The 144,179-nt window shown below is 46.1% G+C and overlaps 1 protein-coding gene across 1 annotated transcript; it reads left to right on the forward strand.

The window, feature by feature from the left end:
- The first annotated feature begins 15,878 nt into the window (after positions 1-15,878).
- Positions 15,879-109,322, forward strand: KLHL14 (kelch like family member 14). Its single transcript, XM_008148321.3, has 8 exons — positions 15,879-16,834; positions 44,832-44,953; positions 87,846-87,935; positions 93,725-93,803; positions 102,696-102,886; positions 102,968-103,126; positions 106,103-106,260; positions 108,491-109,322. Exons 1-8 carry the CDS (start codon positions 15,879-15,881, stop codon positions 108,629-108,631), a joined length of 1,896 nt encoding a protein of 631 aa, XP_008146543.2. The 3' UTR covers positions 108,632-109,322.
- Positions 109,323-144,179: the final 34,857 nt, after the last annotated feature.

Consider the following 144,179-nt stretch of genomic DNA (forward strand, 5'->3'; position numbering starts at 1 on the left):
AGCTTGTTGAGGTTCAGAATGTTGGCTCCCCAGAGAGGCTAAGTCGGTGCTCTAATGTGGTTACTGGAACGCGGGAGGTACCAGAACCAGACTCTGAGAAACACTGCTTTCCGAGTTCATTACCGTGAGTCAGCCTTCTGTCCGCTGCCGCCTGGAATACGATCACTCATCCCTCCATCGCGAACTCTGTTCCGCTCCTCTCTCACTCTTCTGTTCTCTGTGATGAGATCTTGCACCCACTCCCCAAATAGCTGTCCCATCAGTGCAGCAAGGTTGGGACGATAATGACAGGTGAGCCACCGCCGTGCCACAGCCCCTCCGTGAGGCACAGGGGGAAGGGCCTCCCGGGGACTTAACCTGGGCTCCCGAGTGGAGGAGCGCCAGGCCGTGTCCTGTCCTTCGGTGGCTCCGATGGCCAGAAGCAGCCGGGTCGGGCGCAGCAGTCCATCTAACCGAGTGATGAATAGCCAAGCAGGTCCCTGGGGCCTTGTTCCCCAGGCCCTGGCCTGCTTCCTCTTTAACACTCAGGTAGATGTCAGAAGTGGCCCAGGGATTCTTGGGTAAATGCCTTTACGTCGTCTGTACACCGTCCTGCAAAGGTGAAGGTGTCCCGGGCTCCGCGGGAAGCCCCAATTTCCAGTAGCCATCAATCCACCCTGCACGGGGAGCAGCGGGCATATTTATGGCTGCAGTCACTAAAGGGTGAAATAAAGATTCGTTTTTAGTTAGGAACGCAAAGCTTTGGAGATCAATACAAACTCACTGCAGAAATCAATCTAAAAGTTTGGAATTTTTAAGTAAAGATTTACTGGGCTTCCTGGTACAGTTAATTTTCCGAAGGGAAAATAAGCCCGGACGTGTAACATAGTGATCAAATTGAGTCAGCACTCGTTTGTAAACCGACCTTGGTTTATGCACATATCAATTAAGTGCGTAAAGCAATAAAAACGTCCACGATATAGATTGTAAATTTGCCAATAACCAGGTAAAACCAAAATACGCATATAGATTTGCTTGATAAAATTACTAGCAGCTACATTTGCCTATTTGAAATGTAAATAATCAATAGATATTAATAATGAAGTTGTTCGTGCGTTTCCCTCTTACTGTGCATATTAAGTGTTTCCATTATTTCTAGTTAGTTTTGATAGATAAATGTATAGCCCTATTGTATAAAAGTCTTCGAGAAGGGTATAGGATTGTTCTTGAAAACAGCAGCTACTGTTTGGATGAAAGAGCAAGTGGACTGGAAATACATAGCTTGTTATACTCCTCTCGTGTTCATGTTTGATGCATGTATACAATTTATTATGCAATTTCTTGAGATTTGACAGAGTAATTGTCTGGCAAACCATAGCTTTGAAGATTTTCTCCTGTTCCCATGAAAAGACGGTAGGTATTTTAGGAAAATGGTTTAATAGATCAGCGTCTCCAAGCTCTCTTTCGCTTGTTATGTATCTGTAAGTTGTGGAGATTTCAGGAGGAGTGTGAGTCCATGTAGTAAATTCATTTTCTTCAGCAGAGTAAGTGCAGGAAAGCCGGCAGTACGCTCTAACCTGGGAAATTACTTAGCTACCCGTGGGCCCTCCGAGTGGAACTGCGCGTCTTCTCAGCAGAGCCTCTGGGAGAGGAATCCGGAGAGCCTCCAACAGGAAGGGGTGCTGGGGGGCAGGCCCGGCCTCCAGGCAGCTCCTGACCAGGCTGTTGTGACGGGTGACAGACCGGTGTCTGTACACATCTGATAACTGTCGTACACACATAGTTGTTAGGAGGTAGAAGGATCAACCACACCTAAGTGATCCGCAGCTCGGATTCGTTTTTCTTCTTTGGCTGCCAGAGGCCGGAGATGGGCTCTGACCGCCCATTTGCCTTCTTCCACGCACTGCACGCTGCGGAGCGGAGCTGTGCAAGAATTTGAATCCTGGGGACTTACGTTGCCCCCTCTGAAGTATTGATAAAGTAGAGCAAAAATTTTAGTTGCTTAATGTTGGCATCTGCCAGCTGGTGCCTCAGTCTTGGGAAATGTACATAGCCATCGAGCAAACATGTGTATCTATTTTTAAACAGTAGAATCCACGTGGGTCATAGGAGACAGGCGATCGTTCTTACTCCACTAAAGCTAGTACGTAGGTCCTAAAGCAACATTTTAGTAAAGCATATACACTCTAAGGATGGGCAAAGTAACTCTTAAGTTTTACCAAGTGCATATAGATGTGTGTTTATCTATATATGTATGTAAATATGTAATTAGATATGTAATTCATATTTAGGGGGCTGTACAAACAGAAAAAAAAAAGCTCTAAGACTTACCTCTTTGTTTCAAAGGAGAAGATTCCTAAAATATAAAGGATCTAAAAAGAAATTTATATTCAGTGCTGCATCTTCGTGCATCAGAAAAACCCACCCACTTTCATGGCTACTTGTTACAGACCTGATAGGACTCTCAAAGGAGCAACTACGAGGTACGTACAGGGGACAGATACTCCTTCTCTTGTGCCTAAAATGACAAATTTTTTAAAACTAGCAATACCACACCATTACAAAATCCACAAAAAACACACACATAATTTTAACTAAATAACTGCCTAAGGCACCCCTGTATATTCTCTTTTCCCTGAAATGTTGGCCTCATAGTCTTCAATTGTAGAGTGGCAAAGACTTTGTAATATCATTTTCTAGAGAAAAAGATAGATCACTTAGTCCTTCTAATCTTTCTTCTAACATGATTGATCAAAATGTATTTTTTTGTCATTAATGGCTAGAAAATGTCTTTCAACTTCCCAACTTGTATGTGTCCGTAATATAATGTATTTTGGGGAAACTCTCTAAGTTTGTTTCATATGCGAGTTATAAGACTTCAAATTTTCTTGTTCGGGAAACCTTCTTAAATTCCCGCATATTCTTCAAGGGCTATTGCAATAGTGTATATGCATGTCACAATACAACATTCGCTCCAACATTTTCTTGTCTTGGTGCCATATGAGTCAGCGGGGTGGGGGTGGGGGGAACGGGGGGATCAGAATAGCCTGGTAGTCATTATTTCATTGGGTAGTCACTCATTAAGGAACAACTTAATTCTACATGGAAGTAATTGTGAGCACATAAACGCATCCTACTGCATCCTACTAACTCAATTCACACTAAATCGTCAATTTCAACTTCCCTTTTGCCATATCTCAGAAATGTTTATGGCCTCTCCAACACCATCTTACATGAGGAATAAGTCAAAGTGGAAACAGAAAGCAATCTTAATTGATGGCAATTAAAATGTCGTATTTTGGGAAATTGTATGCGTTGCTAGTTCCCTTCCCAGAACTCGTGCACGTGACATGCCTTCCCAGGGTACTGAACTGGGGTGTGTTTATCTCTGGTTTCTCATTCCTAAGTTGGGAGGCCCAATCGCTCTACTTACTTCAAGAGAATTTAAAGCTCTGCATGTATGAACTGGGAGTCCATACCCCATGCCTCAGTCAGCATTTTAAAGAAATAGAGATTCAGAATTTGAGAGAGTTAGAGCTAAAAAATACAGTGGCAACCACACAGCCCCCCTCCCCGACTCCATACAATACTTCCTGCATTGTTTTATTAGTTCATACATTATTTTCACATGTGTGAGCTTTCTTGGCTGTTACACTGCCCCTAAAAATATAAGTTTTTAAGAATTATTATTAGCCCATTGTGCAGATGAGAAAACGAAGGTTTAGAGACATGGGGCCACTTGTGACTATTTTCTCCAACAAATGATAGAGGTGATCCTCAAATCCACGTTTTTCTATTCCAAATCCCATGTTCTTTCTTCGTATTCTCACTGGACATTGAACTATGAGGTGAACTGTAGCTACAATCATCACTGGATCCGTGACCTATAGGAGGAATGTCAGGCTAGGATGGGATGCTTTTTCTTACAGCTGCCTCCCACAGGCCTGTGTCTGAGAGCTCCCTCTAAGGTTGCATACTCCTGACATCTCTCCTATTGAAAAGATATTGGACTTTGAAAAGTCCAATTGAAAATATGTTGGATTTCAGTAGCGCAGCATTCATTTTTCACATGTCACACGGAAGCATTTGAAGTATAACCCTATTCAATAGTGAATCTGAAAACCTTTACTAAGGGTGTACTATTCCTCCATAAGAACACCACTTTCCATCCTCTGGGTGCGAGGTATATGGGATTTCTCTGTACTGTCTTCTCCATTTTCTTGTAAATACAAATCCATTCTAAGATAAACAGTTTATTTTAAAAGCACCTCTGTATCTTAGAAAAAGACTCAATAAAATATTATATGAATAATAGTTTCAAAAGAAAATAAACTTGGAAATACTGACCGTTACCCATACTGAGGAATACTAACTTTGGAAAATAACAAATACACACATAAGATTTCACCTTCAAAATGAAATACTGTACATATTACCTAAAATCATTATACTTGAATTCCCCCACCCCCAACATCTATAACACACGTTCATTAAATGGGCAAATAGGCATTTACATATACGATTCAACTGACACATTTTATCCACTTTAGAGATGCTATAAAATTTTGTGTGGATAGTATATACATTTCAGGTTTATGCCGGCAGTTACAACGGAAAGCCTTTCTTAAAGGGAAGAATGCTGAAGATGTCCTTCTTACATAGTAGGAATGTTCTTGACATTTTCTCTAGAAAGATTTGGTTTCCTCTGACCACTGTTAAGCTGAGAAAATTAATACGATAAAACTGGCCAAATATCCTTGCAGATGGGATTCAAGTCTCCCCTGAGACCTTAAGTCAGTCCTTCTCTTGACCCAGGTTTTTATTCTCTTGTTGAGTTCAATAAGATGCCAAGACAAAATACAAAGATTCCAATTCAGATTTATCATATTATGCTAGCAATGGCTGCAAGGTACTGTTGGATTTTGAGAAAATATATCCATTAGTCCGTTTACTTAAAAAAAAAAATAATAACAGCCCTAGCTGGTTTGGCTCAGTGGATAGAGTGTCGGCCTGTGGACTGAAGAATCCCAGGTTCGATTCCAGTCAAGGGCACGTGCCCGGGTTGCGGGCTCGATCCCCAGCAGGGGGCGTGCAGAAGGCAGCCAATCAATGATTCTCTCTCATCATTGATGTTTCTATCTCCCTCTCCCTTCCTCTCTGAAATCAGTAAAAAATATATATTTTTAAAAAAATTTTAAATGACCAACAGAATTTTAAAATCATTGCTCACCTCAGTCAATCAACATCTAAAATTTATACAAATTGTCAGACAATACTTCAATAATATCACCATATTAACTCATAGACTTTGAACAACTTGGACAACTTTACTGAAATACCATGGCATATTATAAAACAAATACAAGTAGAAATAGGATTGGGTATACTGGGGTGGAATGGAGAAATAAGGAAGATATGGAAAGGAAAAATTATTATGAAACTTGAAAAATTAGCACTAGTACAAAAAAGCTGGGAGCAAGAATAAATAGATATTTCAAGGTATAAATGTCATCTGTAGGGGAAACTGGACCTCAGTCAAGATGGGGTATCCTTGTAAAGATGCCACAACATTTAATGCCTAAGCATATAGGTATTTGACTAAGAAACTAACCCTAGAAAATTCAATGAGCTATGAAAATTCAATGAGCTATGAATATTCCAATACAACAATACATACCTTCATTTTTAAGAATTAGTAAGAGGAAAGAAAAAATATTTCCACAAATTTAAAAAAAAAATGAGGGTGGAGATGATCAGAATAATTTGCAAATTGGGATGGTAACTCTTTATGACAAAGATGCGTTGTCTTGCTTATAGGGGAATAATTCCATGCCTTTTTTAAATGAACATTCAGAATATGGCATTTCTAACATAAAACAAATACTTTTCCATAAACTTCAACTTTGTGAAAACTTTTGATGCATATGAAATAATTTATTAATGTAGCTAATGTAATTTCCGCCATACACTCAAAATACTTTCAATTTTTGACTTGTTGTTTGTATCTAACTGCTTTTACAATGATGACTGGGTAATTACTTCTGGCCTCAAGCCCCTGAGCATATTTCAGGAGGAGAAGAATTTTTTTTTTCTTCTTCTGTTATTGTCTAAACATTCATCTTATTCCACGAGTCACTAGGAAAGTTCCCAATGGTTCTTTGGGGAATATTCATTCTCGTCACTTCTCCTCAATGCAACCCTACACAGCAGTGAAATAAAAGAAATTGCATCTCTCTCAGATTATGGGAAAATTGAGACCTGAAGAAGGAAAGTGGTTTGTCCAGAGTCACAGATAATGTCAGAGACCGATGCTGAACCCCAGCCTCCTCTCTCATCTCCATCACTGGCATGAAGGCCTGCTGCCTAACAGCTAGTTTTCAGAGTCAGACTATATTCTGCAACTTATCATGAAACTGTCATTAGTAACAAAGACCCTTACGTTTTTACAATATCAATAACCTAAGAATGTACCCAAAGATAAAAGAATGATGCTTTTTAAAACTATCGTTAAATTTTTAAAACGATAGGTAAATAAACAAACAGAAAATACCAAAAGAGAAAGTCAAAAATAGTGGTATTTCTGTTAAAGTGACCAATAGCATTCTGAATCATTGCAACTCTAAGAAAGGTGATTTCTTTCTTTGTTTTTTTTCTTTTTTGTTTTGTTTTTTTGTTATTAGCCCTCACTTGAGGATAATTTTTCATTGATTTTTAGAGAGAGTGGAAGGGAGAGAGCAGCGACATTGATGTGAGAGAGAGACATCAATTGGTTGCCTTGACAACATCCCCGACCAGGGCTGGGGATCGAGCCTGCAATGGTAGTACATGCCCTTAACCGGAATTGAACCTGGGACCCTTCAGTCTGCACGCCAATGCTCTTTCCACTGAGCCAAACTGTCTAGGGTGAAAAGCGATTTCTTTATTCCTCCCTTCCTCCAATATTTATTGAAATCTCTCCAGCTACATATGTTTATTTAATTTTTATTTAACAAATATTTACATGGCACTCACTATGCATCTGACATTGTCCTAAGCACTTTTACAAATATTTACAAAAATGTAAGCATCATAAAACCCTGGGAAGTGGGTTCTATAATTATCTCCATTCTCAGATGAGGAACCTGGGAGAGAGAGGGCGCTTGCCCGGGGTCACAGAGCTAAGATTCAAGCACAGGTGGTTCTGCTTCCAGAACCCGTGCTTCGAACCAGGACGCTGTGCTACCCTCGTTTAGTAGTTTAACTAATATTTCCATAAAAGTAACTGCTCTCCACGTGTTCACAGCACTTTGCTGAATGATGGATGCCATGGGTGAAGTGTTTGAGGGGAGCGCTCGCTAAGGTCCCATCAAGCTCTTATCTATGTATTGTGAACAATAAATTGTTTATTTCCCAATATAATAAAGGTTTATTCCATTTTAGACAGTAGATCAGCATAATCAAGGGACTGAGTAACAGCACTTTGGTCAAATGCCCAATACAGTCTCTTATTGTTAAATACCCACTTGTTCTTTCTGCTGTTATCCTAATACATTTGAAAATTCACCTTTAATCGTCCATCTACATATTTATCGAATAACGACTGTGGGCAAGGTACAGAGCTATGTGCCATGGGAGGCTTTACCCCACACACAAGGCTCTTTCTCCCCAGAAGCTTATAATCTAGTTAAAATCACAAAATATATCTCCCTAAATAAGCAACTAATGATGGAAAGCAGTAAGTAATAAGTGTCAAAAGTATTACAGATAATAAGTGCTACAGAGAAGTCAGGGGCCTACATCTCCCTGCTCAAGTAGTTCATGATATACACCCTTATTAGAACAATGATCACATTGTAGTTATTCGCTCGCTGGGTCGAATTTACCTGCCTGTCTCTCCTCTGAGAACGCTAGCCCCTTGAGGGCAAGGATGCAGTGTTATTCATAATTGTAACTACAAGGTTTAGCAATTTGTCTGTTATATAATAAACTAGTGGCCCGGTGCACAAAATTCGTGCACATTAAAAGGGAATTAATTAGAGGAAATATTTTAATATTGCTATTTGCCCTTTCTCTATAATAGAAGTGTCAGAGATGAAAGAAAATTAGTAAAATGTTTATGAAAACCTTCCTCCTGTCAGAGTCTGGGGCTCACCATGGGACCCAGAGTCAAGTCCCTGCCCACCCGCACACACCTTGAAATCGAACGAGACCCAGACCCAGCCAGCCCCACCCCCATTGGGCAAGACCCAGACCCGGCCAGCCCCACCCCTGTCAAGCCCCACCAGGCAGGGGGTGCAGCCTCAGGTCCCCCAGCCCAGGGCGAAGGGCATGGCCTGAGGTCCCCCAGCCCAGGGCGAAGGGCATGGCCTGAGGTCCCCCAGCCCAGCACTGGAGCAGAGGGTACACCTTGAGGTCTCCTGTCAAGCCCTACCTGGCAGGAGGTGTGGCCTGAGGTCCCCCATCCAACCCTGCTGGGTGGGGGGCATGGCCTGAGGTCCCTTGGCCTGGGCCAGGGCGGGGGGTGCACCTTGAACTCCCCTGTTAAGCCCCACCAGGTGGAGGGCACAGTGGCCTGAGATCAACCGTCAAGCCCCACCAAGCGGGGGTCACAGCCTGAGGTCCCTAGTCAAGCCCTGCTGGGCAGGGGCGGGGGGGGGGGGGGAGGGCACTCGCAGCCTCAGGTTCTCCGCCCCAGCCCAGCTCCACGCAGCCTCAGGTCCCTGCTAATTGCTTGTTATAGGAACCCCACCTCCGCTGGGGGCACAGCCATCTTGTGATGGTGTGATGGTTAATTTGCATATTACCTCTTTATTATATAAGATGCTGAATGAATGAATGAAGTTCACCGGCGGCAGGCAGTTCTTTTGTGACCAGTGTAGCAGAATACTAGTAGTTCTTCTCTGGAGTCAGGCTATATATATTGGTTTAATCTCAGTTCTACCTTTGAAACACTGTGTGGCCCTGAATATTTTAGTAGACTTCTCTGCACTTCATTTTGCTCTTTGGTAAAATTACACAAGTACCGTTCTTTATCAGCTTATTTTACTATGGAACAACTCACCCTCAAAACAAATGGCTTGGCCGGGGTGTTTATCCCAAGAGGGATCGTTGACCGTACTCTCACATAGGATTAGCAAGAGGACTAAGAAAATAAAACATCTAGCCCTAGCCGGTTTGGCTTAGTGGATAGAGCATCGGCCTGCAGACTGAAAGGTCCCAAGTTTGATTCCGGTCAAGGGCACACGCCCGGGTTGCGGGCTCGATCCCCAGTGTGGGGCCTGCAGGAGGCAGACAATCAATGATTCTCTCTCATTATTGATGTCTCTCTTTCTCTCTTCCTCTCTGAAATCAATAAAAATATATTTAAAAAATAAATAAATAAAGTAAAACATCTAAAGGCTTTAGACCAGTGTCCACCACACCAGTAATGAGCTCAGAAAGGATTAACTGGTATTGTTCTGCTCGAGGCTGCCAGGGAAAGTTTCTCAATGGAAACGGAAAGAAACCCGCGTTTAATCTTAAGAGACGGGTGGCATTTCTATTGTAGAGAAGCCAGGCCTCTCGTAAGGACACATCGGAAGCACAGGCACTTGGGCGTGAAAGTGGGGTGCGGTTAGAAAACAGCTAACAACAGACTCCCCGGAAGAGCCAGAACCAGATCCCTCGAACCCAGATGTTTGCCCTGAAATCAGCGTTGACCTTGGGCAACAGTAAATCACTGGCTTTTGACAAAATGCTAGTCGATAGTACCACTTCTTCTCTTTTATTGTTATTTCAGATTTGTTTGTTCTTCAGTAAGCTCCTTGATGCTGGCATCTTTGTGATCACTCTGGCCATGCTCCCCCCCCCCCCAAGATTTAAAATAAAACACTAGAAATTAGGAGTTTTGTCTGGGTTGGGCCACTCCCTGGATGTGAGCACGCTATGAGGTCCTTCTTTACTTAAGTTTATTCCATCAGTAAAATGGGATCATGTCTCTCTTTATTCACCCATTTTATTTTATTTTAAATATATTTTTATTGAATTCAGAGAGGAAGGGAGAGGAAGAGAGAGATAGAAACATCAATGATGAGAGGAATCATTGATTGGCTGCCTCCTGCACGCCCCCTACTGGGGATTGAGCCTGCAACCCGGGCATGTGCCCTTGGCCGGAATGGAACCTGGGATCCTTCAGTCCGAAGGCCGACGCTCTATCCACTGAGCCAAACCAGTTAGGGCATATTCACCCATTTTACACCGTTAACAATCCTAAGGGTTGGGCACCAAGAGTAGGATTTACTCATGAAAAGAAACCCAGAGGAGGCCAGGCCCTGAGGTTTATGCTCCTGGGTCTTAAGCAGGCCAGTCCCGGATGGGGAAAAGAAATTTTAAGGTGGCTGCCCTTACATGGTAGGCAGCAAAACACTGTAGAGCTGCCCTCAAGACCATCTCCAGTCCATCCAGACCAGTGGGATGGTCCTGAGCTCCGGGAGCCACTGACCCGCCTGGTCCCTGCCACCCCGAAGGCGGAGCAAACTGCTCAGTCGGTGGCAGCCCTAGGTGACTGCTCAGTGACAACTGTTTCAGCACCTTCCCACTGTCCACAGTTAAGGCAGATTCACCAATGCGTAATTCTGATCACCCCGCCCACGGAGGAAGGCTGCAGAATTAGATGACTACATGGATGTATTTAATTTTTTGTAAGACAATTCTGGCTTCTCTTTGCCACGTGAGAGCCATCCTGCTGTGGGCTCTGGCCTAGTTCACGTCCTTCCTGCCATTTTAGAAACAATCGCGGCCGAGAGGCGAGCTGCTGGCAGTGCTCAGCAGGACAGATCCAACGCGCAGATGCAATTTCTGTAGACGTGAAACAGCCAAGTAGGATAAAATTCAGACACTTACAATCGCTTAGGCGCTAGCATCTGACTCCTGCAAATGGAATCTTTCGTAACGGGATTTATTATTGTCAATAGCGTCATGTCATTTGTAAGTTCTGCAATAATTTCGGTCAAAACCAGTGCGAGATGTTGGAGGTGTGAGATTTACGTGACATACATGCTAGTTTACGCACCGATTATGAAGGGATTTTTTTTTTTTTAACTATCAATTTTTCTTTCATTGCTTTCAACATGGCCATAGCTGTAATTTTTTTCTCTGGAATTTTAAACATCCTCAAATAGTGCAACTTTAAAGCCCAGAAGAAACAGCCCAGACACTTCATTTCAGCAGCTGTTTTGGAATTGCAATGCCCTGGACCCCCTCTCATCCCCTTGAGGTCGTTAAATAAGCATTAAATTGATAGGTAGTCACATTTTTTGAAATGCGGCTTTTTTATATTATTTGGAAACAACAAAGATCTTAGTAGTCATAATTAGTGTTCGATATATCCTATCAGAAAAAAAAAAAAAGAAATTCAAAACTGGGACATTTTGAAGTCTACAAAACATACCTAAATTCCTTTACTATAGAATGGAAAGATGGAAATAATTTAAGAGATCAATACTCTCATCCCCCTTTGGATTTAGTTCCAAATACTTCATTGGAAGCTCATAAAAGATCAACCTCAAAGCATACAATACAAATTGTGCTTTGTGTGTATGCGAATTTGGTGCCATTCCTTCCACATACTTGGTAGCTTTAATTGCTGATGAACCGGAACCCCCAAAAGGTGCTATATTATAGTTACGCGATCTTCCTATCCAAGACCTAAATAAGGGAACTTCAAAAAAGAAAAACAAAGAGTGGGGCCCGTAGACTTGGTCTAAACAAGCAAAAAAAAAAAAAAAAATCCCTTTATTTCACCATATATTGGGACCTTTCTACTGTCAATATGAATATGAGGATGTAGCATCTCAGCAAGATCTGAATAAAGAAGTCTGACTCAGATAATCTAGGACTTCATAGAAAAAGGCCTTTGTGAGGGGGAAATGCTTCAGAAGGATCATGTCTGTAAGAGGAAATATCCTATATGCATGTCAAGGTCTACCATTCTCAATGGGGAATTCCCTGCTTCTGAACCAAAGAATCTCAGTTTCCCCCGCCCTTCAGCAGGTGACTTTCCATCGCTCACAAACCGAAGGGGAAGGTGAAAAGCCAGCCTTTCGGGGCGCCCTGATGAGTATTTCAGTAAGTTTACTAATCAGAGCACATATGAATGAGAACGAGCTATGCTCATATATTTAACAGCAAACAAAACTCCACTTCACTCGGGTCTAGCTTTCTTCCATGTTCATTTTGTTCAAGGGCGCACCTTCCTGTTTCTGCTTTTTTTTTTTTTTTCTTTCTTTCTTGGACACCTCCAACCCCCATTGACAACCAAAATGCAGGGCCGTCAACGTAAGGGCGCAATACATCATGAGGTGAGTCTAGGGAGCGTGTCCTCTACCAACATGCACATGAGTCTCTGGTACAGCGGGGATGCCGGACCCCCGCTGGGGTTCGCTTTGCATGCTAAGCAGGGTCAGGAGTGTGAGCTCTCCGTGGTTGACCTTACTTATCAGATGAACTCCAAAGTTGAAAGGTTGCCTTTGTGAAATTGCAGCTGAGTTTCCTAGGGCTTGATTCTAGCCCTTTGTAAATCAAAGACTCCTAACGGGAAGACAAATCTGACACCAAGATAATCTTCCAATAAAAAAAAAAAAAAAACTGTGCCTTCCGAACCCTTATCTGTGGAACTGCCAGCGAAGTTCAGAGATGGTTGTTTAATCACACAACATGATAGAGGAAAATATGATTCCCAAAAAGCTCACGGAGCCGGAATGGTGCAGGGAAGCAAATGTGAGGCGAAGGGCTGTCCTCTGTTCTACCAGTTCTGCTCCCCCATCCCCCACCCCCTCAGGCGAGGGCGAGCGTCTTCAGACTCACCCCCCAAATCCGGAGGCTTTGTCAAGTGGCACCTTGGCACCCTTTGAGTCAGGCAGTTTCTGCATTTCATGGTGTGTGTGTGTGTTGGGGGGGCGGTGGGGGCCGAGCAGCCTACCACTCTGGTGAAATCTGGAGACAACAGCTTACACACGGATACACAAAAAAAAGTTTGCATATTGCACAGAGCGCTTGAAGATCATAAATCTATGCATGAGAAAGAGGTGGTGGAAATTTTGGGGGGGATTAGAGTTTATTTTTGTCATCTCTGTGAGACAGCTACTCATTCATCCAGATCACAGCTAAGAAAAAAGCTGGTCACAGAAATTAGCAGTTTCAGCTCAGCAGCGAAGTCGCCAGCCTGTGAAGGCAGAGAGAAATTGACTAATTAGCAATGCGCACTAAAACTTGACGGTTCTTTATAGAGAGAGAGAGAAGAGAGAGGGAGAGGGAGGGAGGGGGGGCCCGCTTTTTCCCCTTCTTTCTTCCAAAGATGTTTGAAATCGCAGTCATTTACGCTCGACAATTTTTACAATAGCCTTGAGCCATAATTTTGCGAGTCTCTCCAGCATCCATCCCCCTGTATGGTCTCTCTCCACCGGCCAAGCACGACCGTTTCTCTCCCCAACCGTGGATTTCCTATTACTCTCGTTTCGACTCACTGAGCCCCAGGCCCAAGGATAATGATGTGTTGTTTCTTGGTAGCATAATTTGTCACACGTACATTTTTTCTTCTTCTTCTCTTGCAGAAAGCTCTGCACCCTCTCTCTCTCTCTCCCCCTCTCTCCCTCTCTCCCTCTCTCTCTCTCTCTCTCCCTCTCTCTTTCTCTCTTTTCTCCCTCTCCTACATTTTCTTGCTGTTGCTAATTCATGGTGATCAAATGATGTACGACAAAATAAATTGTAGAGAGTGACGGCCTGGAGTTGGGAGGCAGGAGGGTTTCTCCCCTCCCAAGGAGAGAGCAAACCTTTAAAAAGGAAGGACAATTGATTTTTTTTTGGGGGGGAAGCTTAAGTGAGCCTTGACTTTGCAGCTGGTGGAAAGCAGGTAAGTTCTGGCCTTGTGTCTGCCTGCCTGGCGTGTACGGGGGCGTCTTTGGGGCTGTTGGCGGGGGAAGGGGTGGGGAGGGAGTTTCGGGGCGGGGGGCGGGTAGCGGTGTGGCCAGCGCTCCTCAAGATGAAAACTATTGCAAGAAATAAGCAGACGAGGGGGGAGGCGAGGGAGAAGCAGAAGGAAGGGGAACAGGAAAAGATGGGGTGTGGGGGGGGGGTGGGGGGAGACGACGAAGCGGGGAGAGGAGAGAGGTCTGACCAGGTCCACTTAAACAGGAGGTTCCGGGGGCCGGTTCCGGGCAGCCGGCGTTTTGGGGGGCGAGGGTGAGGGGGTGCCGCGGGGGGGGCGAGCTCCGGGGGCCGGGGGCCGCCTGGCACGGGATGGCGAAGTGCGTGCCCAGGAGCCCGGTCCGGTTCCAGCGGGAAGGCAAGCCGGCGATCCGGGACCGCGCCGGGCGGGCGGGCGGGCGGGCGCCGCGAGCCGAGCCGCAGTGCCAGGGGCCGGTCCGGCGGGTCCCTCGGAGCCGGGGCCGGGGCGGAGGCGGCGGGGGCCGGGCGGAGGTGGGGAGGGGGTCCCCTTCCGCTCAGCCTGGAAGGTGCAATTACAGGTGAAGGACCTGGCGTGTCGATGCGCCCAGCCTCCCCCGCCCGCCTCCGCCTGCCGGGCTGGGGGCGGCTCAGACTTTTTGCAGAAGTCCCAGGGCCGGGGAGTGGGGGTCCCCGAGTGTGTGGGTGCGGGGAGGGGCGCTGGGGGGGGGGCTCGAAGGGGAGCCGAGGCCGTGGCGCCGAGGGGGTGGGAGGCAGAGACCCCCGGACAGGAACTGCGCCCCCCGCCCGCCCCCCCTTGGCACAGCCCGCCCCTCCCCCACACCTGCCAGCAAACTTGAACTTCGCTCAGTTGCCGGAGTTAAAGCCCTCGCGCCGGGGGTCCCGGAGGGGGGCCATCGCCCCTGCCTCCCGCTTCTGGCTCTACACCCAGCCCAGTCGCCCCGCTTCCTCCCTCCTCCTCCTCCCCCTCCTCCTCCCCCTCCCCCTCCTCCTCGGTGCTGCCCCGCGGGGAAGGGGGACACCCGTCGGAACTTCCGAGCCTTGAACTGCGGGGGGCGGAGGAGGGGCGGGGTGGGGGGCTGGCGGGGGTCTCCCGCCAGGTGGGGGGCATCGCTGGGCCATCGGGACAGCCGAGCGGCGCCGGGCAGCCGGGGTGCGGGGCGGGGGGCGGCGGGCCGGTGGGGGGGGGGGGCGGGGAAGGGGCCGGCATTGGGGGGCGCCCCCGCCGCCGCCCCGCCCCGCCCCGCCCCGCTGCACTTTCCCGGGAGGCGGACGGGCTGGGGCTGCTCCCCGGACTGTGAGCCCCGGAGTTTCTCGGGGCGGCACGGATCGCCGGAGGGGCTCCCCGCTTTCGGAAGGCGAAGGCTCGCCCGCCCGCACGCTGGTCGGAGCCCCTTCCCGCCTCCCCCTCCCCCTCCCCCTCCCCCCCTAAGAAAAGGGGGGACCCACTGCTGCGAGACACAGAGCGTCGGGCACGCGCTGACCGGGAACCTCCGTCGGTGGCCCCTGCGCCCTGGGGGCACCCCCGGCCCCCGCGCCCGGCCCGGCATGGACACCGGCCCACGAGGCGCCGGCCGCCTCCGCCGCCGCTTGGCCGTCGCTCCTGCCGCCGCCGCGGCCGCTGCCCGGAGCCCCGGCGGGGCGGGGGCGGGCAAGTGAGCGGCCAGGTGCGGGGGCGGCGGCCGGGGCGGGGCGGGGCGGGGCGGAGAGCCGACGGGCGCCCGGACCCCGCACCGGGACCTCGGGGCGGCGCTCACGGATCCCCCGGGGGTCGGGGTCCGAGGCGCGCGGGGCAGGAGCCGGGCGCAGCGCTGATCGTGGTCTCTCGCCCTCCCCCCCCCTCCCCTCCCCGCCCCGCCACACCCTTCCCCACCCCGCCGCCCGCACCCCGCCGCGCCCCGCGCCTCCCCGCCCCGCCCCCGCCCCTGTCTGCCAGGCTGGAGGAGGGTTTAAAGCCAGGTGCGCCCAGCCCGCTCGCCATGTCCAGATCCGGGGACCGGACCTCCACCTTCGACCCCAGCCACAGCGACAACCTGCTGCACGGCCTCAACCTGCTGTGGCGGAAGCAGCTGTTCTGCGACGTGACCCTGACGGCGCAGGGCCAGCAGTTCCACTGCCACAAGGCCGTGCTGGCCTCCTGCTCGCAGTACTTCCGCTCGCTCTTCGCCGGCCCCCCGCCTCTCGGGGGAGGGGGCGTCGGCCAGGACGGCCTGGGGGCCCCCAAGGACCCGCCGCAGCCGCCGCAGCCGCCGCAGCAGCAGCCGCCGCCGCCGCCGCCGCCGCCGCCGCAGGAGGAGCCCGGGACGCCCGCCTCCTCCCCCGACGACAAGCTGCTGGCCAGCCCGCGGGCCATCAACAACCTGGTGCTGCAGGGCTGCTCGTCCGTCGGGCTGCGCCTGGTGCTCGAGTACCTGTACACGGCCAACGTGACGCTGTCGCTGGACACGGCGGAGGAGGTGCTGTCGGTCAGCAAGATCCTGCACATCCCGCAGGTGACCCGGCTGTGCGTGCAGTTCCTCAACGACCAGATCTCGGTGCAGAACTACAAGCAGGTGTGCCGCATCGCCGCGCTGCACGGCCTGGAGGAGACCAAGAAGCTGGCCAACAAGTACCTGGTGGAGGACGTGCTGCTGCTCGGCTTCGAGGAGCTGCGCGCGCTGCTGGACGCGCTGCCGCCGCCCGTGGAGTCGGAGCTGGCGCTCTTCCAGATGGCCGTGCTGTGGCTGGAGCACGACCGCGAGGCCCGCATGCCGCACGCGCCCGACCTCATGAAGCGCCTCCGCTTCGCGCTCATCCCGGCGCCCGAGCTGGTGGAGCGCGTGCAGCCCGTGGACTTCATGCGCAGCGACCCCGTCTGCCAGAAGCTGCTGCTGGACGCCATGAACTACCACCTGATGCCCTTCCGCCAGCACTGCCGCCAGAGCCTGGCCAGCAGGTAGGCGCGGGCCAGGGGGGGAGCTGGGGGCGGGGGGGGGGGGAGGGGGGACAGGGAGGAGGAGGGGGACAGGGGTGCGCTGGGCCGGGGGCTCGGGCGGGCTGCAAACAGACGGAAACAAACAATCCAGACGGCGGCGGGGAAAGTTGGCTGCAGGGGGGGGGTCCCCGAAAGGTCAGCAGGGTTGGGCCTGGCACGGCCTCCCCAGCCCCTGGGGGGCCAGGTTCTCCGCACCCCCAGAGCGGGAAGGGTGGGGCTCATGGACCGAATGGGCAGGCAGGTGGGGCCCAGGCCGGGGCAGGTCAAGCGCAGCCTTGGAGCCCTCTCCATCGGAGGCACCTGAGCTCCAATCAGAGTGAGTGGGTTCTGCCTGGAGGAGCTCCCTCCCTCCCTCGCCCGCCGCCCTGAGCCACGGGAAGCACCTGGGCCGGAGAGGCAGGCTCCATTCTCCCATCAGACCATCGCTCAAGTGGGTTCCTGCTTTTGAGCGCCTATGGGGTCTGCTCCCTTAGGAGGGGAGAGCCCCCGTGTGCTCTCTGTGAGGGTGGCTCCTGGAAATGCAGGCATCCCTGGCCCAGGCAAACTTTCCTGTCTGTGGGAAGCCTTTCCCTGTCACTTTCAAAGGAGAGCCAAGCCTTTGAAAGAGGTTTGGGGTGTAGGGTGGATCGTGCCCGGTGGCCCCCATCTCAAAGGGGAGGTAGTTGAAAATGGGGAGGCAGGGAGTCATCTGGCCCCGGCCGGGTCTGGGTGGCTGCCCAGGAGCCACCGAGAGCCTGGGGAGCTGTTGTTGAGGCGGTCGCTGCTCTCTGCAATCTGTCCCTGGTGTGTATTGCAAATGGGATTTCCTGTCCAAGGGGAGGGAGAAAGGCTGCCTTTTTACAGTGCTGCCGAGATGGAAACAAACAAACAAACAAGACTGGAGGATCTGGCCGTCGTGTTTTACTGGCTCCGATTTTTAAACCCTTTTTAATGAGCCCCAGACTAGGGACGCTGCCTCTTGTTTCGAAAAGCAGCAGCGGTATCTGTTCCGATTCCCGTGATGAAACATCGGGATCCCGGATGCCAGGCTACCCCAGTCTAATCCGCCGAGGTGTGACATCAGGGAGGGGGGTGCAGACGTCCATCACGGCACTCTCCCCTTCAGAGGGATGTCCGAAGGCCCGGGTCCACTCGGTGCAGCCTCATGGAACTCGGTGTTGGTTCTTCCCGGCCTGGTGTTTCTGCCAGACCCGGCGACTAAAGTTTTAAGAAATGGAAGGTGTTCCCTGCAGTTGCTTAGGCTGCCCTGGTGCTCAGGGGAGGCCCACGGGAGGCCTGGGAAACCCTGAAGTTAGGAGCCTTGTAAGTTGATTTTTCTAGTATTTGTGAGAAATGAGTTTACAATCTGGGGTAGCAAGAGGTGACAGTACGACAGTAACACCAGCAAGAATCCAAACCCCTGTGTGCTCAAGCAGTGAACACAGCACCCACGTGAGACTAAGACGATGAAATGTACATTTATTTTGTAGGAGTTTTTCACGTGTTTAAAGATCAACGTGGTAAGCTTAGCGTGATGGGCAAGTGTCATCGCACAGCGGGCACTGCTGATTAATATTCTGTTATTTATGCTTTATAACTTCCTGCAGCATGCTTAATTTAGCATACATCACACAGATTCCAGATTCACGCAGCACAGTGGTAGTCCTGAATACACATGTACCCATATTTTTAAAAATATGTACTATCTAGTATACATTCAGAAAGCCAGGAGGATAATAAAATTAAGAGTTAACTTGTCCGCAGAGTCATTTTTGGAAGCGAGCTTTATACATTTGACCCAATAAATAATTGCTGAGGCCCTCCATGCACTTGTACCGAGTAAGCATGTCCCAGGAGTCAGTGTTACCAGGGTTGACTTTCAAAATGCAAAATCCATTTCCCACCAGTCTGGCTGCAGCACGCCAGCCGGGCCTGCCGGCTCTGTGCCGGCGGATGGCTGAGAGGCCGGGCTGCCGGCTCCATGGTGACACGCTCCGGCTTCACTGGGCCGTGTCACTTGAAGGATACGTAGTGGTGTCTGACCTCCGAATGCTTACAAGTGTCACGGATGCTGCAAGAACCTAATACTTGTGCAGAGGGAGAAACTGTATTTTCCTTTAAAAGAGGAAGATGCAGAAACCAGTTCGTGGGCATCTATTGTTGATCTCAAAGAAACGTAATTGAGAGTCTGTTACATTACTGCTAACTATAGCATTTTAAATTTTAGGGACTAATGGCATTATTCTCATTTTAATTCACAAAAAAAGAAAGCAAGAATAAGCATCAAGTTACTAACTTTAATGCAGAAAATGCCGTGAGTTGCAGCCAATAGCATTATATCAGCCCATTTATTATAGTATCGGCATAATATAAAAATGTTCTTTCAGCCTCGCGCGTGGGTTAACAGGGAGATAAATGCGTTAAACCATCGTTTTTGCAGTTGCATCCCTTTTATTGCAGACGATTGAACGGAAGGGCATCCACTGTGTTGATTAGTTTTTGTCCACCTGTAGTTCTTAGAGTCCAAATAGTTCCCCACATTCAGAGGAGATGGAAAATGGAAACTGACCAGTCTGTTGAAATGAGAACAAAATAGAATAACTTCAAAGAGAATTTACTTGTTAAGAGTATGTTATCTATAGAAAATAGGTCTATTAATATAACACAATGTAAACATGTTTGTAAATATTAAGTAATTTTGCATTTTTATTAAGTCTAGAAAAATAAAGCGACCCAAGCATGAAGACTGTATAAATCACCAAATTAACTTTTAATTCTTGCTTTGTCTTTTGAGTATGTCATTTATGGTCAGATTCATATTTTATTTTAGCAAACCAAGCATTTAGGGTAATAAATTTAAAAATAAGAGATTTACTTTCTTATATTCAAATATATACATAACTAATTTAAAGCAAGACGTGAGTAGACAAAAATTAAAATACCTTGAAGTCTTCTTTCTTCATTATTTTGTTTTGTTTTCCTGCAAGGAATGTAAAACTTAAGAAATAAGTTCTTGAAAAGTTTTGGAAAAGTCATTATTAAAGATTCCTAAAGCATAAAAATTTAATTTAGTAAAGGGACATGACATGCAATGTTTAGAACATTAAGAAGTAAACAACAGGAGACTTATAATCTAAGTTTATCTTAAGCTACCCAAAATTTATTTTTTATTTTTTTACATTTTAATGCAGAATTTAGTCATTGTCCCAAATAAATCAAATTGGACTGGATTAATTACTTTCTCTTTTGCATTTTCATTGCCCCTCCCACAATGGCAGAGTTAAATAAATGCCGGTTGAAAGTTGAAGGAATAAGGTTATAGAATTAAAAAGCCTCAGCATTGCTCTTCACCAATTTCGTCCTCAATGGATGTCACCATTGTACGTGACGAAAGGCCATTGAACCTCCTCCAGAAACACCTGTAGCGGAAATGCATTCATGGGAATGATCGCATTTTTTAAACATTTGACCAGCAGGTGTTGCAGTCCCGTGTAGAGTTCTGCGTTAGTGTAGAGTTTTCAAGACATTATGTTTTAGAGAAGATAGAAGACTACCCTGTAAAGATTTCACTTCCTACAAAACACAGCCTATTTAAAGATTTCACATAAATTAGTGTAAAGACCTAAACACCAGACAGACTAATTACCCATTTGCTACGATGACCTGCAATTATTAAAAAGCTGGGAGGTTTTCTAACCCACAGTTTTGGTTCCTGGCGTGGTGTTCAGGACGTGCCTCTCTGAATGTGAGACCCTGTTTTCTCTTGGCTCTCTTTCTGAGCACTGAGCACCGCCTGAACAAACCAAGCTAAGCTCGTAACCAGGCATTCCCCAAATTGTTCCTCCCCTTTATGCCAATTTGATATCCCCAGATTAGGAGTTGTTAAGTAGTTAGATTTTGTATCAGAATTTACTCAACCATTCAGAATACAATTTGTTTATTATCTGAAACAGGACCGTTGATTGCAAAATTATGCCCCTGGTTTGGGAGACGCACAGTTACATCCTCCAATCAAAAAGCAATTAGAGGAGATATTAACGCATGTCATTGGCCTAGAGTGCATCCTGACAAGAGTGGACATGTTCACGTTTTAATTCCTGCTTATCTTTTTTCCCATGTTCAGAAACATGATGAGGTTTACTTATGACCTTAGCTAATTTCTAAGTTTCTCCATTCTCTTGACATAAAAATGCAGTAAAAATATATATATATATATGTTTATTTATAACTAGCTTTCCCGTTGCAGGAAAAATCCTGCAATAGGATTTCCTGCTGCACTCTACCCTGCCTCCGTTCCTCCCTTGCCACCCGCCTTGCCTTCTCCTCTAGCCCGCCCGCGTTTCCCTTCGCCCCCGGCCCCGCCTCCGCTCCGCCTTTATCACCCGCCTCACCTTCTCCTCCAGCCCGCCCAAGTTTCCCTTCGCCCCCGGCCCCGCCTCTGCCCCGCCCTTCTCCTCCCTCCCCACCCCCACCCCCCCCCCCCGGCTTGCTTGCTTCTTCGAAGCTTTACTCCCTTCTGCAGCTCTTGGCTTCTTTGGACGCTGTCTTGATATGCAAATTAGCCGCCATATTTGTTGGGGCAATTTGCATACTCATCCTGATTGGTTGGTGGGCGTGGCTTGTCTGGTGGGCGTGGCTTAGGTGTAGCGAAGGTGCGGTCAATTTGCATATTTGTCTATTATTAGATTAGATAGCTCCTTCCTACCAGGTTACACGTTAATTGATCTAATGCTCGTCATAGCCGTAAGTGATGGGTACCATCATTAGCCTCATTTTATAGGTGGGAGACGGATGCACAGAGAAGTTAAGCGTTTTGCTGATGGTTGCACAGCTGGTGGGGGGCGGAGCCCGGCTGAGGCCAGGTAGCGTGGCCTTTGCATCCATGTCTCATCCAGGGTGTTCTGCTTCTGCCCTGAGCCTCTCTATGCTAGGGTATGACCTGGTGATTGTTCTTAGAGTTACACATAGACCTCCTTTCCAAAAGGAAACTTGTGAGGGTTAAATATTAATGTATCTGACTTTAAAGGAAGTGGAGAGGTATTGTTCTAGGCCTGGGGCCTGCATTTTTCCCCCTATAAGAGGCCAAATAGTAATTATTTTTGGCTCGCGGGGTGGGGGGCGAGGCGAGTTGAAACCCCTCCACTCTTCCTTTGCAGCACAAAAACAGCCGTGGACAACCCATTAATGAATGGGCGTGGCTGTGTGTGACAACAACATATCATTGTAGACACGAAATTTCATGTTTCACATGTCATGCAGTATTATTCTCCTTTTGATTTTTTCACCGTTTACGAATGTGAAGCCCCTGCTGTCTGCGTGGGCCGCATACAAACAGGAGGTGGGCTGGAGTTTTCCTGTGAGTCACCGCGGCCAACCCCCGTTCTGGGCACTTGGGAGCCATCACGGAACAAAATGGACACAAAATTCCGTCCTTATTCTAGTGGGAAGAGTCCCATTGGTCTTCCTCCTTCCACTCGGAGATAATTCAAGTCTAAATAAATCCACCATGCTAAGTTAAAATTTCAACTTTCCGTACTAAGGCTTAAGAATTTCAGTAGTGATTCCAGGGAGGTAAATAGTAATTAATTAAAACAGTGAATGAGGTGCTCATTTTTTTTTCCCAACATAGATGCTTAGTGAACCAACCACCATAGATTGGTCACTCTTCAGAAGAGGGTTACATGTTATTTCTATGGTATTTTAATAACTTCCAGTTGGAAATTCAGGGACATTTAACCCACTGCTTCCTGAGATTGACATGCGTATATTCAGCCAACGAATCTAGGCATAGAAGTGAGCACGTGAACGATTATTTTTCCAAATGCCAGCCTGTATGTCCCGCTGCGTGGACCGGAGGGCACGTGTGGTCAGCGCCCCTGACTCCGCGGGAAGGAGCTGTATCGAGTACCGTGTGTCTGCGGCAGCTCCGGCCTCGGCCAAAGTGGGCCACCTCTGGAGGGACACTGTGTCGTCGGTTCGGCCTCTGTGTTCGTCTCCCCCCTTAGGAGACGGTTCTGAGTATTTGTAACCAAAGCCCTTCACTCATCATCTGACCCCCATCCAAAAATAGGAGTTCCAGATGAAACGGCATTTGTCTTAAACATTAATGATTGTCTTAAACATAATGATTGAGGTCCGCATTTAGGGTCTAGCTTGGTTTGGTGTGAGAGAAGAGCCCCACTCTTCCCCACGGGCCCACCATCCTTGGCCAGCGGTTCCCAGGCGAAGGGGCTAAAGAAGGAGGTTGCTGAGATGTGTCCCTGGGGTGCGGACTTACTGAAAAACAGTGTTGTACACAAATCTATAGAAATGAGAACTTTTCGTTTAACCACGAGAACATGGCTGTGGAAGCAAAACAAACTAAAGCAAAGCCTTGATGCTTGGGTTTGAACCCAGAGGCCCCCGCCCCAGGCTTCTGTGCACTGAAGTGCCGGTGACATCAGCCTTGTTTCCATGGGGACAGGGAAAGCCGTGCACGTGAGGGACCCGGACAGGTGAGCAGTACAACAGGTAGCAGCCAGAAGGACCCAAACACCTGTATGTTTTAGTAACATAAAGCGAGATCATCCTAATTGGGAATGTGTGCTGTTCATGTTTTGTTTCAAGAAAATCTTTTCCACAATTGTTGTGCCATACATGTTTATGCCTCCTGTTGTTCATTTAGAATTTCAGAAAATATATGTATTGCAATGTCCCTTCCGTTCACTTCCCAGATGGTTCATGATGCATGAATTAGTACTGTTGAGTGCTTTAAAGCAAACAGCCAATCAAAAACAACAAACACGTTCTGAAATGGGCGGGAGGGTGAGTTCACCAGGGAAGGGACACTCGGTTGTAACAGATGATACGGTGAATGTGTCCGTTTTCCTGTGAACAGCAGAAGGGCTTCCATATTCACCGTTGACATTAGTGACAATAGGCTTAGGACTGTTTGCAACATTAAAAGCAGAAAGGTACTAGATAAGCCTGTAATAGCAAAATCAGTGAAAATAGCAACTGTTTATGATGTGAAGAAAGAAAATAAATCACAGGGAAGTGAAAGAGAAGAAAAACGAGGAGTAAGGAAAATGCAAGAAGATAGGGGAAATCAAATTATGAAGAGATGTGTCGATGTAGATCAGGCGTCCTCAAACTGCGGCCCGCGGGCCACATGCGGGTGTTTTTGCCGTTTTGTTTTTTTACTTCAAAATAAGATATGTGCAGTGTGCATAGGAATTTGTTCATAGTTTTTTTTTAAACTATAGTCCGGCCCTCCAGCGGTCTGAGGGACAGTGAACTGGCCCCCTGTTTAAGAAGTTTGAGGGCCCCTGATGTAGATTCATCAATTGTAGCAGAAGCCCCACTCCTGCGGGGGGGGGGGGGGTGTTGAGGTTGTGCATGGGGGGGAGCAGGGGGTATATGGGAAATCTCTGTGCCGTCCTCTCAGTTTTGCTGTGAATCTAAAACTGCTCTTAAAAAAATAAAAGCCTTTAAAACAATAAATTAACATCATTACAAAAGGAGAGAGAGAGAGAGAGAGAGAGAGATAAGCCATCTGAAAAAGAAAGAAAAAAAAAACTAGCAGCAGAGAAGGATGGGCAAGGAAATGCTAGAATGTGGAGAGCAGCTGTTCAATATTTGTTGGACAAATAATTACAAATTCAGAAGCATTTAAATCACTGCATACCCAACTTACGTAACTTACAGAGTTAAGCATGGAGTTCCACTAAAAAGCGAAAAAGTCAGTCCTCAAAAAAAAGAAAAGAAAAGAAAAAAGGTCAATTGTGGTAACTTGACTCCCATGATCTGACTTAGTTCAATAATTATATGTTTGTAATCTAGGTTCATCGAGATGTGTAATAAGCAGCTCTTTGCTGCTGTGCTAAATGCAGGGTTTTCAGAAGTGTCAGGGTTCAAAGGGCACAGCCTGGCGTGCCAACAGAGATGAAATGTCCCCACATCCTTCGTAACCATCGGAATTCCCAGTGGAACTGGGAGGACAGCGGACCGAGAAGCCAGGGCCCTTTGCCACCTCGGGCAGCTCTTCTGGGCCCGCCCACGACCCGCCACACCCCCGGTGCGTGGCCCTCACCAGGGACAGGAAGTTCTGCTCTGGAATAGCCCCCAGCTTTGTACCGAGCACGTGTCATGCGCCAAGCTCTGTGCTGGGGTGTGAGCTCCAGGCTGAATAAGACAGACACCTTCCTGGCTTCGTGTCATTTACAGTCTAAGGAGAGAGAGGAGATAATTACCAGGTGCCATGAGCTGGGAGACGGGGTGGCAGGGCTGCACCGTGTCCCAGTGGCCCAGGAAGAGGGAAAGATGGGCCTTGGAAGACCCCATCTCCCGGTCGGGGGGCCGGGGGAGGCAGAAAGCGTCGCTGAGGGGCCCGCACCTGCCGGAGCACCTAGCAGAAGAGTCGGGTGCCTTCCGGGAGCCCAGAGAAGGCGCCTGTGGCTGGAGGTCGCGCAGGAGGTGATGTCCAGGTGGCGGAGTAAGCTGTGGGCTCTGCTCAGGATTAGCCAGGCCAGGGCTGACTCCCGTGGGGCGACCCCAGCGTGGTTCCCACCCGAACTGAGAAATCGGGCAGCACTGCGGTGGGAACACTGCTGCCTTCGAAGCCACAGCCCTGCAGGTGTGTTCTCCCTCCCTCCACTGCGGCTGAGGCCCACACCAGCTAAGTGGGTTAATAATCACCGTGACACACGCCGGCCGCTTGGTAACCGTCAGCTGAGATGAGGAAGGAAGCTATGTAAACAGAAAATGCTCCTGGAAATTCTGTGATTATCGGCCCTAGGAGATCCATGAAGCAGCATGTACCTGGATGCATGTTTGCCTACCGGGAGAACTCGTGGACATGTGTGTGGTCCCACGGACGGCACAGAATTAATTCGTCAGGGACCTTGAACCCAAGGGGAATGAGGTCCACGGGGCCCCGAAGGTGAACACAAGGGCATCAGAAGGAAGCGGGGACATCAGCACTTCCGAGGGCTCTCTGCAGTGTATCCCAGTTCACCCCTGAGCGGGGAAACGGGGGCCTTTTTAGCTACAGAAGTCTTTTCACTGCTTCTTTCCCTCTTCCTTTTCGTCTCATGAACTCGAGCTCAGAGGCGTCCCTTTCTGCCGCCCCCAGAGCCGCCCTCCCCCCCTCCTGGGCCTGGCTCTCCGCTCCCAGGGCGCTGCCTGCCTGCCTGCCGGGGCTGGTCCATTGCACCTGCGCAGGGCCTGGAACTTGCAGCTCAGCTGGGCCACCGTATGGAGCCTGGCTCACTGGAGGCCGCAGGGAAGTGAACTGGAGAATTACAGGCGGTTTCACTTCCCCGCCTTATGTGCCTTCAGGTGCCTCTGAGACCGGCGAGGCCAGTGAGATGGAGAGGAGGAGGAAGGGAGGAAGCGCCAACGTTAGAGAATGAACGAAGGAAGAGTCCTTTATGGAGAGGCATTGTTGGAACGTGTGGGTAGATGTGTGTGTGTGTCTGCAGTCAGCATGCATAGCATTGGGTTCCAGCTTTAAATTTTCTGTCCAGTGACTTCTGAGGCGTGTTTTTGTTTTTGTTTTTTATCAGATAAAGGTCTATTTTGTATGTGAAGATGGGGGTGGGACAGTGAATTTTATGTTCTGGCACTGAGTGAGGAGTCATTGGGTTTGGAAGAGCAATTTTTTTGCCCAAAGAGAACGTAGTCACATTTATAAATCCTGCTTAGAACAAAGCAGCAGACCAGGGTCTGCTCCCGGTTTTTAGCATCCCTTCAGCTGACCCCACCAGAACATCATGGGCAAAGGAAGAGGGCGAGGAGAGGGGGTGTACAATCTGTGAGGCAGAGAGGGAGACTTGGGAGGGGAATTGTAATGTTTTAAAGACGCACAGTAGGCCCGCAGCACTTTCTATCTCATATGCATTAACAAGGGTTCAGTGAGACTAGGAGGGATCCCAGCCAACATTGGTGTATCATAGAGGCAGAAGTGTGTGCCTCGGAGCACAGACCAATTTGGTGGATTGGTTACTATGACAACTGTACCACTACTGTCAGTGGCAATTCCTGTAGTCTCCCTGTCGTAAGGTTTTCACAAGTGTTCACTCCAAAATGACATTTGTAGGTAGGCACTGCAAAGAAAAGCTAGGAAATATAGATATGGATGAGGATAGATATGGATGTAGATGTAGAGACAGAGACAGAGATAGAAATAGAGAGAGAGAGAGATTAGATGAATGAGAGAAAATATGGCATAACAGGAGGTACAAATAAAAAGATTATGTTATAATGCAAATATCTTAAATAGGTCTATTGCATAGTAATTCAGACCTAAAAGTCAGACAGATGCAGGTCAAACCCCACCTTGACCCGTATGAACTGGCTTTGGCTTGGTAATTCCCTTGACTTATTTTCAGATTGCTTATCTATAAAATGTACATAATAATACCCACTTCGTTAGGGCACTTCGGACTGTTGGGAGAATATGTGTATAACAGAACATAGTGTCTGGCTGTGAATGCTTAATAGCTTTTATTTTTATAGGCGTAGTTCTATTTATATCTAATTGCCTTCTATTTGCCTGTTAAGACTTCTAATTCCATAGCACGCGTTCCTCCTAGAGCTGGGTTCTCACAGCCTGAGTTCCCAGAGCTGCTCTGAATAGATAGTGTTTCTGCTGCAGCGTCCCTTTTACCCACCTTTGTCCCAGCTACGGAGCTGGGACCAGTCCCACAGCCTGGTCCATCGGCTTGATCTGTCCATGTCAGCAACTGGAAAGGTTAGAAAGACTGTGCTGGATTCGTCTGAAACATTTCATTGAGATGTAATTTACATATCCTTCAATTCACCCATTTAAAGAGTAAAATCCAATGGTTTTAATATGCTCACGGAGTTGTGCAGCCATCACCACAATTAATTTTAGACCATTTTACCACCCCCCAAAAGACCCCATACCTGTTAGCAATCAGCCTCCATTCCTCCCACCCCCACCCCCACAGCCTAGGCAACCACTAGTCTACTCTCTGTCTCCATAGACCCATAGATTTGCTTATTCTGGACATTTTATATAAATGGAATCATACCACATGTGGTATTCTGACTGGCTTCTTTCATGTAGCATAATGTTTTCAAAGTCCATCTATGTTGTAGCATGTAGTACTTCATTCCTTTTTATGGCTAAACAGTATTCCATTCTACGGATAGACCGCATTTTATTTATTCATCGGTTGATGGACATTTGGGTTGTTTCCACTTTTTGCTATCTACACTAATAAAAGAGAAAGATGCAGATTGACCGTACCTTCTCGACGCCCACCAGCCAATCAGGAGTGAGTATGCAAATTAACACAACAAAGATGGTTGGTTAATTTGCATACGCAGGTGCAAGCGGCCGGGGGGCGGGATGCTTGCATCGTTGTGTTCCACACGGCCCCAGCCACTCAGGGCCTCTGGGCAGTGTGAGAAGGCAGAAAGGCGGCTCCGGTCAGAGCAAAGTGGTGCCGGCAGCCAGGGGAAGGAAGGCCCATTCTTGCATGAATCTTCGTGCATCGGGCCTCTAGTTACAAATAATGCTGCCATGAGCATTCATGAATGTACAAGTTTTTGCATGGTCATATGCTTTCATTTCTCTTGGGATAGACCTAGGAGAGGAATTGCTGGGTCATGTAGTATTCGGTTAACATTGGACACAGGTCTGACCTTTTGAGGAACTGACAGATTATTTTCCAAAGCAGCCACACCATTTGGCATTCTCACCAGCAGTATAAAATGGTTCTCATTTCTCCACATCCTCACCAACACTTGCTATCAGTCTTTTTGACCATAGCCATTCTGATGGGTATGAAGTTAACTCTCATTGTGGTTGGCATGTCACTAATGGCTAATGTTGAGAGCATCTCTTCATGTTCTTATTGGCCACTTGTACTCTTTTTAAATGACTAGTCCAGTGGTCAGCAAACTGCAGCTCGTGAGCCACTTGCGGCTCTTTGGCCCCTTGAGTGTGGCTCTTCCACAAAATACCACGGCCTGGGCGAGTCTGTTTTGAAGAAGTGGCGTTAGAAGAAGTTTAAGTTTAAAAAAATTGGCTCTCAAAAGAAATTTCAATGGTTGTCCTGTTGATATTTGGCTCTGTTGACTAATGAGTTTGCTGACCACTGGTCTAGTCAAATTCTTTGGTCATTTTTTGGTTGTGTTTTTTTCTTCTTTTTTCTTATTGAATGGTGAGAGTCCTTCAAGCATGTTTAGTAGGGCTTCTTGCGGTTCCTAGATCACAGCTGGCCCACCTTCTGTAGGAATTAGGGATTCTGTTTGACAAAAGTGAAAAGAAAATGCACCCAGATGGACAGTGGAAAATCCTCGGATACTTCTAATTGACACATGTGTCTAGTATATAAAATCTTGGTGTTTGGTGGTTGATTTTGGTGTCGTGTGTTTTCTTCGTGTGACTGTGTGGGCCTTATGTTGACTTAGGCATGATCTTTCTTAAGTGATAGTCTGAACTTGGTTTAGCAAATATTTTACTCAAAGAAAAAAAATAATCATTACTAAATTTATTGGCTTACATTTTCTCAAAGGCACAAAAGGAATTTCTTATTCAAACTATATTTATACAACAATGTTTTTAGGGATATGAGTTAAAATTCTTTGACTGCCAAGACAGTGATAACTCCTAAGATCCACTGCAGAAGAAGAATATGTTTTAAAAAGGCAAACCTACAAACCAGACACTCTCAGTTGAAAGGGAATGACAGTTCCTTGTGGATCAGCAGGAAACAGCCAGCCTGGGATTGCCAGTGGTGGCTGGATTCACCGAGGGCTTCACTTCCTATATCGCCCAGGAGTTACCTGCATGGGAAAGTTAATCACGATAATAACTCGTTTGGTTTCATCTTCCTTTGTTACAGTCTCCTTGCAATTCTCCTTAGCAACAACAACAACAACAAAAATATGCGCAGCTCTTGCTAAGAAATTCCTTTTACCAATCTTAGTGGGGCAGGTACCATTACTTCGCTAACTGTTGCTCTGAGTGTGTGGATATGGAAGACTATTTAGCAAACTTTTTTCCAAGCTTAATGTTTATGTTTCTGGATGGAACAATTTCTATTTTGATTATGACCCTCTTTGAACAATCAAAGCCTGGGTTTCTGTTTAAAAGATTTACTTTTCTATTCTATAACAAAGATGACTTCAGGCCGCCATCATAGATCTGAGTGAAAAAAACGGTAGGAATTTGAACATGGATTTCTTTATCTGGATATTCAAGGGGTCAAAGAGTTATCAAAGGTATCTGATAATTTTATGCCCGGGCGGCGTGGCTCAGTGGTTGAGCATTGACCTGTGAACCAGGAGGTCACAGTTTGATTCCTGGCCAGGGCACATGATCAGGTTGTGGGCTCCATCCCCAGTGTGGGGTGTGCAGGAGGCAGCCAATCAATGATTCTCTCTCATCATTGATATTTCTCTCTCTCTCTCTCCCTCTCCCTTCCTCTCTGAAATCAATAAAAATAAATAAATAAGGTACCTGATAATTTTATAGTTTTTAGTATGTACTACCAGTAGAGCCCAAGAAAGCAGATAACCTCTCTAAATTGGTCGTGTGTGTGTGTGTGTGTGTGTGTGCATGAGTGTGTGTGTGTGTGTGTGTGTGTGTGTGTGTATAGAAGGCAAGCATCTTCCTCTTTTGGCGGAAGTCTCGGTCCCATAGAGAAGGTACCTCATTCTAGGCAGTCACTTCAGAACCCCTGGAAGCCTAACAAACGTCAGCTGTCACTCATTCTTATGTTCAAAATTTGGGAAGCGAAAAAGCAGACAAAGCAAAACGGAAACATTAACCACCACTCAGATGCACTCAAATAAATCCGAGGCTTGCACTTTCTCCAGTCGGGAAGCAGCGCCCTCACCAGCAGCACGTGGCGCAGGAGGGTCCGTTCCGCAGGGAATGCACAGGGGCGCCCGGACAGGAGGGAGCCCTCCCGGCCTCCACCAGCCTCGTCCCACTGAGCCCAGGTTCCAGGGAGCAATAGTCTTGTTGGCCTGCAAAGAATACCCTCGCCCCAGAAGGGTGTTTCTGGAGAATGCTTCACACTGGTTATGACAAGGAAACTTTAGAGTCTCGGAGCATAAGAAGCACTGAACATTTCTGGAAGCAGGAGGAGATTTATGGCTGTAGCTGTAGAGACACTAATTAAAGTCTGCCACGCAAGCGTCTGCAAAACGCTTCTCTCCACTTAGCCGCGTCTGTGCTGACCCCTCCGCTGCCCTTCCTCCCCCGGACCATTGCTGTCATTAGCGTGTGCCGCAGGTGGACAGGAGCTGGCACCACCCAGCCGGCCCGGAGCCTGCTCCCAGGTTCCACGTTCTCATGCCAGAGGCAGCTGGTAGGCTGCTTGCACGTGTAACTGCTGTGGAGTGGAAATGGGGCGCCCTGAAACTCCCACCATCGCAGGCTCCTTCTCAGGTGGCAGTCCCCGAAAGTGGGTGTGAGACGCATTGGCCCTTTCTGCCCTCCGTCCTTGTCGTTTCTGCCCTGTGTTTCTTGTGGGCGGGGTAGTTTTGGGAAGGAGGGCTATATTCGTCAGCTGGAGCTGCCATGATGGAATAACACAGACTGGGAGGCCTGAACGGCAGAAACGGGCTTTGTCATAGCTCTGGAGGCTGGAGGTCAGAGTGCCACCAGAGTTGGTTTCTGGTGATGCCTTTCTTCCTGGTTCGCAGACAGCCACCTTCCCCTGCTGGCCTCACATGGCCTCGCCTCTCTGTGCTCAGGGAGAGAGAGAGAGAGAGAGAGAGAGAGAGAGAGAGAGAGAGAGAGAGAGATCCGGTGTCTCTTCCTCTTCTTATAAGGACTCTAGTCCTTATAAGACCCCATCCTTATAACCTCATTTAACCTTAATAACCTCCTAGTGGCCCTATCTCCAAACATAGTCAGAGCAGGGGCTTAAGGCTTCAACATGTGAACTGGGGGGAGACCCAATTCAATTCATAACAAGGGTCAAGAATAGGACACAAGGAAATAGAAAATAAGTTAGGAAAATTAACTGAGACACAAGGAATTAGAAGCTAAGTTAGGGAAATTAACTGAGATGTTACTTTTCAACTGGATTTATACAGGCAAACTTATACAGGCAGTTGAGCAATTATCCAAGTCAGCAACCTGTCAATAGCTCCTCCGGTGACACAGAGCTGGAGGAGAAGGAGAGCGCAGGGCCTGCTGCCTGGCCCCGGAGCATCGTGCCTAACTCAGTTATTCTCTTGAGGATCAACCGGAGAGCTGGTGTGTGTGTGTGTGTGTGTGTGTGTGTGTGTGTGTGTGTGTGTGTGTGTGTGTTAAATAAAATAGATCTTCCCCAGCTCTCCCCCAGGGATTCTATGACCTGTAGTGTGTGCCCAGGAACCTGCACATTTAGCTACATCCCGGGAGGTTTTGCTACCAGTGGTTTTTAAACCACACTTTGAAAATCCTGGGACTAAACAAACAATGGCTGTTTTCCAATTTGCTACGTATCGGTAGAAGATGGGGGAAAACACTGATAGTGACTTACGGAAAGATAAGTTTGAAGAAAATTTGTTATAAAATTAAAAGAAATCTGATTAACTGACATGAAGAAAAAAAGAAATGAGACATAGGGAAAGTGATTGGAATTTCCAGACTCTAGGGATTTACTTCACGATGATGGAATTCGGGTACCTAGAGAATTTTCAGGACGAGTCAAGCCGCACAATATCGGGGTCACAATTCAGCTTCAGAGAATGCAGTGAATTTCCCCACAATAATGGGTTTCTGCCTGTCGATGAGCTGATCGTGGAAAGGATGCTGTCACGGATTGGCTGAGTGTGCGGGGCTTGGAGGCCTCCGCACGTGTCCTTTGGGGTGGTGGGTATTGGAGGTTAGAGACCCTGCAGAGCCCCGGAGCCAAGGTTTCCTTCAGCACTTAGCCCCTCAGGGGTGGTGAAGCAGCGAGGAACAGAGAGAACTACTCCCCCCGGGAGGGAGAGGAAAAGGGGAAGCGGAGAGCTTCCTATTCCTCCACAGCAGCAGGGTGTCCCTGAGCAGGATCCCACGAGCCACACCTCATTGTCTCCACCGCACGCACCCCAGCCCTGCCTCAGTCCCTCGCTGCTGATCTGCCCAAAATAAGTAACCTTCCTCATTGCTCCTAAGCCCAGGATGATGCCATAGACTTCTTCCCCTAAAAACAAACCCTGGCCCATTTGGAAGCTGTCGGCTGAAACTCCCTTTTCTTGAAGATGGGCACCTATTCGTGGCCATGAATCTTCCCAGAGGAGCCAGGAGTCATAGATCGGTTACCGACTAACTTCTCGCCGTGTCCCTGCACGGCCCCTCCTGCAGTGACTCTCCAACTGGAAACAGCCTGCGTGGCAGGGGCCGGCTGAGCGCCTCAGGACCTGCCTCCTGGTTTCCCCACCAGAAATCTCTCCCCGGAGCTAGAGTAATGGATAGGTCCGGTCTCTAGGTCATCGGGATGGGATCTGGCCTGGGTTCCCGCAGCATCGTCATCCTGAATGGCTGACCTGCTTTCCTTGGAATGTGGCTTCGTAAACATTCATTTGTACTGTTACGTCCTAGACACGAGACAAGTCACGTTGGGGGGATGTGCTATCTTAAACTTGACCTTTCAACATCGTTCTGTATTCCGTCTTTCTGCGCCTTTTCTTGTGCAGAGGGACCACGGTTTCCTTAGGTCAGGAAGTCACTCATCTCTTCCCAAAGCAGCCAGGTGGGAGGCAGAGAGAGAGGAGCCTCAGTAATGAGGCTGGTTCTCAGGGGGCAGCATAGACTAATAATCGGGCTTTATTGGGAGTTGACATGCAGACATCACTTATGAGCTCATCACTAACATGAGAGGGTGCTGTGCCCCCTCTTGTCACGAGGCGACACGGCTGGGATGGCTCCTTCCGACAGGCTGCACAGAACCCCTTGACCCTCTTGAACAGGAGAAGGGCTTGCTCCCATCACACAGACATGACTGGTCCCTGCCAGCTGGGTGGGCAGCGGGCTTACGTGCTCCTGGGCAGTGAGAGCCTGCGTCCCACTTGCAGGAGGATTAGTCCAAGAGGTAATACTCGCCACGCAACTTCCTCCCAGGGATGTGGGGAGGGTTAGAGAGATGCTATTTCCACTGCAATTTATGCTCATCAGAAGAAAGGCACTAAGCCTTTCTAGGTATTAGAATTAGGGATTATATAGGCAGTCAAGCAAAGAAGATATTCAACTGCTTTGTAGTTACCTAAGGAAGTTTTAACCTGGGAGGTGGGGGAGGAGGACAATGCAGTGAGTGTGATGTTGGCTGGATGCCATTGTCCCTCATGAAGCAAAGGACCAGGAATGACGTGTGAAGGGCTTTGTCCAACATAAAGATAGTCCCGTTCTGGCCCTTGAGACATAGGAGCTAAGTCTTGGGAAAGCTTACATGTCATCGATGAAGGCTATTTTGTCATTTCTGTCTCTGCCATCGTTAGCCAGTCTACAGGTTTGGCGTCCAGAGGAATGTAGCAAAAGCGTAGGTGAACTCCATACGTGTGCTGGAGGACACAGTAATGTCCTGGGATTAGTATATGTCAGGGAAGACCCTGGTGTGCTATGGGGGGTGGGGTGAAGAGCGAAGGGGTGGGAAGATGGTTAATTACAATTACAATATGCAAAGCTGCAGTCAGTAAAGATGTGGATCTCATAGTCAAACATGGCAGAGTTGGAATTAACGAGGTTTTCAGGGGTTCAGATTTTAAAATCCTGGTGTATTACAGGGGGCCCTGCACTATGGTTTACCTCCCTCTGGTAGGTTGTGAGACAATTTCAGATGGTACACGAGAAACCAGTTTTTAAATTTATTTTAATAGTTACGTATTATTATATTTTACTGTATTATTAGACTTCAACATGCATTAGAAATAAAACACAATTAACCCAGGAGGCCCATGATTCATAAATAAAATTGCTCAGAACAGTGATTCCCAATGCAGTTGCCCATGAGACTCACACAGAAAGCTTTTTGCAAAACCCACCAATGATCAGACTCCCCCGACATCATTAAATCAGAACCTCTGACAGTTGTCCTTATCCTCGATACATTTCATAAAGGTTCTCCCAGGTAACTCTAAAGAGTAGCCAGCCAGCGGTGGGAACCACAAGGATGGACTGGGAGTAATCTTTTCTAAAGTGAGCAATTTTAAATAAAATATTAAGTAATATAATATGTGGATATGGCAAATATCATGAAGGTCCTATATCGTGCTAATAACTGGAATTCAGTAAACTTCCCTCTATCAGGGGCAGCTCCCATTCATCCTAGGAAACAACTCTGATCCTGAAGAACAAAGAGAAAAACAGAGATATCCGATAAAAACAAGGGGTGTGGTGATATGGCAACAGCAAGGCTGATTGTTTGGGCTGCTCATGTAGGGATGGAAGACAGAGGGCTTGGGGCAGAGGAAAGGGAGCAGGTTAGATGGAGCTGAGTCAATAGGACTGTCCATCCCCCCCATTTCAGAAATGTGCCGTTTCCTTGTTCCCTTTTGCCTCCTCACACCACCACGCTCACTGCTGGACCTTAAAACAGATGGGGGTTGGGGGAGAAGGATGATAAGAATCTCCAATGACATGTTCCTGAATAGTTCCTGGGATGACCAGTGACTTTGACTCTTTTCACTCATTCATTTTTTTTTAATTTATCATTTCTCCATTCACACAGAAAGCATTTACTGAGCACCTACCATGCTGCTTTTAAGTATAGTCAGAGCTGCCCTAACCCAGTGGTCGGCAAACTCATTAGTCAACAGAGCCAAATATCAACAGTACAATGATTGAAATTTCTTTTGAGAGCCAAATTTTTTAAACTTAAACTTCTTCTAATGCCACTTCTCCAAAATAGACTCGCCCAGGCCGTGGTATTTTGTGGAAGAGCTACACTCAAGGGGCCAAAGAGCCGCATGTGGCTCTCGAGCCGCAGTTTGCCGACCACTGCCCTAATCGGTTTGGCTCTATCTACTGAGCCTGCATACTCAAGGGTCCCAGGTTTGATTCTCGTCAAGGGCATGTACCTTGGTTGCGGGCACTTCCCCAGTAGGGAGTGTGCAGGAGGCAGCTGATCGATGTTTCTCTCTCTTATGTTTCTAACTCTCTCTCCCTCTCCCTTCCTCTCTGTAAAAAATCAATGAAATATATATATTTTTAAAAAGTATAGTCAGAATATTTCTCAGTGAACATGCATTGTCCTTATAACATGATCAAACCAATCTTAAAGTTACTTCCATTTTAGACAAACTAAATAGTGTACGTGGCTGACCTTTCTCCAGTCACAACACAGCCAGACTCAAAGCGGGAGAAGGGATGACTCCGATGTCAGAAGACAAGCAGCCGAGGCTCTCTGTCACACCCGGAATCACAGAAAGGCCCCAGGGGTAGTTCCTCTGTGACACGGAGGAGACAAACCCCATCCTGAGACCCTGGAACGGGTGCCCGAGCCCCCTTCCCTCTCTCCTCTCACCTGTGAAATGGGGATAATGATGCTCTGTGCTTCCCTACCTCAGAGAGGCATTTCAGGGCTGTTTAAAGGCTCTTGCCAGGAAAGCCGCTGCGTAATGACCAAGAACAGCTATGATAAAGAAACCCAAACACAACAGCGAGTCAGCTGCCACGGATTCTCAAGGGAGCTTGCTTCTCTGGAAGGTTTTGAGAAAAGGGGAGCAGCTCTCCTCCGGAGCCTTTGGGTACCATTCTGGCTGGGAGTTCAGGGAAGGTTGCCCGCTCTTCACAGTCTCCTCCTGGCTGGTCACTCGAGATCTTCTCTGCTTACTTCCCCCAGGTCAAGGTCAAGGTCATTTCCATCTGAAGTTCCTCTCTCACGTTTTTTCAGACCTTAACTCAGAAAAGAATCGTTTTTTCAGACCTTAACCTGAAAAGAATCTCAAGTAAGGCATCTAACTATGAGAGAGCAAGAGAGAGAGACAGAGGCAGGGAGAGAAGGGAGATTATAGATGCACATTTTATAAATGGTGGGAGATAGGGAATTCTTTAATCGTCTTGAAAAAGGGGATTGAACTCATTGATCACTAATGTTTTGCTGAAATTCATTAGACAAGGTAGGTAGGTAGGTAGGTAGGTAGGTAGGTAGGTAGGTTAGAGGGAGCAGGAGCCCAGATGGCCAGGACAGCCCCGGTAGGACAGTTCCGGGGCTAATGGCGTTTGGTTGGGATGAAGAGATAGATCAATGGATCAAAGACACATCACAGCGCCAGATTCACAGGACTGGGCAAAACGTGGAATATAGCAAGAAAATGGGAGAAGAGTCGAGATTACCACCATAACACTCGGTGGCTTGGATATCATAAGGCCCAATGACTTGCGTAACAGAGAGAGATGGCAGTCAAGAGAGTGAATAAGTTGAACTTGTGAAGGAGACTGAAGGAAGTCTGGTGGTTTTATATTTTTGTGAAGCATGTTTATGCCGTGAATACAGGGTGGGGCAAAAATAGGTTTACAGTTGTTCCTGTGGAAAATAATACAATAGTTAATAAATAATAATACAAGACTAAACTCTGTGTTTTGAGTACTCACAACGTAAACCTCCCTTTGCCCCACCCTGTGCCTGTGTCCTGGCTAGTTATAAACCGTGCAACCTATGGGACCCGCAAGGCTGCCAAGCAAAAAAGAAAATGCCCAAATTCCCAAGATTGGTCTTCAAACGAGTGATTTGTAAGGTTTATAGGTATCCTGTGTCAATTGGTTACTATGGTTAACTACATAAATGGTTTTCATGGGCAACCAAGATGTCAGCCGGTGGTTTCCCTAGATCTGGTAAAGCCCTGATAAATTTGTTACAAAACTCTACAACCGCATGGCCTTTGGGAATCCCAATCCCATCCCTGTTTCTGGGCGTCCCTGGGGTTTGCCTCTTCCTGGCGGTTCCTGCCTCCCACATCACTCCTGCACCTCACTGCTGTCCCACGGGATGTGAGATCGCCCATCCGCTCACTGCTTGTATGAAACACTGAGCCTTCACAGGTTGAGTCAAGTCCCCTGGAATTGGAGAGTCGTGGGAAAGAATCATCCCTTCTTCCCGTCTCCAGCCTCTCCCTGCTGGGTTACATTGAGAGCCTCGCTTTTTCTCTCCCTTCGTTATGCAGGGAGGAACCAGCAGCACAATGTGGCTTTTATTTGTTGAAGAAGGTGGTTTTGTGTACAAGTAGCCCATTTATTTTCCAATTACACTTCGATGACTTCATTTAACCCTCAAAACATTCCCACTTTACAGAGGAGGCAACCGAGGCTTAATGAGGTTGAATGCCAGCCCAAAGACGTAAATGTCTGAAGTGGTAGAAAGAGAATTTAAACCCAGGTCTGGCTGACTCTTAACGTGAACTTGGCCTTGGAAGGATGGGATGACAATTATCCACCCAGTTTTCTTGGCCACTTGAAAACTGCTTAGTTTTTTCATCAAATCTTTGTTTCTAAAAAAGGCCATGCGCTCCTGAAGACCAGGTACGGGGGATTATAGAGTGAAAATCATGGTGATTGAAGATCGTTTCAGAGAGAAAGGGTTAGGATAGTTAAACTATCTGAACAATAGAAACACAGTCTGTTATTTTTAAGTCATAAAACTTGAGTGGGGACATAGGCCACTTGATTGTCAAACCTGCCATCACACAAATGAATAATGTTGATGATGGTGGTAAGTCAGGGAGGAGGATAGTGGGTGCTTAGCACTGTTATAAATGCTTTACATATATTATAAATGCTTTATATATATTATAAATGCTTTACATATATTATAAATGCTTTACATATATTATAAATGCTTTACATATATTATAAATGCTTTATATATATTATAAATGCTTTACATATATTATAAATGTTTTACATATATTATAATGCTTTACATATATTTTTTCCTTTAATCCTGAAAGTTAAAAAAACCTATGCCTTAGGTCTGTTGTTCTTCCTCTTTTAAAAATGAGGTCAAAGAGGCTGTGTCAAGGTCACTCGGTTCAGAAAGGCTGGAGCCAGGCGTCTCCGTTAGGTGTGTGGACAGCCAGGTTGTCCTGCTTCAAGAACCATGGTGTTTTCAATAGATTTGCCCACCAGGATGGAAGTACCACCAGGAACAAGGAATTTATTTCTCTTGTTCCCGCCAATACCTCTGGTGCTTAGCACAGTACCTGGAATACAGTAGGAACTTAATAATTGCTAAGGAATAAATGAATGAAAACAAAGTGTCTCAATCAGTAGAGAACATAAAACATTAAAAATAGTTATGCATTTGACATCTAAAGATTTTAGGAGAAAGATAGGATAGGAAAACCTGTCTTGAGAACACTTGGTTTATAAAAAGAAATGGTATTTGTAGTGAGCTGGAAGCTAACAGAACCCAGCTCTGCGCTGTGACTGATAAAAGACTATTGTGATTAAAAAAAAAAAAACCTTTAAAAATCACATACGTCATATCCCAGGTCACATTTGTTATATTGTGTGCAGTTCTGACCTTCGCATTTTTAGAGGGACAGCGATAGTGTAGAGGAACTCAAACGAGGTGAACTGTATGGTAAGGAAAGCGGAAAGGTTTTCAGATAAAAGTGGGGATTTGCAACATGGGAAAGAGAAGGCATATGGCAGCTTCCTCCAGGGTTTGAAGAGCTCCCGTGACGCAGAGATGGGACCTGCTCTTTTTCTCTGGAAGTCTTAGGTACATTTTCAGCTCAGCATAAGGAGAAAAAAAATATATCTAACACGACCGTCCAACAACTTTCTTCGGTGGGGTGGATTTAAACATCGAAGGTGTATCTCATTATAAATCTTTAACGGATAAGAATAATTACTTTTGGGAAAAATAACTTTTAAAAGGATTTCTACATTAAATGGAAAACCAGACTGAGTCTGGCTGTGCGTTCAGATCCGCGGGGAAGGCTGTGCCACTGTTGGTTTTTAAGGCCCCATCCCTTTGGACCATCACCTCTGGGAATGGGGCCCCGAGAATTTACACTAAGAATCTAAATGTGATTCCCTCAGGGACCCTGGTGACCAGGCTTGGGGCTCACTGAACCAGGTACCTCAAAGTTCTCTTCTAAGTCTCTGATTCCATGATGCTTAGAACATGGCAGGATATGTTCTTTAATAAATAAGTGAGAATTATGTATAATTTGTCCAATGAATTTAGTCCAAATGTGTATTAGTAGTTCTAAAGTGCCAGCCGGCCACCTGATTTCTTAAATAGCTTAACACTTTCCTTTCCATCTGGTCAGTGAAAACTTACTTAGGTATCATGGAAAGAAAAACTTTATCTGGCTGTTTCCCAATTATCAAGGTTCCAAATCACTGAAATAAAAATAAATGAGACTTGGCTTCATTTGGAAAACCAGTACGATGAAAAATTTGTTTACACCAGGAGGTTTTAGGTCATCCTTCAGTCACTCATCCAGGGAACCAAAGTGCGTGTGCGCACGGGTACACACGCATACATATGCACGCACACACGCGCAGATGTGACACATGGTAAATGTTGGGCAGTTACTGAGCTGGAACAAAGGAAGCCTCAGGTTCCATCTCCTTTTTAACCTTATATTTGTCTATGCAAGAACTCAAATCAAAGGCATCCAAATATGATTACTCATCATGACATACCCAGCTATTTAATTTTATCTAATTCCTTACCTTTTCACTACCTTACTTTGGTCAAAGTGGTGCTAAGATGATGAGCAAAAAGAATTATTTTAAAAATATTAATATATTTGATGAGAACATACTAATTTTAGCTAAATTTTTCCCTGTGTAAAGAACTTCTAAAAAGCATGCCGTGTTGCCTTATGAAGGAACCCTATTGCAGTAGCGCTATGTTTGTAGATTTTGCCGAGTCTAAAATTAAATCTGCAAGGCTCTGCTGGAATTATTTAGGAAAGAATAATTGAAACCCACTTTAGCAAGTTAATTCAGATTCTCCTAATTTTACTTTTCTAGTTCACAAGGTACCTTTTTTTCGTGGTGTTTTCAGATTGAAGTTCACATACATCATACAAATAGCATGATAATTAGAGTTTTCAATATCCAATACACATCATTATTATCTGTCATTATTGTCATTGTCACTATTATAATTGCAATTGTAAAAAGAATGGAAGCTTTTCTACAGGAATTATTCACATGTATTACTTTCTAGGAGTAATTGAATAGTTGACATTGCACTTATATCAATGTAAAATATGTGATGGTTTTTCTCATTTGTTTTGTTCTTAAGAAATGTGGAGTAATCTTTATTAGGTTCCTTTATTTGGATCCAGGAAGGTTCATAGTTTTATGTAATGTCCAAATGCATACTTTCTTGTAACAAGGTTCAAAAGATAGCCAATATAATTAAAGTAATAATTTTCTAAGAACATAATTATAAGATAACAACTGGGTAATGAAGTCCTCTTAACTAGCTTGTATTTATACACATAAACTCAATAAGGATCTCAGTGAAAAATATTACTTTTCTTTTTTAACTATTTAATAAGATTTGGCATGTTGAAATAAAGCCCACATTATATTGTCAATATCTAAAGACTGTTTAATAATAATTTACTTTAGAGTTTACACAGAATTTTTCAGTTCATTGTTTTATACAGTACTCATGACAATCCTTTGAGCAGAAAGGCTAGATATTATTCGTCTACTTAAAGCTAAGAAAACATGGTCTCTGAGAAGCCAGGTAATTTATATAAAGTCACTCTGATAAATAGCAAAATTAACACAGGAAGTTGGGTCTAAATTAGAAGCTATAGTAAAATAAGTTTTAAAGAATAAATTTAAATTCTTAAAAATGTTTTTATTGATTTTTAGAGAGGAAGAGAGAGGGATGAGGAGATAGAAACATGGATGAGAGAGAAATATGGATTGGCTACCTCCTGCATGCCCCCCACTAGTGATCAAGCCTGCAAGGGGGGCATGTGCCCTGACTGGGAATCGAACTGGTGACCTCTTAGTTCATGGGTCGACGCTCAACCACTGAACCACACTGGCCGGGCATAAATTTGAATTTTAAAAAGACATTGGCCTGGAAAAGGGTCTGGACATCATTTCTGCCTCTTGGTTTGACTATGGGAACTTTCTCACCTCTCAGCAGAATGGAGTTTTAATACCTACCACATAGGGCTGTCTTGAGAGTCTACAGAGAAAATAGTGAGAAAAACACTCAAATGTGTTTTGTTACTTTATGTGTTGCTTCTTCTGTACTATGCTGCTTCTCACATGCTATCCTGTTTTTGGTTTCTATGTGATCACCTTCACAAGGTAGAGTTTTAGACTTCAGAGTTAAATAACATCAATAGTGGGTGACAAGCTTTAGAAACAAGATCCTCCTAGTAAAATGCCATAAGAGATTGGACGATTGCTGATATAAAAACAATGCAAAAGACGCAGAGTGTGTCTTCCCTCACGAAGAAGGCCACACATAATGCACTCACAGTCCTAGTCCTTCGCAGACAACACAGTCAGAGGGCAGGTGGGACTTGCCTTTCTTACTCCATGCAATTCCCCATCACACTCCCTGGGGGGCCTGGATGGGTTAGAGATTTATCCTGGTGTGTACAGAGCGTTTCTTGCTGCTATGCTAGCTAACCCTTGGAATCATGTCATTATTGGTGGGATAGGAGTTAGATTTGCCAACTGTTTGGTTGCTTTTATATTGGTAGTCTCAGTCCAATTCTTAGAGGACAGATGGTAATGACTTTGGGCAGAGAAGACCAAGACTCTAGAGTCTGTCTTCATCTGCAGAGATGGTCCATTGAAGTCGGTGTTGGAAATCACCAGTGGGATTGGTCCAGGGAAGTTGGCCTGATCAATGAATAAAACGACCTTACACACACACTTGAGCCACGCAGTTATCTCCCTTTGTCACTCATGAACCACATTTTAAAAGCAGCATATTAATTTAAATATTAAGATAAGGATTAAATTATATTGCTCTGGTGGCACCACCACTTCAATGAGTCCTTTCCTCCATGTCTTAACTGGCAGGTATTGGTCCATCTGCCCCCACCCGTGTCTGGCAGCACATACATGTGTCATGCCACGATGGCCACAGAATCGTGACTTCCCATTGAGCAGGTCTGTCTACACATGGCAACTGACAGCAACCTAAAAAAAAGATTTCTTACCATCTTGACTTCTCTTGTACTCACAGAGTGGCTGCTTATTTGAGCTAAAACTACATTAATTTAAAAAAAAAAGTCTTATATTCGTTCTGTAACCAGGCATTTAGGAGATTATGTGATACATCAATTATGTATGTATCACTTCCAAGTAAATGAGATACTTACTACACTGAGTTTCCTTAACCCTTCTTGACAAACCACCCCAATCGTTGAAACCCTCAAAATATGGAGCTCTTTGCTGTTGAATTCTGTTTTCATCTCCCAACTACTGGTCTATAAGGGCACAAATCCAAAGTACTTTAAATTCTAAGAAGTTGAGGTATTTTTTGTCTGTGGCAAAATTAACATTGCAAGCTGGTCCTGTGTCAGGCATTCTTCTATAAGCGTGGCCCCTCCTACCCATGAGTTCCTAATAGGAGTTTCTTCAGAGGTATTTTTCCTGCTGAGGCGTACGCGATGCATTCAATGGCACCGGAGTTTCACTAAAGGAATTCTCTTGTTCCCTTCCTTCCCATGGAAACGGCATTAACTGTTTTTAAGTTAACTCTCCGAATGTTAGGTTCTTACCCAACAAACAGTGCTTCTCCGCAAGGGCACACTTCTCCAAGCGTCCTGGAATCTGAACGACCTGCCGAATACGGAACCATAGAATCAGAGCCACCCTACGGGTGGGGATCTTATTTAGGAGGAACCCTTTCGTATTTACTGACTTTTTCCTTCCATCCTGGTGGTTCTGCTTCTTTCACGAACACCTTCAGCCTTTCAGGTGAATGGAAAGGTCAATTATATGTAAAGCGCCCGTTAAACCAGCAGGCCCCTTGTAGGGGTCTGGGCCTCCCCTCCCTGCCTCACTGGCAAGTGTGCTCAGCCTATGCCTGCTCCTGAGGATGTACATCCATCCATCAGGCTGCGTCTGCCGGCCAGGGTGCCTCTTACAGCTTTTACTGCATATGAGACGTGGCGGGCCTGCTCTCAGGAACTGCCGGGGCAGCCTGGGAATCACAGTCACGGTTAATAGCAGAGAATTGCCAGCTCTTGATGGGTGGGTAGTCACTCCTCCCGGTGGTTGCCCCCTGGGGGGGAAGGTAGAAAAACAGAGGGAGGGAATTAGAGTGACTTTGCACAGCTGAGCAGGTTCATGCCGCTGGAGCAGTGGCAAGCACTGGCAGGGCTCCACTCCGGGGAAGCTCCGAACCACCTCGCAGTCTCATTGCTACCAATCGGGGCTGCTGTGTCGCCAGCAGTGCCCGGGGATGGGGTGGCCGGCGGGGCAGAGAGGGGTGGGGGAGCTGGGAAGGGGTAGAGGCTCAGCTAAGTTAAACAAATAAGAAGTCCCGATCCTACTGGTTAACCCACCCCAGTGAGCCCTGGGCCACTAATTGTATCAAACTTGTATTTTAAGTTCCCCGGGTGATTAAAGAGTTGGCTCACAAAGTCTCTGCATAACCTTAATTTTTTCAAGGTTCTTTGAGTGGAGAATGGCTTATAATAATGATTTTGACTAATACGATTTTTGACATGCAACTTTAATGCTTAACCTTAGTACAACTCCAGAGCATTTCATGTGTACTCAGCTGTAAAGAGTGATGATTTAAAGGGATAATATAAGAAAAAGGTCGTTCTAGAATGAACTTCTAACAAATTGCATAAAGGGAGCTTATTATTCCGTGAGTGCGGGATATGCCTCTCTCCTGATCATTTTTCTGGTTGGTTCAAAAAAAAAAAAAAAATCGTGGAGACACGAATGGGAGAAGAAACAGGAAAAAAACGAAATAGAAATCTTGTAAGCAGGGAACATTCTTCTGATGGTTATGATTTCGTTGCCACTCAGAAGGCTCTGCAGTAATGTGGTTCTTCATCTCCTCTTTTGTTTTGGGTGAAGAATTCGCTCTAACAAGAAAATGCTGCTATTGGTCGGAGGCTTGCCTCCCGGGCCGGACCGCCTTCCCAGCAACCTGGTTCAGTACTACGACGACGAGAAGAAGACGTGGAAAATCCTCACCAGTGAGTGCCCTTCTTTATTTCCTTCCCCGCCTGCTTCTTTCACGTCAGAGCTGTCTTGAGAATTGGAAACCCCGGCTAATCACATTAGACGTGTTATTGATTTGTTACCCTTCCCACGTCTGTTTGTGTCGCACTGGGGGTTTGGCGTCAAAGACTAAATTAACACTTCGCAGGTGGCCACGGGGGCGGTCGAGGGGCCTGGGTGAAAACAGGCCTACCACCACCGCGGGCATGTGTGTCCCCGTCTTTGCTGGGGCGGAGGGGGAGGTGACCCCGATCTTCCAAAGGAAATTCCTCGGTGACTCTTTGCTCACCGGGAGCTGAGAGGTTGGCGAGTGGCACTAGGAAATTTTCTCACATCAGATTGGTCGTTCGGTTCATGGTCTCTGTCACGGGCCTTCCTTTGGCTTTTTAGGCATTTTGCCCATTCATCTTCAGTCTGGGGCACTGGGGCTTTAGAAAAACACCCCCTCTGTCGCTCCCCAGTGTCGATGGACAGATATGGTCGCAGCCCAAAGCCCATTAAATTGCGCCTTCAAACTTCCACCCAAGGTCCTCCCCCTCCCTCCTCAAAGGGCGATTGTGTTACCGCAAACCTCTCGCCTCGGGCACGGGGGTCTGGAACTTATTGTTAAATCGGTTATGATTCCCAATCTGACTCAGTCACGGAATCAAACTCCTCGCTTCCACGGGCAGCAGGCCGTGGGCACCGTCCCTCGTGGGCACAGCGGCCGCGCTGGTCAATAAAACCACGTTCCAACTGTCAGCGTGGCCCCGAGCCGGGGAGATAAAATAATGAAGGGGCGATTTTGATCCATAAATCAAAGCCATACATTGAAAACCAACCAAAGTGAATGGTAGGCTTTGTTGCTGCATGTATCTTTTAAGCAGCTAAATATTTTATCAGTTTTTTTTAAATCATTTTCTTTTACTGCAAGTTCTTTAAAATAGCAGAAACTGGACAGCAGTTTGCCCACAACTGCAGACGAGGATCAAAGACATGTGAGGCAGGGCTTGAAATCATGCATTTCGGAGCCGGCCTCCCCCGCGAGCCTGCAGCGGCCTTGTCCGGGGTCTGCGACAGGAAAACCCCCCAACACCCAGCCACACGATGGCAGTCTAGAAGTGGCGGAATAGCAGCAGCGAAATTAAGGTGAAGAAAGAAAGAAAACTAAGAGATGCCTTAAAATGGTGTTTAATCTCTTTTTGACAAAAAAACTGACTGAAATATGTATAAACGCATGGCCGAAGTCAAGCTAAAGTAAAACTGAACTCATGTTGTAACACTTGATCAATAGAGAAAGCCACACACCAGGAGACGCGAATACTAGGAGGAGGAGGGGCGAGGAAGGGCAAAGGGGTCTCAAGGAGAGCTGACAGAGAGACAGGTGAGGCTGGGGAAGATTAGGCCCTGGCAGTAAATGGCATCTGTTTCCCCAAACGTGCCAGGCCAGGTCCAATGTGCTATTTGTTTGAAGGCCTTCATTAAAGGCAAAAAGATTCATTAACGTGGGATGAACGGCACCTAAGAAAAGTCTATGTCCATTTTGAACCATGTTCTGAGATGGCTAATCATCCAGCTTATTGTCCAACCTGGGACCCTTCAGCGCAGGGTGGGGAACCTTTTCCTGCCAAGGGCCATCTGGATATTGATAGCATCACTCGCGGGCCATACAGAACTATCACCTTAAAAATTAGCCTGCGGTGTTTGGTCAAACATTTAATTACCTCACCCCTCATGCCTTGGGAGGGCCAGACCAAATAGATAGCCTGCAGGCCGGCCGTTCCCCACCCCTGCTTAGAGCGTGAAATGGGGATCTAGTCATTACACTGGGAGAGCAGGTTTGGACTGGAACATGTAGTCACCCTAATGCAAATGTTTTACATTGCCTGACATCACTCTCAACTTAGAGGGACACACTAAGAAAGTGTGAACTTGAATCAGTCAAGTTCAAACTCACGTCTGTGACCTTTCAGCAAGTCATACCCACATCTTGAGTCACGGGTGCTTCATTAGATCATCACAAGTTGAGTGTTTTTTTCAATAAAACTGTGAGTTTGTAAATCACCTAGCACATAGCATGAACTCAGTGCACTGCAGGCGTGTTGCTGTTGTTGTAACAGCACCAGCAATGTTAGCACGAGGACCCACAGACCCTTCTGCCGCAGAGGCACCAGTCCACTCGAGCCCTCCACAGAGAGAGGAAAGCCACAGACACGCACGGGCCTCGCAGCTCCAGGGCGGGAGCCTGTTTTCTGTGGTTTTCCTGAGTTGCGTGTAATAACCTGCTAAGGAGTGAAGATAGCTGAGTATCTGTTGGCTCCAGGCGCCAATCTGAAATGGAAGGACATAGGCATTCATGTATAGGAAAGTTCTTATCATGTGAACAGATTCAAAGATCTTGAACTTTCGCCTAGACTCAGGCACAACCATAGCTTTGAAATAAATGTCTACTCTAGGCAGACTCTTCACTGCCCTGTGACTTCCACTTGAAAAAATAGAGTTTATTACCTGCTGGGCTGTGACTGCGGGGCCCGCGTGAGGGCATATTTTTCAGGTTTGTTGGAGAAATATAGACAGTTTATCTGGGTGATTTCTGCTGCGGGCTTGAGGGTTTTTTTAATGAAGGCATTGTATTTGGCTACGTTGACTAAATAGTGAAAGATTTCCACACTATTTGGACCATCTAGTGAGAAATGAAGAAATGTCTCTCATTGGAATAAGAAAATAGCCCAGTTCTCCCCAAATCCAGAGACGCACTATGTTGGCAGAGCGTCCCGCTGCCTCACCTTTGACCCGGAACAACTGCTTCACTAATTGGCAGGGAGGCAAGGGAGCCAGGTCCTGGTTTGGGGTCGACTGAGTAGTTGAATGACCGGCTCCATATAAACTAACAAATACGCTAACAAGCAAAATCCCAAATCCCGAGGTTAACTAGAGCCTCGGAATCTGAGGGTCCTCTGCCCACTTGGCCTGAACATGCATTTCGCAGCCTGTCGCACACACGTGCTCCCTTAGAAAGAGGCGGGGCCCGGCCCCCTGCGGGAGCTGTGCTGTCCACACACAGGACAGAATTAAAAGGAAGGCCAGCCATCATTTCTTTCCCTTAAGTCTGATCCCGTTGTGTTACTTACATTTTAGAAACACTATGGTAACAATAAACGGTTAGATAACAATCAAGAATGGAGTAGAGGGAAATAGAAATGGGGAAAAAATAGGTCTATATAATATAAAGAAAACAAAATCAACAGTCAGCTAACCAGTGGTGTGATCCACCCGCACAGCGAGGGGAGCCGTCACTCACACGGAAAAGCCTGCTTTGGTAACACGCTGGCACCGGCTGCATTTTTGCCCTCCTCTTTGGAAAAATCATCTAATAAAACATTATAAAATTAATCTCAAGAAGAGGGACAAAGCTCCCCAGTGTCTGTCAGAAGAAGCATGGAAAAATACCACGGACAGGCGGCTGGAAAGCCCTTTGTAAGGGAAGTGGTCGGTGGTAACCAGGAAACCGGCATCGCTGCTCTCTTGCCTGTGGAGGACAGACGGGAAGCGGAGATGCACTTTCATTCATTTCCATCTCACAGGATGCTTTCCCTGCAGTTCTCCCTCCTGCCCGCAGTCTCCCGTTTCATTCTTAACTTATTAGAAAGCAGTGCAGGAGACAGGAATGCTGCAATGGCCGGTGCAGAAAGCGCGCCTCCTGCACGTTGCAGGCCCTACATCCTTGGTGCAAATATTGAGCCCACCCTCCCCGCTCCTGCGCACTTTCTGTCCTGTGTTTCTGACGTAGCGAAGTTTCCAGGAAGCCCACGTGTGTGTGTGTGGGGGGGGGGGGGGGGCAGCTTACCTTCCTCCCCAGGAGAGCACTGCGGGGCTGTCATTTCGATTTGCTTTCTAAGTGTTTCCCAGCATCTGGCTTCCTTTGTCCTACATTTCAGTTCAGAGACCTTACTTATTAGGTGCCTCTTGCTTTCTGCGAGCCATGACAGGAAAGGGGATTTCAAAATATAGGTTTATCCTCCCATGTGCCCATGAGGCCTTCCCACTAATAACGTCGGAATGGAAATTGGGAGAGCTGTTGGAAAGGCATTTTCCTCCTTTTGGCCGCTGTAAGTTCCCTCTGCTAGAGGCAGGGGAAATGCCTTTTTCCCTCTTCCTTTCCTCTGGTTTGTAACTCTGTCTTCTATGGATGTGCAAGGACTTGGGAACTAGTATTTTTAAGTCATAGACAATAAAGGAGCCCAGCTGGTGTGACTCAGTGGTTGAGCATCAACTTATGAATTAAGAGGTCACGGGTTCGATTCCTGGTCAGGGCAGGTGCCCGAGCTTCGAGCTCGATCCCCAGTAGGGGGCGTGCAGGAGGCAGCCAGTCAATGATGTTTCTCTCGCATCGAGGTTTCTATCTCTCAATCCCTCTCCCTTCCTCTCTCTCTAAAAGAATTCAATAAAAATATTTTTTAAAAGAAAATAAAGAAAACTATTGTTTAGAAGCTCTCTGGGTTGTCTCCTCTACCCATGGAGGACCTTTAACTTGATCACCTCCATTTAGGAAAGGTCCTGGAGCTGGGGGGGGTCATTGATTGGTTGTAGGAGAGTCACCAAGATCAGAGGCTGGCCCTAGCTGGTTTGGCTCAGTGGATAGAGCATCGGCCTGCAGACAAAAGGGTCCCAGGTTCGATTCTGTCCAAGGGCACATGCCTGGGTTGCAGGCTCGATATCCAGTGGGGGATGTGCAGGAGGCAGCTGATCAATGATTCTCTGTCATTATTGATGTCTCTATCTCTCTCTCCCTTCCTCTTTGATATATATATCAGAGGCTGGTGCACTCTTCACATTTTTAAAAGTATATACTTTCCATAAGTTTTAAAGGAAAAGTACAGAGAAAACAAATCTTACATAAGAAATTGAGCTTCAGTTCCAAAAAGTTTTGATCATATCCAATATCTGAGCAATGAAGAATGTTTTAATCGCTGCTTACTCAGGGAATAATCAACCTGCACACTGACACATTCACCTGGACTTCTTTTCTTGGCCCTTCTGCTTCTTGATTTCAGTTCATTTGCTGTTCTTTGAGGATATACTAGGGGACAAGTCAAGTTCATCAAAAACTAATATTCGTTTCTTAGGATTATTTGTTTAGAAGGAAATAAAAAGTAAGTTCAATAGAGGTTTGTATACCTGTGGGTTTCCTTTGCTCATATTGTCTTAATTAACAAGAACCGAAACCCACAAATCATTTTATTTCATTTAATTTCTAGGCAGGTGGGTAGAGCCCATACGTAGTGTATTTCTCATTGCAGGAGAACCTCAGGAAACAGGGAGGGGCTTCCAGAATGACTGAACATGTCTGGGCAGGATTCCAACCTATTGACAGGCCGCATTCCTGCACGTAGCGACCAGTTACTGAAATCCCCGCTGTGCTGGAGGGTAGAGCATGCATACGATCACCTCTCTTCTTAGGAACCTAAGGAGTCAATTGCAGTGCAGTGTGCTAAGCGATAGGTAGGGGGGTTCATACTATAGGAATACATAAAGGGGCCCCTTATCTGGGAGGGCAGGGAGCTTTCCTAGCAGTGATCTTCTTAAAAAAATGGCTAGGAATTGTCGAGGCGAAGAGGTGGATGAGAAAGTATTTTAGTAACAGAGACTGGTACTAGGAATGCCAAAAGGCAAGAGAGAATTGGTGCCTTCTAGAAACTGAAGTGAAATTGTACATCGATAGTCAGAGGTTGGGGAAGTATGTGGTGGGGCTGGAGCGTTAACCAAGAACCATGCACTATGGGATTTTTTAAAGGAATTGTTAGGATAGGTTCAAGGATTAAGAGCTGAGAGCAGAGATTACCTCTCTGTTAGTGAAAACACAGCGATCTAAAGAATTGTTCACAATAGCATGGTAGTTGCTCTCTCTTAGCTCGGAACTTTTTTATTTTAGTTCCTGGAGTAATTGTTTTCATGACTTTGGACAAAGAAAAAGGAGAGAGAATTGTGTCTGGACTTTTTAAGCATGTTAGCATCTAATTTTACCTTCAATGAGCTCAATTCTAATTTGAGATACATGGCTACACATTGCTATATTTCTTGAATTATTTGCTGCTATGTATTCATGCACCAGTGCATTAGTGGATTCTTCATAGATTTTTTTTTTTAAATATGTGTGCTGGTCATTCCAAATACTGTATTTTAAATAAGTTGGTACCTAGAAAAACCAGTTGACTTTATTTCTGATTTTCATCTCCCTTGAATATAGCAATTTCCTTTTCTCCAAAGGAAAGCATGTGTACAAATCATTGTGATGCCTCCTTTACACACAAGCTGTGGTATTTGCTACTGTGTCTGGTGTGAAGGAGATATGAGTTATATGGGCTGATTAAATTTGCTCCGTGTCATTCTTCAGCAAATTGCAGACTAAGTTTGGCAAATCATTGAATGTAACTACTGAAAGATTAAATAATCTCCTTGCCCAACCCTCTCACTTTACACATTTCATTCATTCAACAAATATAATTGATATATTCTAGGTAGCAGGCATTGTTCTAATTATAGATAATTTAATGCTGAGTGAAAGCAAATATTATCATATCTCTATTAAGCTCAAAGTTTAGGAGGGAACCAGCATTAATAAACAATCCCAGATAGCAATCCTATATAATAAAAGGCTAATATGCAAATCAACCGAACGGCAGAATGACCAGTTACTATGATGCGCACTGACCAGTAGGGTCTGCCCCCGCTACAGGCCTAAGCTGTCAGTTGGACATCCCCTGAGGGCTCCCGGACTGCAAGAGGGTGCAGGCTGGGCTGTGGGACCCCTCCTCCCCCACCGAGTGCATGAATTTCGTGCACCAGGCCTCTGGTATATAATAAAAAAATGCAATAGTACTCTGAAGAAAGGATACAGGATATACAAGATATTGAAATGGAGGAACCTGCCCTAGTTTAGGAGTCATGGAGAATATCACCAATGACATGGCATTTAAGGTTGAGAAGGAGTTAGCCAGGTGCATGTGCTCTGCCTGGGAATTGAACTGTGGACCTCTTGGTTCATGGGTCGACGCTCAACCACTGAGTCACACCAGCTGGGCAGAAGATTGAATCTTATCATCAGTAGTTTGAGAAAGAAGACATACTTTTGATTCAGAATGAAATTTCTATTTCTGGCATGGAGTTTATGTGTATTAGGATGGGTTAGGTTATGCTATGGTAACAAACAACTCCAAAATCGCAGGGGCTTAAACCAACAAAAGATGGATTTCTCCTTCATGCTACATGTCCTGGGCAGGTTGTCAGAGGGCATCTGTTTGTCAGAGCCATTCAGGGATCCATGCCTATGGGGCTCCATCTTTACCTGTATTTCACCCGTCATGTCACTGGGATAAGACTGTGCGGCAGCATCTAGCACAGGCAAGTATAAGTGACATGTATCAGTTCTGCTCAATTATAGGGCCACACCCCATTTCAAGGGGGCTGGGAACTATACACTTACCAGGTTCAGGAGGAAGAGAATGCGAGTGTTTGGTGGACAGCACGACGCGCCTGCCGTAATCTGTCCCACTGGAGGTCAGATGTTCCCTGTCCTCTCCATGCCATGCTCAGAGGACACTCACTCCTCCTCCAGAGGGGAGCTCATCCCTAATCATCAGGTTCAGTGTCCATTAAGCTCTGGGTGATGGACCATTATCCCAGTATCAGGTTCATCTGATCTAGAAACAAACTAAAACACATATGGCCTCGTCCCCTCACACGTGCTGCACAGTGGCAGGTTGAGGGCAGGATCAGCACAATAAACACTTTAATTTGGAAAGAACACAGCAATTTAGCAATCCCTCCAAATAGACACTTTGAAGAGTGCTGTGCATGGTCGGCTGGGGCCCTCCGTAGTTCTGCTCACTGTCCTTGGTTCGCCATGGTCCCTGGTTACACCTTGCAGGAGATGCTTCTTCTGCCGTTATCCTCCTGGGCTGTATCTGGAGTGAACCTGAAACTTCGTTCTTCCTGGGAGTAGAGGGTTTTCTAAGAACATGTCATGTCTGTAGGCACTTGGGGGACAATGGTTAAGTCTATTGGTCCAGGCTGGGGGGTCTTCTGGCAGTTAAACCTCCTGCCAAATATATTTCTTAGACTGCTTTTTCCTTTGCTTTCTTGTCCCCATTTTTCTCCCCCCACCCCCTTATATTCTTTCTATATGTTCACGTATCTACCAGGCTTTAATGAAACAGTCCCCTTCGTACCCTTTTCCCTGAGTTACAAGAGTTTACTGGGCATCTCACCCTTCATTGGAACTTTCTTCTAAGGTACTCTAACACAGTGAAATTACTCTGAACGCCATTTCTTTAATTTTGTTATTGTCAGTAAGCCGAGTTTTAATTAACCTGTTTTTCTCAAAATTCTTCTCATTTTGTGTATGATACATACCACCAAAATCCTTCCCCCGATGAGGTTGAAGAACATTGCTTCTTCCAGTGCTGCACACTGCCAGATTTTTGGACTCTGTTTCCTTTCAATCCAGCTTATAAATGGGCCAGGCTTTTTTTGTGTGAGATCATCTTTTTTTTTTTAAGATCTTGCCAAGTGCAGCCTACAGCAAACAATGCACATCACCGTTGTTCTGTTTTGCAACCTCTTCCCTTGGAGGTGGAAGTTCACTAAATAACAGATTAGCCACCCAAGTAAGAGCACATCACAGGCCACCAAGTGGTTCTCCGTGCCATAATGTGTATTGCCATCTTTCCACCTCGAAATCAGTGTCCTTGTCATCATCCACTGGGCTCTCGTGGTACCAGTGCCTGAAGGAGTCAGATTAGGCAAAGCTAGGTTAAGTTGGCATAAAACAATCACCAAATCTTAGTGGCTTCTATAAGTAAAGATTTATTTCATACACACACACACACACACACACACACACACACATTATTGATTTCAGAGAGGAAGGGAGAGGGAGAGAGAGATAGAAACATCAATGATGAGAGAGAATCACTGATTGGCTGCCTCCTGCACGCCCCCACTGGGGGTTGAGCCTGCAACCTGGGCATATGCCCTGACTGGGAATCGAACCGGTGACCTCTTGGTTCCTGGGTCAATGCTCAACTGCTGAGCTACACCCAGCCGGGCAAAGGTTTATTTCTTTTAACGTCACACGTCCGTGGTGGGTTAGCTGGGGTCTCTGTTGCACATCTCCTCCCAGTCCTCAGGTTCATGGAAACTCCAGGATCTGGTATGTCATTGTTGCCATGGCATGGGAAAGGACAATTTCACACTCGCTTGTTGAGCTTCTCCCCTGAATTAACATGCTTCATTGTCAAAAACAAATCCCTTGGCCACACCTCACCTCAGAGCGGGTAGAGAAATGCAATCTGCCCCAACTCCCAGGAGGGAGGGCAATCAGAATATTTGTTTAATAGCCCTAATCATTGCATTGCACCCTTATGTTCCGACAAATATTTGGTTCACTTTTCTTGTCACATGTGAAATATCCTCACTCCTCCAAAGAGTAGTTATTAATGGAGGAGAGAGCTGCTCAGTGCATTTTTCTGCCTCTTCAGTGTGACTCTGCTTCAGGACTGGTCCTTATTCCTGGAGAAGGTGAGATGCCTCTACATTAAAGGAAAAGTTTAAAAATTCATTTCAAATATTACTATAATGCATTTGGGGTGGAATTTTTCAAGTTTTGTATCTCCTCAAATAATTTAAATATGTCTGAGTTTATGTAATTTCACTGTTTATTATCCATAAACTATTATACAGCTATAATATGGTTGTGCAAATATGTATATAGATGTATATAGATTATATAATACACATATCTCCCATAGAACAGAATAAATTTTAACATTTAGAGTCACCTCACTAAAAATAATCAAAATGACTTTCCAGATTACAGCCAGAAAGTGAAATGTAATTGGGGTAAGTGACTGTCATATGCAAACACCTTTATCAGAATAAAGGATGATGATGGCCCAGTGCAAACAGGCACGCTGGGGGTGTTTCCAGGTCCGCGGGGTGACTGTGGTGGAGTTAGGAACCAACTCTGCTTTTCAGGACACTCTGGCCAGTTAGAATGGTGGCTTTGTTCCTCACACACAAAAATGAGTCCATTCCTGGGGAGTGGCCACTCCCTGACTACACCCTCATATGTGTGAGTTATATTGCTCTGGCTGACCAACAGCTGTGCGTCGCTGAAGATGCCTTAAGAGCCTGGCCACGTTAGCTGGCCGTAAGGAGGCTTTGGGGAAGGGCGGTGCTGAGCAGACACTTCCTTACTCTCGGTCCGGGTGTCAAGGCAAACTACCGCTTCTTACAGTGTGTGCTAATTATTCATCCTCCTGACACGCGTTCTTTGCTCATTAAGTCCTCATTTCTTTTTTCTAAAATATAACATTGAATTCCAGTTATTTAGCTAGAACAATAACCATTGTGAGCTTCAAAGACCGAAATCTTCCCACATTTTTATGTGGAGGAGGCAAGGCGCTTTCCGAAAACCCCACTGCTAAGGCAATGATGTATCCCTTTCACTTTCATTATATGTTTTTAATCAGAGCGTGACTTCACACTAGACAAAGCGATGCTTTATGCATGGTCTCCCTTGTTTTTGCTAAAATCCTTTGACATGATTAATTTTACTTTAATGCTTTTGTCTTGTTGTAATGGTAAGGATGATGGGTATAAACCAGGCAAAAATACATGCTTTTCCATTATAATGCCTCTGAGCATTAAAAATATCTCAGATGAAAAGGGAAAAAAATCACAGGAGACTGGTCCGACTGGAATTAAATTTCTTGCTACCTGAACACAGAGTACATGAGATTAAGAAAAAAATGATTCAGTCATTGTTTTTAGTTTTATTTTTGGTATTTTTTATAGCAATTTATTCATCTGTATGATTAGATCTGAAGAGGAGGAGAGACTGTAGCTCACGGATTTCTTGATCTCATTTGTCGCTTTGTAGCGCTTCCCTCCTTCTCTGTATTAAGGGACCAAAGTGTTAACCAATTCCATCCGGGGTGTATCTCAGCCAGATCCAGGTAAAGCCCGCCACACCTCTCCACGGCGATGCCTGGCATTGGATATAGGTTAGTTTTCAGCTGTTCTAATTCTCAGTCTACAAGAATTGAATGCAGTATCCTTTGTCCAACGGACAGAAAAGCAGTGATGGAGGTCACGTGAAGAAGAAAATAATGACCACTCAACAAGTTGCCTTGGGAGCAACTGTCCGAGGGTCAGTTCTCCCATATTCGCTCTTTCTTCTTCTTTAAGTAAATGACGGAGCTGCTTGCCCATATCACAACAGCAGGAGACCTTCCTTTTGTTACACAGCCTGTCTGTCTGTTCCACTTGCCTCCTGAATAAACCCGATCACCATGAGAAGGTCCCCAGCACCGCCCAGTAGAACCGCATGCGATGATGGGATGTTCTGTATCGCACAGCGCAGTGGGCCAGCTGTGGCTCGTAGGAGAGAAGCTGAATTCCTAATTTTATTTCAATAAATTTACATGTCAATAGCCCCCTATGACAAGGGGCTTCTGATTTAACAGCACAGCTCTACGCGGCCCAAAGCCGTGTGATGTGTTCACGTTCACTTAGGTCCTCAGTCCTAGGAGGACCGTCTGCCACCCCAACCCTGCTGCCCAGACCCGGTCCCACGTCACCAGGAAGAAAATCGGTGACCCTGTGAAATAGCTAAACTCAAAGAACACCCCATGAGCCACTCGGAAGGCCTCTCCTAGGTACTAGGGTTTCTCCGTTTGCTTTCTCATTCTCTCCTTCCACAAATCCCCATAGTTTACCGGGTGTGTTCATTTTCTGTGGCTGCCATGACCAAGTAGCAAACACTTGGTGGCTTGAAACAACAAAAATGTATTCTCTCACAGTTCTGGAGGCTGGATGTTCAAAACCAGCACGTCAGCAGAGCCACGAGCCCTCCCAAGACCCCGAGGGAGCATGCCTCCTTCGTCTCCCTCGCTTCTGAGGACCCCTGGCCACCCCGGGGCTTCCTTGGCTCGGATCTTCATCGCTCTCATCTCTGACCCGTCTTCACTGGGTCTGTTTCAAAGTCTTCCTCTCCTTTCTGTTATAAAGACATCTGCCATTGAGTTAGATCCCTCCCTAATCCAATAGCATGTCACCTTAACTGGAGTACATCTGCAAAGATCCCGTTTCCAAATAAATTCCCCTTCACGGGTCCTGGGGGTGAGGACTTAAACATACGTTTTTTGGGGATACAATTCAGCTCACTACACCTAGCACATGGGACGCACAAAGGGAAGAAACATAACAAAACCAGCAGCTCTGAGACGCTGTGTGAGGCACGCATTCGAGGCACTTCACTTGCATTTATTCATTTAATTATTATAACAACACTCCGTGGTATTAGGGACTCTGGTTATTTCTACTCCAGATGAAGAAATGGAGACACAGAGACATTAAGTCATTTGCTCAAGGTCACACAGATGGTAAATGACAGAGCCAAAATGTGTACCCAAATGAAGCGCCGGAGCCTGCCGCCCTATCTGTGTCTCATGACCGCATTAACAGCGCGCGTGCTGTAAGCGGAGTGAAAAGTAGAGCAGGACTAGGCAGTCTCCTTCAGCGTTTTATGCAGAATAAATGGAATATTCTCTACACAGATGGAATGTGTTAATACCTTACTGTGCATGGTTCTTGGCTGAACCTTCAGCTAGCCCCTTTGGCATTAATTGAAGATGAAAGACAGAGTATTGTATTGGGCTATATGTAGGTGAAAGTTATTTTAGAGTGAGGATTCTTGCAAATCCTTCCACTGCCTTCTGTGTGCGCCTCCTCGCTTGCAAAAATCGTAATTGTAAAATCTGTGGGCCACGACACGATGTGTGAAAGAGGGAAGAGCTGTGTAGTTATGTCCTCCTGGTCGCCTGTTTTCTCTTGTGCTAATGCTGCCATGGTGACTCCTCTGTCTGTGGTGTCTGCGTGAACCTCACACCTCTGTTTCCTGTTCATTCATAAATTCACCTGAAGCTTCTCATTACCATAGTCATGGACTTCACCAAACATCACTGGCCGCTCTGGTGTGTGCTTACACATTTCCTGGGATTCAATCATTTCTTCCACTTTACAGCTTTCATTTTTAAAGTGATAAAGCATTCTTTTTTGTCTTTTTTCTTGTCAAACACCCATCATTTTCCCACCTGAGTGATAATCAAAAAACGTATGTGCAGATGAATTAGGGAGAAGCCAGTGGTTATCTGCTTTCAGTCTTATTACTAAACTTGCAAGGTTTGATATCCTATTTTGTGTTTTCCACAAAGACACATAAATAGGCTTCTCCATGTAATCCAGAAAACAACCCCGGATGGTTCTCATAATGTATATGTATCTCTAATGTCGGGGTTTCTGCTTTCATGCCTGACCCCAGTGTCCGCCTTAGATTCAAAGCTGAGGAGACTCGGGTGCGAGAAGAAACCACAGGGTGGCGCTACCGAGCACTTTAATAAGATGGAATAACCTTTCTCGACCTTTGGGAAATGTTTAAGTCCCCCATTCTCTATTGTAAAAAGGAAGAAAACAGAAACATAAAGTACATATCTCTTTAAGAAGCAGCTTTTGCTTCTTTAACCCAATGAAGTTTGGTTGCTTACAAATATGACAGCCAAGGCCCGATTCTCTCCCGGTGTGAGGGAGGTCCGGGTGGGAGTTCAGACCCTTTCACAGCTCAGCTAGCGTCATAGAGAGAGTCCCTCTTCCAGGCCCCACACAGGTGCACCCCAGCCGGTGCCGTGTAAGCATATGTGACTATTGATAATGGAGGCCCCCTGAAAAGCAGGGGGGAACAGTGCAAATCCATGAACGCTGCTGGGAAAGGACAGGACATGTCTTTTTCCTGGAAGCAGGCTAGCACCCCGGTCCTCATGCACGTTGCTTCCTTAAGCAGCACTGCCGGGGCAGGGCGTGCACAGAGCAGCCCCCCAAGGTCTCCCGCGCCGGCTCGTGTGCAGAGCGCACTCTGTCACTCGACAGGGTGCACGCACAGGAGAATCAGCGTGTTTCCCAGCACAGATGAACTAACGGCACAAGAAAGACCTTTCTCTTGAGAAACATGCGTTAGCGGTAGTTGTCTTTCCAGGAGTCAGCAAACCTGTGTTTTTGTTGTTGTTAAGGGCCAGATAGTCAACACTTAGGGCTATGCGTCCATGGGGTCCCCATCACAACTCAACTCTACCACTGGAGCGTGGACAAGAATGGCTTTATTTATTTAAAAACCTTTTTAAAGCTTCGTTTCTGGAAGGAGGTGGAGGGCTGGATTGACCTGTGGTTTTAGGCTGAGGTTTGCCAACCCTCGCACTCTCATCTAAGGGCACATCCATTTTCTCCACAAGTCGCACCCTCTGGCAGTAAAACACTGCTTATTTTTGGTCATCGTGCTAACACTTAGGACACTGGCTAAGCCCTGGGCAGGTGTCAGCTCATTTAATGCGCTCAGCAGTCATCTGCCGCAAGTCCTCCGGGAACCCCATTTTAGAGAAGAAGGACCGAGGCACAAAGAGCTCAAACAACGCGTCCAAGGCCCGGGGGCAGAAGCAAAGCCAGGATGCCAACTCAGGGAGTCTCGCTCCAGGGATCACCCTCTTAAGCTGCGAGCCACACTGATCTCGGGGTGCTTTGTGACCTGTCCTCTTTGACCTGAGGCAGGCTCTGTCCTAGACGCACGCTTTCTCCCCAGCAGCAAGGGGCAGGCAGCATGTCTCCCTGCTGACTAATCGCACCACCTGCCCGACTCACAGCACACACCCCACAGACACTGCACATGTCAGAGCAGGGGGTTGCTTACACGCCTGCCAGGGCCAACAGGCCAGCACCCAAGGGAGCTCCCCTTAGCCACGGGGTCCTGCAGGAGGCTAACTACTGCTTGTGCTGAGACAGTGTCATTCTTGCAAAGGCAGGCCCAGCCCTTAAATGGATGTAGCTCGATTTTTCTGCTTATCCTACTTTTCTGTCTTTGAACTGGCCAATATCTTTACCATAAACCAGCCTCTTGGCAGACTGCGCATTGCGAAAGGAGTGAGGGAGAAAAAGACAAAGAAGGGGGCTTTTGGGTTCAGCAACACCAAATGGTAATGACATCTTAAGTGAGTGGTTGTTAGGTGACCAGCATTGCGTTTAGCATGTTACATGCGTCTTATTTAGTGCTTACAATACCCTATGTTGTATTTTAACGCACATGTAACTACACTGATTTTTAAAACTAAGGCTTCGGGCCCATCTGGCGTGGCTCAGTGGTTGAGCATCGACCTATGAACCAGGAGGTCACGGTTCGATTCCCCATGGGGGCACATGCCCAGGTTGTGGGCTCGATCCCCAGTAGGGGGCATGCAGGAGGCAGCTAGCTGATCAATGATTCTCTCCCATCATTAATGTTTCTATCTGTCCCTCTCCCTTCCTCTCTGAAATCAATAAAAATATTTTTTTAAAAAAACCAAAAACGAAGACTTAGGAAAACGTACGGTTAGTAAATATGTGAGTAAATATTCCAAGGCGTGAGTCTTTGACTCCGAAAGCTACTTGCTGAACCACTGCATGCCAGTGTCTTTATTGAGGTGCTCTCTCCCCCTCCAGAGCTGGAGGCCAACACAGATGGAGAACTTCTGTGTAGAGACCCTGTCCGCGAAACTTCCCCGGCCTATCTCATTAAGGACACAGCGTCGCAGTGTGAGGTTGAGATCAGTATTATCCCCATTCTGTTGTTAACCAAGGTCAGGAAGTGTTTCCAGACTAGTTTGTGGTGGAGTCAGATGGCAAACCCAAGCAGTTGGCTCCAGCGCTAACCTCTTAAACTTGACATTGCACTGCTTGTATTTGTCACTGCGATTGTCAGGATAAGACAATTGAGGGCTCTCTAGGACAGTGGTCGGCAAACTCATTAGTCGACAGAGCCATATATCAACAGTACAACAATTGAAATTTCTTTTGAGAGCCAAATTTTTTAAACTTAAACTTCTTCTAACACCACTTCTTCAAAATAGACTCGCCCAGGCCGTGGTATTTTGTGGAAGAGCCACACTCAAGGGGCCAAAGAGCCGCATGTGGCTCATGAGCCGCAGTTTGCCGACCACGGCTCTAGGATAACAGAACCTTACATGTTTGTTTATTGGGTAAATTTTAGCCTCGTGACCACACTGGGTAACATCCTTGTCTACTCCTTGCAACTTTCAGGTCCATCATTCACTGGGTCCCCCCGAATAGCCCCGTGAGATAAATAGGTCAGCTATTACGATCTCTTTGACATATGAGGACACTAAAGTTCAGAGTGGTTAAGTGACTTGTCAAGGTCATGCAATAATTGATGAATTTGTGACTCACGCCGGTGCCTTCTGACCTAATTTAGCTCCGTGTTCTTTCTATTAAGCCGCGTTCTGTGGAACCTTATTAGGAATTCTTTGACCTGTAACTGACATTATTTGATCTCTTTCTAATATGGTATTTTTTTTTCCCAACTGGATTATTTAGAGAAGTATGCATTAGACGCTTCCAATTCACCTGGGCCATTTGGAGGGGGAAATCATCAGCTCTTTGTTTTCCTATCACACAGAGGTGAGAACCCACAAGGTGCCACATGAAAGCCGAATCATATTCACTGAGCAACACAGGATTGCAGCAGGAAACAGATGACCCTCTTTAATAAGAAAGCGATGGACAGAGATGCGGGCAAGGGCTGAGGACACCCCCGGTTCCCCAGGGCCGATCACAGTGGCACTGTGACCACCTCTAGGCCTGCAAGGGGCGGGACCAAAGACAGAGAAGGCTGTTATTGAGCGAACCATTTCATAGGACCTTATTCAAACAGGAAAGGCAGCCCACACTGACCAGGTGAAGGAAGCCAGGCCAGGAAATACCTTGACCTTCCTCTCCTTCTGAAACCAAACTCAGCCAGAAGCCAAAAGACAGGGAGCCTCTCGATGTTGTGATTAGTGACCCTGGTCCCCAGAGAACCGAGCAGGGTCGCTGCGGGTAGAGAGTGGACCTGTGGGGCCATCAGCAGATGCCCAGCATTCACCACTCATGCAGCTGCCTTTTACTCGAGACCCCAAATCTACGACTGAACATGTCCAAGTCCAGGTACCTTTTCAGTTCTTTGGGAGTGTAGTATCTAGTTGGGCTTATCCGAGCTCCTTGATACCTGACCTATTTTCTATTTTCTCTTGGCTCCAACTGGCCCACGACCAAGTAAACACATTGGAGGGGAGGCAGGTAGGAAGGGGACAGTGGCACGGTGCCCTCAAGCCTGCCCACCAGTTACAAGTCAAGCCTGTGTTCAGTACTATCCTGGACCCACCCCTCTCAGTAAGAATGACCCTGAGTGAATGTTGGTGTGACTTTTAAAAATGAGTTACTTTTCTTCTTCCCCATGACTCTCTTGCCAACTGAAGACCATCTCCATGGTGCAGTGTTGTGCTTTGCACACATTGATGTTACAGAGTGAAAACCAGTCGTCTGACTTCCCTTTATCAGAAAACACAGGGGGTTTGTGGTGAGAAGTGAGACCACTGTCTTCCATCGTGTAGATCCATGTTGGTCTCCGGAAGTTCCTTCTCCCCATTTTCCCAGGTTCCTTTTGAGTCAGTCTCTCTCTCTCTCTCTCTCTCTCTCTCTCTCTCTCTCTCTCTCTCTTCCCCGGACATTGCTGATTGTACTGCTCCTCATTCCTTCTCTGAATTTCCTACTCAGATTTCCATCTAGTAAATTATCTTAAGTCTCTCTCTCTCTCTCTCTCTCTCTCTCTCTCTCTCTCTCTCTCTCTCTCTCATCATCATCATCGTTGTTCGGATCACATTAGACTTGAGGCTCTATTTTTGATAAAGAAGAGGCACCCATATCTGAGAGATGGTGTACTGCTAGTTGGGCTGGGGGTCTCCAGTAAATGCTGAAGGAAAAGCCATTGCTGTGAGGGCCCTGTGGGAGAGTCGCCCCGTCTTTTCTTCAAGGTCAGATGGGTATTTGTGGATTTAAATGGGTTGACTTGGGCAAGTGGATTCACTGTGCTTGAGACTATTGGAGAAGGCTTCCTAACGTTGTGTATGTGTGAGAATTAATTTGTCTAACATTTTTTTTTACCACATAAAGGTCTTCAGATTGGTAACTGAGGAAGGCCAGTCATGTGCAAAGGAAGTTTGACTAATTAGCCTTTTAAAAGGAATGTGTCACTGTTGGGGTAAAGCAGGGGTGGGAACCTTTTTCCTGCCAAAGGGCCATTTGGATATTTATAACATCATTCACGGGCCTTACAAAATTATCAGCTTAAAAATTAACCTGCTATATTTGGTCAAACATTTAATTAACTCACCCTCATGCCTTGGCAGGGCCAGACCGAATGATTTCTCGGGCCTTACATGGCCCGCAGGTTGGACATTCCCCACCCCTGGGGTAGAGGAACCCTTCCCTTGAGGGAACAGAATGCAGGTAAACATGTAAATTTCATGGGAATCAAGCCTGGACAAATGCTCCATGAATGTAGATGTCCATAGCGAATCTTTTTTAATGAGTATTATTAATGTCAATAGAAATCTAGTTTGAAAGTCATTTTTCTCCTTTCTTTTACTCATTAAAAAAAAATTATTCCCATTAGGAGGAGCTTACGTCTTATCTCCGCAAGTTTTTATGACATGTGGCGCCAGGGCAGCAGGCTGGCAGATACCTGCCTACCCCTCTGCCTCTCTAAGCTGCCCAAGGTGTGTCACTGCAAACTACGAAGAAGTGCCCACGTCTCCTCTCAGCAGGATTTGAAATGTGCACTTTGCCACTTTTGTTGTCCCATGCCTCTGAATGTTATCCAGAGGCCCAGAGGCATGGAAGTGAGGGTACAATTGTTAGAGTGGCTTAAAAATTGCCAGCCTCGGAGCACTAGCCCACTTCTGGCCCACGTGCGAGTCAAGAGCCTTCTCTTTGGAGAACATACTTTGTTCTCGGCTGCACTTTTCATCTGGCCACTGTGCCATCTCACCTTTTTCTCCGATTTTCATTTGAGAAGAGCAATGTGAAGAGGATGACCTTCAAATTCTTGTGCTTGCAAGGCAGGAAAACTTGAGGAAGAGGAGAGGGATGATGATGCTTCCCATCTGTGAGGCAGCTTGGTGGGTCTGGTCGTGAAATCATGTGGAATGCAGAGTTTTATTTGGCAATGGCTTCTGATCCAGAGAGAATCCATTCTGTGTATCTAGTACTTCTTATATATCCTTCATCTCAGTAAAAGTTGTATTTATCTGTCTAAGTCATCTTCTTACTACAAAAATGTAGCTATGCAGAAACATACTTTCTTGGGTACCCTCCTGGACACCTCATTGGGTACCAGCATCTGGCAGAAGGTTATCCATGGCCCTCTCCTCATCCTGAACACCCTGTAGCATCCATGCAGTTGATGATGGACCACTGTTCAGTGCTTCCCTCCCTGACCTCTCTCTTGAAACCTACTTCTCTATATTTCTAATGATCTCCTGATCATCTCCTTTTGGCCTTAAATTTCTTATCTTGCCTTCAAACCCATTGCCTTTGCTCTCTATTCCAGCAAATGGCATCTTCATCCCCCCAGCCTGAAAACCTGAGTGTCATCCCAGACTTGCTCCTGTCCGCTAGGCCCTTCTGCATCCTGTCAGCAATGCTGTCATGATTACCTTCTGTATCCATTTCAATCATTTCTTCATCTCCACTCACACTGTTGATCCCTAGCACACAATCTCCAGTGAGTCCCCAAACCACACAAGATGAAATCCAGCTCCTCCACACGCTTCTAACATTGCCTCCCCAGGTTCGCTTTTTGCTGTTTCCTTCATTCCACTCCTTTCCCCCGTCTTTTCCAAACTACATACATGCCGATCTCTGAAATGTCCTGACACCTAGCCATTGCTCATGTACTTTCTTCTGCATGGAATGCTCTTCAATTCTATCTAATTCCACACTCCGCTGTGTAACACTTGCTGGATTTCAGGCTTTGTGCTAGGAAATTGAGATACAAGTAAGACATGGGCCATATTATTAAGGTCTACACAGTTTTCACAGGAAACAGAAATGAATCAGTTCTGTAGAAAGGGATAGGCCAAGATGAAAGTAAGTGCAGGTTGCTAAGGGAGCACATGGCGTTACACCCACCTGGCCATGAACCTCCTCCTGACCCAGCTCTAACAAAGGCTGGCGGCCTCCTCTGTGTTGTCAGGGTGTCCTTCCCACACTTACCTTGGGAAGTCTATCATTTCGTACTGTAGTTGGGTAAAAGTCTGCCGTCCTATACTGAGAGCAAGAATAATGTGCCTTAGTTATCTGCATAGCCACTGTGTCAAACACACGTAATAATTGTTGAAGAACTGAAGGAGTAGTACCTAAACAACAGCAGCAGCTTTGGGAACCGTGGCAATCACTAAACTAACACGTCACAGCCAGTTTACCGTCACATTTTATTTATACAGCGATCAGCGTGGATGAGCGTTCCATCAAACTGTTTGATATCTATAATAATAAAAGCATAATATGCTAATTAGACTGGACATCCTTCCAGATGTCCTTCCAGACGAAGCCAGGGCTGTGAGGGAAGCCCGGGGCCCGGGTGCCGGAGGGAAGCTGGTGCTGGCAGCTGGGAAAAGGAAGGCCTACTCTTGCATGAATTTCATGCATCGGGCCTCTAGTATGCATATAAAAGGTTATGTACTGAGGTCCCAAAGTTGTTAATGATGAGAAAAATGTCCAATTCATCTTGATCTTTGAATCATGGATTTATGAGATATGGACATTCCTTATTTAGAGTCCCAAGTTAAAAAATTGTGGGAAAGCTTTGAAAATGTATTCTCTCCCATGGACTTTTATGAAGTACCTAATATAGTTGCACAAAATAGGTACTAGCTAAATGTCTGTTGAAATAGTGTATTTCCATCAAATTGTAGCACAGCATATTATAAATTTTGATGACACTAGCAGGTTTTATTTTTACAAAATGTTCATGAAATCTCAACTACCAATATTGTGAGTGTATCTGTATTACTAAAGATACACAAAGATTTAAAACAGGGTGGAGCTTATCATAGTGACTATAAAATATTGAAATTATTTTCAAACTATGATTGGTGCTATAACTCAAAGACATATGGAATTTAAGATTTGCCTTTCTGAATACTGATAAATTGTGAATACTGATAGAAACCTACCTTCCAAATTCATTTTATTCTCTAAAAATGCTACCCCTCAATCTAATTTGGTTTTTCATTTGTTTGTAGGGGGGTTTTGGTGCTAGTGCCCATTGATGTTTAGTATGTAGGCTCTCTTACTAATCATCAGACCCTCTGTAAATCACTTACATGTTCAGAGCCTTGGTTCTTTTTATTTTTATTCTGAGGAATAATCCTAGCCTACCTCACAGAAGGTGCATGGGAAAGTCCCTTGTAACCTGGTAAATAACGTACAAACGTGATGAGTTCTTATTATTCCAGGCAGAGAGAGAACAACGTGCACAAAAGTAGAGTGTGGCATTGCATCTTAAATTTAGGAAATTGCAATGAGCTGGGGACTGCCAAAAGGTGGGTTGAGATTTATATTTGATTCTATAGTCAGTGGGGAGTCACCAAAAATCTTTGAGCAGGGAAACAACATAGTTAAATCTAGGGTTTAAAAGCTTAATAAGGGTGAATTGGTAAAGGGGATATTGGCGACAGGGTAACCATGTATTACATAATCTAGGCAGGGGATAATAGGACCTGATTTACAGCCATGGCTGTGAAAACAAGGAAGAAATGGCAAAATGAAAACGCATTTGATAAATGGAATTAAACATCTGGGTAGTAGGAGGTAAGGAATAGTCTGGCTTGTTGGCCAACTTGAGCTGATGCCTTTTCTCAAAAGAGGAAACCAAGAAGAAGATGCAAATGTAGAAAAGGATGAAATACATTTAGTCTGAAAGATGCCAAGTTGTGGTGTCTATATGAGTTATGTCCTGCCTTGTGCCTGGCCCATTGTATGTGTTCAATAAATATTTGTTAAATGCATCAGCGAGGAATGAAGAATTAAAGATTGGGAGACATTTAAGGGGAGTTACTCAGAAAGGATTGGAAAAATATTGGTCTATAGAGAGGAGAAAAGGCTAGAAATAGAAATTCTGAAGTCAGCAGGTAAGCAAACAGTGTCCTTGAGGTCTGTAAAAAGATTAAATGAAAGAGAACTGACTCAACTCTAAGAGAATGAGATTATGTATATGGCACAGAGTAGGGCTCAATAAATAAATACTTGTTGAATACATGAATGACGGAATACCATTTTTAGGAGTAGACAAAGAACAGCTGGGCATCTTGTGATAGCCCTTTGTTTTGTCTCAAGTGTTTTATCTGAATCACAGACTAAGTCTGCAATTCATCATCTGGCTCCCAGGAGAAAAGTGAATTATGTGGCCTAAATGTAAGGCAACCACGAGGATTTCCTCCCCTTGTCACTTTCACTTCCATGTGTTTCTTTGTCCAGTTCAATTTACTTACTTAATCCTATCATAAAACTGCAGTTATAACAAATCATTCTTTCTTTATGACTGCCTATACTATGCCCAGGTAACGTTGCTCAGTGGTTGAGCATCGACCTATGAACCAGGAGGTCACAGTTTGCTTCCTGGTCAGGGCACATGCCCGGGTTGCAGGCTTGATCCCCAGTAGAGGACGTGCAGGAGGCAGCCGATCCATGATTCTCTCTCATCATTAATGTTTCTATCTCTCTCTCCCTCTCCCTTCCTCTCTGAAATATATATATATATATATATATATATATACACACACACACACACACACACACACACACACACATATATGTGTGTGTGTGTATGTATTAAAAGACTGCCTATACTATAAGGACTGGAGCTTATCACACTCTTTCATGTACTCAAAGTGGGCCAAATAGAATAAAAATACTCAGTCCATTCACTTCACTTACTGTGACCCTCACATACATGTTGCGTGAAAGGTTGGACCACTGGGCAGGCCAATTTGGAGAGAGGACATTTCAATCCCAATCTGATTGGCTTTGCTCTTACAGGCCCACCCTACATGGGCAGATGAGGACATCAGGAAAAATAAGAAAATGTAAATATTATGAAATTAAATCTAAAGCCTTCAGGAAACCTGATGTAAAAGGTTTATATCTTACAAAGGTAATATTTGAGAACAAATTTGAAATATAACCTAGGTATAAAATCTAATGTGATAAAACAGCCAATTTTTAAATATTAATTATACAAAGTAAAGAGGTGAGATTGATTGTTAAAATCCAAGGATACTAAGAACTTCACAATTCATAAAATTTTAACCTCATCACTCCGTTCTCTCACCACACACATGCACACAAAGAATTATTTTCTTTTTCTTCTTCTTTTTTATTTTTTTAGAATTTTTTTCAAAGCTGATACTTGATCAGTTTATTTCCACTTACCATTGCCCTTTGACTGTACCCACTCCCTGAAGAATTAAATAACCAAAGGACAGGCTGAAGAGAGGTAACAAAGGAAATAATAATCCCAGAATATGTGTGAACCAGACCATTGGTCATTGCATAATCATGAGTTTACTATACTTTGAAAATATAGTCATCGTTTATCACTGTAGTCCAAGCAATCTTGTTTCTCCATTAATAAAAATTTTCCATTAAAATTACTTCTAAATGTCAATTGAATATAATTCAAAAATTGAGAACATAAAATCAGTGTCGTGTTTTGAGAAGTACTATTAAGGTCTTTTAGTAATTTCACTGACTTTAGATTTTCCAACTAAAGATCCACCTATAGACATTTTTTCATCTCATCTTGCATTGCGGACATGAACTTAGGGCAGCTCTTGTTAACTCAAAGGCCCTGACTGGTTTCAATACTACTTTCACCACAAAGGATAATCATACTGATTTGCTACCATCATCTTTGACCAGTAGGAATTCAGAAAGTTAAACTGCTACTTCAAATGAAGATTTATAATTTATACTAGTGGCCAGTGCACGAAATTCATGCACAAGAAGGGGGTCTTCCCTCAGCCCGTCCTGCACCCTCTCCAATCGGAGATCCCTTGGATGATGTCTGACTGCTGGTATAGGGATCGGGCTTAAACTGGCAGTCAGACATCCCTCTAGCAATCTGGGTCCGCTGGCTCCTAACCTTTCACCTGCCTGCCTGCCTGCCTGATCACCCCTAACTGCTCTCCCCTGCTGGCCTGATCGCCCCTAACTGCCTCTGCCTGCCTGATCACCCCCAATTGCCCTCCCCTGCCGGCTTGATCTTGCCCCCAATGGCCCTCCCCTGCCAGCCTAGTTGCCCCCAACTGCCCTCCCTTGCTGGACTGATCTCGCCCTCAACTGCCTTCCCCTGCCGGCCTGATCTCACCCCCAACTGCCCTCCCCTGCCAGCCTGATTGTCCCAAACCCCCTGCTGGCCTGATCTCCCCCCACAACTGCCCTCCGCTGCTGGCCTGATCACCCCTAACTGCCTCTGCCTTGGCCCCCAACACCATGGCTTTGTCCAGAAGGAAGTCGGATGTCCGGAAGATGGCCGGTTGACCTGGCCTAATTAGCATATTACCCTTTTATTAGTATAGATAGGATCTAGGTTAATATGACAAGAAAAGGTAAAAGAAATTGTTGAAACGGGGATCATCCATAGTTTAAATGCATTTGTTATTTGTAAAAATCTGGGAGGTAAGGAAGAGGACTCTTTATTCTCTCAACTTCTTCAGTAAAGCGTTTGCTTCTTCAATGAAAGTAGTTTACTGTTTTAAAAGTGAATTCAGTAAAGAGTAAAAGATGTGTTGAAGCTTCTAAATAAAATATCACCCATAGTTAAGTGCCTTTGTATTTGTAAAAACCTAAGAGAGAACCTTAAGGAAAGGAAGAGAACTTTATTTTTTCAACTTTTCTAAAATGTTTGCTTCTTATTGCAACTTTCAATTTAAAAATGTTTGGAATAATTGTTGTGTGGAATTATTCCCTAAAAAGCAAAGAAAACCGGGCATACATGGTATATGGGAATATAGTTTACATTGATGCATGGATCAAAGTTGCGTATAGACAAAAAGTAGCAGTAAATTCTAGTTCGTTACATCTCTGCCACAGATAATGTAGATCTTCAAGTTTTTAGAAAATCTGGCCTATTGTAAAACTCTGTCTTTAACAATATTAGCATATTGCATGTGCAATATTAGCATATCGCTGATCAGCATTTGTCCATCTGAGTTTCTAAAAGCGGAAATAAACTATTTATGTTGCCTTCTGCACTGAAGTATGAAATTCAAAAGAGGTTACCATGAATAACTAAGAATCAGAGATCGATTTTGGTCCAGCTCAAATATTTGGAATTCCTTAGGAATTGAGTAAAGAAAACAATATTGGTATTATTCTCCAACTCGGCATTATCTGCATCAAAAAAAAAAAAAAAAAAAAGAACATCAGAGTTTTAAAGAGACCCCCCCACACCCCAATGTGTGTCTTACTGTTGCAGTTTTCCTCTTTGCTTTTGTTGGCCTTCCTTAGGCCCGAGCCCCATCTCTAAGCCTAGTTCTTGATGCTTTTTTCTGGGGGGCCAGCAAAGGACAGTGTACACCATCTAGTGGCTCAGCTCAGAACTGCAGCTGCCCCAGCAAGGCGCCTGGGAGCAGGATGTAGCCTGAGCCTCTGCAGCCCCAGCAATTAACAGACTCAGTTCTCCCTTCAGCCCTTCTCCACACGCCTGAGTGGCTCTGAAGTGGTCGCCAGGAATTCCAGAGGGAAGGACTCACAGCACATCGGAAGATTCCATCTAGGAGGTTAATTTAAATAGCCCACAGTTAGAACCCCACCTTATCCTGACTACGTGTCTATAATTACTCAGCTTTAATGAGAATGGTTACTTGCCTGCTTAGTACCAGAAGTAATATGACTACTGTAACACTTGGTTATGTCATGAAGCAAGCAACTACGATGGAAGAGGAAGTAGGTTCCATTTGTAATCATATGCTAAGTGCATCGCTGCTCTACATCGTCATGGACCAGTTCTCTGCCAGGCTGAGAACGTGAGGAGAGCCGGGGGCTGTTGCTAAGGTCCCTGAATCCCCCGTCGCTAGGCACGTCCTCTATAAACTGAATATATGATGTCTTCCATGTACATCGGATTCATAACTACCATTCAGATGTCATTAGTAAAAGAAAATTACTAAATTATCGGTAGTTTATTTGTTGTATAATGTCCAACTAACAAATATTAGTATATCTCTGTCATCTTGGAACCTGGGAAAATGTATTTATATTATAGATTTATATGTAAATTACATAAAAATAGATTTTTAAGAAACATAAGGTCCTGATTTCATCAGTCCTCTCTTCTAGAAATTCTCTGTAAGATGGTAGTCTTTCATCTGTTTAAAGATATTTATCTTAGTATTGTTTATCACAGCAATTGGAACCAAACTTGTGTTTGACAATTAGGGATTGTTGAACAAGTTTTAGTTTACCCATAGTAAAAAAAAAAAAAAAACATGACATACCACTATTTTAAAAAATTAATGAAGACCTGTATTTATTGAAATGAAAGTAGGTTATCACATATTTACAGGTAAAAAGAACAGGTTTGAAAAGCATATATATTTAATCCATTTTTATATATGTATGTGTGTAGACACAGAAAAAGTCTAAATTTAAAAGCATATCTTTCATCCTGAGAGGGATAAATAATGTATTTTATCAAGCACACTAGAAGAGAAAGGTGTCTTGTCCCGAGCATAGATAGCATTGGGCCTCTGATAGATAGCGTTGGCACTGACTTAGGTGGAAAGGTGTTTGGAGGGGAAAGCGGGGCTCTGTCTGGGGGCACGTGGAGCTGAAGAGCCCACCTGATACCCAGGTGGACCTGGCAAGTCATGTGGCTGGAAGATCACCAAGGAGGGAGTGTGGGTAGAGGTGAAAGGAGGCAAGCACATGGGACAGGCTGGGTTTACAGTCTGCGGCGATGGCAAGCTACCAGCAAGTTTGCAGACCAGGGAACAGCCAGGCAGGGTGGAGGCGGGCCCAGAGAGCATGGTCCCCGGAAGGACGCCGGTGAAGGAGAGAGCCATGGGCTGTGTCAGTGATGGACCCCGTGAGCGCACACTGAGAAGGGACATCCTGTTTAGCAACGTGGCCGCCCACAACAGCTGTGTCAGTGGAAGGATGAAGCTAAAATACAATTAGAAAGGGTTTAGGTGACAACGGAAGGGAAAATTGGAAATTTTGAGTGGAGACAACTTTTTCAAGGATTATTTATGTGAAAAGAAACAAAGAAATGGGATAGGTAGGAAGAGGAGTATATTGATCCAAGATGTGTGTTTTTTTTAAGGTGGCAATGTAACAGCTTGTTTCTCTGCTGATGGGAGACATCTGATATGGAGGGGGAAATTAATGATGCAAGATGTGATAACATTTCTGGAAAAAAATATCCTTGAGTAGTAGAGAGGAAATGGGACCCAGCACACAAATGGAGGTCTTGACTTTGGAAATAAGCATGGACAGTCATCTGTCCTTGAAAACAAAAGGAAACGAAAAGAAAGGCCGAGAATGGCTAGGTATGCCGATGGAAATAGTTTGGTACGTACATTTGGGGAGCCTGGAGAGATTCTTTTTTAAATGTTTCTATTTTCTTCGTGAAATAGGAAACAAGGTTAGAAGCTAAAAGTACACCAGAAAAGCAGATGTTAGAGAGTGGAGAAGAGGGTGTAAATGGTCACCTAGGACAGGTCAGGAAACGTTCTGTAAAGGTCAAGATAGTGCAGCTTCTGTCCTTTGCAGGCCATTACGTCTGTCACAACTATTCAACTCTGCCCTCGTAGCAAGAAAGCAGCCATGTAGCTCATCCATCTGTGGCTCAGTGGTTGAGCATTGACTTATGAACAGGAGGTCACAGTTCGATTCCCAGTCAGGGCATGTGCCCGGGTTGTGGGCTCGATCCCCAGTGTGGGGCGTGATTCTCTCTCATCATTGACGTTTCTGTCTCTCTCTCCCTCTCCCTTCCTCTCTGAAATCAATAAAAATATATTTTTTAAAAAAGAAAGCAGCCACATAGATGGTGCATAAGCTGACGGATGTGACTGTGTGTATGTGACTATGTTTCAATGGAACTTTATTTACAAAAACAGATGGTGGGCCAGATTTAGTCCACGGGCCATGGTGTGTAACCCTTGATCTAGAAAAGTGGGATAATGAGTGGTGTAGGAAAACACAGTAGAAATTTCAGACAACAATAACATGAATTGCATGCACACGATATAGCCACATTCAGTTGCATTGGTGCTGACATGGGGCTGGATACAACCAAGATTTGGTTTTGTTGTGCAAGTAGGAAGAATAGAGAAAAGAGCAAGAGAGATGAAGTGTATGCCAGGAAATTGTTGCAAAGATGGGCATTAAAATCTCAACTGAGTCACGAGGGGCATAAGAACATGAGGGGTGTGGGTGTAAGGGAGAGTGAATCCATACTAATGGATTCAGACCTTGTTACTAGCCTTTGATACTCACGTACTTTTTTCGGAGGAAAGAGGACAATTCATTAGCTAACTTATTGAAGAGTAAGAGCCAAATAGTGATTGCAATGATGTCACTTTGTTGAGCGACAGTGTATAGAGTGGCCATCCTTGTGTGGGAGAGATGTAATGTGACTCCCCATTTTGTCAACATGAAGGGAAGGAGAATCCAAATTCAAGTGGAAATAGTGTTTGAATGAAAGTCTTGTTCACAACAATATCTAGTTTCTGGCTTAGGAGGATGAAACTTACTCCCTCTCTTCTTCCCCTCTATTATATTTAAAAATTTTTTCTTGTCTCTCTCTCCACAAATAATACATATACACATTGTCATTTTTAGTTAATGGTCTTTCTGTTTTTCTTTTGATGTCTCCCTCTACCCCCCACCCCACGCCCTTTTTTTAATTTAATTTTATTTTTTTTGCCTCTTAGGCTTTATATGTGTCTATGCTTTTCTGGGGTTGACACTTGATGGTGTTTATATTTTTCACATTTCCCCCATATGGATCTTTCCTCTTTTGTTGGATTATTGATCTGTAAGATGATGGCTTTTAATTTTAGCCTAAACATGCCCATGTGATGAAAGAATGTTAGCAAGATCAAAGGACAGGCTCTATGCCCCGTTCGGACCATTCATGCTCTACTCCGCTCCTTAAATCTTCCAGGCCTCTCTACTGAGAGCGGTAGACTCTTTCGTATTCAGGGACCTCCGTGACCTCGTCTCTTGCTATTTTTCCATCTTTACATCCCATTGCTCCTTAAGCCTTACTTTACTCTCCAGCCCCACAAAGCTGCTGACAGTTTCCCAGCCACCGAGCCTTTGTGCACACAGATGCATTGACGAGAACTCCCTGAGCCCCTCTCCAGCGGTCCATTTCCCACCCTCCCTTCAAGGACCAACACCAATCTACCTGGAGCTATTATTTTCCGAGAAAACTAAAAAAAATACTCTTCATTTGCCTCATCTTTCTCTGCCCTTTGGACTTCGATCACATCCTAACCTTCCATCTGCTTTGCATTTCATTTTTGCCTGCATGTAAATTTTCCCCCTCGCTCTGGCTGGTGTGGCTCAGTTGGTTGAGCATTGCCCCATGCACCGAAAGGTTGCCAGTTGGATTCCAGGTGAGGCACATACCTGGATTATGGCTGGCTCCCTGGTAGGGGGCATGCAGGAGGCAGTGGATCAGTGTTTCTCTCACATACTAATGTTTCTCTCTCTCTCCCTCTCCTTTCCTCTTTAAAAAGATCAATAAAAATATATTTTTAGTTTCCTCTATTGGATGTGAGCCACATAGTCAGGCACTATGCTTATAGTCACCTCTGTTTCATACGCAGCACATAGTAGATGTCTGATATATATGAGCTAAAAATGAAATTAAATAACATCCTTCTCATGCAACGTGCATTGTTAGAATCTGAGTTTACACCACTTAAGCATCACCAATGTAACTCTTGAAAATTTTGGGACCTGTGTCACTTCATTCTATCCACATAACCAGATGTGATCATCTTTTGAGAGCCATAAATTCCTACCCCACTAAGCAAAATCTGTGCTTTAAGTTAGTTCTATATCAAATCCTTGCCTTAGCAATGTCATGCTTTTATTAATTAGTTAGCTGTTCACGTGAAGGAAATTCACTTGTTTGGAGATGTTTTGTCCTTTGTAAAATTAAACAATGTAAGAATATTTGGTGGAGGAATTAAAGGGGAAAGGAAAAGAATTAACTTTTATAGTTTGTCTGTAATAAGCCTGGTGTTTTATGTAAGTTATCCAATTTAATTAAATTCTCACAATAACCCTGTGAGGTGGATATTATAATCCACATCTTACTGATGAAGGAAATCGAGACTTCTAAACTCACACAGTTAACTGATATAAAACGTAGACCTGTATGACACTATACTATCTTCCATTTTAAATGGCAAATTGCACGTAAGTCTCCAATATTGAACCAAGTAGCTAAAACCACATGCTTTTTATATTATCGTTTCATTTTAACCAAATTATTTTCTCCATCTGAAATTTCAAAGTATTGGTTACAAGTTACAGAAATCTAACTCAATATTACAAACTATTTCGCCATTAATTTAACAAATATTTATCAGGTGCCTACTGTGTGCAAGACATTTCTCTGAGCACTCGGAGTTCATTGGTGAGCAAGACCATCAATCATACATCTACACAGCTGACACGTTAGTACATTGCCTACCTATGTAGCTAATATACTAATATAGAAATAGTTTATAAACAATAGCAACCTGTATAATGATAGGCACCATTAAGTGCCATTAAGAACACCAAAGTGGGGAACAGGAGTGGTGCATGACAGGGGAGGCCTTTTTAAGCGGGATTGTCAGTGTCTCTCTCTCGCAGACACCTGAATAAAGGGATGGAGCGAGCCCTGAGAATGCACAAGGGAAGAACGAATGCAGATGGGAATGTGTTTGTGGTGTCGGGGAGATGGCGAGGAAGCCAGTATGGCTGGAGCACCATTGGTGAAGGGACAGTGATGGCAAAGGGGGTGGAAAAGATGGCCAGGCCACATGGTCCTTGTAGACAGTTCTGCAAACTCGGGAGTTTATGCGGAAGGTGACGAGAAGTGAGGAAAGGACAGAGAAGTGGATGTCATCATCCGACTTGGGTTTGAGCAGGGTCATTCTGAGCGCTCTGTGAAGGTTAAGCCCAGGGGGAGAAAAAACGAGAGCAAAGAGGCTGACTGTTCAAAGGCTCTTGCAGAAGTCTGGGGCAGAAAGGGCATCGATGGGGCCACATCACCAGGAGGGCAGGACATGGCTCAGAAACAAAATGTCAGAATCCCATCAAGCTTCATTCTCTGTAGTCTCCTTGCTCCTCGCTGTGAGCTCCATCTGTGCTCCGACCTGCCTCTCGTGGCCACCAGCAGCTCCGGGGCTGGGCTCAGAAGGGAAGGGTCTCTTCTCAGCTCCAGCGGAAAACCCCTGGGAAGGGCCTGGCTGGGTCATGGCACCATCCCAGGCCAGTCACTATCGCGTCCAGGAGGCGTGGGAACGTCCACCCGTCCCTGCCTCCCTCCCCGCCTCCCCCCCCCCCCCCGCCCCGCCGTCTCTGCCCACCCATCTCTGCTTTGTCTCTGGGGCGCAGGGTGGAAGGAGGTTTCCTTCTCCTTCTGTGGATAAAAAAAATACCCAGGGCTCCCCCAGTCTCCCACAAACACTCTCTTTTAAAAGGACCCTACTCACTAATAGTGTTCCATATCATTGTTTATATAGGCTAGGTATGTGCATGTGAGTGCGCACGCGTGCGTGCATACAAATGTCCAGTCGATCGGAACCGTCTAAGAGCCGCTTTCAGCAAGTCCGGCCTCCGTGGCCTGGCAGGTGCCTTCCGTCTCGGGGTCTCAGCCTGACGTCTCAGACAGGAGCAGCCACATGCTCCTGTGCGTTCACAAATACATCCATAAGGAAACACCCCTCGGCATTCAACGGCCGTCTGGTCTTGCCAGTGAAGGATGGTGCCAAGAACGGAGGAAAGGGAGCGGCAGTGTCCAGCACGCTGCCTCCCGTGTGTCTCTCCGGATGCGCACACCGCCCGTCCTCCCGTCTTCCCAGCAGCAGGGCGCTCACAACTTCCCCAAAGGCGTTCTGGGTGCCCCTTCCCGGCCAAGGCCACTGCCCGGGCTCCTCGCCTGGGGTCATGGCTGCACCTCCACCTCCCGGGTGTGCTAAAGCTATGGACTCGGACACTCTTGATTGCCCAGCCCGGCTAGTGCTTCCCGGATGAAGCACACACACAGGTACATGTGAACATACCCATGCACACACCATGACATGGCTATGGGAGGAACATGTGACCAATCTTTCTGAACCTTTGCAGTGAAATACCCTTTCAAATTAAATAAGGGCAGTAGGAAGGCAGCAGTAAAGCAACTGCTTCTAGAACCAAGAGGTGGCTGCAGGTGCCGGGAGAGAGCGAATTCGAGTGGAGGTCCTGGCTTCTGGATTGTCTGAGGGGAGCGAGCTCCAAAGGGAATCGGAGTTGGGGAGTGGGCCAGCGCCGAAAAGGGGGGCATAGAAAACAGCCCCTCCCTTTTACCTGCGCCCACGTTCCCCAAACACATTGTCTCTGGCTTCCACAAAATGGTTAACATCGCAATGATCTGATTATAAGGTGGAGAATGTTTTGGAAAGGAATCTAATTTTAATCATCAATGTTTATAAAGTAATCTAATTAAAATAGACAGTGTCACTAGGGCCTAGCCCAAGCTCTGGCACATAGTCATAGCAGGAACTCAGTATTTGTTAAGTCCATGTTTCTTTTACCGACCGTGACTTTTGCTGCTGGGACGACCTGGAAAACACTGTTTTAATCGTATGATTTAGCTTAAGCCTCTCTTTCTCTCTGAAGTTTCAGTGACTCCCCGTCCGGTGCTTCTGGCGCTTGCCCCCGTAGCATTGCCTGTCCTGCCTGCCGCTCACGGGTCCTCTGTCTTCCTGTGCTGTGAGCTTTGCACTGCAAGAACGGTGCCCGAGTGATCTTTCTGTGCTCAGAGCTCAGCACCATAACTAGTAGTTCCTCAAGCGCATATTTGTGAATGGAATGAGTGAATGACGAATGAATGAGTTGGTAGATGCTTCTTCAATGTACCTTTTGCTATCCCGTGAGTTATAAAGTGAATATCTAGAGTTTACATTCCCACATCGAGTGTGTGTGATCCATATCAGAATCCACTTCCTAATAAATTCCCATGACATGGACCTCACCCATTTCCTTCCTCCTTCCCTCAATAAGTTGGAACGACTGTGGGGCCAGCCCTAAGGGAGCGGAAGCGATTTCACAGTCGTTTGTGCTGTCCTTTTGCTAGTTCATCCGCAGTTTCCATGGCACTGGCTCCCCTGGCCTTGGTCAAGGATTTTAGGTTCACGAGTTTAAACAACATGTGTTGGTTTACTAGTTTAACCCATTTACAGCGTTGGCTGTTTTTCTAATGAGCCTTCTTAGGTGCAGAACAATGACGAGTGCAATCTCTCACGCCCCCCAAAGATGCGACCAGGAAGACGTTGTAACGTTGGCCCCTAGGCAAGGGAGCATGGAAGCATTCATTAGCGTGTTTCATCCATGTGTCTGCAGACACAACACTTTATAAAACGGGGGAAATGTTTGGAATAGATTGTAGCTTTCATTCCCAAAGATGGTTTTACTTTCCAAAAGTGAAAGTAAAACTATTTTTAATGTCTAAACTAACATTCCAGGAAGTATCCAAAATAAAATAGTGGATATCATAATGACAATCACAATTTAGGGGTAGGTCAGTGAAAATATCCTAATTAAAATAAAAATAAGTCAGTTTTGCTTTAATAGCGAATAAAAGGGCTATTTTAAGCCTCACTGGTTAGCTCCCCGCCCCATGTAAAGGGCTCAGACTCTTAACTGTAAATCGACAAGGACCTGTTAGAAAGCTTGGCCTGAGCAGGCCTCGGATAGTTCCTAATGAAATACGTCACAGTCTTTGGAGAACTTGCAAATCCCCCTTTGTTTAAAGCTAACATATGACCCTGACCGGTTTGGCTCAGTGGATAGAGCGTCGGCCTGCGGACTAAAGGGTCCCAGGTTCGATTCCGGTCAAGGGCATGTACCTTGGTTGCTGGCACATCCCCAGTAGGGGGTGTGCAGGAGGCAGCTGATCGATGTTTCTCTCTCATCGATGTTTCTAACTCTATCTCCCTCTCCCTTCCTCTCTGTAAAAAAATCAATAAAATATATTTTTAAATAAATAAAGCTAACATATGTACTGCATATAGGGTGACATCTATCCTAGAAGCCGAGGAATCCTGACCTAAGGCACACCTTCCTCCCTCTCTCCCCTTTTCTTCCTTCAGTTCCTCCCTCCGGCATATTTCCGGTACCCATCACATGTTCTACAAATTCCAGAGAAGTGAATTCCAGTCTCCCTTACCTGGCTAGCATTCACTCATTTGTGCTACTAACATGCATTGTTTCCCTAATATTTCTAATTACTGTGTTGGGTATAAACGCTATAGCAGTACAGGGGCCTGACCCAGCCTTGGGTCCTGAGCACAATGCTGGGCAGAAAGCTATAGAGATGACACGGTCTGGCCTCCGGGAGCTCCCAGATCCTGTAGGGATGACACTCAAAGACACTGGTGGTTAGCTGTGTCATGACTTGGCACGTGAATAGTAAAGGCATGCCTTCCGTACAGTGCTGGACAGAGGGGGGGGGGGCGGGTGACAAAGCAACACTCGCTGTCGGGACACTCTCCCGTAGACACAGTGTTGAGCCGGGACAGAGAGAAAGCTCTCTTGGGTTTTGCACAGCCTCCAAAACATGGCACGTGTGCACGTGTGCACGTGTTTTTGTTTTTGTTTTTTTGTTTTTTTCAGATGTATGGATCTTGAACTCACTTCAAAGACTTTGTCTCCAGTGGGGCTGTGGGAACCCGGCCCGTTGTGAGCCGAGCAAGTTGGGGACGAGGGAGGCAGTGTTGACACCCTTTGGGTTAATTCAGAGCCTCCACCAGCTCAGCGCTGGAACCAGACCATGTGAATTTCCTAGGGGATTTAATTTTCCAGATGAACTGTCCATGCTGAGCAGGTCATCCCCAATGCACAGCACATTTCCATGTATTAGTAGTTTGCAGAGATAGTACAATCCAAATGTGGCAGGAAGGAAGGGACGGAGCCTTTGCTGGAGACGATCAATAATCTCCATCCGGCACTGCCCGCTGCCGGATGTTCGATCGTTGGTCTGTTTCTATCTGAGCGGCATTGGCCACATCGCTAGACCTTCGCAGGTGGCGGGATTAAACTAATGAGGGCGTTTTAAACAGTTTTGTTTCTCAATTACACTGACTGTAAAATTGAAAGAAAAAAAAAGTAGTAAAGCAAACAAAGCCTCTACAATCCCATGGCAAGGAATGCTCACTGAATATTGTTAAAGTGAGGCATCTTTCTTTCGGGTTTATATAGTTTTTCAACAGCATGTAATTGCTATTTAAGTTTACTCCAATGAGTAAATATTTTCACAAATAGGTATTCTAGCAATGCCATGCTTTCAAAAGGTCATTTATTTTGCCAGTTAAGATAACACCATAGAAAAGCACTTTACAGACAGAAATAATAGAAGGTAGCATAAATTATGATATCAAGAAATCAAAATCCAGCAGGAAAAAAAAATCTATAAAACGCAGGCGGATTTTAAACATATGAAAGGATGCTGGACCTGTATCATGATTAAATCAATGCAGATTCGAATGTTAACTAGATCCCAGGTGTTCACCTGCCGTATGGGCAAAGGGACAGGTGTGAAAAGGGGTACAGCGTGGTGATATCCATGAAAACGTACCCATCCTTTAGCCCTGAAGCTTCACGTGGGGGGATCAATTCTACAGATAAACTCCAGGGGGGGGGGGGCGGTGCTGTGTAACCAGAACAGCTGTCAGCACGTGTCCCCTTCTCTCCATCCCTAGGCCCCTTCCTGATCCAGCAGCCATAGTCTCTCACCCGGACCCCCCCCCCCCCGGTCCCCCTCTTTTCCCTCTTCTACCCACAACATCTGCATCAGCCAGAGTAATCTTTTTAAACATAAACCAGATTATGTCATTCTACTGCTTCATCCCCCTCCAGTGTCCCCATCAAGCTAAGAATAAAATCCACAGGCCTCCCCTGGTTTATCATCACCCACCTTGCCAGCCTCCGCCCTCTTCCCGGCTTCCCCTCCCCCGCCTGTGGCCCTGGCCTCTGCCCCAGGCATGCAGGCTTCTCCAGGCTTCTGGGGCACACCCAGCTCATTCCGGCTTCAGGGTCTCTGCATGGATTCCTTCCCCTTATTTTCTAACGCTGGCTCCTTCTCACCCCTCCAATTCTCCCTTCAGTACCATTCCCCAGTGAGGCCTTCCCTGACCACCCCAGCCAGAGTCCTATCCAGGCACCCCCTCTCTAACGCCGTGTCCCGTTTTATTTCTTTGTAGATCACGTCCCCGCCTGGCTGAGTTCCCCTGTGTCCCGTATCTATTTGTTTATGTTCTGTCCCCTGTAATGTAAGCACTGCGAGAGTAGGGACACCATCAGCGTAGTTCCTGTATATGCTCAGCAAACACCGAATGAATGTTTGTAAGGTTTGTTGAAGGAGTTGATACATGGCCATCAGAAGGCACGGGACACACTGCAGGATAGCCATCACGTGGAACACTGTGGGGCCGTTACAAGAATGTGGTGGTGGGCAATCCAAGGTTGTGCTGTGGCCAGGACTGACTGCACCCCTGCACCTGGTCTGGTTTCCCCTCGGCCTCATCTCAGACCCCGCTGCTCCTGGTCTTGCTGCTGCTCTTGATTCTCCCTGCACCGGGGCCTCCGGGCCTTTGCACTTACTGTTCCTGCATCTCCATCCTTCCCGGCTCGGTTCCCTCAATCTTCTACTCAAAAGCCACCCACTCAGAAAGGCCTTCCCTGACCGCTCTCTAAGTCCCTCACCCTGTCCTCCCCCATCCTCTGACCCTGCTGTACTTCTCTTCATGCTACTTGTCCTTTCAAACAGAAGTGCCCGGCTAGCTGTGTACATGTTGCCTGGGTGCTTCCCCTGACCGGAACATTCCTTGTTGCTGTTCCTCACGACCTCCCCAGCAGGTAGAACATCGCCTGGCGTAGAGTAGCCGCCGAAAACAACAGCTGATTGGTGGGGAGTAAATAGATGAATGGATTCTTGAGGGGAAAAAGGGAGGCCCTAAACATTGTGCCCATTGCACACTGCTGCCGTTTGTGTGAAAGGAAATGACTCCTCTGTATAACCTCTCTGGAAGGGAAACCAAGAACACGGTGCCAGCGATGGCTCTGGGCAGGGAGCCGAAAGGCTGCGGCTCAGGAATGGGGGGGATGGGGGGAAGACTTGTGGGCCCTCCATACCTTATCCTACCTAATAATAGACAAATATGCAAATTGACCGCACCTTCGCTACGCCCAAGCCATGCCCACCAGCCAAGCCACGCCCACCAACCAATCAGGATGAGTATGCAAATTTCCCCAACAAAGATGGCGGCTAATTTGCATATCAAGACAGCATAGAAAGAAGCCTAGAGCTGCAGAAGGGAGCAAAGCTGCGGAGAAGCAAGCAAGCCGGTGGGGAGGAGAAGGGAGGAGCGGAGGCGGGGCCGGGGGAGAAGGAAGGAGAGCGGGTGGGCTGGCTAAGAAGGCAGGGTGGGGGACAAGGGAGGAGAGCAGGCAGGGCGGGGTAGAGTGCAGCAGGAAACCCTATTGCAGGATTTTTCCTGCAACGGGAATGCTAGTTTCTTATAAAGTTGTATTTTTACCAGGAACACTCATTATTTTTTCAAAACAAGGTAGAAGTATGTCACATTTGACAGTGTTGCAGGTTTATGTGTTTAAGGCCAAGAGGAAATGAAGGCCCTCAGAATGTGACATCCACGTGATAAATATCCGATCATCATTTATTTAGCGATTTTATGAGGCTGGCATAGCCAGATGACCCGCGGATTGGGTGTTCGTGGACATTCTGGTTGTGGAGGGTTCCCATGACTTTCTCAGGGGGAGGAATGCCTTCCTCAGCTCTGACCCAGGGGAGGGAGTGGAAGTGTCGCTGTCCGGCAGGATAAGGCCTTCAAACACACCAGCCCCTGCCCAGGGCACATGCCAGGCAAAGCGCCGCTGGGCCCGAGTCACGGTGAACCCGCTCACGAGGTTGAAGCAGGTGCTTGTCGCTTACAAACCTGCGGGTGGACTCTCCCCGCCCTCCCCTGGCTTGCTTGCTCCCTGTTTTCCTTGCTCCTCCAAACAAACGTATCCCACTTTAAGCAAACCCACTATTTGAATATTGGATTTCTAGAAGAACACAACAAACAAACAAACAAAACAACACTTTAAAGGAGTGCCCACTTGCTTTAATTAGGATTCCTTTAAATATGAAAATAATAGACATTTAAAATATGATTTAACACAAAAAAATTATACGGGAATTTCAGGAACACCGTCACGGAAGACACAGGTGCAGGTAATGACTTGCTGGTTGGGCGCACACACCTACTGAGAGTCGGTAGAGTGAAATGGATAGGAGCGCGGGTTGGGGTCCAGATAGCCCTGTGTTTGGGTCCTCCCTGCCGTTCGTTAGCTGAGTATGACCTTCAACAAGTGTCGTGACCTCTTAAAACCTCAGTATTTCTTAAAGAAATAAAGAGAGTGCGTGATGCCTCCCTTGTAGTTAGCTGTATTAAATGAAAGATATAGGTAAGTACAGGTAAATCAAATAGAGGTATATTTTATCCTGTATTATATTTTACCATACATTATAATATCATGTATTATTTCCTTCATTTCATTTCTGCTTGCCTGAATGGGAGCAAATGAGTGGCAAGAACAAAACATGTTATTGTATTTTCAGCAATATAATATAGGTACCTACATATAAATATGTGTGTGTGTGTGTGTGTGTGTGTGTGTGTGTGTGTAGATACAGCACCAGCAGAGTGCCTGGCACATGGTAAACATTTGGTCAATGGTGGTTGCTGTTGTGAAAAGTAACACAAAATGCTCTTCACAAAGACTAACTTTATGCATAACATCCCAGGCTATTTTATTTTATTTATTTTAATTTTTTTAAAATATATTTTATTGATTTTTTACAGAGAGGAGGAGAGAGAGAGAGTTAGAAACACCGATCAGCTGCCTCCTGCACCCCCCACCCTACCCCTCCCCCCGCACTGGGGATGTGCCCGCAACCAAGGTACATGCCCTTGACCGGAATCAAACCTGAGACCTTTCAGTCCGCAGGCTGACGCTCTATCCACTGAGCCAAACCGGTTCCGGCCCAGGCTGTTTTATCGCACTGGTACAAGGAGGAGGAAAAGCCTGTGTAACTGATGTCTTCATGGCCTTAAAGTGATGGGGGAACAGTTAACAGGCATATACGTGAATTGTGGCCGCGATTCAACTTGGAACGGTTGCTGACATCTCCTGAGTGTGCGATGACTGGCCCCTCCGCAGAGTCAGTGCTGGGACTCAGTAGAGCACCACCTGTTCTTGCTTTCGTCATTAAAAACTCCCAATGCAAACGTTTTATTTCACTTCCCAGGCTAGAATGGAATTTCCCTCGGAGTGAGAAGGGCAAAAATGATACAAATGGCTTCAGACTTAGAGACTAAATGAGTGTATTCCCACAGGTGACCAAAGGTCTCTTCTCTTTCCGTTTTCTGGCCTCCCCGCCTCCCCCTGTCCTTCCAGCACTTGTCGTTGGTTTAATAAAAGTTGAGAATCCTCACCCACGGCCTCACAGCCACGTGTGAGGGGACGCTGAGTCTGATCTGAAAGCGCCTCTCTCCTGCTCCCTGTGAGTAAAGTGACCTTTTTAAACGGAGGGAAGTGGGTTCCGATGACAGTCATGATGAATGCGGTCATGTTCACTCAATAAAATAAGGCCCAGTGCATCTGAGGATAAATCAGTGGAATGTACAGCCCCACCTGTCTGTCTCCATCACTCATTTCCACTGTCACTTTCACAGTGGCTGATGGATCACAGTTGCTGTAAAATTAGACAGCCTTTAATCTCATTTCATCCTGATTAGCTTCTCTTTACCCTTTCCCTCTGACTCACTGACTGACACGCTAAAAACGCGCCCGGGGCCGCCGGTGAGCACGGAGCACCGACTTCTCCTCCAGCACCTGTGTGAGGGCGCGGGCGGGTCCACCGCCAGGGAAACCCGGGCAGGGTCCGGCCGGTCTGCTTCGTTATTTAGAAGGTGATCCCTAAGTGCAGGGCCTCCTGCCGCTTGGAACAGATGTTTGCCCTTGCTCGCTGCCCTGTTGATTTGACTTCCCTTCAGGTTCAGTCAGAAACCAAAGAAAGTAGGTCTTTTGCAAAACACCAACATTGATTTAATATAGATTCTCCTCTAATAAATTCGGAGCCTGTTACATCCAGAAGAATTTCAAAGAGCTCTTGTGTGTTTTTATAGCCTCGCAATTCATGGTGATAATTCAAAAGAGACAATAATTCAGGAATGAGAATACTGAAATATTCTGCCAAGAAAGACAGCATACGAGGTTTCAAAACAAGAATATGTGTCGATAAAGCGGAATACCTTCAAGTAGCCTTTCCATTAGAACTTCAAAGACCTCCTCCCTCATTTCGAAGGTTTCAGCGGTTAGCCTAGTGCAATCGTTTCATTTGTTTGCATGAAGCGTAACAGTAGGGGTAATCACATGAAAAAGAGGCTTCAGAATAAGTCATCTATTACTTCCTGCACTTAATTTCTGCCTGCCTGAATGGGGGCAAGTGAATGGCAAGGACAAAATACAAGTACGGCTGTATTTCCAGAGACAGGGCTGTATCATAAAGCTGGCCTTCCAGTTACAAAGAGGAGAATACCATTTGTATTGCTCATAAGATGCGGACATTGAACGGGCCAAAAATTGTAAGTAAACATTGGAAGAGTGGCTGCCATCGGCGAGTCGGGTGTAGCCGGTGGCCTCTGCTTTGCCGCTCATTTCTCCCGGGAGCAGATGGCCATCAAGGCTAGGGGCTGGCGCTGACCCGCTGACATGATGATGAACGGAGTCGCATCAGGCTGTTCGTGAGACACATCACGTGTGGGCAGCATCGTTGGTTGTTGGTGTTTTGGAACCATCCTCATAATCCAGACAATGACGAGTTCATTTGAAAAAGAAAAAAGCAAGGATGTTCAAAACCTATCCAATCTTAGTTGCTCAATGAACCCAACATACACTCTGCTCCAAATGGATTCTAAGAAGCGAAGCTGCAGAATCTATCTGTCTGGTTGAAAGCATTTCCCAAAGAGATAACTGAGGGCTGAGGTGGGGGTTGCGGGGGGGGAGGACATTCCCAAGACGACCCCCTGTGTCCATCCACCTCATTAATGGGCCTCCCAAACCAAGGGCACACCCAGTCCCTCCTCCATTATCCCCGAAATCGGGGCTTTACATAGCAGTGCCTTCTCCCTCGTGGCTGTCAGTTCAAAGAACAATGAATAGTCACAGTACAAATAAAAACATGATAAGAGAATCAGAACTCCTAGAACCCTGGAGTAAAATGCTTCAACTCTCTGGCTTGCTCTTTCAGAAGCTGCATTATAGGTTTCAAAGCTCTGCCTAGGAATTCCTTTTAATTGCATACCTTAGCCTGCCTAAGCACATTCTGAAAATAATAATAATAATAATAATAATAACAACAACAAAATAAGATGGGAGAGGTGTATCCCCCAAAGCCCGCCGGGTGTAAGACAGGCGCGCTCTTTCCCGCTCTCCCCATTGGAGGGAGCGCCAGAGGCAGAGCTGGCCTTGACTCATATTGATGTCCCAGCGCACTGGTTCCTTAACGGCTCTGCTGATCCGTGTCAGGCAATACGTTCCCTGCCCATCACCTCCGTCTCTGCTCACCTAGATTTAAGGTGCCCACATGATGAGCCGGACAAGGACATCATTTCACTCCGGGTGTCGCCGGGCCGCACCGCCGCGCGCATCATAACTGATGCTGCGGACGGTCACATTCACCATAGGAGGTGACGCCGGCAGAGGTCAACGCCGCGCTGCGCGTGGGGGGCGGGAGGGGGGGGGAGGGGGAACACGGGTGTCCTGTTCTGGTTGCGTGTGTCTCCCAAATGAAAATGTAAATGAGAACCAACCCCGAGACACCCGGCTTTCACGGGCTCCTGACTGCCACCCCCCCCCCCCCCCTCGCAGCCCGCACAGTGGGGCAGGGAGGCGGGGAGGCGGGCGGGATGAATATTCGTGATGTAATGCCGGGTTTTATCTTTGTTCCGGAAGAGCTCCTGAGCGGAGAGATGGGCAGTGTGTGATTGTGCTGCTAATGACATGGTACAGGAAATGGAGCGTTTGCCTTTGGAGGAGGCATTAAATCAGCAGGACCTTAATTTAAAAACCGAGCACCGTATGGAAAGCCGGCCTGCTGGGTGCTGGGGGACAGACCGCCACCCAGCACCCCGAGTGTGTTCACGGAGGGACCGCCAGCTAACCGAGGGGGGGCGGGGCGGGGCCTCTGAATGGCCCCACGTGTGTGCAGGGTTAGCTCCTCCAGGAGGGAGCCCGCCCTGCCCATTGGGAGCCCCAGTCCCCGCTTCAGAGCGAGAGCCCCACCCGCAGGCCGGGAGGGCTGAAGGGCTGCAAGCAGCGAGCCAGGCTGTCCGTGACTAATTCGTGGACTGACTTTCTGTAAAACTCACCCGACGGGGCCGGGCGTGCCGGCTGGGCACAGCCCCCGGGGCCCTGCGGTGGGTGGGCGGGCGCCCTGCTCTGCTGTTGGCTCTCTCCTTCCCAGGGACTTCGTCTCACGATTTCTACCCTTTGGTGAAAGCACATACCCAGTGGGCCACGGGCAGGGGCTAAGATGGCAAAGGTCACGCACCTGTGTTTTCTTCTTCGTTCCAGTCATGCCCTACAACAGCGCCCACCACTGCGTCGTGGAGGTGGAGAACTTCCTGTTCGTGCTGGGCGGGGAGGACCAGTGGAACCCTAATGGTAACTACATATGTTTTCTATTTTTTAATCTATTTGTATTGATGTCAGAGAGGAAGGGAGAGGGAGAGAGAGAGAAACATCAATGATGAGAGAGGATCATTGGTTGGCTGCCTCCTGCACGCCCCCCACTGGGGATGGAGCCTGAAACCCCGGCCTGTGCCCTGACCAGGAATCGGACCGTGACCTCCTGGTTCCTAGGTCACTGAGCCACGCCGGCGGGGCCTGATGGTAACTATTGAACAGCGCAGTAGCGGTTCAATACCCACGAGTATGAGTGCCAGGAAAGGCCCTGGTGGCTGCAGCATCATGATGTGGGACATGTGTGTCTGTGCCGGGGACCGGGGAGGGTCAGTGAGGTGGGCCGGGAGGGGAAGGAAGGTCAGGCCTGAGCTGGCAGAGGATGGCCAGCAGGGCGCTCATCGCGGGCTGCCTGGGGCTCAGCTCTGAGCTGGCGCCCGGCCCCTCTCCTCGCCGGCCCTCGAGGGATGAATGCCAGGGCCACCCGGCCTCCCCGGAGCAGGGGCCAGCGGCAGCGCTGAGAGTCCCCCCCTTCTCCACCACGGCCTCCCCTCTCATAGCGTCGTCATGCGGCTTCAGCAAGGAGGCGAGATCGGCCGTCGTTGAGCTTCTTTGCGGCTTCTATTCCAGGAGACCCGTTGGAGGTGGCCCACCTTTCGCGGGCTCCTCACAGCTCCCCCGCCACCCCGCCTGTGAGCGTGGGTGCTTCAGACATTCCCCGCAGAGAAATGAGGCCCTTTGACACATCTCCCGGCCGAACACGAGGGGACCCTGGGCCTGGCAGAACACGCACCACCACCCCGGTCTTGGGGGGAGCTGGCACGTGGAGGGGGAGCTGCGGCTGTACCTTCCGTGTATCAGGGATGCTTATGGCCGAGAAACCATAAAGCAGCTGGCAGGTACACGTTTTCACTTTAAAACGCCGAGCATCCCGATGAAATGGCACAGCCGCGTATATGTTAGCGCGGATGCTCTCAGCATCTGCACCGGCAGCTTATGGAGAACCGGCTCAGCTGTTCACGCCGGAACGTCTTAAAGGAACACCACCCGGCCTCCCCCGGGAGCGTTCTCTGGAGAGAGGGCACATTCTCCCCGAGACCTGCCGCCTGCTGGTTCCCGGCTTTCCTTGCTGGAAAGGGGACGATCCTGGGCCTCGAGAGAACAGGAGCGGAAATGATAGGTCATCTCTCTCCTCCAACTTTCCTTTGAAATGACGGCTTTGATGGTACAAGGCCCCGCACACACACAACCCCCTGCAAGCACCCCGATTGCTGCCTAGCCCGTCCTTCCTCGCCAGTGATTGCCGCTGACCGGAGCATCTGTAAGGGAACGTGCTGTCGCTGTCATCAAGCTTCTCTGAGCAGACTCTGCAGAACCTTCTCTTAAAGGCCAGACTAAAGCTACCCCCTGACCCAAGGCCGGCTGCAGGGCCCTGCTTCCGATGGCCGCCCTCTCAGCCCACCCCTCCCCGGGTGAACGGGCCGCTGTCGCAATACCAGTCTCCGCGCCACACCTCAGTGTTGACAGAACCCTGTGACCTGCCACTCCTCTGAGACGGACCCTCATCAGCCTCACGGAACACCTGCCCCCAGGCCTATCTCCCCCCTAGAATGACCCCCAGCAGCTTTCTGTTCCACTTCCATCACACACACAGCTCAGGGGTCAGGTGGGGGGTGAGGGGGGAGTTAATGGACATATTCCTGCCTCTGCTTCAGAGAAGCAAGGTTTCTCTTTGACTAATTCAGCTCCCATGAGACTGTGCGAGCGGGCCTCACTGACTTGCCTCCCTCCACCCCCAGAAGAACAGCAGTTTCCTTGGAAGCCCTCCATGAAGATGCTGTGAGCAAAGACTCCAGAAAGCATAGCCCTGCTTTCCTGTGGGGGCGCCTGTCACCACCCAGCCAGCTCCGTGAAGACCCACGTGACATGTTCTTGGCAGACCAAAGTCTTGAGTCACTTTTGAAAATTATAGCTAATGCTATTCATGTGATTTAATGTGCATCTCCTCTCTTGCTTTAGCTACTCAGAATTGAATTTTAGTGAAACCTTAAGTACCGTATTGTAATTTTACTTTTCAGTCTCGGTATGGCAGCTCACTCGCTCTTTTTTAAGCCTTGGGGATCCCGCCTGCAATGCTGGGGCATCCTGTCCCTGACCTGTTTGGCATGTGATGTCATTTGGTGTAGGTCTGGGGAAATTCGGAGGAACCACTGATTGGCTCTCCCAAGTAGAGGAGAATCGTTACTCTATGAAGCAAACAGCCCCGCTTCCTGTACCCTTAGGTCAACCTAAATCATTGGCTGAGGCCTTCTCCCAGGTGGGGGCTCAGGAGGAGCAGGGAGGGGGCCTGTTCCGCTGAGGGCAGTTCTGCAGAGCGGGAGCAGCTGTGGCCATGAGCACCCAACACTCACGGCAGGTGGGAAATGGGTGCACCAGCCTGGTACAGGGATCTGGGCAAGGAACCGAAACACACACTCACCACAGTCCCTTCAGTGTTTTCCATGGAGCTCCATGTACCGTCCATCTGGTAAACCACAGCTGACCTTGTTGGCATGGAGAGTCGTATCTATTGAGTACTCATTTTTTGCCAGGAGCTTGGCCAAGCACTCACCTCATCATTTCAAGTCATGCTTCCAACCATGATTGTGGTTCTTCTGGGAGGAGACCAAGCCTGGCGAGGTTGGATAACTGGCACAGACACACCGCTCGCGAGAAGCTGAGCTGATTCAGTGTAGGTCTGTCTGACTCCAGGGCCTCAGTCTTGAAACCACTTCTTTTCTAGTCAACGCCTGACTGTTCTCCCAGTCACCCTCTCTAATGGGGACTGGGTTTCTCAACCTTCTCACTCTTCATAGGATTGGAGGCAGGTAGCAGTTTTTACTTCCTCTTCATTGCCAGTCCCACGCCCCAAAGACTCATCCCTTCAAAGGATGTCTTCAGATTATACCACCTGCTGCCCCTTTCTGTGGCAGCTCTCCACTGTTTTCCGGATAATGCCACTTCCTTCACGCAACCCAACCGCTCTTTCACTGTTCATCATCCCCTTGTGTCTTTATTTCCCTCCGTGCTGAGTTTATGTTCTATTGTCCATCCCTATGATCAGGCACACTGGTGCACACACCCGCAACCCTCGTGTCTGCCTCCTTGCATTATACTTACCTAGTAAAGCCTGGGTCCTGGTTACATCCATTCTGTCCTACCTCTCCCCTGCCCCTGAGCAACTCCATGGGGATACAGACAACCACACAGCCACTCTGGCTCCTAATGCACCGTGCTGACTACTAGCCAGCTGCACTTGAAATTGTCCTGATCAGTACACTCTCCCACCCTCCAGCTTAACTATTCCACATCTTGTCTCTCAAATGCCTTTCTCCAAAACCTCCCTCCTCACTCAGGGCATAGCCTCTCTTCTTAGTTCAATTACAATGGAAGCAATCGAGGATAAGCATCTGTATCTTACTCCTGCCAAATCTATGCACATGTATCTGTGGCTACCCATATAGTCTATCTTTTCTCCTATGATTGTTTCTGCCCCTATCTAAGGCCTGTTCTTCATTCCCTCTTGCTTGCTCAAGCACTTTTGCAATACTTCCAAACTTAAAAGCACAAACAACCAAATAGAAGCTTCTTTAGGCGGTATATCCTCCAGCTATAATCATCTTCTTTTTAGGGCAGAAATTCTAAGAAGTATTCCCCTACCCTCTTTTCCCTGATTTCTCATATTTTAGTCTCCTGGAGGAGTCCCCCTCAGGCTTTCATTCCCACCCGTCCACGGAAGCAGTACTGTCCAGGCCACCACCAACCTCCCTGTTGTCAAATCGAATGGTTAGTTCTCAGATGCTAACTCCTCATTTTGAATCACTACTTGACACGGCTTCCGAAATACCACACTTTTCCTCCTATCTCTGACAATGTCTTTCCTTTGCTAGTTTTCCTTCTTCTGTCCCAGGGCTAATTCCCAGGATTTGTATTCCATGGCCATACCCTCTGCCTAAAGGGGTTTCCTTCTGTTCGATGACTTTAAATAATATTTCTGGAATACTAATGCCAAAATGTGCACCTGCAGCCTCATTTAGCCAGTGGTCTACCAGGTACTTCCACTTTGAGATCCTATAGGCCTCTCAAGGTCAAGTCCAAAGCAGAACCTGTCACTTCTCTCCTCAACCCCCAAACTACTGCTGCTGGTTTTCCCCACCTCAGCAAATCGCATGGCCTTCTGTCCAGTTACTCAGGCTAAAAACCTGGCAACCTTCCTTCATTATCTCCTCTTTATCTCAAACTAATAATCAGAAAATTTTATTGGCCGTTTCCATGCACTAGACCCCAAACCTGACCACATCTCACTGCCTGAACCTTCCTTCAATGGCCTCCTGATAGCTCCGCGGCTTCGAGAGTGGCGCCTCTATCGTCTGTTCTTCACGCAGCAGCCAGAGTAATCTTTGTAAGAGACACATTAGGCCCTATTCCTTGCTTGCTCAACACCGCCCCACACACACACACACACACACACACACATGCCTGTCTTCGTTCTTATGACAAAAGGTGCAGTCCTACCCTAGTCCATAAAGCACACTGCTCTGGGCCTTGACACCGCTCCGGCTTCTGTCCCAGTCGCTCCAGCGTTCCTGCTGGGTTTGAATTCATGAGCAGCCCAGGAGTTTCTGCTCCATACCCCACGGCCTGAGAGGCTCACGCTGCACATATCTGCATGGCTTGCAAAAGGCATCTGTGACATTCTACCTAAGCTGGCCTCCCCTCTACCACTCCCTGCCTTCATCTACTTGATAATATAGTCTATATTTATTTATTCATTTACCAAAACAGGAACTTGGCCTTTTTTTCCCCAAATATATCCTCAGAATCTGGAACACATAAGACACATAATAAGTACTCAGTAGATAATTGTGCAATTAGTAATTGGGTTTTGTATACATGCCTATGTGGAAGCACACGCATGTACGGGCACACGTGCGTGTGCACACACACACAGGCACGCACACATGCACACACATCTCAGATGATTGTCATTTCAGGTGCTACACAGAAAATGAAATACACTCTTTCGATTCCATTTCTTGGTGGCAATCTGTGTGTAAAATAAGAATAATTTTAATACCTCAGAGGCATTGCTGTGCTTATTAGGTGCAGCAGAGGGGATAAGCTGGTTAGCCGGCTCCAAGGGCTCATGTTCCCCATTCAGCACGTGTACCTGCGAGAGGTCACAGCAACTGTGCTTCCCTCAAACACACACACACAACGTACACGACACGCATAGATTAAAACTGATTTCCTTAAACCTCGTATCGTGGCGATTGCTACTATTTCCACAGGGAGAGAGTGGGCTCTCCCACTCCTGGGATTCTGGAGTAATTTAAAAAAAAAAAGCTCTAGCCACACAGGGCAGTCTTGGAACTGAAGCTTTATAGGCAATAACTCCATGTTTTTAAAGCATGAAAACACCAAAGCCTGGAATGTCTTACCCTAACTTTGGGATAAAACTGGTTTGACAAACACATTTGCTCTTACTATTATGGTAGATTTATTTTTATCAGAACTCATTAAAAGGGGGGCAGAGAAGGGAGGAAAAGGGATAAAAACACTGGAGGTGGCTCGTTTATTCTTCTACTGACTTCACTTCTCAAACCCTGTTAGATAGCCCCTCTACTTCATGCATCTATTTGTTAAGCCTGAGAACAGAGCTGTCCTATAAAATACTGTGAAATGTGGAAAACAACAATGGAATGAACCTACGTTTTATATGTATTTTTCAGGAAAACACAGTACCAATTTTGTCAGTCGATACGACCCCCGCTTTAATAGCTGGATACAGCTTCCACCCATGCAAGAGAGGTAAGTGCTTATTTCTCCTGTTGGAAACGCTGTGGCGGCTGCACCGGAAGCCGGGGTGCCGGAAGGTCTGCCCGGATGAGGCACGCTCAGGGAACCAGTGAAAGGTAGATGAGGCAGCATACAAACCTTGGGCTGGCCAATGTGGATGAGCGGCCTTGGCACCTCAATGGAGAAGTCAATGATTCATCCTCACGTGGGAAGAAAGCAATTGTATGGCTGTTCTTCCTTCCCTACATTGCATTGGCTTTGGGGCAAGCAGAACTCCACTCTCACTGGCGATCCCACTCGCCTTGGCTATGACATATCTAAATCCTAATTGAAATATAAAGCATCGTGTTCACAGTGATGTGCATTTTGATGCTCAGATTTCAATGTTAAGCTTTTCAAGTCTCACTGATTCAAATCCTTCCCATTTGCCTCCTCACCTATCTTTCCATCACACATTCAAGAACAGGTCACTTGTTAGCTTTGAAATAAACAGTTGTGTAAGGTGTCCTCTCACTTTTATATACCGTGCTTATCTCGCCCACTTCTCCTTGTGCCAGAGTTCATGATGACAACTCCACTGTCACCTCTTGGGCTCTCCTGGCTGTTCCTTAGGCATGAGGTCATGTCTCACTGCGCCTGTGCAAGTTCACATGCTAAATTCTCCGCACTTGGTTCTTTTCAAATAATAATCTCCACATCCTCTTGAGCAAATTCCTCAGTCTAATTGTAACAATAATCGACAACCTATTTTCTGGATTGAATTATTTAAGAAATGATTTCTTATTTCTTTCATGACCCTTCACCTTTTAACGGTTCCTTTTTTAAAAAAGCATTCAATCAGATTGCACTGAGATCAAATTAGATCCTTAATCATATATTCCAAGTTAAAAAGAAATTTTCAGGCCTAGCCGGTTTGGCTCCGTGGATAGAGCATCGGCCTGTGGACCAAAGGGTCCCAGGTTCAATTCCAGTCGAGGGCATGAACCTCGGTTGCAGGCTCCTCCCCAGCCCGGGCCCTGGTCAGGGCTCGTGCAGGAGGCAACCAATCGATGTGTTTCTCTCACATCAATATTTCTCTCAGTCATTCCCTCTCTCTCCCACTTTCTCTAAAAGTCAGTGAACAAATATCCTTGGGTGAGGATTTTTTTTAAAAAAAAGCAATTTTCAGATCATACCATTCATTCAAAAATGGACATTACTACAGGAAGACGATGAATCTCTGCTATAAAGAAACTTGCTTTCTATCCCATGTACATATGTGAAGACTTTCTTATAGGAGACTAAGGGCTACACACTGAAAATAACAAGACACGCCCTAACTGGTTTGGCTCAGTGGATAGAGCATCGGCCTTCAGACTGAAAGGTCCCAGGTTCGATTCCGGTCAAGGGCATGTACCTTGGTTGTGAGCACATCCCCAGCAGGAGGTGTGCAGGAGGCAGCTGATCGATGTCTCTCTCCCATCGATGTTTCTAACTCTCTATCCCTCTCCTTTCCTCTCTGTAAAAAATCAATAAAAAAGTATATTAAAAAAAAAAAAAAGAAAGTAAGAAAATAATGAGGCATATTATGTTGAAAGGGTCGCAGACACGTTCAGGAATGTCTAGTTGAAAGGTACGTCAGCAGATGACTCTGAGCCAGCGAATGCCCTGCCATGTCGCTCAGCCTTCCCGTCCCTATGCCGGGACACATAAAAGCCTCCGGGACTCTTTCTTCTTGGGGTCTCACATGTGGGGCTTCTCTCCTGGTTGCTGTTATCGTGGCCACATCACTTCCCCCTTTCATCCACACCATTCAGAGAAGTTCCACTTAAGCCATATTTTAAAAGTGAGCATCAATAACATATGTGAAGTGTCAGCATCTCCGCACCCGGGTCCCCCTCGCTGGGGGCTGTGCGCCCCGATCGTTAACCTTCACGCCGTGGCTTTGGGAGGCATCACTCACGTCGCGGTCAATTATCTCAGTGTGGAGCCCCTCGGGATGAGAAGTGTTGCTGCAGAAACCTAATTAGTAATTTTTTCAAATGTGCATTGTTTACTTGATCCTCGATAATGACTTCCTCGGAGGCACTCTGGCCTCTCCTGGCGGGGTCCGACTTAGACGATTCTGAGCAGCTCATTGACCTGATAAAAAGGCCCGCCATGGTCCGTCGGCGCCCGGCAGCCGCCGATGACAGGATGGACTGTCTAACGTCTCTCCCCGAGTCATTATGGTACATCATGTCAGGTCCCTGGTAAGAGGGTTTTTTTTTTTTTTTTACATTGAGAACAATCAACTCGATAGAGCAAATAAAGAGCTCCTGGCCGAGCGGAGGGGCAAAGGCAGAGCCCGCGGATGCCCCGTCTGTCTGCCAGCTCCGCGTCTCCTGTGGGCTGGCTGACCCAGGCGGCAGCCCACAACGGAAAGGGAGATGTTTCCGTCTTCGCTGCCACTCAAAATAGCAAGAACGGCCACTTATCCGCGTGGTCTAATTGGTGTTTAAACAAAGAGGGAGAAAACCAGAACGTACGAGACACAGGCTACAGATCAGAAGAGAATTTCCTTAAATGTTGGAGTGGGTTCATTCGCATTGTATAGATCATGAACCAAACCCACCAGAAGTTTCCCAGGCCACCCCACTCTGGGAGCTGCTACCAGACTGCTAATTCAGTTACCAAACGGGCTGAGAAGAATAGAAACAAGTTGGAAAACACTCCGGGGTGACCCGTTCTCTGCATCACAGGGCTGGCGGGACCGGTGCCTAGGCCAGCTTACCTCATTAGCGCGTCCAGAAGAGTATGACCCGGTGCAGAATGCCACCCCAGGTCACCGGGGGAATGGGCACACGGCCACAGGCCGCCTCCACCGCAGGTCCGCTCCTGGACTGCATGCCTGCTGCCTCTGAATTTACTGACGGAGATGATTAAACAAAAACATAAATTTAAATGTCATGCAGATGGGTTGTTTTGATGTCGGATTTAGGATTTGGTTCTTCAGAAAGAAGATGAGGGCAAAAAATGAAAACTTGACTCAATAGAAACGCTTTGATGACTTTAAATTTTTTTATAAAAATAGACATTTTAGGTACTATTCTTATGGAGATCTTATTCCCTAGCCAGTAGGGGGTGGGGGGAGTCCCACTACCAAAGCTTGAAGAGAGGGTTTGCATACTTGTCACGATTGGTGGGAAGAAAAAGAAAAAGCAGTTTGGAGGACAGAAACAAAGCATATGTTTCACAGAGTAAGTGAAATCTAGAAGCAGATACATCAGAAATTTCCCAAATTTAACTATTTGTTCTGGAAGCCTTACCAGAGACAATATTCTATTTGAAAACCTGTTGTTGCTTTAAGCTGATGATGAAATTCAAAAATGCAAGCTGAGATGAGGCTGTGATTATTCAGTCTCAGGCTATAGATATAAACTGACCACCCCGAGGGTCAGAAGGACAGGGAAAGGCCGGTACAATATTCAGGATTTGATGCATGTTTGTAGAGGTTACCATCATCCTTTGTAACTTATCTCAACCCTTTGAGCATTAACTGTGGCGGTGGAGTAAGGGGCATGTTGTAGGGGAGAGAGATGAACAATTTAAAATACACTGTAATCCCATTAAGGAATCTTTAATCATCCTAACTTCCTTTTCCAAAAAAGAGCCTAAATAGTCTACACCAGGTGTGCCCCTCAGGTGCAGAGGCAGGGCAGGGAGCATGCCCAGGAGACCTGGCCTGGGCAGATTTGCGCCTGGAGCAAACGCTCACAGTGGCTCACAGCCCTGACCCAGTGAGTCTGTGACGCGTGTCGTGAAGGCTCACTCCGGGCACGCAAGGGATGGAGTCAGAAACTCGGCGTCTTCGCTGCCGGAAATGCTACAGGAATATGCACTTTTCGTCAGGGCGGGAAACCTGCGGGGCTGTCTTTTCCCATTTAGATCCTAACAGTGACACTGTGTGGATAAAGCCAGGAGTACACATGGAGCATCCAATCAGGAACACCTCGGCTGAAAGAGCCAGGCCTGGCAGGCTGCTCGGGGCCACCGTGGGGAAGGAAGGGGAAGCGAGAACATTGAAATGGAGACGATAAAAGGAGTTCACGCTTCCAAAGAGGGACCCTCCGCGTATGCCCCACTCCCAACGCTTGCATGGAGGGTTTGCATACTTGTCGTGACTGATGGGCATTTTTTCTTAGACCAATATATGGTGCATAGAACACCTCACCACCTTACTGCCCACAGAGTCCAAATTCCTTTTAAATGGCAGAGTAGTGAAATTAGTAAACTAATTATTTCAGAGGCTCCAAGACCTGCCACAGGCTCATAGGGGAAAGGGACCCTGATCTATCCTGTTTCAATGGTGCAAAGAAATACCAATGTCCACATTTTTATAGACATGTGCCAGTCTTCTCAATGAATCGTTTTAACTGAGGAGGTAAAATCACCAGTAAAATCATCTTGACTTATCCTATTTCATAAGAGAGCAGTAGAAATCTGGCTAGAGAAAAGATTCATCTTACAACTGAAACTGTGTACCCTTTGACTTCCCCATCTACATGCACTTAATTTTGTAATTGTTTTTAAACCTAATTTTATACTTCAATGAGTTTTCACTCCTCTATCCCAGAAATCCCAGTTTTTTTAGGTTTGTGTTCCTTAGAAAATACGATTAAATCTTCCTCCAAAACCTTTCTCCATATTCTTCCCCCAAAATGCACTTATGCAAAACACATTTTAGAACAACTTCAAAAGAGCTTCCTGGACTCCTCAGAAAACACAGCCCAGGTTAACCACCCTTACTTTGTGAAATCTGTCCCTCCTGCTCTTCATTCTCCTTCCTACAGGTTCCTGCCTCCTTTTTCCATCATTGTTGTTCATCCTCCTCCTGAATTTTCCCCAGCACATATGTTTTTCAAAAGCATCAAGAAAAATATAGAAAAAAACAAACATAGCCAGAATACTACTTCAGGACTGTGAAAAATAACCAAATCATATGATCCCACAATCCCACTTCTGCATATATGTCCGAAGGAACCAAAGTCAGTATCTTGAAGAGCTTTCTGTACTCCCATGTTCATTGTAGCATTATTCACTTTAGCCAAGATGTGAGAACAACCTTGTCTGTCCACAGAGAAGTGGGTAAAGAAAACATGGTGTATGCATAAAATAGAATATTATTCAGCCATCGAATTGAAGGAAATCCTGCCATTTGAAACGGAAAGTCATTATGCTGAGTGAAACAAGCCAGATGGAGGAAGACAAACACTGTATGACGTCACTTATATGTGGAATCTAAAAAATGTTGAGCTTAACGGAAACAGACTAGAATGGTGATGGCCCGGGGCTAGGCCAGGGGTGAGGGGGAGTGGTCGGTCAAAGGGCACACAATTTTAGTGGTGAGATGAATAAGTTCTGAGGGTCTGATGTCGGGTGACTATAGTTAATAGTGGGTTATATGCTTGAAATTTGCTAAGAGAGTAGATCTCAAGTGTTCTCATTAAAAAAATGGGGGCTAACTATGTCAGGTGATGGATGTGTTAATTAACTTCATAGTGGAAATCCTTTTCCAATGTATGCATGTATTAAATCATCACATTTTACACTTTACATATATTATAATTTTATTTGTCAATTATACTTCAGTAAAGCTGGAAATAAAACTGAATACATCACCATATATAGCATTTATTCTACCTATATGGTAATAAGTCACCTACACAAATAAAGAATTTAGTTGTCACTTAAAATGTAGGGGTGGGCAAAAGAAGGTTTACAGTTGTGAGGATTTATTATATTATTATTTATTTATTAAGTATTGTATTGTTTACTTGTATTATCTGTTTTATTATTATTATTTCATAGCCTTTCTTATGATTTACCTTTTAGGTAATGATGGCTGGTAATTTAACCAATGAGCAACAAAAGTGGATACTTAAACAATACTGTAAACCTACTTTTGCCTCACCCCTGTGTAATTGAGAAAAATGTATATGCAAATATTTTTAAATTTTATTTTTCAATTACATTTAACATTATTTTGTATTGGTTTCAGGTGTACAGAATAGCAGTTAGGCAATCATGTACGTTACAAAGTGCTATCCCCAATATTTCAAGTAACCACCTGCCACCATACATAGTTATTACAATACTAGAGGCCTAATGCACGAAATTCGTGCAAGAGTAGGCCTTCCTTCTCCCGGCTGCTGGGCACCGGCTTCCCTCTGGCACTCGGGACCCAGGCTTCTCTCCAGCCACCAGCAGGCACCTGGGACCCGGGCTTCCCTCGCAGGAAGGATGTCCGGTCTAATTAGCATATTACCCTTTTATTATTATAGATATTAGAGGCCCAGTGCATGAAAATTTGTGCACTCTGGGTGGGTCCCTCAGCCCAGCCTGCGCCCTCTCGCTGTGGCTGAGCGGAGCTCCACCTGTGGGAGCGCACTGACCACCAGGGGGCAGCTCCAGCACTGAGCATCTGCCCCTGGTGGTCAGTGTGTGTCACCAGTCATTCCACTGTTAGGGTTAATTTGCATATTACCCTTTTATTATATAGGATTGTTGAGCATATTCCTTATGCTTTACATCTTGGTGACTATTTTATAACTACCAATTAATACTTCTTAATCCCTTCACCTTTTCACCCAGTCCCTCAACCCCCTCACCTCTTACAGCTGTCAGTCTGTTCTCTGAATCTATGAGTGTGTTTCTATTTTGTTTGCTTGATTATTTTGTTCTTTAGATTCCACATATAACTGAATTCACTTGGTATTTGTCTTCCTCTGTCTGACTTATTTCACTTAGCATAATACCTTCTAGGTCCATCCATGCTGCTGCAAATGGTAAGATTTTATTATTTTTTATGGCCAAATAATATTCCATGGTATATGTACCACAGCTTTTTTATCCACTCATCTATTGATGGGCACTTGGGTTGCTTCCAAATCTTAGCTATTGTAAATAATGCTGCAATAAACATAAGGGTGCATACATTCTTTTAAATTAGTGTTTGGGGTTCCTTCAGATATATACCCAGAAGTGGAATTGCTGGGTCATAAGGCAGTTCCATTCTTAATTTTTTGAGGAACCTCTTCACATCTTGATGGCTGATTTTTAAAAACATATTCAGGTAATATTGACTGATGGGTCCTGAGCATGAACCAAACACTGGGCACTGTAACAAGCACTTTACATGTGTATTTGCAAATAACCCTGTAAGGAAGGTACCATCATCAACTCCATGTTACAGATGAGCAATCTGAGTCTGAGAGGGGTTAAGTAATGTGTCAAAGGCCACACACCCTGTAAATCGGAGAGGCAGGCAATCTTATTCCAGAGACCAAGCAGCTCATCAAGATGATGATATGCTACAAAGAGGTTTGGGCTCTTTGTAAACACAACTTGGAAAATCTCCAAACCATATAGGTGTACCTGATAAAAACTTCTGGGACTTCTCATCTTGCTGTTGACATTGTCCAAGAGGCTTAGCATCAATTTTTATGAAGATCATAATTCATCAAGCATAAATTATACTCTCTCTAAGAGGCTCGGCATTTAACAATTGTACTTTGTCAGTGTGGGACCACATGTTATCCTTATGAAGATACTAGAGGCCCGATGCATGAAATTTGTGCAAGAGCAGGCCTTTCTTCCCCTGGCTGCCGGCACCGGCTTCCCTCTGGCACCCGGGACCTGGGCTTCCCTTGCAGCCCCGGCTTCGGAAGGTCATCCAGAAGGACTTCCGGTCTAATTAGCATATTATGCTTTTATTATTATAGATAATTCTAGTAGCATCAATGAGAAAAAGAAGCAAAGGGTCAAGGATTTGCTTAAGGTTTCAATCTAGTTTTCCTAACCTTTATTCTCCCTCAACCCTCATATCTTTATATATATATATATATTTGTATTTATTTCAGAGAGGAAGGGGGAGGGAGAGAAAGGTAGAAGCATCAATGATGAGAGAATCATTGATTGGCTGCCTCCTGCACACCCCTACTGAGGAATGGAGCCCACAACCCTGGCATGTGCCCTATCTGGGAATCGAACTGTAACCTCCTGGTTCATAGGTTGATGCTCAACCACTGAGCCACACCAGGTGGGCGGCTCTCATACCTTATTAGTTACCAAGTCTTGCATCTTCCTTAAAATACCTTTTTTGTCACCCCTGTCCATGTCTTCCACTAAAATTCTAATGTACGCCTTTAACACCTCACTCCTGGATTATGGTCTGCCTCCCATTGGCCTTCTTGTCTCCAGTCCTTTTGACACAGCTTGCATCTTCTGCTTTTGGTGACACAATGAGACAATCTAATAAAGAGACTCTTGAAAAGAGACTAAAGCATATCCCTTAGCTTTGTAAGAATCAACACCAACTATTACATGGATGAAATTCCTGCAATGGGTTATATAACAGCAACTTTTCAACACTACATTCAGTTCACAAAAGTTTCTCTATTTGCCATAGTACTGGATAGGTGGGGGAGAAAAAAATGATAATTGAAGAAAAATTTTGATGATGTAGTTCTCTTATAAATTGGGAACAATGACCCTTGAAGGACCATAAAGAAAGTGAATGTCAAGATAATTTATTATTGTTATATTATCTACCTCATTTTTCACTTTGTCTCCCTGAGCTGTGATATCCTTCCAGGGTACCAAACACCCCAAACATTAGTGAACACTTTTCCCAGTGTATAAAGTAAGAAAAAAAGGGCTCAAACAAAGAGTTAGTGAACTGCCCCTCTGCGGTTACCTTCATGTCTGAAATGTTCACGGGATTGGGCCATGCCTGTGATCACTGTAGAAGGTCTCGGATCGAGAAGGTGGCTATCTCTGTGGTTTCCAGAGGGTTGCCACCCTTTCTGAAGCTGAACGTACCTCCTTTTCCCGGCCCACTGGGCTCCTTGTGTGATTTACGGTGGGTTGTTGTTTCCATCGTAGAAGAGCCAGTTTCTACGCATGTCGGCTGGACAAACATTTATACGTTATTGGTGGAAGGAATGAAACCGGCTATTTGTCCAGCGTGGAGTGCTACAACCTAGAAACAAACGAATGGCGTTACGTGTCCTCTCTGCCGCAGCCTCTGGCAGCTCACGCAGGAGCAGTGCACAATGGGAAAATATACATTTCAGGCAAGTCCTTCCCCCACTTTCTGCTGCCAAGTTCAGTTCCCAGGCACTTTCTTGACTGGTGTGTGTGTGTTTAATTCACAGGGGGTGTCCACAATGGAGAATATGTCCCGTGGCTATATTGCTATGACCCTGTGATGGACGTCTGGGCTCGCAAACAAGATATGAACACAAAACGCGCCATCCACACGTTGGCTGTCATGAATGATCGCTTGTATGCAATTGGAGGAAATCATTTGAAAGGTCTTTTTTAAGAAATCACAATAACATTTGCATTTCACGTTTCTCGCTAAGGGGGGTGTCTCGTTAGATAATCATAGTTCATTTACCAGTGCCATTGGGCAAGCATCTATTTTGGCTCCTGTACAAGATAGGATTATTTTTAACTTACCACACATATTAAGGAAATGAATAATAACGTCTACAGAAAATTTAAAAATGAAAGCATTAATAACTGAAAAAGCACAAACAATTTGTTGGAACAATGAATTCAGTAAAAATAAATTATTCCTTATCAACAAAGTTATAGTAATGGATTTTGTCCACAAAATTGTTTTCTCTAGTAATCATAAAAACTTTAGTCATAGCTGTGCAAAGAAGCTAATATGTGATTTTTCTTAAGGAAAACACTTAGAATTTCATGTCTAAATTTAGAATTATCTCTTTTAAGGCCCATCTATGATTCTCAAAGTTTTTCTATTTGAGGGTTGTTTTTTTTTTTAATAAATCATCTGCTTAAAGCACAGCATTTTTAGAGCCATGTCTTGGTTCCTCTCCTTCTCTGCATGTGTGCATGACTACATATTTTTGTGGTGTTTGCGCATATATGTAACTTTATGTGCAGCTATATGACATTGAACTTGATAGGAAAGCAGAGAGATGAATGCTACTGAGATTGTTATTAGCTGCTTTGGGCCTCAGTTTCCTCATCTGAAAATGAAGAAACTGGTCTAGTTGGTCTCTAAAAACTCCCGAAGCTCTGACCTTCCAGGATCCTTGAAATTGAACTAAATGAGAACGAGGCCATCTGGCTATGGTAGATAAGGCCCATCTGAGCACTCATGTTTCAGTTAGATAAACAGCTTTTAAAAAATGGCTTAGACATAGACTTTTTCTATTTTTCTTCATACATATTTGCCCCTAAAGATAATAAAGACCAGACAAGTATAACGTCAATGTAAATATATCCAAGTTCATATTGAATCAGAAGTGTCCTTTCCTGGTCTCTGCTGCTCATCTTAGAGCTCTCCCGATGGAGGAGGATTATAGTTACGGCTGCTACTCTCCCCCTTCATTTGTCTCCTTCGCTGGTGATCCTTCCTGTCAGCACACACTCCATGGCCTTTACATCCACACGTTTTATATTAACTTTGTAGTTGCCTGCATTAAAACTTGATTTCTACTAATTTCTTTGCACAAGAATGCCTCTTTTAGGAACTTTTAATATTTATGGTTATACTTAATATCAGTATTTTTTAGACTTATATTATAAGGAAAGATGTGAGTAATGACAACCTAAGTGAAAAATAGCACACACACATCCAATTAGGCTGGCTCAGAGAGGCCTTGTGGCTTAGAGGACAGGGTGTGGGCGTTACATCTAAGCTTAGACTTGAATCCCAGTTGTGCACTTACAGTTGTGTAAGACACTTACCCTCACATCTGTAAATGGGATAGTGACCCTTTCCTTGGTAGTTGTGAGGATTATAGTCCATGAATTTACCTGGTACAGAGAAGGCACACATATTCTCAGATGATGCCACTAGGACCTTAGAACCAGGAATTTTCCCAAATCTTCATTCCCACTATACATGCTTCAAAAACTGTCACCAATTATCTTAATGGTAAAGGAAAGAAAATATACCACAGAGTTGCAGTAAGCACATTACTCTGTTGTTCCCAAATCTATGTGATTTCTTTTATGTAAAAAGTTGGTGGCTTGAAATACACTGTCAGCCTCTTCAAGAATGAAAACGATTCTACTTTTTGGCCTACCTTGTCAATTAATTTGAAGAGTCCAGTATGTCAATTTATTTATATTATGTGCATTATAATGGTCAGCTAGCAAATACCAATACCATACATTTAACTAGGAAAAAAAAATCATTAAAGACTTAGTTTGCTCAATGACCATGAAACTCCCACTAGGGATTTTTTGACCGCCTAAATTAAAGGCAAGGATCCAATAGAGTCCGTAACCTAAGTTGTTCTCTGTGACCTACTGGTGTCCCAGCCACGAGAAACTTTATCAGAAGTGTGGGGAGAAGCCCTTCAGTGGAACTTAGCCCCCCACTCGAAACCTTAATCCTTAGTAGATATGGAACCGGTTCACATCGTCATGGCTGTTTATAAACATAGTGAGGCTGCCAAAAAGGTAAAATATGCTGAACAACAAATTTTAATTAATTAAACATTTGAGAAGTTTAAAGATTCATTTAAGAAAAGCAATATAGCCCAGCCTATGTGGCCCAGTGGTTGAGCATCAACCTATGAATCAGGAGGTCATGGTTCAGTTCCCAGTCAGGGCATATTCCTGGGTTGCAGGCTGGATTCCCAGTAGGAGCATGCAGGAGGCGGCTAATAAATGGTTCTCTTTCATCATTGATGTTTCTCTCTCTCTCTTTCCTCTCTGAAATCAATAAAAATATATATTTTTTAAAAGCAATATAGTTTAGTCTATAAAAGTGAGGGAGTTTAGTCTACAAAACTTTAAAGCCTATTCACTTAGATTCAAATCTCAGTCTGTCTACTTACTGGTCATGTAACTTACTCAAGTCATTAACTCTCTCTGTCCCTCAGTTTCCGCATCTATAAAATGAATATAATGGTATCACTATCTCATAGGATGACTGATGGGATTAATTGAGTTCATTTATAGAAAGTGTTTTGATAAGCTAGTTGTTTAGCTTATAAAAGCACTCTATAAAATGCTTACTTTAACTGTTATTAGTTTAAGCCTTTTAAAAAAAGTTTTAATAAACCATTTCAAATATAATCTACCCCCATATAATCAACCAAGGATATCTAGTCAGGTATTCTCGCTTTCAGTTAATCTGGAACACCCAGAGTCGGGTTGTTTGTGTGCTGTCTGTTTGTTTTAGGTCTTTCTGACACTTCTAATTTCAATGTAAGCATGCATGCCTTTAAGACCCAGTATCTGCTTCTGCCGAGGACCATGAGGGTTTGTCTTTTGTAATTCCATTCTGCTATGTCCCTCAGGCTTCTCCCACCTCGATGTCATGCTCGTGGAATGCTATGACCCCAAAGGTGACCAGTGGAACATTCTCCAAACTCCCATCTTGGAGGGTCGCAGCGGCCCTGGCTGTGCAGTGCTTGACGACAGCATTTACCTCGTGGGAGGCTACAGCTGGAGCATGGTACGTCCGCATTGAGCTGCTCTCCTCCTCCTGGTTTGTGCTTACTTTTTTTTTTTTTTCATTCATTTCAGCTTTTTTTGTAATCTTTATTGTTGAAAGTATTACATATGTCCCCCTTCTCCCCGCACTGACCTCTTTTAGCCCGCCCCTGCCCCCCCCCCACGCCTTCACCACCCTATTGTCTGTGTCCTTGGGTTATGCATATAGTTTTGCATAAATGCATACAAGTTCTTTGGTTTCCCTCAAAATGTGTTACCACCCATGCATGTACCTTTTAAGAGCATCACGCTCAAAAAAAAAAAAAAAAGAAAGAATAATAATAAAGAGTATCGTGCTTAGATGCAAACAGTCAGTTACTTTACTAATGGAGTCAGTGTGGTAGCGGTAGAGCTGGCTTGCTCTCTGATCAGCTGTGTCGTAAATGGGTTAGCTCTCTGGTTCTCTCCTTCCCCATGCTGTTGCAATTCTGGCTTTCCAAGGAAAAGTCAGACTAAAGTGGCTTCATCAATGTTCTGTTGAAATTGTTCGGATAGGAGAGTCTGAAAAGTTTCTGCCCAGTAAGGCATGAAAATGGAAATCCGTTGTTTAATACCCACAAATTCTGTGTAGGATGTGTAATTTGCCATTGCGCTTCACTTTCCCCCCGTTATCATTAAATGTCCAAACGCACCCCAACATTCAGAGTACAGTGGACCCTCATTAACACACCATCCAACTTCAACATCCATCCACATTTCGCCACGCTTACCCCGTGTATCCTTCAAAATTGTTTTACTGAAGCAATTTGAAGCAAATTCTAGACATCATATTATTTTATTCTAAATGTGTCAGTGTTTATCTTTTTAAAAGTACTCATTTATGTAAACACGGTCCCTATCACACCCAACAAAATCAACAATAATTGCTTTATATCCAAAATAATATTCTCCTATTCATTTTTTAAAAATGCATTTTTCAAATTGATGTGTTGAAACGAGTCTCACGTGTAGTAGTTGTTAGCTCTTACACATCTCTGCACAGGGCAACATTGCCTCTCTCCCACTCTTATTCAATGCCTCTGGCCAGCTGAAAAAGCAGGGTACGTTACATAGAACATCCCGCATTCATAACATAACATACAGTTAGATAACGTCATTTAAAAATCATCGTGTGTCCATATTTCCTATAGACTGGAAGTTAGAGATAAAGGCTTAATTAAATTCAGCTCTTCTTTTAAAAAAAGAATTATGTTATTTATTTTTGGCACAAACACTTGAGGCTCTATAATTCAACCAACATCACATCAGGCGACACCTAGGGTCTAGTGTCTGCCATCACTCTATAAAAGATGACTTTGTATCTTTTTCTCTTTATATGTGTTGGTTTTGTAAGATTAATTCGGGGTTGTAATCATATGAGTTTATTTCCGTTTGCCTCTAACAAGGGAGTTGTGTGAAGTTTTGGGGGGAGCTTTAAGAAGATGTTAGTTATATGGAGGCACATATGTATTGCCACACAAAACTAGACGTCAGTACATGTGCCCGTTTGCTGGTGCGAATTGCTCGCCGCCGGAGTCCCCGGGTTTGGAACCAGGAGTCACTTTCAGGAAGTGATGGGGAGGTCGGTGGGGAATTTTGTCTGTTGGTTCCCTGTGACACAAAGAAAGCCGCTTCGTTCTGGGAAGCGACATGTTACACAAGCACTAACCCCAGAGGCTGACAAAGGGAACAAGCCTTCTGTTTGTTTCCCACGTGGCCTCTTGAAAGCAAACCGGTCGGTGTGCGAAGAGATCAGCACGCTTTCGCCTGCCGCTCATTTTAACCCGGTTCTGAATCCCAGCGCTAATCCCTTCTACAGCAGCGATATAAAAATGGAAATGTGAGCGACGATCTAAAATCCAATTTACTGTAATCATTTGACTATTTCAGGTGAGGTTTTTTAAACTTAACCCAGCAGGATAATTCCTATTTTTTTTTTTTTTTGGTCAATTATTTTAAGGGATTTGTTGATTATCCAGGATGTTCTAGGTACTTAACTTTTCTTATTAGTTACACACGCATAAAAACCGATTTTAAAAATGGGTCCATCTCAAATTTCCCATTGGATTAAAACAGTGTCAACCCCGCTGCTCTCATGCCCAGGTTTTTAAACAAGAGCCGAGAACGGGTCCCTGGTTGGCGGGGCCCTGTGAGCAGTGAGCTACCCTGGCAGGCCCCGCGCCCGCCCTAAGCGCTCTGTTCTGCCGTTGCAGGGGGCCTACAAGTCGTCCACCATCTGCTACTGCCCGGAGAAGGGCAGCTGGACGGAGCTGGAGGGGGACGTGGCGGAGCCCCTGGCAGGCCCCGCCTGCGCCCCGGTCATCCTGCCCGCCTGCGTCCCTTACAACAAATGACGCCAGGAAGCCCCGGAGTGACGGAGTGACGGCGCCCCGCTCTGGGAAACAGCGACAGGTGACACCACGACTGCACGAGGAGCGACGCCTTCCCATGGTCGCCGATGCTGTGTGCGCACCTGCAAGAGAGAGAGACCTGCTCTGAGCAGATACTGTGTCTGTGACTCGCCTCACCACCCACTCCCGGTGGTGACAGACGCTTCCACTTCAGACTGGTTTGAACTTGTCCCAGCTTGACAGAAACGCCCCCCACCCCCACCCCGAGGATCTGAACCTTCCAAAGGAGAAAGGACACACACAGACGAGCGCCCGAGAGACCGGCCATCGGTGTTGTGCGTTGTAGTCTACCTGCATGTGGTCTTTGTTGACGTTTTGGGGATATCGTGTTCATGAATGACTCAGAATGGGACCCACTAAAATCCGCACCCTGCCTTCCAGGCACTGCCACTGGGTTCCATGTTCCTAACCTGTGGCTCCGCCACAGACTCCCTAGGCAACACGGTGGCAGGAAATCCTGGCAGGCTCAAGAGCAGCACTTCTGTTCCTGTAGAACCTGATTGCATACACCGTCTGCCCCTGCCAGCCTCGGGGAGGAGAGAGGAGAGGAGGCTGGCTCTGGTGGCATTTCCGCCCTGGAGGCTCCATGCTAGCCAAAGTCATCGTTTCTGTGTCCTCAGTTTTGTCTGAAAGATTAAAAGAAAATACACTATGTCACTATTCGGTCCATGGAGTCTTGCTCTTTTTTTTTTTTTTTTTTTTTTTTGCAGAATAGAAGCAAGTAGTGAACACCCGGTATTTGCTCCCCACGGTAGGATTGGCAGGCAAGTCATACAATATTGTGTTTTCTGTTGGGTAACATATCTGACCCAAACTTAACCCACACGGGAAACTGGGAGGTAGCTTTCAGGAATTCAGGAGCCAAAAGAAAGAGTAATTTCTGTTATGACCGTCCCAGTTGTCTCTCTGTCCCTAAAACACACGACCTACGAGAGCCACAGGAGCACACGATCGCTCCTAACAAACACCTCCCCCTCGTCCTCACCGTGGCTCTAGAAATGGCTCTAGATTTGGCTCTAGGAGAGCACATGACTCACCCTGGTCATTCCCCCAACTCATCCTCCACGTTTGTGACCAGCAGAGACGCCCGAGCTCAGCGTGGTGGGCAGTCGCTCGGTGTTTTCCGGAGCCCGGGGAGGTCAGGCCCAGGAGGGCAGGAGGGCAGGAGGGCAGGAGATGGTCTCCGTGGGGCCAGTCAAACCAACAAAACTGGCAGCAACATGAGTTTGATGTTCAATCTCTTCGGATCCGGAAAACATCTGATAGGAGTAAATGAAAGCCTAAGATATTTTTTTAATCACCCAGAGATGTCTGTGGGTCCCTCCGCGCATGTGGCATTCAGGACAGCAGCCTGGGAAGCCACGGATGGAAACCGCCTGGCGCTGAGCTCTCACTGCGGACACGCCAAGGCGGACAGGGGTGCCGGAATCCGCTGCGTCTCTACAGTCAAGTGCAATCTCCGTTGATTTTGTATTTATTTGTATGTTCAGATCCAAAGGATCCGTTGTAAAATATATGTACATGTATACCCAGTGCAATCAGCCTTCGTTTCCTTTTCCTTGAAAGCATCTGAATATATAGAAAGCACGAAAAGGCACAGTAGTCTGTGGGAAAGTCCCCGCTGACGTCCTGAAGAGAACCAGGTCTGCTCCGAGCCTTTCGCCGTCACCTGTCACCACCCCGTCTGAATGTCGCAGTTTATACGCCGATATTTGCTTTCCTTACACTTGTTCTTCGTTTATTTTTTATTTCTAACTAAAATAAATAAAAAGCATTTATGACAACAATAAATAAAGCTTTCTGTACTTCAGAAGGACACAAACTATTAGTGGGAAATGAATAAATTAAGTCACAGATGATGTAAATTTTGTACAGTATTAGAATGTGTAAATGAAGCTTGCTCGGAAGGGGGAAAGTTGAAATAAAAACTTTATGTACTAATTCCGTTGTCTCTATCTTCCTCCTTGTAAAGCCTATGTATGAATCTCTACATTGAATTGTTTAAATGTTTGTAACATATAAATGCCTCAGTGTTTTTATTCTGCAGTACACTTTACAAGTTGACTTAGCTTCCTGGCAGTATATAAATGTACACAGTATGGACAATGCTGAAGAATATGGAATGTGTCAGCAAAATGTTGAGTTAAAAATAATGAGTTGAATCAGATTTTTCCACTGTTCGAGTGTTACAATGAGGCATGACTTACCCAAGACCAATTAACTAAATATTTATAGAAAGTAGCAGAAGCACCGTGTGTATTAAACAGTACTTGCAAACTTTCTAAAAAAAACACAAGTGAACCACACATTCAATTAGCTACATTCTCTAAATATATAGTATTTTATTTTTTTAAAAAATCTGAAAAAGAAGTTGTGCAGGGCAAGGAAAGAGGTTGTGGCAGACCATAGGGGAAACTGAGGCATGTATCTGCAGGTAGCAGGTGGGCAACCTTCCAGGTAAAGAGTTCTGAAGGGTCAGAAGCTACTTCCTGAAGCTTGCAAGCTAGAAAGAATTTACTGCCATGCTTCCCAGCCGAATCTACCATTCTTGGGGCTCAAACTCCCAATTCAAGGGTTATTTGATCCTCCTGGTATTCCATGAAAGCAAGCATGGCGGGTTCTGTCTTCTTCCCCTGGCCCTGCCCCTCTGCACCCTGGTGTACCAGACCCGAAAGAGCCTCTCTCTCTATGGTAGCCGCCATTACCATCTCCTTTAAACCCAGTGGTTCCTTTTGCAGGGCTTCTTCCAAATGCCCCGAATCCCCCAAAGCTCTAGTGCAGGCCAGATATCAGGAGCAATTAAGTAGATATAATTGTCTTTTTCCTAATCCCAAGCAGACACCTACTTTGAGTCCATAACTAGACTGCCTAAACCTGGGAGAGGGTTTAGGCAGTCCCTGAGCACAGGGACCCAGGGTTTTTTATTAATTAACTAGAGGCCCGACGCACGAAATTCGTGCAAGGGGCTCAACCCTCACAGCCCTGGCTTCGTCCAGGTCATTTGGCTGTCTGGTCTAAATAGCATATTACACTTTTATTATGATAGATTGTGTCTGTAGACTTAAAGTTATCACCTGCATTTGTTCTCCCCTCTTGGAGCCAAATTTATATTTTCCCAGCTGCTTGGCACATCACTTAAATTGTCATAATTATCAACATTGTAAGTATCAAGCATTTATTAAACATATCCCAAAAGGCAGCCCATAAATGCCAGAGTTCTCATTAAACCAGGTTCTCTAGGTCAAAATATTTTTAAAATAAATGAGAAAATGGGCCAAAAGAGGATTGAGTTCCCGCAGATAGGGGAGCAGGAAGATCGCGACTGATCAAGCCTGGCTTCCCAGCAGCACCTGACCTAGAGGATGGTGAACTGGTAGAAAATAAAATGGCCGCAAGCAGCAAAAAGGCCCCCCAAGGACATACCCCAGTAGGATGTTTGCTTTGTGTAGCTTGGCTTGGTAGGGGTGCTCTGGATAGTGCAATACGCATGGACCAAGTACTAGATGGGGCTTTAGCATCCGTTAAGTCTACAGGCTGGATGCAGTAACGAAAGGTTCAGTTCGAGAGACCCATATAAAAACTGTGCTTCAAGAATACAACACAGGAGTTTAGGAATAAGAAAAAAAAATCTACAAATTGAAGCTTGTGTGGCTTATACTATTCTGTTTTATTTTAGTCTATTCTAGGCTATTGCCTAGCACATACTAAGAACTCGGCAAATATCAATTCTTCATGTTAGCAGGAGTAGGAGTACCTTAGTGTTTTTAACCCGCTAATGGTGCTAAAAACAACACCGGGAACTAAAAACACTGAGGTGGTGAGTTGGCCTGTAGGACTGTGCACTGCTCGGGCTCTGAAGAATCAGGTCACTTCAGTAAGTGATCCTTCATTGTAATCCCCTCTCGTTGTTCACATCTTAAGTCGACCCCTCCTCTGTGACCTTCTAAATCCTCTATCTACAACAAAATGGCATTTCGGGGTGAGCGGGGGGCAGGTAAACATTTGGCTGCAGGACAAGGTCATCCTACACTACTCAAATCTGGGACATTTGGGAACCAATTGAACTAAATTAGGCAAAAGGAATAAAAAGAACAGCATTTAGTTACTAATGCAAAGCTATTATATCAACAACTAGAGGCCCGATGCATGAAGATTCATGCCAGAATGGGCCTTCCTTCCCCGGGCTGCCGGCACTGCCTTTGCTCTGACCAGAGCTGCCTTTCCACTCCGGCCCAGAGCCACCTTTCCGCCTTCCCATGCTGCCCAGAGGCCCAGAGTGGCTGGGGTGGTGCAGAACGCCTGTGTCGTCACCATGGCGATGACACAAGCGTCCCTTCCCACTGGCCGCTTGGTGCCTGCGTATGCAAATTAACCCGCCATCTTTGTTGGGTTAATTTGCATACTCACTCCTGATTGGCGGGTGGGTGTCGCGAAGGTATGGTCAATTAGCATGTTACTCTTTTATTAGGTAGATATTATATAACACTAGTAGCCCTGCGCACGAATCCATGCGCCAGTAGCTCTCTGCAGGTCCTGGCCATGCCGCGCCTGCTGCCCAGAGGCTCTCCGTGGCCCAGAGGCCCATCTGTGGCCAGGCGCAGAAAGCCGCGGCGATGAAGCAAGCATTTTGCCAGGCCGCTCATGCTGCCCGCTCTCAGTGGCTGCCCCCTACCCGGGACTGGGTAACTCCGGTGGGGCTGAGAGAGGACTGGGCGCCGCCATCTTGTGGCTATGGGTGCCGCCATCTTTGTGATGGAGTAATGGTTAATTTGCATATTACCCTTTTATTAGCTAGGATTTCCTCTAATGGAATGCTTGCTGAGTCAGGCACTATGCTGGGCATTTTATTCGTGTTTTCTGTTTACTCTGAACGGCTCTGTAAGGTAAATATTATTCATCTTAAAGGTAAGGACACATGCCCAGAATAGGTAAGCTATTTAGTAAAGTGTAACAGATTCACGCCAAGGTGTTAACCGGAGGTCCTCTTCCAATCACCATACTCCCTCCTGCCCACAGAGAAATTTCTTAAACCAACCCCCTGAAGTCATGTAGGAATTCCTAGTAGATGGGCTGCTTGTCCCACATAGGAACAGAAGGTGCTGGAGGGAAAAGTGCCCACTTAATGCTGATGTGTTCTGGTTAGTGCTCTATTGCTGGTGAGGATGAACTCCTGGGAAGCACAGGCGTGGGCAGAACCAACAGGAGCCTGCTCTGTGACCTTGAGAGGTCATTTAGTTCCTCCGACTTTAGTTGTGCTGTCTGTATTTGGAGTGATCATCTTTTCTCAAAATGACTATTGTGAAAATCACGTGTAAAGACACTAAACCTCATAAGTTCTGAAGTTAAATACACATCAGCTATTAGGACGCGATGACCAAGGTCAAGTGTTAGGCTGGCGTGGGAGAGACCCTCAAGTCTGGCCTCAGCCTCACTTTTAAGTCACATTTTTCTTTGCTGCTCTGTTCACTAAGCAATGTGCATCCCTGCGTTTCCACACGCACAGCTATGCTTTTCCATTGTGCTCTTTTCCTTGTGCGTGTTCTCCACCAGGAATGCCATTTCAGGCTCCACACTACCTATTAAGACCCTGTCCTTCAAGGTTCCCGTTCAGACTCCACTGCCTTCCTTAAGGCTTCGCGATCGCAAGTCTCCTGTGATATGTTTCATCTGACTTCCTATGGCTCTCTTCTCCATTCAGTGCTCTTCGTCAGATTTTGTGTCTTACCCTCTTACTAGACCCAGGGTTCTTTGAGGGTAGGAATAATGTGCAGTATGTCTTGAATAAACCATAAAGCCATGAAATATTTGTTGAATAAAATACCTTATTTAATGTGTAATGTAATCAAATTATAACCATTTTGGGAAATACAGCGGGGCGGGGTCCTTGACTTCACCAACAACACAGTAACTTTTACTTTTGTGGGGGTATTTGCACTTTTTGCATTGTATACAGCTGAGTTTACATCTCGGCATCTTCACTTTTTAGAGTTTCACAAGCATGTTTCCATGGGACTGGGTGGTCTTTACAGGAATGGTTAACAATTTCACAGGATGCTGATGCACATTCCAGCACTGGCCACTTTTGACTGATGTCCTGGTGTCACTCACAGTCCTCAGACAGCATTCTTTAGATAGATGATAGATAGATAGATAGATGAGAGGTAGATAGATAGATAGATAGATAGATAGATAGATAGATATAGATAGAGATAGAGATATAGATAGAGATAGAGATAGAGATATAGATAGAGATAGATATAGATATAGATATAGATATAGATATAGATATAGATATAGATATAGATATTTTAAGGGTTTTTTAATGCAAAAACCCTTGTTCGGTTGTATAAAAGCCCTACTATTAGGAAAATCTTGGCCCAGTACATAAATGGGATAGTAATTGTGAAATCCTGGCCTCCAGCTCAGAAAACACAAATGATAAGGATGAGAATGTAATAAATCTCTTGGTATCCCCAAACAATATCTTCAGTATTATACTGTCAGTCTTTTGTTCATGTATGTATGTGTGTGTATATATATATATATATATATATATATATATATATATATATATATACTTTATTATTGATTTTTTACAGAGAGGAAGAGAGAGGGATAGAGAGTTAGAAACATCGATGAGAGAGAAACATTGATCAGCTGCCTCCTGCACACCCCCTACTGGGGATGTGCCCGCAACCAAGGTACAAGCCCTTGACCAGAATCGAACCCGGGACCCTTCAGTCCACGGGCTGACGCTCTATCCACTGAGCCAAACCGGTTAGGACCGGACAGCATTCCTGTGTGTCCTTTCTGACTCCCTCCCAGCAATTTCCCTCCACAGATCATGTTCTACCCAACCGCCACTATTGTTTCACCATAACAAACACGTCGAAATACAGAAAGCTCCTGGCTCTCCAGAATTATGGCGCATTCAGTTCATCTCTGGCCGTTTTCCTCATCTCACATTTCTGACGAGAAATGCTCCGACTCCAGGCCCTTCCAGGACAGTTGTGGTGAGTTGTACTTTCCTTGTGAATGGACTTGGACCACCAAGGCTCCACTCCAGGCCACATGGTGCTCACAGACTTTGGCAGGAAGTTCTTTACTTGTCTTACAGTCTTGTCTTAAAAGCAACGCAGACAATTAAAACCAGCTGGGATGGGATGCCACGCTAAATGTATTCATTTCTTTCCCAACATGATTCGCCAACGTTAATCCAACTTGCAGGAAAGAAGGAAAAGAAAGAGCTTTAAAGCCAAACAGCCCTGGGGGCTACCCGTCTGATGAGAAAATGTAACCCACATAGCCTTCCTTAGGGTGGTCATCTCCTCCTCTGAATTCTTAGAATGTTGCCTGTCTATCCTGTTCATATAACACCTCTCATGTTTTATTACATAGACGGTGTTTTACTGTATTTTTATGCCTCGTTTTCACTAATCCCCTTGCTGTAGAATGGACAATGCCTGAAATGTGCTTTTCCCACAATGCTTTGCCCATTTTGGAACTCAACAAATGGATATTGGATTCTAGAGGCCTACAGAACTCTTTGAGTAGCACAGTCATTTCGGACTCAGAATTTTATGCTCAGAATCTTGAAAATGTAAGTTGTACACGGATTTTCTCAAAGACAAATCTGACTGCTGCCAGTATGACAAACCCTGTCTCTGTGTGCAAGTTAGTTGCCTTTGTTAAATTAACCATGTTTTTCCTATTTAGTGACTGAAAACCAGAATTTTAATGCAAAAACCCTTGTTTGGTTGTATAAAAGCCCGACTATTATGAAAATCTTGGCCCATTACATAAATGGGATAGTAATTGTGAAATCCTGGCCTCCAGCTCAGAAAACACAAATGATGAGGATGAGAATGTAATAAATCTCTTGGTATCCCCAAACAATATCTTCAGTATTATACTGTCAGTCTTTCGTTCATTTATTCCTTCCACCTTGGGCAACGCTATATGATATGCCCTGTTGAGAATATAAATATCCATAAGTCACTGTAATGCAAGGTACATGGCATAAAGAAATACAAATAAGGTGACGTGGGAGTTCCCGAAATGATGAGTTTATGTCTAACTAGGGAATCTGGGAAGGCAGGGCCAGAGAGAGTATACAAGGTCAGTCTTGAAAAATAGGTAGAAAAAAAGAAATTCTTCTACTAATGTTTGTAAGGTAATCCTTGAAAATAAAGTAAATAACAAACCAGTTTCATATGGAAAACTACTAGGTAAGATATTCTAATCATCTCCAGTTTAGCGTATTACATGGTGGTATAATTGATGAAGAAAATGAAAGAGTGTGAGGGCAAGGACTTTTCATGTTTAGATAGAACAAGGTAAATCTGCAGTTCTATCTAAACAAGGACACGGGCATTTCAAAGCTATTAAAGTAATTAGGGCTCGATGAACTAAAGTTCCACAGAGAGAGACAGTGTTTGGAGGTGAGCTGATGATGGCCAGTAACTTTTTTCTCTGGGACATTTCTAAGTCCCGGCCACAAGTTGTCCAACCTTGGCCTGTACAGAGGACCTACACTGTGGGAACCAGAGATTGGCCAACTCTTAGCTGTCACGCAGAACTGGAGTGACAAGATGAAAACCTGAGGGAGCCCTACTCCTGCAGCCACTTTCCCCTGAAGGAAATCTCTGGAGTTCTAGTGTTACACAGAAAGATGGGGAGCTGGGCCCAAAACTTCTAGAAGGCGAGAAAACGTTTCCACCATTTCACAGTGCTTCGGAACGAAAGACTTACCAGTTGGGGAGATCCACTTCCAACACATGGCTGCTCGTTTGCAGATTGTAAAGCTGTATGAGTTGGGAGGATAAAGAGTTAACCTGAAAACCACAGAAGGGAAGAAGAGCTGAATCTTCAGACTTGAAGACTGAGAAGACAAAGACCAGACTCTCAGCCAAAAGCCCAAGAGAGCCTGCCCTAGGAGTAAGGACAGACCAACAATCGACTGAGAAACACTGAAATGAGCCCCAGCCCAGCTCAGTCCCTGGTGGAATTCAGATAATCACCTTCATGCTCCATCTGCATAACAGAGAAAGGCAGAAACCTCTGAAAGAAGATAAGATTTTATGGAGCCACTACAGTTCTTTTATACAGAAACAGTATATTCAGTCAAAAATTACCAGACAAGAAAAATAACAGAATAAAACAAAGAGTCGAAATAGGCCCACTGCTGATCCAAAGTTTTGAGTTAGCAAACAAATAACTATGATTGACAGGTTAAAATGAAGAAAAGGTAGACAAATAAGTGAAAGGATGGAGAATTGCACCAAAGAATTAGACCTTTTAAAGATCAAATGGTTATCTTAAAATTTAAAAAGAAAGAATATGTTAAATTAAGAACTCAATGAATGGAGTTAATAGTAAATTAGACACAGCCAAACACAGGATTGGTAAACTGGAAGAGGAGTTAATAGAAAATAACTAAAAATGAAGTCCAGAGAGAAAGCAAAGTAGAAAAGTATATACATTAAAGTAAAGAGACTTCTGGGACATGCTCCAAATGACTACCATTTGCATCATTATCATCCCAGAAAGAAAGAAGAGAGAGGATGGTAAAGCCATATTCTAAACAATATTGGCCAAGAATTTTCCAAAATTGTTAAAGGATATCAACCCACAACCCCAAGCTGAATAAAGATAAAATCACAGTATATCATAGTAAAATTCATAAAAACCAAAGGCAAAGAATAAAAAGTCAAATTATTTTTAAAGGAACAACAATTAAACTTTCAACTTAGTTTTCAGCAGAAATGATGGAAGTCAAAAGACATTATTATAACATTTTAAAGTGCTGAAAGAAAATAAAAGTCAACTCGGAATTTATATCTGGTGAAAAAAATTCTCTGAAATTTGAGAGGTTTTCAGAGAAAAAGAAAATGATCATAAATAGAAACATGAAAAAAAAGAAACAGGAGGGAATTAAGAACACGGGAAAAGATTAATATTTAGGTAATGATAAAGGAGGAGTATTGACCATACAAAAAGTAATTATGGATTCTTGTACAATTATAACAATGATATAGCAGAACAATTCAAAAGACAGGAGGGCGGGTAGAGTTTAAGTGTTCTAAGTTCCTATCACTGGTAGGAAAGAGATAAAAGTAAGAATTTGTAATAAGTTAAGGAGGCATATAGTGATCTCTAGGTTAATCATTAAGTGGATAATAAAAATGTAAAATTAACAAATAAAGAAGAGGAAAATAGAATAATAAAAACATTTAATTCAAGAAAAAGCAAGAAAGGAGAGAAAAGAATACAAAACAGACAAAATAAAAAACAAATAGTAAGATGAGAACTATAAAACAAAATGTTCGTAATTTTTTTAAGATAAGTGGACTAAATACTCGGAGTCAAAAAATAAGATTGTCAGACTGGTTTGGAAAAAAAAAACCATATGATGCTTAAAGGAGACAAAATTTAAATATAAGAATAGACATAAAGAAAGCTAACGTGCTATAATGCCATTTGATATAGTATAGAGACAGAATAAAGTCCACCAAAATGGGCATGATTTCTTTCTACATTAAAAGCCTAGCAACTCTGAGTTGGTAATATTTTGGCATATTAGATGCTGTTTTGCATGTGATATGTCAGTTGTAGGTAATTAATGTTTTAAGAAATAATTTTTTAGAAAAGTTTATTGGACATGAAAGAAAAAAGAAAAGAGAAAAAAGATGATAAATAGGTTAGATGATAAGTGATTAGATAGATAAATAGATGGAAAATAGATAACAGATGATGATAAATAGATGATAGGTGATAGATAGATAGATAGATAGATAGATAGATAGATAGATAGAAAAATAATCTTGCATATTTATTATAAACTCTCCTGGAATTTATATCTATTGCTTATATTACCTCTGGTATCCATTAAACACTCAGATTCAGAGCTGACTCTTTAAAAAGCCAGCTAAGGCAGACCAGATAGATTGTGTGAGAAGGAGTAGTTAATGGGAGAGGCAGATAGTGTTAATCAGTTTCAAAGGGCTTGTTCCGTCAAAAAAGCTTCCGCTAATCTGCAGGAGCCGAAGTCACAGGCCCTCAGAGCCGCATTCTGTGAGCGTCAGCGTTCCACACCAGTTACACGTTTCTGAAGGGCCATCAGAGCAAAACTCTGCCCTTAATGTGTAAGCCGACGCTGCTGTAACTAAGACTGCAATTGGACTGGGACAAATCTCTATGATCTTGATATATGAAAATCCAAATGGATGGTTTCCATAGAAATGAAGAAAAACCTTTCCCAATTACTTATTTGGGATTAATCCACCGCAGCTCCACAAAGCAAATGCCTTTGATTAGGCTCAGGAAAGCAACCAATGAAAAGTAAACTCAAACTGTCCAATAAGGTGCCGTGGCCGCCGTCACTAACGGGAAATCCTCAGCTAACACATGGAGCTCGTTAAGGAAACCCCACAGCCCGGAGCAGGAGCTCTGGGAGCACACAGGCTGGGTCCAAACCCTGACCAGGCCGCTGCCGACCCCAGGACCTGAGGCCGGGCCTGAGGTCTCAATGCTCTTCTACCCAGTTTCCTGCCAGGCGGGGAGGTCAGGGGCGCAGCGCCCAGGCAGGTCAGCCATCTGCACAGGAGCCCCAGAAACGCTGGCCTCTAGCAGGTGCCGCAGGTGGCCAGGGCGGCCACGGGACAGTTGCCTGACTCCAGGCCTCACCGAGACGCTGGGGAGGTCGCCAGAGGAGGTGGCCACGGCCAGGCAGGATCTGGGTGGGCCCGGCATCGGCTTGGAGCAGGCTCTAGCCTCGGGATCCCGGGACCCCAGGGCCCCCGGGGGAGTGAGCCCTGGCAGCTGGAGCCTCCTTCCCGCATGGTGGCCCACTTGGCGCCGAACACCTGCAACGCCCCCTATTCAGTTCCCCCCAGGAGGTCCCAGGTGCTAGGAAGTCAAGAAGGGGTTGACCAGCTGGTCGTTGAGGCCTCGCCCTGTTCCCTTTGACTTCATGTTGGACTCACACCCCCCACGTGTGAGCACCACACCCTCCCACCACACACCTTTCCCTGTGACACATCCGTGACACCCCAAACGCCTGGCTGAAGTTAGTGCAGTGCGTGCTAGACAGTGAGGGGGGGCGCTCAGGAGCAGCTATCCCAGTTTCTGCTCCATCCTCATGTGTCTGGCTCACGCTGGCTCTAGATGGGCCATCTGTGAGTTCTGTGTCTCACCCCCCTGCTGTCCCTTGCCCGGTGGCCGGCACCCAGGGGTTTTCCCCATCAACCGAGATGATGCCCAGTCTGGGCAACTGGCCACCTGGCCAGAGTACTCCATGGCTAAGATTTTACAGGTATTTTCAGTTTTTGTTTTTTCTTCTTTTTTCAAATACTTTATAGTTATCTCCCACTCGGGTCTAATTCAACAGTACTTTTTAAAGCAACTCTCTGGTTCTCTCCTAAGGAATCATAAAAATGAAATTACTGCCCCCGCCATCCCTCCCCAGGGGTATTCTCGTACTTCCTTACAGACCTGCTAATGCAAGTCTAATCCCAATGGATTTGTCAACTGAGGTGAATATTTAGGTGAGATTATTTGCACTTTTTCTATAAAGTTCGTGTTACTTTGTAATAAAAAAAAAATATGTTGTTGAAAAATAAGTTGTTAATCTTCCTATAATTCAAAAATCAGGTAAATAAGTTCCTGTTTTGTGATAAAAAAAAAAAAAGTAAGTTATCAATGTTTCAGTGTTTCTTAGTCCCCTTTCTACCACCACAAAAAAAATAGACATCTTGACCAAGGCAATTTTTTTATTCACCTCATTTTCCCATTGCACTCAGTACAATCCTGGACCAACTTCTTCCAGTTTCAGGTAGTATTTAGGCTCAGGAAATACAAATCTTCACCGTCAGTGAGAAATAAAGTATAACTGGAATTGGGAAATTTGCTATGTAAGTTTTACAAAATAAGTACACTTTTGGAGAACATTCTAAATCCAACTATGAGGGTTTGAGACAATTTTGGGCTCTGTTGTCCTGGTACATATTCAGCTGGTGGAGTCAGTTCATTCATGGAACAACTAATCTGCAAGGTGAAAACATGCCAGGCGTTCTCTCTCACCTGGGGAGGTAACCCAATAGTTGAGTAATTGTTGTCAGTCCTGTTTCATGGTAAGCAGGTTGCCTGTGTTTTGAGAATAGTATTTATGATTACCTTGGACCTTCTGTCCTGACAAATTCAATCACACAGCTGTAGAGAGACCTGGTAACAGAATTGTGTGTGTGTGTGTGTGTGTGTGTGTGTGTGTGTGTGTGTGAAAGAAACAGAAATATTTTTAAAATGTGTACACCCTGAAGTAAAAACATTGTGCGTTTGTATATAAAAGACTGCTCTCCATGTATATGCTTGCATGCTCACCCTTGTGGAGAAGCCTACAGCTTTTGATTGTATTCCAAGCCAAGGAGATAGTAAGTAGATATCACAGACCACGTGATGTACCGGAAAGGACACGGGAGGGGAACTTGGGAGACCACCCACAGGCTCCATCACTGACAATCCAATTTCTACACTTGACTTTGGCTCCCTGCTTAGAGCGCCAGTGGCTGTGCTAGCAAACTACCTGGAGACAATGATTTCTCAGAGGACACTGCACAGGAAAGAGAAACCCGCTGGAAGGGAAACGAGTGCACTCAGGATGAACCCCACAAGGGAAATTTTTCTGGTAATGGCGCAATTCTGCTCTCAAGTGAGTCGCTCTTTGCTTCACTGTATTTTGTACGTGTTATCTCCAAGACGTGATTTTTTAATCTATAATTATCTTACGACGTAATGTAGACCTTCGTATACAGCAGTGAGATATGCCCTACATCAGCATTCTGGTGCTACATTGGTTAGCCGGGGTAGGTCTTCCCATTCCCACTTTTCCATATCTCTGTTCAGAGCCCAACTTGGCGAGGCAGTGTGGGGAGCAGCCTGCGGGATAACGGTTGTTTCAAATATCCCAACAAGCCCCCACGCAGCTGCTGCCTCAGCGGGCTGGTACCATTCATCAGGACGTACGCTTCTTCCTACCAAAAGAAGGGTAAAGTATCTCGTCCTATGTCCCCACGTAAAAGCTAACAGGTAGAAAGAGCGCGATGGTGGGTGTCAGGCAGAGCCGCACCGGGCGGGAGGAGAAGGGGAAAAGGGACGAGAAGGGGTGGAAGAGAAACAGGAAGTAATAAGTGTAGGAAATTGACAGGACCTGGAAGAAGCAAATGTGGACAGAATCAGGACAGCCCCTTCTTTAGTCATCATGACTATGAGATATAACCCATTGCTTTTCTGTTTGGTCATCTCAATGTTTATTTCCACGGTTTAGTTCCAGTGTTTAACCATGTGACAGGTGCTCAAAAAGAAAGGAAGGAGAGGAGGGAAGGAAGAAGGAAGCAAAAGAAAAGGAAGGGAGAGAAAAAGGGAGGAAAGGAAGGAGAAGAGAGGAAGGGAAGGAGGGAAAGAAGGAGGGGAAGAGGGAGGGAGGGAGGGAGGGAGGGAGGGAGGGAGGGAGGAAAGGAGGGAGAGAGGGAGGGAAGGAGGGAGGGAGGGGAGGAAAGAAAGAAAACTTGGTGATCCATCTTTTCTGTGTTTGGTGGGAGGAGGGCTCTTCTATAGGAAAACAAATCTTATAATCTCCTACCCTCTTCCTCTGGGTCTCCAGATAAAAACACCCCAAAACAGACTCTGCTCCCCTTATCATTTGTAAATTTCATGGGAAAGTTTTGCCCTTGTTTGAGGTCAGCCTCTCATCAGAGACGTCCGGTCCACTGATGATGTCGTTGCTCCTGAACCTTTATTAACCCGTTTCTGCTTTGCCTGTGAATCACTTTGGGAAACAAAACCGGCAGCAGGTTCTAAGCAATAAACTGGCCCAAATTTGCAAGTTTGGATACAGCCTTCTCGCATCATCCAAGTGTCTAACATTGAAATTCCAGCTTCAGCGAAGTGTACGGATGCATATTATAATTAATGCAAACCGTGAGGTCTAGCTATGTGGTGGAAACATTCCCTTTAAAGAGAAAAAGAATTGCAGAAGGATACAGGGATTTAACCACACCTACAATTTTCAAAAAAAATTATTCCTAATGAATAAAGTAATGTCACTTTACCTGAAAATTAAATTTAATTAGTGACTATGAGAAAACTGTAGAATGTATTATGCCAGTAAAAAGGAAAAAGTCAAAACATTGAAGGCAATATAATATTAAGAATGTCTTGTAGAATACTACCCATATAGGATTTTAATAGAAGGATTTCTTATATTTTTAACTCAAACTCTCATCTGAAATTCAGCACAATATTTGTACATAATAGGATGCTATTTCAAAAGGCATTTGATTCCAGCAGAAATGTGGATGCCATTAAGAACCCATAGACAACACTTTATAGTAAAAGTAACTCAAAAGATACAAAAATAAAAGATGCAAATCTGAAAAAAAAGGTTTTCAACAGAAATAAAGACAAACAGATAATGTTATATTGCAGCTATAAATACCACTCCCCCATATTTTAGTGACTTAACAGAACAAAAATTTATGTCTCACTCAAACTCCACTGTGGGTCAAGGTGACCCTCAAGAGTCTCCCTCGGACACTGAGGGAGGACACTGTGAAGCAGTCCACTGACCCAGGCTGGCAGGGGCCCCACCCTCCTGCAGCTGAGCCATCTGGAGCACATGATCTCCTGGTTCAATAGAACGATGAAGAGTATGGAGAATAGCACACCAACATTTACGTGCCACCGCCCAATACACTTCTGTTCACATGTCATTGGCCAAAGCGGATTCCGTGGCTCTGTCTTCGAGGATAAGGAAATTTCATCTTTCATGGGAATGGAGAGGAGATCAAATATATTGGCGAACAAGAGCAGTGTCTACCACTGAGAGTAAGAGCAGGTTGTGGAGGAGAACACACGCTTTCTGACTATTTTTAGGATGACTTCAAGCCAGGGATTGCTTCAGGCGTAACCTGATGAGTGGGACTAATGTCTGGAGACAAGGAAATCATCTGCATCTTTTTACCATTCTGCTGTGCCACCTGAATGCTCTCCCCTCTCCATGCGGAACCCTCTCGTACTTCTGTTTCACCTCCACTCTTATTTAAAACATTCACCTGCTCCTGGAAACCAAAATCAATCCTCCTGGACCGGGTGGAGAGCCCTCTTATGTGATTTCATACCATCCTGTCGTCACTCCTCTCTATCGGTGTGTACACATAAAGACAAAATGTTTTGAGGCATGTAAAATGCCATGTACTTGACACCTGGTAAATGCTCTCACCTGAAATGCCATCATCATCATTATCATCATCATCATCATGGCACCTAGCACTTTGCATTTATTAATTTAACAGTCTCTCTCACAAGACTGCGATCCCAAACCCCTGCCTCTTAACTGAGGACACAAACCACACCAGGTCACTCTGCTCCCACTCAGCTCACACCAGCCTTGACTGCTGACCTGGAACTGAGCCCCTCACAGCCTCTGCTTTTCAATGGTTCCATGCACCCCTTTTCCACTAACCCCCATGTTTCTTTGTGCTCACCTTCTTCCAGAGTTCTCCTTGGACTGTCACAGTGTGCATAAGTACTCCGCCTTTTAGTAACACAGACACACATTAGTAAGTGGCTTCGTTTGCAATGAAATTGATATTAGGACACTACAATAGACAAATTAAGGAAGCAAATGTTCAAAAATGGTCACTGTCCACTTCCATGTCCATTAGTAAAGTACCGTCTCCTCCCTCCCATTCCAGATAATCTTTTCTCCGACACCCCACACAGCCATCATGTGGTATGGATTGGTTACATTTCAAATCTTATTTATCTAACATCTTTGCACTTTTATTTTCTACTAATTCCACAAAACTGATTCACTGACAGACATCGGAAATCATTCCATCGTTAAAAAGAATCTACGTATATAATATGAATATGCATATGCACTTCTGTGCATGTATTATCTCATTCGGCCAGCAATATACCATTTTAATGTCCTCTTTTAAGGGCTACATTCAAATTAGTGCATCACATGATAAATAACCAACGCCGACTATTAGTTTTACCGGAGAGTGGCGTAAATTCGCCCATTGTTATATGCCTTATTAGCATTCATTCCAGAAATAGGTTTATTGAAATACTCTATACATCTGGTTTTCCTGAGAATAGCTCTTGGCTTCTCTGGGGGTCAGGGGGTCTTCTCCCTGCAGGATAAAAACTCTGACCTTCTCATCAGTGCCAGCCATGAATAATTTTACAGCCTCTCCAGTAGGTTATGTGCTTTGGAATTTGTCATTGGCCTGTGGAAAATTTATTATATTCTGTGAACTTATTACGCATGCTGTAAAATGTGGGAAAGCTATGGCCCCTATCCGGTACCCTCTTCATCCCAACGGCACAAGCAAGCAAATAAAAATCGCGCGTCACAAAGATCGCTTTCAATTTCCTTCATTTCTTTGGAGGATTATGATGTCATTTTTCAAAAGCCATGTCCTGGAGCTCCGGTCTAAGGAGAGCCTGTGGTCATATGAGATTAGAGGATGGTTCACCAAAGAAATGAGTTTTGAGCAAGACCCACTGGAGCAGAATCGGGGCCATACATCAGAAGGAAGGCTGAAATGGAGCTTAGCATAAAAGAACTGTAACACCGGCTCTTTAGGCAGAAGCATCCACTAGATGAAATGCTAATTTTGGAGTAAAGAAGTGGTTAAGTGCCTGGTCCTTGCTCTTAACGGTGAGGAAGCCTGTGACCTCGGGCAAATGACTTCACCTCTGCCGACTTGCGTTTCCCAGGGTGTGAAAAGGGCGAACTCTCTGTTCTGCGCTGCCTGCAGGGAGGCTGGGAGTGCCTGGAATAAGATACACAGTGAGCACCTGAGATCTTAGCGGTAGGACCCTGAGCACTTCGCTGACACCGACCGGCAGAGCTGCCAGGATCTGGCGCAGGTCCAAGTACTGGGCTCTCCTTGTTCCGCACATGGAGGAGAGCAATGCTCCCTTTGCTTCTCACCTACATCGTCTTCCGTTCCAGGGAGAGGGCGAACATCCCTGCCGTCAATGCAGGGGGTCTGGAAAGAGATGATGCATTCCAGGCATTTGGTGTTGAAATAAAGCATGAGAGTTGGCCTCGCAGGAGAGGGTTAGGCATGGACAAGCAACCCCAGTTTTCAGTCTTTGTGCCCAGCGTCAAATCATTCCATCCCAGAGTCAGCCACAAAGGCCCCACAGGGAGAGAAAATAGCCACACTACCGAAGGGTTGCACTTGCGGTGAGAAGGAGACAGACCACCTTCACGGGCAGACTCTCCAGGCAGCAGCACCGCCCCCAAGCTCCAGAGCTGTGCTGTCCGGCGTGGTAGCCACTAGCTATGTGTGTCTATTTAAGTATAAATCAATAAAAATTTAATAAAATTCCAGTTTAATTTCTCAGTCTCACTAGCAATCTCCACATTTCAATTGCCCAATAGCACTTGTGGTTTGTGGCTCCCATTTTGAGCAGCAGAGATTCACAGAACATGTCAATCATCATAGGACGTTCTAATGGACAGAGGGCTAAGATGTAGGTTAAAATTAAGAAATGATTAAAGCTCATAAGATATTTCCTAAAGGAATAACATTTGTTACTTCCTGCTCTATGGACTATACACAAGTAATGTGGCCTAGGGTATATTTGCTATGCAAGTAAGAAGGAGAAAAACCGTGTAATGGGGATAAATATTGGAAGAGCAGGTACCGTATAAAGACAAGTGAGTCGGAAATTAAGAGTGCTGGTATAAGAATCATTTCGTTGCCCAATCTAAGGGACCCAGGCCAGGCAAGATCTTAATTGAAGCCAAAAATGAGAACAAATGGATTTTGAGAAGTAGGAGTGGTAGAGGGATTTGAGATCTGGATGTTGGTCAGCGATGAATACAGGAGGGGGATAGGGGAGTAGTAAGTAGGGTGGAAAGTGAGTCCAGGTCTTGAGTCAGGGGATCTCGAGTGCTGCTGAAGTCCAGCATGTCGCCTCGCCCGTGGCAGCTGAAATGGAGCTGAAGACCACATTCTGGAGCTACAAGACCAGGATTTTGTAAGGGCCATCAACATGGATTGTTCTAACTTTTTGTTATCAATATTTTCAAGCTTATATGAAAGTAGAAAAATAGTACAATGAGCCCTGGCATACTTTTAACCACCCTTTGACAATTAATTGCTCATGGTCAAGCTTACTGATGTGGATTTTAATGTCACCAAGACATTGGAAGGTCTTGGTGTAGAAAAAGGAAAGTGAGGTCGGGTAGTAAAAAATGAAAAAGGATGGGACCCACTCGTCCTCATGGTCAACGGTGGCGACTAAGAAGAAGAGGCTAAGATTCGAAAGAGGAGCAGTGCGATGCTCGCTCCTGCAAACAATGGAAAGCAGCGAGCACAGCATCTGGCGTGTAGGAGAGACTCAATAGATAAGAAGGCAGAGAGGCCTGGACGGCGGGGAGAGCCAGGAGTACCCTCTCCTCATGTCCCTGCATCTGCGGGGGATTTAAGCAGCAGGAGACAGACACAATGAAAGAATAACCCCTTTGGGGAAAACTTCAAATGCTAAAATACTTAGGTTGCAGTAATGGATACAGTTCCCATAGATTATAATTCTAATAACCCAGCCAAGCCACATCACATTCATAAAATGTTGAGCAAAAACAACTCAGCAGGAAAGTTAGCTCCCTGCTGGTATTTGAAAATAAAATGTGTTCCTGTGACTCGAGCTGGCTCCCATCACCCTTTGCGGCCTGTCCTGATGGGACCTTGTCAGCCTCACCTCTGCACTGTGCCCTCGATAAGCACACGAGCTCTGCCCGGGCCAGGCCCCGGCGGCACGCAAGGCCCTGCAAAGCCTCCACCCTCCCACGGCTGCCCACGGTCTGCATTGCACGTGACAGAAGCCCACAATCTCGTCCACAGCTGCCTTCAAGGTTGGCCTTTTGGGCTGTTCTTTGTCCTAAACCTCTAAATGCCACGCACAAAAGCACGGCGTTCATATTCCTGGGCGTTTAGAGCCAAGATCCTAACTGCGTCTCCCTTTTCCCGGAGGAGAGCACACCCATGCCTCCTGGCACACCCAAGTTCAACGTGTAGGTTTCGTCAGACATTTTCCTGCTTCATTTTCAGTCTGCGAGTCTGTGGAGCCGGTCGGGTGGGTCCCGCTAATACATGTGGTTTACATTAATGCTATTCATGATGCTCATCCCGGCTCCGCGGGAGGCAGCTCGCCATATGGTATGCATGTTCGCGTGTTGCCGGAAAACACTCAGAATCCCCATTTTTAAGAAGAATGCTTCCATTGCGACGTAAATAAAACACATGCCTCTGCATTTGTTCTGGGAAAGGCCATTTTGAACCGGGGGAGCTAGGCTGCAGCCGTGCCCTCAGCATCCAAGGCTGAGATCCGACGCCTTCCGAGCCAGCGCTGTGATGGGGGGTCGGCTGCCACCTGCAGCCCAGGCCGGTGCCCCGGAAGGGGAGTCCCCGGCGGGTGGGAGTGTGGCGGCGTCTAGGAGGAGAGCGAGAGATTCAGGGCACAAAAGGGTGAATTTCCCCAGCACCTTCCTCGCTGAGGACACGGCGCTCCTCTCGGGCGGATACCAAGTGATGCGGTAAAGCAGCAAATTAGAAGAATGTAAATTCTTCCGGAGGAACTGCACGCAGGGGAGACGTGCCTCCTAATGCTCGTATTTGTTTTCATGTAAATAATGTACACTCTTCCTAAAATCGGGCTGGGACAGGCTTGAGTGAGACATCCCAGTCCAAGATGCATCAGGTGCCGGACTCCCAGCCCGCAGGGCCCGGTCAGCCTGCCGTGGGGGGGCGATTCCTGCAGGCGGAGGCAGGGCTCCGCTCCGTGCTGGGACCCGGCAGGCTGGGTCTCGGGCTTCCCCTCCTGTTCTTGGTGGGCACGTGTGTTCGTGTGCTCATTCTCTCTTCCTCCCTCTCTCTGACTTCCTATTACACCCAATTGTGTGCTAATTGCCTGAGCGATCCCAGATGATATCATTTCTATTTTAATTGGTGTGACTGCTATTGTGATTCCTTCCCTGTCCCTCTGTGTGTCACCCGTTTGTCGCCCGTGCAGGGATCTGGTGATGCCCAGAGCTCTCTCTGAGGTGAAGGGGGGTGGGGACCCACTTTCCTGCAGACCAGGGCCCGTCAGATCATCAGGGTGCATCTTAGTGGCCTGGGTTCTCCCCCACATTCTCTTAAGACCCAGAGACTTAGGACCAGGGCCCATATCCCCAGCTCCCAAATGTCCTTAATTGGCTTTCGGGGAGCCTCCTCTTCCTTCTCTTACCCCTAACGGCTTACGGCACATATGGCCATCTCAACAGTTAGCGCCTGCTGTGACAGGCCTGGTAGTCTCCACTGGGGACACTGTTCTCGCCTTTGCCTCCTAAGGAAGCTAAGGCTGCACGTGGGATACAGTGCACCCACTGTGTGCTGCTGCTGCTGTGTGCTGGCAGTTAGGAGGGCCCAGCCCCAGCTCCCGGGGAGCGCACGGCCGACCGAGGGGCCAGACAAAGGGGTTAGAGGGCTTACAGTCCAGCGCTCAGAGGCAGTCAGCACAGGATGGGTTAGATGTCCCAGGAGGTCCCTGTATCACTGATGTCTAAGACAGGGTGGACGGGACGAGGAGCAGGCCACAGGAAGAGCTGGGACAGAGCCTTCTCGGCCGAGAAGAAAGGGCAGTGCGGGGAGATCAGGAGAGCCGCTGGGGAGGCCAGCAGAGATGGGACAAGGAAGGCATCGTACTCAGAGACGCCCCAGGACTATGTTTTTAGGTTGAAGCTTGTGACATCACCTTAACCAGAAACTTCTGACCTAAAAACAGCACTTTCATATGTTACAAGAATAATATTACATTCCTTTGTATTTCCCAGGCGTGCTACCAATAGCCTTTAAAACACTAGGCACTCCCGCATAGACAGTGTGTGTCAGGTAGTTTCATCTGCCGGAGGGAGGGGGGTCAGGTCCTCGCTGAGACCACGCCTCCCGGCGGTTAAAAATTGAAAGCTCTAATGGAAACGTCCCGCCACATGAGGCTCTCGAAACACTTGAGCTGTCTTTATGGCCGATCGACTCCGGAGACTTCCTTTGTCAGAGGAAGGAAGTCAGGAATGATTTTTCACTGGTGAGATGAGTGGTGATCGAGACGGGGGTATCGACCGGAACATTGTGCAGGCCCCCCACTGGGGCACGAGCGGGTGCGGACCAGGAGCCCCGGGCTGCGCGGTTAGGAGTGGCGCCTGAGGCTGGCTGCGGCAATTGTCCTGGCCCAGCTGCTGACTCGGGGTTCTCCTCTCTCATCTGGCGAGATGCCGGCTGGATCCTGCAGCTCAGTGACTGCCTCTGCCTCTAGTGAACCAGCCCGGTGAGGCGCTGGGGAGCACCCGGAGGGGCCCGGAGCCAGGATGCCATCAAGCTTACAGGACAGGTCATATGACTCCTTTGTGTCTCCTGGCTTACTACATACATTCTCAGGCGGGGCCTGGGAATCTGCATATTATGTCCCAGTCTAAGAGAGCTATTCCCTTACCAGCTTTCAGCTGCTGGAAGTTACCAATACTTTCCCCGGAAAGCTTAATGAGACTGATCTGGCTGGTACAGGCCAGTCCCCATCGTCCCTCTAGCACAGCGCCTGGCACAGCAATAGGCACAAAATGGGAAGGCAGCTGAACCATTAGTTAAATTAAGGTGTGGGCACAGGCGGAGATAAGTAGGAATACGGTTGCATAGAGGCTAATAAGAAGTGAGAGATACTTTAGGGAAGGTACTTTCCTTCTCCCAGACATTGGAGACCACAGCCACTGGCTCTCTCAGAGGCCCCTGGTGCCGTGTCAGAATGAATGCCGGCCCTGGGCAGGCACGCACTGCGGAATGAGAGTCTGGCTTTCACGGTTAAGAATGTTCCATGAATGGGCCCTGGGGTTCTTATGGTGAAAGAGTTTCCATCGAGAGAAGGGCGGTTCAGAGATCTTCCCTTCCAGTCCCCTTGGTTGATAGACAGGGAGTCAGAGGCCTCGCCGTCTCTCTGATCATCTGACAGTTGGCCCTGCCATCTAGGTTTTCTCACTCCTACTGTGTTCATTCCACCCGACAGTGGCCCTCAAACTTGTGTGTGCGCGCATCACAATCCCCGGATGGCTTGTTAAAATACAGATGCAGGGAGCACCCCGAGAATGTCTACAGGTCTGGGCGGGGCCTGAGAACTCGCATTTCAGGGGGGCTGATGCGGCTGGCCCAGAACCACACTTGAGAACCCCTGTACGGCTCTAGATTCCCGTCTTGCTTTGCGACCATTCCGCACGCCACCTTCCAGACATACCGGCTTCTCTCAGTCTGGGTCAGCTCCACGTACGTGACCTCCAGCTTCACGCTGAACCGATGCACCCACAGCAGCCCCCCATCTTCTCAGGACGCGCAGCTCGAGGCCCTGCCTTCTCCTTCCAGGGTTAGCCACGTCCCCCTTCAGGGAACTTCCAGGATGTGCTTTGTTTTCTCTTCTTCTTGAAACGCAGGGCTTCTGTGAGGAAGAAAAGCAGGTCGCGTTGGGTTCAGATCCGACTGGGTCTGGAAGAGCAGGTCCAGGCTGAAGGCAACCAGTTCGACCCAGTTTCCAGGCTTCGACCTCTGCACCCTGAGAAACCACGTAAGCCTGGGAAGACCAGCAGGGCTTTCCCCGCTGGAAAGCGTGGGGTTTGGCTGGTGACTTCAGACCACAGAACCCAGGGATCGCCTCGCCATACGTGTGCTCCCACGCTTCCCTCCCAGGGCCAGGCAGACAAAGTAACACCGTCTCCCCGACCCTCCTGGTCTACTGAAGAGGAAGGAGAGGGAGACAATCCATTATCTCACGGCGGCGGGTCCTCCAATAACACGGGTTCATTCAACATCGTTTCGTTGTGTTATAGTTGAGATGTAAAAAATGAACTCCTGTTCATATCCATCAGTCGATTGTAAAATTGGTTGTATCCTATGCATTTCGCTTCAAGTCACAGAAACCATAGACAACAGTAAGTGACATGTACTTCAATCAAAGGTGTTTCTGTGCTGGAGTGAGAGGAACAGAGTTGTGCTTGAGAAGTATTGGGGGGCTGGGGAGCGGGGCAAGGAGCTTGAGGGAAGGAAAAGCATGTGGGTTTCAAGGCAGTTTTCTTGCGATAGGGATGTTACGTATGCCCACAGGCAAAGGGTCAGGAAGAAACACCAGGAGAGAGGACAGTTCCCGCCTGGCGAGGGGAGAGGGAAACAGAGGGCGGAACTGCCTGAGAGGGCGTGGCTTGGCTTTACTTCCACAGCACATCCCCTCTGCGCCCCTCCTGTGGTCACAGCTGCAGCAGGAGACACCGGGGTAAAGGAGAAGGGGCTGCTTGAGGGAGCTGGTCCCAGAAGAGGCAGGAGGAGGAGGCATCAGGCATAAAGGAGGGGTTCCCCGTGGATAAGGGGGTGCTCGTCTTTCTCAGAGAGACCTGAAGACGGAAAGTGTCTCTTGGACGTCCCTCATCTCCCTGTTTGACGCCTTGAAAGCCAAGTGCCCAGTGCTCTCCCTCCTTGAATCCCAGACCCATCCCATTCCTGCGGAGTAAACGTGAAGAAACCATCTAACTTCCCTATTTATAAAAGAGAGAAAGCAATGCCTACTTCAGCAAGACTCGTGAAAATCAAGTGAGAGAAGATAAGTCAGAAACAGTACCTAATTTATATTAGCTGCTCATTAAATAATTTCATTTCTTTCATTCATGTCTTTTTTCCCCTACCCCATGAACAGTCTTACCTGTAGGTCCTTCTTTCTCTTACCTGTGATTACATAACACCTTCGGAGTTTAAAACCCCTCTAAGAAAGTTACATTTTTCTCCAGAAAAGTGCTTTTCAGTTCGCCTCCATGTCAGGGAGCTGACTGGCCATTTGAGCCCATCCATGGGTTTCCTTCAGTGTTAGAGGAGGAATCTAGGAAGCAGGATTTGCCACCCAATCCACTGGGGGTCAGGGGGGAATGTATAATTTATATACCTTTATGTTTTCATGGTTAGCTTTGCATTGATCCAATGTACATAATGTTGGTACTGTAGTACACATACATTTTAAGATAAATATATACTTATTTGGGGTCCTCAAATTCACTAAAGGTCACTCTTCAATTACAGCCCACTCAGAGGGACATCAATATTTTAAGTAACCAAAGTATAAATAATAGAAGAACGTAAGGACATTTCAGAGGGACCAGGACAAGGGAACTCGGGCAGACAGGAAGGAGTCGGGCCTTCCTGGAGGTCTTCGCGGTCATCCCTGAGTCACCCCACCCCTGCTTTTGTCCGCGAGGCGAGCCCCGAGAGCAAGGAAGGGAGAGAATGACTGCTGTTCTCCGAGCCCACAAAGACAAAGAGAGAGGATTTATTGCTGCTCAACACTCCAGGCCTCCCTCGCCGCCATCACCCACTCCCCCTTAAACAAATGCTGCTTGTCATCGCGATGATGATGATTGCAATGCAGACCAGGCCCTCTGCTGCATCGAAGCTGATGAAGCACTCCTCTCAAGTCGAGAGACTGCACTATTCCCAGGCGGCCTGATTTATTCCCAGGAAGTGGTGACTTTCCAAGTGGAACTCTGATCGCCGCAGAGCATCCCCTGGGTGCAGGGGTGGAAAGTTAACCCTCAGAGGACACGCAGGGATGGACCCAGGTGCGCACAGAGGTGGCCGAAGGTGCGCACGCAGCAGCTCCCACGGCATCCTCTAGACGACAGCACGTCCCCAAACTCGAATGTGCCTACGAATCTGCCGGAGAGCATGGGGGAAGTTTCCTGGACCCGTCTCCAGAGATTTACATGCCCTGGTCGGGGCGGGGCCCATGGAAGTGCATTCAGACAGGCTCCCCAGTGACAGCTGGGCTGTGGGAGGCGGCCATCACCTTCTCCCTCCCAGTGACAGCAGGCACCCTGGTCAGAGTCCCGGCCTTCAGACCCCCTCCCCGTGGGTCTCTCTCCCTCTCTCCCTGTGCTCCCTGCTTGCAGCCTCTTTGCCCTGCTGGCTGCTAGAATGAGCTTTCTAAGACCTGAGTAGACCTGTCATCCCTTCACTCAAATCAGGGTTGACTGGGAACTTCAGTTAACTCTGTGAATAGAACCCAAATGGCTTCACGTGGAGCCGGGAAGCACAGTTAGTAGGCCCGGTTTGTTTTGTTTTCACCCCCCCCGTCGCACCCGTGCGGGGAGCCCACACCTTCTCCCCTGATCCTGTGAGCGTAGGCAGCTGGACTTGAGCAAAGGCCTGGGAGCAGAGGGAATGGCACGGCGTAAAGCCTAATAAACTGGGAAGCGGAACCCAACATTGGGCCGGCTTCACGAGGAAGCTCTACGTCCCGACTCAGGCAGGAAGGCTTGCTAGCCAGTCATTGCCAAGGGCAGAGGAGAAACAGCAGGGGAAACTCTGCGCTGGGCACGTGCCCAGTGAAGGCCAAGATGGCCCAGGGGGCGGTGCTGCTGCCATGAGGCGTGAGCGGTAGGAATTAAAGTGGTGACCTTGGGGGGAGAGGAGGGTCTGGCCTTGGGAAAGGACCGGATTGGATAAGGGACACAAAACCCCCAGGAGATCCAGGAAGTAGACTGGTGAGGGGGGAACCCATCAGAAGCCTGAGGAAGGTTGGGAAGTTGATTGGTTAGTTGGAAAGGGCGCCTGGCCTTCCCCAGCCCGAGGTAATAAGCCCGAACTTCACCAAGCGCCCGCTCTGCCTGGCAGCCTGCGCCGGTGGCATTCGTTCACGGGTTCCCTCGGAGCCGGGCAGGCATCGCAGCCACGGGGCCCCAGGAGACCGCACTGGCCTGGGCACGGCGCCAGCGGGGTGCGCCCGGGCGCAGAAGCTAAGCCAGCCGATGGGCACAGAGACATGGACTGAACCGAAGGCCCATAACGTCTGGCCCTGGCCCTATTTCTGGGTCTGAGGAGGACCAGGCCGAACTTCTCCCACCGTGGCTGGAAGGAGACGGGGCCTTGGGGACCTGGGGACCGCCTCCCGCTTCCACCCAAAGAACCCTTCCACGCAGACCGCATCCTCCCTCGCGTGGGTCTCCGGATGCGCTCCGTGGACTCCGGGGAAGGACTCCGCTTCCACCGGGACCGGGCTCTCCTCCTTCCTGCGGGGAAGCCTGCGGGCACGCGGGCCAGGCCGTGTCTGCGGGAGGTCAGCTCGGCGACTCACCCCTGCCTCCTGGCTCCCCTCCCCTCGGCCCGCCACCACTGCACTCACTCAATTGTTTTCTTCTCTGACTTGCTCTGGGTGAAGTGAAGGTACTCCCTTTGCTAACAGCCGTGTGGACGATATGGAGGAGGAAGAAGGAAAAGCATTTCCTAATCACGCCCTCCGTGGACGCGAAGCCCTGTGTTCTCAGGGTGGCTGTGCTGAGAGAACCCAGGGCGCGTGGTGACTTGGTGTTGCTGTCAGAGCTTCTCCGGGGTTTTCCCGGTCAGGAGGCATCAGTGACCCCCACTGGTTATCCCGTTACCCATCCTCTGCGCGGACACCTGGTCTCAGCTGGGAAGAACACAGACCCCTGCAGGCTGCTCCCGGAGTCCCGGCTGCAGACTTCTCTCTGGGTAAGCACCGCAGGGCAGGCCGCGGGGGAGGGGGGGCGAGGGGGGGCTGTAAACAGGCAAACACGCAGCTGGGACAGTGGAGTCTCCTGGGACACCTGAGAGGGCCTTGCTAGGACATCCTTCTCCAGAAAGCAGGCCAGACCCCGACATGTCCCTCACTGAGCCCCAGTCCTGCCTCAGAACCTGCCTCCACCGTGCTGGGCCCTCTACTGACAACCCCAAACCACAACTTTCAAACAAAAGGTATTCAATTCTTGAGTTTTAGAATTTTTATTTCAAATAAAAATTGTCAATGGGCTTTCTTTAAAAAACACATTTATCTGATTCAGTATCTCAAAAACCTAAGTTTATTGCAGGATTTATTTATGTGCTTATTAGAGAAGGCCCGAGATATGAAAACTGGAGCTTCCATACACACATATATATATATACACACACACATACATATATATATGTATATATGTAGATAGATATAGATACACACAACACACACAAAACTTAATTTGCTTGGGATGCTAACAGCCTCATGGGCACTGTTACCTTTCAAGAATGGGATGGTTGGCTGCCTTTATGGCCTCATTCAGCATCTCACAATGGGCACTTCTTTGGTGAGAAGGGCTGCTGCATGACTCAGCCACTTAGTCAATCTGACTAATTAGCATTCTGCCTCCATTAACAGCATTAAAAACCACCACCAGGGCTCCACCTACTTCTCTGACTTCCAAACAGACCTTTTCAGTGTCAAGGACATTTGTTGCTCGCTGACCTGGGTGAACTTTTGGCCTCGTTCATGCCCCGAAGAAGCCCTCCTACCACCTGTAATAGAGAAGGCATCATTTTCAATGGCCTCCTCAATTGTCAGCCTCCCAAATGGTATTTTCAGAAATACAATCCCAAATTAAAATTCTGTGTCAGGAGGAAAACATTAACCGAATTGCAACCGTTCTTACGAGCCTCATTTAACTCAGGTGCATAAAGTTGAGAAGGCAAATTTGCATAAAGCTTGTTTTGAGTTTCAATGTTTCTCTTTTCTTCGGGGGTTGGGTAGTTTATATATATTCATAACTGTGTAAGGGCTACTGCTAAAAATTAGATAAAAACCACAAAATTAAAATTCAGCATTTGCTCCAGGGCAGTGCCGAGAAAGAAGGAGAAAGCCAGCTAAATATTGAGAAAGCATAACTGTGTGGATTGCGTGCTATGCAAACTTATCAGGTTTTCTTTTACTCAAAGGAACAAACTTAAACAGCAAATGCCTTGAATAAAAGCGGATTCACATTGCCCAGGAATCAAAGCAATGTTTTTAGTCTTCTTCAGTCTTCATTTATTTTCCGTTCTCTTTTGCTGTAAAAATGTGGGGAGGAGTGAGTCACTGCATTATCTTGGGAAAATGTTGACAGTCATGCAGCCATTTGATAAGTATGTTTGTGCTGTTTGTCCTGCTTCTGTGCTGATGATATCACCAAGGTAGATATGCTCTCTGACAATGACCACCATCAGGGGAAGACAGCTACAAAAAGAGTGACAGAATGGAAGTTACTGGACAGGACCAGAGCAAAGAGGAGACCTGTGTGTAGGCAAAAGGGTTGGGCAGGGAATGTGTTCCAGAAGAAATCACTCAGAACGTGGGCCTTGGGCCTGACCAGTGTGGCTCAGTGGTTGAGCGTTGACCTATGAACTAGGAGGTCATCGTTTGATTCCTGGTCAGGGCATATGCCTGGGTTGTGGGCTCCATCCCAGTGTGGTGTGTACAGGAGGCAGTTGATCATTGATTCTCTCTCATCATTGATGTTTCTATCTCTCTCTCCCTCTCCCTTCCTCTCTGAAATCAATTATTCTATATAATAAAAGCCCAGCAACCAAATGGCAGAAAGACCGGAACCACGGCAGGCCGACTGAACCCCACCAGTGCATGAATTCGTGCACTGGGCCTCTAGTATATATATAAAATAAATTTTAAAAAGAAATCAGGCCTGGGTTTTTCCCTCTACTTCCTTTGAGAGCCAGGCAAGCGCTTCCTTCATAGGTCTCCAGATTTCCTTCTCCTCTAGGTTACTGAGTAGTGGCTAGGTCTCAGATTCCGAACTAAGTATGTTCTATGTGTTTTCTCAATTCTTCTTCCAAGACCAATGTGCAATAGATTTCAATATTACCCTCTTTGTTATGAGCTGAATTGTGTCACCACACAATGCATAAGTGAAGGCCCCCATCCCAGTACCTCAGACGGTGACTAGTTTTAGAGACTGGGCCTTTAAAGAGGTAATTAAGTTAAAATGGAGTCATTAGTGTGGGCCCTAATTCCATATTTCCGGTGTGTTTATAAGAAGAGGTGACTAGAACACACAGACAGAGGGACGAGCGTGTGAGGACACAGCGAGAAGTGGTCTGCGAGCAAAGGAGCGAGGCCTCAGAAGAAACCAACCCTGCCGACGCCCTGACCTTGGACCTCTAGTCTCCAGAACTGTGAGAAAGTACATCTCTATTATTTAGCCACCCAGTCTGTGGCACTGTGTGATGGCAGCCCTGGCAAACTAAGGCACCGTTGTTGTTGTTTTGCAGATAAGGAAATGGAGACTTAGAATTGTTACTGAGTTACACAGAACGTGCCAGAGACAGGATTTGAGATGAGGTCTATCTGACTCAGGGCTCCCTTTAAACGCCCGAGGATGACTGCATCCTGGGACCCCCTGCCTGAACCCCACGGGAATGATCCCCTTTGCACAGCTGCCCATCCCTCCACAATCCCCTTCCTCAGCTTCCCTACCTCATTCAATACGAACTTCCACCTGCGGCGTACTCATTTCTGAGTGGGACCCAGGATCAGAGCCGGTCCCGTGGGAGGTGAAAAGTAGATACCAAGGCAGTTAAAATAGCAATCCCAGGACCACGTGAATGACAAATGGTAGTGCGGATGACAAAGAGCTGTCTGCCTCTCCACGCCACACCCCTCTCTCCCTTGCCACTCCGGCCCCTGCAGCCTGGATTCTGTACCCAGGGCTGATCTGAAACTGCTCTTGCCAAAGTCTCTTAGTTCCCAAATCCAATGGACGCTATTTAGTTTTTATCTCATGTGACCTGTTTGTACGTTTGACATCATTGGCCATGCCCTTCCTTCTTAGAACATGCTTTTTCCCTGCTGTTGTTGGCATGACTCTGGTTTTCCCCCTTCTTGCTATTCTTTTTCAGTCTTCTTTGCTGGCTCCTTTTCTTTATTTGACATTTCCATATTGGTGAAACCTGGGTTCTGTTCCCAGTCCATCTCCTTTCTCCCTACATACTCAACCTTGACAATGGCATTCATTCCAGGGATGTAAACCCCCACCTATCACTCCTAAATCTTTACCTCCAGCCCACACCTAGTTTTGAAGCTCTAGGCTCATAGATACAACTCAGCAATTTCCCCAAAATCTATTCCTTCTCGATTGCTATTCTTGGTGAATTGTATCCAGTTGCCCAAGCCAAACGCATAGGGTACATTAGTTTAGGACAGTGGTCGGCAAACTGCGGCTCGCAAGCCACATGCGGCTCTTTGGCCCCTTGAGTGTGGCTCTTCCACAAAATACCACACAACCTGGGCGAGTCTATTTTGAAGAAGTGGCATTAGAAGAAGTTTAAGTTTAAAAAATTTGGCTCTCAAAAGAAATTTCAATCGTCGTACTGTTGATATTTGGCTCTGTGGACTAATGAGTTTGCCGACCACTGGCTTAGGAAGTTTAGGGTTGTGGCATGGGAATCATGGGCATCTTCATTTACATTCAAATTCCATTATCTCTTCATTTCTTTGAGCTTCAGTGTCCTCAGCCATAAAAATGAAAGTAATAATAATAACTACCTGAAGTGGCTTTTCCAGTGTCCCCCAAGACCAACCTCGGGTCCCATGGTGAGCTAGAACTCACAGCCAGTAAATGCACAGGTACAGTGGAAGATACAGGCTAAAGCCAACACACGGAACAGGGCGCTGGGCAGAGTCCAGGGAAGACCAGGCGTGAAGCTTCCAGTAGCCTCTCCAGGAGAGGCATGCAGACAGCACTTCCTTCTCAGCAGCAGTGCGTGGGAAGCGCAGGCAGTACTGCCAGGAGCCCCCGAGCCTTGGCATCCGGAGTTTGCAATGGGATTTGGTCGCATAGACATGGCTGGCCACTCACATGGCTGACCTTCCTCCCCAGCCTCTTCAGAGGTCAAGTTGATACTGTGTGGCCCAAAGCCCAATAAATCCTATTGTTGGCATAGACTGTTTGCATGACTCAGGGCCTTTCAGTAAACAAAGCTATTCTTATCAGGCTAGAGGTTACCCCACCCCACCCCACCCCCGAAACTGTCAGAGGGCCAAATCTTTTGCTACACGAAGGATGAATGAGTTCATGCAGGGAACATGTTTAGCACAGTGCCAAACACATGCCAAGTGCACAGTAAATGTTAGTTGTTGTTAATAGTTTCATCCTGTGTTCTTTCTTCTTTACTTCCCACGTTTCGTCAGTTAACAAGTCCTGCTAACACTACGTCTTCTTTTTCTTAATTATCTCCTCTCCTTTTCATACCACTGGCTTTATGTAGAGTGGAGGAAATATCAAAATGATATAATAGGAAAATATGTTTTCACAAAAAGGTGAATTTGGAAGAAAATGCCAAATAAAACATCTCAAAAAGTACTTTTGAAATTAAAAATTCAATGGATGTCATAAACATCATATTAAACACAGATAAAACAAGAAAAATTCCATTTTTAATTATATCCTAAATCTTTGCACATTTTAATAAGGAAACATGCAAATGGATCTATTCAGTACTATTTGAAGTAGTGAAAAATTAGAATCAATATGAAAGTGTATGAGAAATAATGATGTATTTTTACAATGGAATGCTATTCAGAAGTTAAAAATAAATGAACTAGTAGTACCAAGAGTAAGCTACAAAAAAATGAAGTATTGTGCCATTTATGTAAATTGCTCAAACTCAAAATATAACACTCTGCAGTGTATGTTCAATGGGCAAGTGTGGGTCAGAAGGCTCCCCACCGGCTATATAATGTCCTTTACCCTAGGACAGTGGTCGGCAAACTGTGGCTCGCGAGCCACATGCGGCTCTTTGGCCCCTTGAGTGTGGCTCTTCCACAAAATACCACATGCGGGCACGCACGTACAGTGCGATTGAAACTTCGTGGCCCATGCGCAGAAGTCGGTTTTCGGCTCTCAAAAGAAATTTCAATCATTGTACTGTTGATATCTGGCTCTGTTGAGTAATGAGTTTGCCGACCACTGCCTAGGGATAAGGGAGTAAAGAATGGGATTGTAAGAGCTTCAACTGCATCAGTTGTTATATCTAAAAAAACCTTTTTTAAAATATATTTTTATTGACTTCAGAGAGGAAGGGAGGGGAAGAGAGAGAGAGAAACAGCAATGATGAGAGGGAATCATTAATTGGCTGCCTCCTGCATGTTGGACTGAGCCCACAACCCAGTCTGTGGCCCTTCGGTCTGCAGGCTGATGCTCTATCCACTGAGCAAAACCAGCTAGGGCTAAAAAAAAAAAAAACTTTTAATTTCATCAAATACAGCAAACAATCACCATGGATTACTTTCAGTCCCGCAAATGGGTCATGTTCAATATATTGTATAGAATTACCATATGACCCAACAATTTCCCTCTAGGTATATACCCAAAGGAACTGAAAACAGGGACTCAAACAGATGTTTGTGTGCCCATGTTAACAGCAGCATTATTCACAATAGAAACAACCCAAGTGCCCATCCACTGATGACTAGATAAGCAAAATGTAGGTTATACATACAACAAAATAATATTATTCAGCCTTAAAAAGAAATGAAATACTACTATATGCTACAACATGGATAAACTTGGAAAATTTATGGTCAGTGCATAAGCCAGACACAAAAGGACAAGTATTTTATGAGTCCATTATATGAAATGTCTAGAGTAGGAAAACTCATAGAAACACCAGGTAGATTAGAGGTTACTGGGGCTGGAGAGAAGGGGAGAATAGGGAGTTAGGGCTGAATGGTTAGGGTTTCCATTTGGGATGATGGAAAAGTTTGGAAATAGTGGTGATGGTTGCCCAACATTGTAAATGGAATAAATGCTATTGAACTGTACACATAAAATGATTAAAACAGCAAATTATATGTTATACGTATTTTACCACAATTTAAAAAAAATTAATATTGTAATAAAAAACCATTGAACTGTATATTTTAAGTGGGTTAATTATAGGATATGAGAATCATATCTCAATAAAGCCGTTTGAGAGATTTATTGCAAGAAATTAACTTAACACACTTGTGGAGGCTGAGTAGGCAAGTTGGAAATCTGTAGGGCGGGCCATGGGGAGGGCTGGCTGGAGCGCAGGCGGGGGTGAAAGCTGCTATGCAGGGGGTCAGGGCAGAGAGATTCTTCTTCCTCAGGGAAGCATGAGGGGTCAGACCCACCCAGGCTGCATAAAGAAATCTTCCTTTCTTGAAGTGCCTGACTATACATCCTAGTCACATCTACAAAATGCCTTCACAGCAGCACAGGCTGAGTGTGTGACTGAATAACTGGCTGTACCCTAGCCAAAGCGACGTCTAAAATGGACCATCACATCGTGGTGTGTAGTAGGGGTGCATCTTCTTCCTGTCCTTGGCACTGACATGCATTCAAAGGCAAGTACTTCAATAGAGTTCAGAAGTATCCAAGAGTACTACCGAAGCATTTTGAAATATATAAATTATTTTTAATGTGTGATATGAAAACTGTTAGTGTAATAATTACTCAGTGGCTTTTAATATCTCCTAACAAAAGATGAGGATTAATGGATTTTTAAGTGTCTGCCATAAAATCTGCATCTACCCTTAAAAATAGTCTGTGAACCAGGCAGTGAGCTTAGATTGAGGATATTAACATTAACTAGAGACCCAGTGCACGAAATTCATGCACGGGGGTCCCCTCAGCCCAGCCTGCACCCTCTCCAACCTGGGACCCCTCAGGGGATGTCTGACTGCTGGTTTAGGCCCGATCCCCAGGGATCAGGCCTAAACAGGCAATCAGACATCCCTCTCACAATCTGGGACCACTGGCTCCTAACTGCTCACCTGCCAGCCTAATCACCCCCAACTGCTCCCCGTGCTGGCCTGGTTCCCCTAACTGCCCCCCACCAGCCTAGTCACCCCTTACTGCCCCCCCTCACCAGCCTGGTCGCCCCCAACTGCTCCCCTCTGCCAGCCTGGTCACCCCTAACTGCCCCCCCTGACCAGGCTGGTCGCCCCTCACTGCCCGCCCCCCCGCCAGCCTGGTCACCCCCAACTGGCCTGGTCACCCCCAACTTCCTCCCTGCCGGCCTGGTCGCCCCATGCAGCCTGATGTTCAGTCATTTGGTCGTCCCTCACTAACCCCCCTGCCAGCCTGGTCATCCCACGCAGCCTGCTGTTCGGTCATCTGTCTGGTTGTTTCGGTCATGACAGCACCTGGCTTTTTATATATTAGGATAAGGCACAACACCTGGCCTCAGAGAGTTCCTAGTCTCTCCTATTGATACAGCAATAAGACACAGTCCTTCCACAATCACTAGACGATGGATCCCACGGGCAGGCTGGGTCTGCCCTGCAGCCCACCCTGGCTCAGATGTCTATGCACATACCCCCCACTCATTGGCTTCAGAATCTCAGGTGTCAGAGTGTACCAGTTGGAAAACAATAAGAAACAAAAACACCTCCTGTTCTTTCAGAAAGATCAGAGCCATTTCTTTGTGGTATAATTCTTTTCATGACAAGCTTCCCAAAGCAAAACTGCGTCAAAGAAGCAGAAGCTAGACAACAGTTTCTGAGGTGTGAGAAAGCAATGGTCCCAGCACCTGAGGTAGCTGATGAATCCCCACCCCCCCACTATTACCCGGTG

This window comes from Eptesicus fuscus, chromosome 12 (genome assembly GCF_027574615.1).
Source record: "Eptesicus fuscus isolate TK198812 chromosome 12, DD_ASM_mEF_20220401, whole genome shotgun sequence".
Taxonomy (NCBI): Eukaryota; Metazoa; Chordata; class Mammalia; order Chiroptera; family Vespertilionidae; genus Eptesicus; species Eptesicus fuscus.

Excerpts from the sequence above, each read along its gene's own strand:
- KLHL14 (XM_008148321.3), top strand. The coding sequence starts at position 15,879 with ATGTCCAGATCCGGGGACCGGACCTCCACCTTCGACCCCAGCCACAGC. Across the intron at positions 87,936-93,724 it reads GGACCAGTGGAACCCTAATG|GAAAACACAGTACCAATTTT; the intron begins GTAACTACATAT and ends TGTATTTTTCAG. Across the intron at positions 103,127-106,102 it reads TGGAGGAAATCATTTGAAAG|GCTTCTCCCACCTCGATGTC; the intron begins GTCTTTTTTAAG and ends TATGTCCCTCAG.